The sequence below is a fragment of the Trichosurus vulpecula genome, chromosome 5, assembly GCF_011100635.1.
Source record: "Trichosurus vulpecula isolate mTriVul1 chromosome 5, mTriVul1.pri, whole genome shotgun sequence".
Lineage (NCBI taxonomy): Eukaryota > Metazoa > Chordata > Mammalia > Diprotodontia > Phalangeridae > Trichosurus > Trichosurus vulpecula.
This window is the reverse complement of record NC_050577.1, coordinates 128,848,972-128,993,150: the sequence shown is the minus strand read 5'-3', so window position 1 is coordinate 128,993,150 and position 144,179 is coordinate 128,848,972. Positions and strand designations below refer to the sequence as shown.

General features: G+C 37.3%; 1 protein-coding gene across 1 annotated transcript; it reads right to left on the bottom strand.

The window, feature by feature from the left end:
* Nucleotides 1-35,383: 35,383 nt before the first annotated feature.
* TSPAN12 (tetraspanin 12) lies at nucleotides 35,384-137,461 on the bottom strand. Its single transcript, XM_036759486.1, has 8 exons — nucleotides 137,132-137,461; nucleotides 135,754-135,889; nucleotides 118,017-118,099; nucleotides 116,879-117,014; nucleotides 91,127-91,201; nucleotides 73,614-73,721; nucleotides 70,730-70,873; nucleotides 35,384-36,906 (listed from the first exon to the last, which is right to left on the bottom strand). The coding sequence occupies exons 2-8, from the start codon at nucleotides 135,817-135,819 to the stop codon at nucleotides 36,601-36,603; spliced, it is 918 nt and encodes a 305-aa protein (XP_036615381.1). The 5' UTR covers nucleotides 135,820-135,889; nucleotides 137,132-137,461; the 3' UTR covers nucleotides 35,384-36,600.
* Between the last annotated feature and the right edge of the window lie 6,718 nt (nucleotides 137,462-144,179).

The window sequence follows — 144,179 nt, the reverse complement described above, 5'->3', positions numbered from 1 at the left end:
TAGCATATTAACACCTCATAAAATAATTTCACAAAGCTTATTTTAAACCTGCCACTATCTTCTTGAAGTAAGGTGAAACCCAAGCCAGCTCACGAACCACCTTTGTCTGCTTGCCCCTCAGCTGGTAGTTTGGGAAGGGCAGGTGGAAAAGTGGAGTCAATCAGAATTCAGACTAGAAGTGGAAGAAGTTTGTCATTTTCTGTCCTTTCTCCAAACCACTCACACACAGTTCCCTCCCCCAGCCAGCTCGCAATGGGCACCCAGATCCTATTGCTCAGGATAAACACATTTTTTTTTGCCATATGTTCCTCATCAGGTGATTCAGCTTTGCTTATATTTCATTTACTACTTTATTGCTGAGGGACTGGTGTTTCTCTGCTTTCTGTTCTTTCTCTGTGAGTTATTTTAAACCTGAATTAGAAGTATGTAAATCCTGCACAGCAGAAAAAATGTACTTTGTTGTTGCATAAGTTTTTTCAGTGTGATCCCCTTGAGAAGAGAATACACGGCTTTAAAACATCCATTGGATTATGAACGATGGTAGCACAATATCATGAAAAGAGCCCTGGATTTGTAATCCAAGGGGCTGAGTTCAAATCCTGGCTATGTCATTCATCTATTTAACCTTGAGCAAGGCACCTCAAATCTAGGCCTTTATTTCCTTGTATGTAAAACAAGGTGATTGAATTAGATGAATTCTGGGGTCCCTGTCAGATTTAAGTCTGTGATCCTGCATAAATAAAGCTTGTGTCCTTTGTCTTAGAAGGCAAGGATAGTAGAAGCAAATTGTGGTGTTGAGGAGTAGATGCATGGTTGTTTTTGGATACCTCATTGTTGATTTGAAAATATTCTTTCAGAGGAGAGGAGGAAAGGAAGAAAAGGAGGGAGGGAAGGAGGTAATAAGCATTTAAGTAGCAGGCACTGTGCTAAGCATTTTATAAGTATTACCTCGTTTGAGAGTCATCATTAGAGTGTCACCCCAAAGGAATGATGGTTTTTGTAGAAGAATGTTTTCTTTCTCAGAGGTGACTAGTTTGATATGTAGGGGAGGGTGCTGGAGTATGAAAATAAGGTACAAGAGGGCTAGCGGGCCTGGGACCTGATGTTTGACCCTGAGTCTTAAGACCTGATCTCTTGTCTCCCAACCTCTAACCCCTCCAATTTAATTCCATTTAATTTTCATTTTTGTACATCTCTCAGCAAATAAATTATAAATTTCCACCAGGAATCATCGTGAGTGTGCACTAGCTGCTTGATGGATTGAATTTGTTTTAAGCTTAGCACAAGACAGCAAGAGAAGACTATTTCAAATAGCCATGAAAGATGAAATGGGAACTATATGACCAATATTAGGGTGTCAAGAATGATTGAACCTAAATTCAGAGTTGGACAATAGCATATTGTACTTTCCCCATAACTAATTTTTTTTTAAATGTTACCAAAAAAATAGCTGCCTAGAGGGAAATAGATCTCTGTGATAAGCGTGTATGTGTATGGAAATCCTGACAGTACAAGAATAGTTCTGATAATACTAGTTCAGTGAATATAAAAATATAATATCCTAAGACTTAATTTGATTTCAGAAAAATTCATCTATTTATTAAACTACTATAAAAGCTGTAGGCCCTATGCACCTAGATAAATATGTAAACAAAAATGTAAAAAATAGAAAGAATATTCTCCTCCCCCAGATAGGAAGAGTTGCTTTAATGTTTTCCATTGGCTTCTGCTGAATCAAAGAAGGATCACTACTGTTGATGGATTCTGGATGCACATTGAAGCATACCTTTTCTTTACTTTCTTTCTTTTTTGTCTGTGTTTTCCTTCACAACATGACTAACATGAAAATATGTTTTGTATGACCAGGGCATGTATAATCTATGTCACATTGCTCTTCTCAATGTGGGGGGGGGGGGGCCAAGGGAGAGATGGAGAGAACTTAGAGCTCAAAAATTTTAGAAAGAAATGTTTTAAATTGTTTTTACATATTATTGGGGGGAAAATAAAATATTAAATTAAAAAAAAGATCACTACTACTTTGGTCTAACCTTTTCCTAAGAACAGGAAGAAAATATGGTCCAAGAACACCACACCAAAGCTACTGGCTTTAAACAGAGGAGTATTTCTAAGGGATGTTAACACCTTGTTTACTGCAATCTGAGAAGACTCTCCTCTGGCAAGTACATAGCATACCATGTCAGGCAGAAGCATCTTTACTTCTATTCCTATCATCAGGTTTGTGTGAAAGAGGAATGGGCCTAGATTAAAGCAGTAAAAAGTTAACTATAAGAAACAAGACTAACAGTAAGAATTATCTCTGGAAAACACTATTGAGCCAGGGGCTTAAGCAAGACACAAATTGTCATAAATGGCAGCATAGGCCAGATGGAGGAAAGTTACATCTGGGATTCAGGGTCATAACCAGGGTATTATTGGGGGATTTGCCCCAAGGAACTGAAGCTGAGAAAGTGCAAAAATTTTTAAATAGTGGCTTTAAAATACCAGATGGCTTCCCTCCTCCTGCCACCCAAGACCACACACAAAATAACTTTCTCCCCAGTCTGGTCCTATGCCTCCTCCAGGAGCAGCAGCCTTCAAACACTCCCCTGCTTGCACAGTGTCCCAGAATCTGTCTCCCCCACCTCATGTGTCTCAGTCCTAGAGTTTCTCCTCCCAGAGAATGATCTCTCCTCACTACTGTGCAATTGTTTCAAGATTACATTGCTCCAGTCCCCAAAAAGACTAAATGTGGCTCTGCTGGTAATTCAGGTAGACCTAGAGGGTAAGTGAAAGGTTCTAATATGAAACCATGACTAGGGATCTATTATCCTACAGATAGGATATGAGGCCAGAATGTAGATACAACAGAGAGATCAGTGCAAGGTGGGAAGGGAATGGGAAGACAAGTAAACTGTTGGCCAAGCTCTAGGTAAATACCAGATCCAAGTCTTTAATCCAGTTCAGGAATGGGCAGACAATTGTAACAGGGTCAAGTAGGGTAGTGGACAGACTGTTGGACAAGTGGTGTAGTGGATGGATTGTTGTAGGGAAGACCTAAGTTTGAATTCTTCTTTAGGGACTAGCTTTGTGACCTTGAGGAATACACTTAAACTCTGAGGATCTTAGTAAAATGAAGGGTTTGTACTTGGGGCCTCCAAGTTTCCTTCCAGCTCTAAACCAATGATCCTAGTAGAAAGCAAGCAATAAATAGGAGCTCCTAAGGTCAGCATCAGGGAAGTCTAGTACCAACTATTGGGAATCTAGCTGGAAGTTTACAGAGAGTTACCAAGAGACAGGTAACACAGTTGTGCAGCTGGGTGGCCCAGTGGATAGAGTGCTGAACCTTGAATCAGGACTACTCATCTTCCTGAGTTCAAATTTGGCCTCAGACACTCACTAGTTGTGTGACCCTGGGCAAATCACTTAACCCTATTTGCCTCAGTTTCCTCATCTGCCAGATGAGCTAGAGAATGAAATAGCAAACCAGTCCAGCATCTCTGCTAAGAAAATCCCAAACAGGGTCATGAATAGTCCAACACTAATGAAAAAAATAACAACAACCATAACAACAAACATATCCAACTGAAAATGACCTCCAAGGCATGCCGGATGCTGAACCTATAAATAGTTGCCATGTAGGGTTTGTTTTTTGGTTTGTTTGTTTTTTTTTTCTTAATTTTCTTTCCCATCAACAAGGATTAGTTCTGAAGCCTAGTGTAGAGCTGAATCTACAAGTGGGGATAAGTACATTTAAAAGCTGTCCTTATGGTATTGAGGACCAAGTACATCATGGCAACTTAGTTGTAGAAACTCATTTCCTAGAGATTTTAAACAAGCATTTTCTGTGTGGAATGACTTATCCAACATGAGGGACAGCCCGGTGAAGGAAAAAATGGGTGCTACTATGAAGGTGATTTCCAGCCCCTTCTCTTTTTTTGGATTCTCTGAGTGTGGATGAGGTGGAATAACCAGTAAAGGATATATATTTCTGACTGGTAGGCTGCTTGATAGTGCTATGATATGGATTTCAAAATTTTCCTGGGTTGGAATGGACTTCATTGTTATTCCAGGGCTTGTGAGTTTCAACTATGGAAGAAGAATGCCAGAAAGAGGGAAAAGGTCTAGAAGGACATTTTAGTGGATACAAGGATTAAAGAAGATGAAAATGAAATGAAGGAGAAGATGGAAGGCTATTGACACTTTTATCCCTTTGCCTCTTCCCTATTCTCAGGCCAAATCCCAAATTCTATGGACAGTATCTAAGTTAGAGAAACAAATATGAAATGAACTGAGTCAAGAAAGCGAGGTTAATGAAACAAGTCCAAATGCAATTTAGGTGTGGTTTTATTTTCAAGTTTTGTCTGTTTTATTTTTCATTCTTTTAATATGCAAATGACTAGTTTTTCCACCATTGGAACTGATATATTCTTATAGAAGAGGAATGCACTTGAACTAATCTAGAGTTGAAAGAGGCCTTAGAGGTCATTTCAGGCAATCCCCTCATTTCACAGATGAGGAAATTGAGATAGATGCACCCAGGTTGTTGTGGTCCTGCATACTCGAAGACCAAAATGACATCACCATATCAAGGTCAATGTACAATGTGTCTGACTGTATCCGATCAGACTACTATGAGCTCAGAAGGCTCTAACACAGGTCATGCACACATAGTCCAATGAACATTTGGAGTAGAGATGCCTCAAAATTTGAGCATGTGATTTCTTTTCATCTACTGCAATTCTGCTTTGCTCATAGAGCACAGCACCTTCTTTGGTGTGGCACATCATGCTAGGTGGTCCCATGCCAGTGTCTCCCATGTCTCACAATCCCAGAGTTCTTCAGAGACAACTGGAAAGTGTCTTTGTACTGCTTCTTCTGAACTCCATGTGAGTGCCTGCCTTGTGTGAGCTGAAAGTAGCAAAGGAAGGATTGGAATCTCAATCCTCTGACTCCAAACTCAGCACTCTTTCCACCTCCCAACAGCAGCTAACATTTACGCAAGCTTTAAAGTTTGCAAAGAGCTTTATATGTCTCATTTCATTTGATCTTCACAACAAAATGGTGAAGTAAATACTACAAGTATTAAAATCCTTTTTTTATTTTTTTAATTTATTTTATTTTCAATTCACAGATGATAAAATTGAGTCTTTAGAGAGCTTATGACTTTCCAACAGTTTCATGACTAGTAAGTTTGGGAATCAAAAGATTTGGATTCGAATCCTACCTCAAAGTCCAGTACTCCTACCATTCACTAGATACACTTCTAAGTTTGTTGCTAGGGAAGAAAAAATGTGAAAGGAATCAGTTTTTACATACTTTATCCCAAAATTGACAACAGAGGTAGGGAGAAAAAAGCAATATAAATGATAATGAGAATCTGAATAAAAAGAATCAAATGCAAAGAGAGGTCATAAGGTGCTTAGATTCATTTATTCTTTCAGCACACCCAGTTTAAGTGTTTACTATGTGCAGAGCTTTGTCTTAGGGCCTAGATTTAGCTAGGACATAGTCCCTGCCTACAAAGCCCTCACAATTTTGTAAGGGGATACAATGAAGATAAAATAACAACACAAAATTTATCACATGATAAATAAATTAGAGAGTTGTGAAACAAAATCCTATGTGAGATGGAATGGGGTAGATCATGTACTGACTGAAGACAATAGGCCTTGTATAAGTGGTGGCATTTGAGGTGAGTTTTAAAGGACAGGTAGGATATCAACAGGTGGGTGGTGCAATGGATAGGATGCTGGGCCTGAAGTCTGGAAGACTCGTCTTCACGAGTTCAGATCTTGCCTCTCAGACGCCAGCTGTGTGATTCTGGGCAAGTCGCTTAACCCCATTTGCCTCAGCTTCCTCAGATGAGCTGGAGAAAGAAATGGCAAACCACTACACTATCTTTGCAAGAAAACCCCAAATGGGTCATGAAGAGTTGGGCATGACTGAAAAATGACTGAACAAGACAACAAGCACTTCAACAGGCAAAGAGGAGGAGAAGAAAGAGGTCATTACAGGAATAGGGAGTAGCTGGATAGAAATGAGTGCTCAGGGTGCATTCAGAAGGCAGAATTTGATCAGGTCATGGAGTATGAGGAGCACCGTAATATGAGATAAAGCTAAAAAGGCAGAATGATGCGAGATCAGAAGTAGGTGGCAGCAATCTCATTCATTAAATGATTGAGGATGATCAAGGCAAAAGGCCAAAATTTTTTATTTAGACAAAGGATAATGACAGAAGAGAGACAAGATTTGGAATTTCATGCATACAGGATAGGTCCCTACAAATGCAGATCAGCTTCTTCTCAACAATTAGAGCCTTAGAGAGTTGCCTAGAGCAGTGATTCTCAAAGTATGGTCTGCTTTCAGAGGGTCTGAGAGATCAAAACTATATTCATAATGATACTAAGATGTTTATTTGCCTACTAAAATACTCCACCCTTTTCTGACTGCATTTCTGTGTGCGGCTGCATTTTCTGCATGCGTTTCAACCAAAACACATCACAACTGACAGAATGGATGAACAAATGTGAGAGTCCAGCTGTCTTCTACTAAGCCAGACATTAAAGAGATTAGTAAAAATATGTAAAGCAATGTTTTTCTTCTCACTAATTTTTCTTTTGTCTTGGAAAATAGCTATTTTTTTCTTTAAAATATTGTTTAGCTTTCCTTATAATAGGTGTATTACTATTATTTTAAATGAATTAATCAATATGTATTTCAAATGAATCAATTTTAATTTCTAAAGTGGTAAATATTGATAGATAGAACCCACATAAATAAATCTTTGGCATCTTCAGTTTATAAGAGTGTAAAGTGGTCTTGAAACCAAAAAGTTTGAGAACTGCTGGCCAAGACCATTGAGAGGCTAAGTGACTGCCCCAATATACATTTAAGAGTGAAACTTGAACCCAGATCTTCCTGGATCTGAGACCACATCTCTGTCAATGATAATTCATACAAAAGGAGTTTGGAGGGGATGGGGAGGACAATATAGATACAGTGAGACAGGCCTTGGATAAACCATAAATATGAGTTGTGAAAGAAGCTATGTGTGAGTTATCTGAGGCTTTTATTTGTGTATAGAAAATGAATTCATTTTTGAATGGTGCAGAAACATTTAGAATTTTGTGTAGACATTATGATGTAACAACTAGGGAAGCCCACTCTCACAATACATAGATGCTCTTTGCTGGAAGGACCAGCTTTGCTTAGCATGTGGTCTTTGTGATAGTCATACTAACTCTACTTGGCATCTTATCTCCACTGGGCATTATTTTGTTTATGCTTGCCTTATGTTTATCAAATTTCCCTCTGCTACAAGTTTCTAGTATTAATTTTTCAGGATCATGTGTTAGCCATCTCAGGTGTCATCTGCTAAGGTACAGTGACTAGAAAGCTTTTTTTCATAAAGACAGGCAGACAATTCATTAATATATATGGTTAGAGTTCCTTGAATATCATTCCTCTGATAATGGCCTCTCTTTTCAAATACATAGGGAACTGAGTCAAATTTATAAAAATAAGAGTCATTTCCCCAATTGATAAATTGTCAAGAGATATAAAGAGGTAGTTTTCAGAAAAAGAAATCAAAGCTATCTATAGTCATATGAAAAAATGCTCTAAATAACTATGGATTAGAAAAATACAAATTAAAGCAACTCAGAGCTACCATCTCACACCTATCACAAATGACAAATGCTGGAAATGATTGTAACAACAATGTTATCTGCAGCTACTGTGGAGGTATAAGGCCAATAACACCAACACACAGTTGGGCTACTAGCACAGGTTCTTTGATCTGTTTTTCTAAAGGAAACAACTTTAAGGGGTTAACAATCTTACTTTAATTAAACATACATGTATCATTCACTTAGTTTAGGGGGAAAAGTCAGCATCCTGAACTTCAGAGCAAATACAAACAAATTACAAACAAAATACAAACAAATAACACAAATCAACAGGCAGGCTTCTAACTGTCTGACCATAGCAATACATGCATAGTTACCAGAGAGTGAGAAGCACCAACATCTGGGTTTTCAAAGCTGGTGGCAGGGGGCATTCTTTAACAGCAACCCAGAGTCTCATCTGGCCAAATCACATGAACAGTCTTCTAATGAGTGAGCCCCAAAGCAAAATGCTAACCTCAGAGTATATATGCTGTTTCCAGTCAAGGACTCTTGATTCAATCAAAGACTCTTGATTCAAACAAAGGCAAGATTCAATCAAAGGCACTTGATTGCCTTAGTTCTGAGAAGCACTCCAAAAGAAAAAACAGCAAGAAGTCCCACTTTGCTTGCCATTACAAGGATGAGGGAAAATAATAATAATGAACTGCTGGGAGTTGTGAACTGGTCCAATCATTCTAGAGAACAATTTGTAACTATACCCAAAGGGGCATAAAACTGTGCATACTCTTTAAGCAGTACCAGTTCTGTCCCCCAAAGAGATCCAAGAAAAAGGAAAAGGACCTATTTATGCAAAATTATTTATGATAATTCTTTTCGTGGTGGCAAAGAATTAGAAATTGAGAAGATGCCCATCAATTGGGCAATGGCTGAACAAATTGTGGCATATGATTGTGATAGAATGCTATTGTGATATAAGAAATGATGAGAGGGGTGGTTTCAGAGAAACATGGGAGAATCTTTATGAACTGATGCAGAGTGAATGAACAGAACCAGGAGATCATTGTGCGCTTTAATAATATTATTGTAATGCTGATCAATTGTGACAACTTAGCTAGTCTGAGTCATACAGTAATCAAACACAGTTTTGAAGGACTCAATAAAAAATGCTATCCACCTCTAGAAAGAGAACTGATGAACTCTGAGTGCAAATTAGAGTATGATTATTTCATTTTCTCTATATTTCTTGGTTGGGTTTTTTTTTGGTTATATGGCCAATGTGGAAATATGTTTTACATGATTTCACATGTATAATTGATATATTGCTTGCCTTGTCAGTGGGTGGCAGAGGAATGGGAGATAGAAAATTTGGAACTCCAAAAAAAAAATTTTAAATAGAATGCTAAAAATAAATAACACATATTTTAAAAAATAAAAAGGAGGTAATAATGACACCTATGTCAGAGCTGGTGAATATCAAATGAGTTAACATGTCAAGTACTTTGCAAGCCTTAAAGTGCTATATGATGCTATTATCATTACTATTATCCCTTACTCCCACTTTATTGTGTATAGCTTTCCTCAGCACTACAAAACAAAAGCTAACTTTTGTCCCTCCCTCTGACCTTGACAAAGATCCCACTATTTCCCTATAATCCTATCTCCTGGTTCTCTTCCTACCCACCTAGCTGTACCCTCCCAGTACCCATTCCTGGTTTATCATCCTCAGTTTTCAACAAGACAGTGACCTGGGAATTTTTCTCTCCTCCTTCCTCTCTCTGCACTCCTTTCTACACACACACACACACACACACACACACACACACACACACACACAGATTAAAATCCCTTGCCCTAAATATAGACTTCCTCAAACTTCCCTATTTTTATTTATGGTACAGCATCCTCCCAGTCTCCCATGTTCTAAATCTTAGTCACCTTTTACTCTTCACTCTCCCTCATCTCCCATCCTACAATGAATCAGTTGCCAGGGCCTGCCAATTCCACTAACACAATCCTCACGTCACAGACATGATCTCCTCATCAAAGGCATGTCCCCAACCCTGGTTCGGCCCTCATCATCTCTTGCCTAACTTTTGAAAAAGCTTCTTAACTACTCTCCCTGCCTCCAGCCTCTTCCTTCTCCAATCAATCTGCCAGTCAATTGACATTTAGTAAGCCCCTATTTTGTGCCAGACATTGTGCTAAGTAGTAGGGATCCAAAGTTAGTCTCTGCTCTCAAGGAGCTCATAGTCTAATGGGGAGATAACATGCAAATAACCATGTACCAACAAGCTAAGTAACAGATAAAATAGAGATAATTAAAAGCAAGGAAAGCATTAGCATTAGAGATCTGGAAAAGTATCTTATAGAAAGTGGAATTTTAGCTGGAACTGGAAAAAAAACAGGGAAGCTAGGGAGCAGAAATCAAGGAAACCATTCTAGGCATATGGGACAACCAATGAAAAATGCCTAGAAACAACAGATGAATATTCTTATTCAAGAAAAATCAAGATAACTAACTTTGATAGATTTGGCTCTTCTCAGTTCAAAGACAGCTCCAAAGGACTCATGATGGATAGAGCTATCTACATCCAGAGAAAGAACTATAGAGTCTGAGTGCAGATTGTGGCGAAGTATTTGCTATCTTTTTTCACTCCTTTTTTTGGTTTTGTTTCTTCTTTCTCATAATTCATTCCATTGGTCATAATTCTTCTTTACAACTTGACTATTGTGTAAATAAGTTTAATGCGAGGGTATATGTAGAACGCATATCAGATCCCATACCATCTTGAAGGGGAGGGCAGGGAGGGGAAGAAAATTTGGAACTCAAAAACTTGGAACTGAGTGTTGTAAACTAAAGATAAAAATAAAATAAAAAAAAGTTGGGAGAAAAGAAAAGTGAAAATAAAAATTTAAAAAAAGAAATACGAAGAGGCCAGTGTCCCTGGATTGAAAAGTATGTATTTATAGGGAGATAGGGGTGGTAAAGTGTAAGAAGACTGGAAAGGTAGGAGGGGGCTAGACTTTGAGCACCAAAGGATTTTATATTTGATCCTGAATATGATAGGGAGCCACTAAAGATTGCTGAGTAGGGAAAGGGACATGGCCATACCAGTGCTTTAGAAAGATCACTTTGACAGTTGAGTGGAAGATGGATTATAGTGTGGTAGCCAGCTGGCTATTGCAGTAGTCTAGGCAGGAGGTGATAAAGGCCTGCACCAGGGGTGGTGGAAGTGTCAGAGGAGAAAAATAAATGTATACGATAGATGCTATAAAGTTAAAATCAACAGGATTTGACAAATGATCAGATATAGGGCATGAGAGAGAATGCAGAGTAAAGGATGACACTAAGTTGTGAGCCTGGATGATTGGGAACATGGTGGTTTCCTCAACAGTAAGAGGGATGTTAAGAAGAAGGAAGGATTGTTTAGGAAGATAAGAAGTTCAGTTTTGGACATGTTGAATTTAATATGTCTGTAAGACATCTCATTCTAGATAGGCAGTTGGAGATGTGAAACTGGAGGTCAAGAGGAAGGGTTGGGGCTAAATAAATAGATTTGAGAATGACCAACAGAGAGATAATAATTGAATCCATGGGAACTGATGAAATCACGGAATGAAGCAGTGTAGAAGCAGAAGAAAAGCAAATCTAGGACAGAGCCCTGAGAGCCACCCATAGTTAAAGAAACCAAGAAGTAGGTAGGAGAACCAAGAGACAAGAGTGTCACAATAGAAGAGAGTATCAAGGAAAAGAAGGTGATTGACAGTGTCAAAGGCTATAGAGGACAAGATGAATGAGTATGGAGAAAAGACCATTAGATTTGGCAATTAAAATATTGCTAGTAACTGGAGAGGGAAGTTTTGGTTGAATGATAAAGTCAAAAGCCAGACTGTAGAGAGTTGAGAGTGAGAGGAAAGGAGGTAGAGGCACCTGTCATAGACATCTTTCTGAAGGAACTTAGTCACAAAAGGGAGGAGAGCTATGGGACGATAGTTAGTAGGAATGGTAGGGTCAAGTGAGGGTTTCCAAAGACAGGAGAGATATGGGCATGTTTATAGGCCATAGGGAAGCTAATGGTACAGAGAGATTAAGGATAATTAAGAGAGTTGGAATGACAGAGGGGGAAATCTGATGAAGATGAGATGGAATGGGATCACATGCAGGTAGAGAGGCTTTATTTGACAAAAGAAAAGGGGCACCTCATGAGAAACAGGGATGAAGGAAGAAATAATGGCAGAAAGCATCTGAGTGATATGAGATGAGGGGGGGTGAAGAGGGTGCTCTTAATGGATGACATCAATTTTTTTAGCAAGAGATGAGACAAGTTTCTCAGCTGAGAGAGTGGGAAGAGAATCATGGGAGGTTTGAAGAAGGATGAAGATATTTGAAAGAGTTGCTGTGGTAAGATAATGAGCTAATTAGGGGGTGTAAAAATATTGCCTTGCCATAGTGAAGGCCCAGTTAAGGTTATGCAAATCAAGTTTGAAATCAACCAAATCAGCACAGTTTCATGGTTTTTCTCCAGCTTCATTCAGCAATATATGTGTAAGAGTGATGGAAACACATGGTGGGAGTGGTCTATACTTGAGGCTTTAAAAGGGCAAGACTAGCAATACAATGTAGAGGCAAGAGACCCAAGAGAAGCCCACAGTGTAAAGCTAAATTGGTTCACAAAGGGATCAAGATGGAGAAGGGAGAGGAGAATATAGATAGTATAGGAGTGATGGCCTGAGAGGGATTGAAGAAATGGCAATCAGTGTGAAGGAAATACTGGGTTTGGAGTTTCCAGGCAGAGGGAGAGGTAGAAAGCTGATACTATAATTATGGTGGGACTTTTTTGTTGTCTTCTCTTTTAGAATGCAAAAGCAGTCAAGTGCCTTTAATGAGTCTTGCCTTTGTTTAAATAGGGCAGGTTAAGTAGGACCTTTTGTTGTCTTTGTTTTGGAGTGCTTCTCAGCACTAAGGAATCTTTGATTGAATCCGGAGACTTTGATAACCTGCTTAGGTCAAGGGAAGGCCTAGCTCATAAGGGTTTGAGTCTCATGGTTGTTATGCCTTTTGACCCTGAAGAAGTATATGTATATTTTATATATATATACATATATATGTATATGTATGTGTGTGTATACATGTATATGTGTGAGTATATATGTGTGTGTGTATACATGTATATGTGTGAGTATATATATGTGTGTGTGTATACATACATATATATATACATACATATATAAACACACACACACACACACACACACACACACACACACATATATATATATATATATATATATATATATATATACACACACATACATATATATATACACACTCAGAGGTTAGCATTTTGCCTTTGGGGGCACACTTATTGGAAGAGTGTTGGTGACAAGACTCTGGGTAGCTGAAGGAGCACCCCCCCACCCTGCCCCAGCTTTGAAAACCCAGATGTTGGTGCTTCTCTCTCTGGTAACTCTGATACTTACTAGCTCTGTGACCCTGGGCAAATCACTTAACCCTGAATGCCTCAAAAAAAAAAGAAAAGAAAACCAATAGCTATTGATTTTTTTTAGGAAGGGAATGACACGGTTAGATTCGACTCTTAGGACGATTATCTTGGAAGCTGCTATGTTCAGTGCCTGACTCATTCTTTCTCTCCTTCCCAACTTCTGCCCTCATACTAGAGGATTTCAACATACATATTGATACTCCCTCCAACACCCTAACCTAAGTGACTGAGGTCAGATTTGAACTCAGGTCCTCCTGACTCCAAAGTTGGTGTTCCTAGAAGCCCCAGCTATCTGCCTAGCTCTTTTCAGGATAAAATACAAACTTCTTAAGCTGACATTTTGGCTCTATCCTGCCAATCCAACCTTATTTCACATGATTATGTACCACCCAGCCTTCACTCCCTGCCATGGTCCACCTTTCAGCCAAACTAAACTACTAGTTCTCTGACCTCAACATGCCACCTTCTAGCTCTGATGATTTAGACAGGCCATACTCCATGCCTGTCATTCACTCCCTTCTTTCAATATCCCTAAAGTAAAACTGTCAAGATTCACTTCAGGTCCACCTCTTCCAGGAAGCTTTCCCTAATTCCCAACTGAAAATATTCACCCCCTTCTCCAATTTTCCTAGACCATATTTTCTTGACCTCTTCTTTGCCATTATCATTGCCTTCCTTGTATCCTGTGTACATACCATAAGCTCCCACCATGACCAGGGAAGGACTAAGTGATTTTTATTTTCGTGTCTTCATTGCATAGTATGTGCCTTGCACATAATAGATACTTATAACTGTTAGGGGCAGCTAGGTGGCACAGCGCATAGAGTGCCAGGCCTGGAGCCAGGAAGATTTATCTTCCTAAGTTCAAATTTGGCCTCAGAAATTTACTAGCTATGTGACCCTGGGCAAGTCACTGAACCCTGTTTGCCTCAGTCTCCTAATCTGTAAAATGACCTGAAGAAGGAAATGGTAAACCACTCCAGTATTTCTGCCAAGAAAACCCTAAATGGGTTCACAAAGAATCAGATATGACTGAAAAACCACTGAATAATAACAATGACAAATGTTGTTAAATTGAACTAGTAAGGCTAAAGTCCAAGTCAGTTACTTCATCATGGTATGGAAGGAACCTTGATGTATATGTATGTATATCAATAAATCAATAAACATTTATTAATCAGCTACTATGTGCCTGGTACTGTGTTAAGCTCTGGAATTTATAGGCCTATGAAGGTACAAAGGAATATATAAACAGTGAATGTGGCATGTAATAGGTGCTTAATAAATGCTTGTTGATTGATTGACTGATAGCATTATGACCGAAAGGCTACGTGACCTAGTCAGTATGTCAGCTCTTTATCAACTTTGTCACACTGCCTCTCACAAAACATTTGTTTATGTTCTGTTAGCAGGCAGCTAGGGAGTGTGGTGGATAGAATGAAAACTTGGAACCAGGAAGATCTGAGTTTAAAATCTGCCTCAGAAACATGCTAGCTTTGGGACACTAGGCAAGTCACTTGACTTCCCAGTGTCTAAATTCCCTCCTTTGTAAAATGAAGATATGATGGTACCGGCATCATAGGATTGTTGTAAGGATCAAGTGAGTTAACATATATAAAATGCTTTGCACAAATTTAACATACTATATAAATGCTAGTCATTATTATGTTGCTATGCATACATATGTAAGTTGTCTATATCTATGCTCTTTCTATAAAACTCTTGCTTATCTTTTTTAGGAGTCTCAATCAGTTGGGAATTATAACCCTGGCTCCTTGAATATTTCCTATAAAATATATCCCCCCCAAAAAAAACCCTTTGAACTTTTGCATTTTTTGGTTTTAACATGATTTTTCTTCTTTTGCTAAATATGAAACCTGAAAACAATCCCTTTATCTCTAAGAACCCCATGATTACTCAGTTTGTGGGAGTGGGTAGGGAGTGTCTTGTTTTCTAACTACTTATGTATCCATGTTAATTTTCAGATAGCCATTATCTGAATTAAGCCCCATAAGGGTGGGGATTGGGCTTATATTTGTATTCTCAGTACTAGCAGGATGCCTAACTCATGGTAAGCATTTAAAAAATGCTTTATTCTTCTTATCACCAAATATAGACTAAGTGGTAACTTTTAACAGATAAGGAAGAAGCAATGTATTCTTGGGAAAGAATACATAGTTGCCAAAAGAATGCACAGATTTAATGTCACTCCCCTGATTAAAAAAAAGAAAAAAAAACTTCAGTGGTTCCCCATTTCCTCTAGCAGAAGTTGACAAACTTTTTTGATCTCATATCTCATAAAAAAATCGAGCAAACACCCAAATGTAGACCCCAATGAGTCTATTCATTTGCAAATTATATACATGTACTGCTATTCTAATGATTATATGCATTATAAACCTTACACAAAAATATTCATTTTAATAAAGATGAAATAATATTTCACTCTAAGAACTATTAGAGTTTGTTGAATTGAGGAATGATATGGTCAGACTTGTACTGTAGGAAAATCTCTTTGGCAACTATGTGGAGCATGAATTGAAGTGAGGAGAGACTTAAGGCAGGGAGGACAATTTAGGAAATTATTTTGGTTGCCTAGGCAAGAAATAATGAAGACTATATTAGTAGAGAGATAACAGATATGCGAGATGTGGAGACAGAAACAAGATTTGGGTATTTGTTGCTTATGTGATACAAGGAATTGAGGATGATACTAAGGCTTCAATACCAAGAGACTGGCAAAATGGTAGAAGCAGGAAAGCCCTCAAGAAACTTCAGAACCTCTTTGTGGGGTGGGGGGGCAGATAATGAAATGATGTTTATAATGCATAATATATAATCATCTTATGTGACTCACTTTCCAAAACAAAATGAAAGTAGGAAGGGCTCATCACCCCCTTCCCTCAAACACAGGATTCAGAATCTGTCCTTCCAAGGGGTGCCTTCTTCAGCTGCTTAAGAATTTGGGGGCAGGATATGGGTATGAAGGCATTAATTTTGCTTGCTCGATTTCTGGTGCAATTTGCTATTTGCAGATAGGTTATATCCACCCTGAGGAGCCAATATTGAGCAGATGAGGAAAGAGATTGGGAGCTTGCACAGCATTGGAGGGCAGGGTGGGGAATGTTGGGCACATTATGGGTAAAAGGGGAGACAAGCCCAACTATTGACTTTCCTAGGCAGGATGGGATATGCAACCCATCTTCCCATACTCATTTTGGTTGATCCACATTTCTTATAGTCATGCCACAGCTCCCCACGGTGCTGTGACTGCTACTTTGGTGATCATTGGACTGGAAGGAAGAACTATTACAAACTCATTTATATATCATCCAAGACCTTCCACAAATGAGTTCCAGTATTTTCAGACTTTATTGATATTCATGCACTCTGCATTCAAATTGGACTACTAGTCATCCCCTAGTCTTATCCTGCTTTCATGAATATGCTGAAGGTGTCACTATACCTGTCATATACTCCCTTGGTATGTATATCTTTATGAATCCCTATTCCTCATGACTCAAATCAAGTGCCACCTCCTCCATAGAGCCTTTCCCCATTCCCCACCTGAAAGTGTTCTCTCTCTTACATTTTAAAAATGTCTAGATCTTTCCTTTTCCTTTGTTATAACCTATCTTTTATTAGTTATTTGTGCATATGTCTGATTCCCTGCCCCTGTCCCATTAGATTGCAAGCTTCTTAAAGGGAAGAGACTATGTTGTTTCTTGTCTTTGTAGCCCCTGTACTAATAGAGTATCTTATATGTTGTAGGAACATAGTAAATATTAATTGAATTGAATGTGTTCTAACATAATTTCTCTAATTTTACTTCTCATTTTCATTGTATTAATACTGTGGTTATGGTGATGTCCATAACGGAAACAGTAAAGTCCTCAGGAAATTTTGGGACTTGTTTTGGAGAGGAAAATAAAGAAATAATGTTTATAATGCAAAATACATGATACCCCAAATCTCAGAAATTATATTAGGATGAGAGGAAAGATGGTTACTTTTTTGATGCTTTCAGATGGAATTTAATTTCCAATTTTGTTTGTGAACATTATAATGGTATTTAGTAACTGGACAAGTGTAAGACAGTGAGAGCTAATGGTGCCTCAGCTTTCCATCCAGACAGGACATCACCCACCTCATTGTCAAACCAGCAGGCATTCAGTAAATGTCAATTATGGCTATAGTTAAAAGTTCTCATAAAATTGAATTTATGGGACTCTTTCTCATTGTATTTCATGTTTTCTCCTTTAATTTGCATAAGGGCTAGGAACTCGATGTGTAATTTCATTGACATAAAGATCTCCCAGGTGAGGCCTTATTGGCTTTTCTGCAAATCAGTTTTTAAATTTTTCTAATTTAATAATTATACTTTATTTTTGAATTCCTTTAAAAAAAACTTTAAGTTCCCAGTTCCTCCCTCTTTCTAGTTCCTCCCCCACTCATTGAGAAGGCAAGCAACATGATATCAGTTATACATGCAAACTCATGTGAAACATATTTGCATATTTGCCATGTTGCAATAAAAAAAGAAAAAAAGGAAGAAAAACAAAGTAACAAAAAAGTATGCTTCAGCCTGCACTCAGTTCATCAGTTCTCTCTCTAGATGTAGATAGCGTCTTTTAATGGATACTTTGAAATTGTCTTGGATGATTGTCTTGACCAGAGTAGCTAAATCTTTCATAGTTGATCATTCTTACAATATTATTCTTACTGTATACAATGTTCTCCTGGTTCTGTTGACTTCACTTTGCATCAGTTCATATAAGACTTCCCAGGTTTTTCTGAAACCATACCCTTCATCATTTCTTCCAGTAAAATAGCATTCTATCACAATCATATATCACAACTTGTTCAGCCATTCCCCAATTGATGGGGATCCCCTTGATTTCCAATTCTTTGCCACTTCAAAAAAGCTGCTATGAATATTTTTGTACAAACAGGTCCTTCTCTCTTTTTTTAGTTCTGTTTGAGATACAGACCTACTAGTAGTAGTGCTGGGCCAAAGGGTGTATGCACAGTTTTATAGCCCTACGGGCATAGTTCTAAACTGTTTTCCAGAAGAGTTAGGGCAGCTCACAACTCAAACAGCTGCAAATTAATTTTAGAGATTTACCTAAAGCACTGAGAAGTGAAATGATTTGACCAGTCACGAAGACAGTATGTCAGAGGCAAGAGCTGAATTCAGGTTTTTTCAGAGTAGAAGCCTTGCCCCACTATCCAGTGCTCCACATTGCCTCCCTTATTTTTTTTGCTGAAGAAGACAAACTCAGGGAATCTCAGGTTTGGAAGGGACTTTAGAGGCCAACCAATCCAACAACCTACCCAGCAAGTGGTTGTAGAAGTTTTTTTTTTTTAAAGCCCTCCAGTAAAGTGGGAACCCATTGACATCTAGGGTAGCCCATCTCACTTCTGGGTAGCTCTTCTGAGGAGGAAGTTCCTCCCAATATCAAGTCTGTATTTTCTGCTTTGAAACTTCCACTCATTAGTTCTTGTATTGCCCTCTGGAGCCAAAAAGAATGAGCCTAATTTTGCTTGCATGTAACAGCTCTTCAGATGTGTCCTACTTGGACAACCCCTGCCAAATCTTCTCTTCTCCAGGCAAAATAGCCCATTTCCTTAAACTAGTCCTTATATGACATGAACTCTAGGGCTCTAATAGTATGTACTTAATAAAGGTTTTTTGAGCAGCCAAGAAAGACCTTGTGCTGAGTCTTGCAGAGGGCAGGCAGGTAGATTCAGAAATACAAGAGGAAATGACAGCACTAACTACGTGAATAGGGAATAGAATTGAATTGGAAAAATATAAACTGTTTTGAGGTCCCTGAAAAAATTAGACAGCATAATTAGAGAAATGATCTCAAAGGAACAATGACCTGGATTCAAGTGCCACTTCTAAACATACTAGCCATGTGTCCTGAGCAAGACCCTTAACCTCATACTAAAAAATTTTAAAGATGTAAAAAAAATCTTTAAAAGCTTTTGATCTCTCAGCAAGAAAATAGGCATGATAAATCCAAGGTAGTAGTTGTATTCTTTGGACTCAAGTGCAATTTGGAGTTTCACTCAGACATTTGTAATGTTTGGCTGAGTGCTTAAGCCATTCTGCAGAGCCAACTCATATCCCCCTGATAGGTTCAAGAATTTCTCAGTAATCTCAAGCCTCTGTCCCAGTGGCATTTGATTCCATTAATTGTTTTATTCATTCAATCAATATTTATCAAGTACCTGTTTTGTTAACATCACCATGCTGTGCTTATGGAGAATAAATAAAATAACTTAACTTGTGCCATACAAAATATTAGCATGCTATATTAAATGGTGTGCTAATGATCTTTTCTAAATCAAACTTCCATAGAAAGTTGTGAGAGAAGAGAAGGTCTAGAATTGAGTAAGAGGAAGCAAATCAGGTGACTTGTACAGGTCTGGACTAATGAAATAGCTTACAGGTTGGATTTAAGGGAAAATATAGCAAAATTTGAGAGAGGCTTAGAAAAATTTGAAGGCTAAAAATCTCCAAGCCCAGATACTGATCTAAATTCTGCCTCACAGTTGAAGGAAAAAGCAGGATCAAAGACCTTTAAGAAGGAAATAAAATGGTCAGGGAGGATTAAGGAGTAGAATCTAAAGTGATAGGATTGGATAAATTGATGAAACAGAAAAAAGATTAATTAAGGGTTTATATAGCACCTACTATGTGCCAAGCATTGAGCTAAGCAAGCTTTACAAATATAAACGCATTTGATCCTCACAACAACCCTGGGAGGGGTTATAACTGCTATTAGTATCAAAATTTTATAGTTGATGAGGCAAACAGAGGTTAAGTGACCCATCCAGGGTCACACAGCTAGAACATGTCTGATGGCTGATTTGAACTCAAGTCTTCCTTACTTCAGGCCCAGAACATTATCCCCACCTAGGTGTCAGCTTAAGAGGAAGAAGGTGTTATGTTTGTGGATACTGAGCTGTTGAGACAAAGGACAGAAATTTGAGCAAGAAGATGTCATAATTAAGAGGTAATAGCTAGCTATAAAAGTTTTTAACCAGGTGCTTAGCTTAGAGCTAATGTGTTAATACCCACAAGTAGTTCAAAGAAATAAGGCTGAAAATATCAACATTTTCTGAGAATATGGGAAATCATACAGGAACTTACATCAAGCATATAATGTCTCTATTTCTGCCAAGTTACTAGTATCTGTGCTCCAAGTGCAGGCTGATCTCTCTCATGAAAGATGTGAAAGAAATTAAAGAATTCCTCTCCAACTGTAAGGGAGAATGAAATATTTTTAAGTTAAACAGTGAGGCTTTAGTGTGAGGGAAAGGGAGATAGAGAAAGGGAGACTTGACCCTTGTCAGGATGATGAAGAATGGAACAGTGCAGCACAGAGAGAAGGGAGAGGACGGGAGCACAGTCAAGGCTTAAAAACAGATTTGAGGTAATAAACATACAAATGCCTATCTACCTCATGCCAGGCATTGTGCTAAGCACTGGGGATACAAAGAAAGACCAAAGACAGTCCCTGCTGTAGAGGAGCTCTGGAAAGAAAGAAGTTGCAAGTCTTCCAAGGAATGATCCCGTAGAGCCACAGAAATCATACTCCTAAGATGGAGCTCCAGAAGGAACATAAAAGTATAGCAAACAATTATGAAGTCCTGGGGAAGAAACTGAAGACTATGAGGACACAGGTTGTGTTTTCTTCTCTGCTATCCACTGAAGAAGAGGGATGAAGGATAGAACAACTTATTTGGGAACTGAACAGCTGGCTAAGAAGATGGTGTCTGAGAATGAGATTGGGATTTCTGAATTATAGTTTACAATAGAGATGACAGATTCTTAGCCAGAGATGAAGCACAGCTAACAAAGGCCACTGACTGAATCACGTGATGTCACAGTAATGCCAAGTGACTTGCAAATCTGATCAAAAGGGTTGTCAGCTACAATGGATGGAAGAGGCAGTAGACTATAGCCATCTCCCAAGTTAGACACTTTAGAGAGTAGGCATAAAAAAGGGACAAGATCCAACATATCAGCCAGACTAAACTCATTCCATTTTCAACAGGATTATTAATTTAGTAGATGAGGGGAATGTTGTGGATATAGTGTACCTATACTTTAGTTGTCATTTGTCCTTTGTTCTCTAAAAGGACATAGAGATGCCATAACATCAGGAAGGTGATGCCATGACTTTCAAGTGAATTGGATTACAGTGAAGGAGGGTTGTGCAAGGTCACCAGCCTCACTTTCTCCTCTGGAGTCATCTGGGTCCAGTGACAAGATATAGATCAGGAAGATTATATAGAAGATATAGATCAGGAGATGGCCCTGCTTATATTTTAGCAAAATTTTTGATAAGGTATCTCATGCTATTCTTGTGGAAATGATGGAAGGATATGGATTCAAAGATATTACAATCAGATGGATTGAGAACTGGTCCCATAGCAAGACTCAAAGCTTAGCAATGTCAGTGTGACAAGATGTCTTCAGTGATTGGTCCTTCATTATTTAACATTTTTATCAATGACTTGGATAAAGGATTGAATGGTATACTGCTCAAATTTATGGGTGATGAACTTATGAAATGTTTATTGCTCTCTGTTCTTCAGAAAAATTTCAAATCTGTTTTTAAGCTCTGAGTGTGCTGCTGTTCTCTTCCTTCTCTCTCTGTTACACTGTTCAATTCTTTTCCATGCTGATAAAGGTCAAGTCTCCCTTCCTCTATCTCAAATCTCGGAAGGGTAGATATTAGGCTGATTCTAATAAGATATAATTCAACAGGGGTAAAGATAAAGTCTTGTACTTGAGTACAAAAATAACTTCACATGCTTAACATAGGGGAGAAATAGTTATATAGAAGTTGCTTTGAAAATACGTGGCCTATGACCAACTGACTGGTGGATTCCCCCTCCTTGGAGGTCTTCAAGCAGAAACTAGATGACAATTTATTGGGTATGTTGTAATGGGGATTCCTTTCACACATGGGTTAGACTAGATGGACAATGAGGCTTCTTCCATCTCTCACATTCTTTGATTCTGTAGCTATCCTCAAGGAGCTTCCATTTTAATAGAGGGACAAGACAGATGCAGGTGAAAAATCAAGTAACAATATAAGGTATAAATAGATGTCAAATGTATTATGTAAATAACAAAGACTATTAGACCACATGATGAAAAAATATCACTGTGGATTGGAGTGATCAAGGGTGACTTAATGAAAGAGATAGGACTTGAAGTGGGCATTGATGGATGTAGAGGGAACAGAAGGATGTGTAGGACTGATAAATGGAGGAGGTTATTTGAGAAGTATCTATTAGACTGAGAAAAAACTCGGAGCCAGGATTATATATGATAATTCAGGCAACAGCGAGTAGACAAGTCTTGCTGGAGCAGAGTATTTATGTTTAGAGTTTGTTGTTGTGGTGGATTGGTGATTGGACCTGTGATTTCATTGGAACAGGGGTACCACAAGCGAGAAAATTCCCTTAACCAATGCAGATCAGCACTTCCTCTACAAGTTAAAGTCTTAGATAGTTGCTTAGATCATTGAGAGGTTGTATAACTTGACTGGGGCCAAATGCCTAGTATCAGTCGGCAGTGGTATGTGAACCCAGGTTTTCCTGTTCTCCAGGCCAGGTTCTCTATACACTATGCCAATGTTATTTAACTTTCTGTTGTCTTTACATCATTCAAAGCTTTTGAGGATAGTTTCATAATCTTTTATTTAAAATAATATTTTATTTTTCCCTAATTACATGTAAAAACAATTTTTAGCATTTTTTTAAGTTTTGAGTTCCAAATTCTGCTGTCCCTTACTCCCTCTCTCCCTCCCCCCCCCCAAGACAGTAAGCAATCTGATTCAGGTTATATGTGTATGCAATCATGTGAAACATTTCCATATTAGACATTTTGTGCAAGAAGACTTGAACAAAAAGAAAATGAAAAATAGTAAACTTCAGTCTGTATTCAGATAATTTCATACACTTAAAATTATTGAGAACTATAAAGAACTTTTATTTTGGGGGGTTATACTTATTTCATTATATTCAAAATTTAAACACAAAATTTTAAAATAATTTGTTAGTTTAAAAAATAAGTCCATTGTATATTAACAAAGCATATTTTGATGAAAACTATATTTTCAAAAAATGAGTGATTATGGCTTTATCTGACAAAGCTTTACAGTGTCTGGCTTAGTGGAAGACAACTGCATTCTCTCATTGGCTTTTGTGATTGATTTGTTGTAATACATTTTTTTGGTTGAAGTATATAAAGAAAATCTGATGTCACCCAAATATGTAGTTAGAAAAGGGAGGAGGATTTTAGTTGTCAAATAACACATTGATATTTTTATAAAAAGAAGCGGCCAGGTGGCACAGTACATAGAGCACTGGGCTTTGGAACCAGAAAGACTCTTCTTTCTGAGTTCAAATCTGGCCTCAGACACTTACTAGCTGTGTGACCATGGGCAATTCACTTAACCAAGTTTACCTCAGTCTCTCATCTGGAAAATGAGCTGAAAAAGGAAATGGCAAACCACTCCGGTATCTCTGCCAAAAACAGCAACAGCAACAATAAAATGGGGTCACGGAGAGTTGGACACAACTGAAAAAATGACTTAAATTATTATGAAAATAGTTTTGACCTTGCAGACCCCCTGAAAAGGGTATTAGGTAATTCTAGAAGTCCATGGACCACATTTGAGAACTGAAGTACAATCTCTATCTTTTTTGAAAGTCCTGGGATATAATGTAGGAAAGGCAGTTTGAGTAAGATTCATTACAATTCAACAAATACATATTAATCACCTGCTACATGCCAGAGACTGTGGAGGGATTTAGATGACAGTCTAATGAATTTGGACTTTATCTTGTTCTTACACTGCCTAGCTCTAAACTGAAAGCTGACCTAATAGCATTGAGGACATATAATAGTATTTTAGAAGATTTATCTTGAAATGGTATGCAGGACATAATGGAAAAGAGAAAATCATAAGAGGCCAGGAGGTCAGTTAGAAATCTATTACAATAACCTAGGCATGAGATGAAAAGGGTGGAGACTACACTGTAGGTAATGGGAATGGCTCAGTGTAAGAAATATTGCAAAGAAAGGATTGACACGATTTGGTGACTTGGAAGTAGAGCATCATTACTCAAACCAAAGAAGTCAACTTTTTTTTAACAAGGGAAGGACTACATTTGTACAATAGATTGTTAAGGGGAGATAGGAGAAGAAAAACTTGGAGGAAGACAGGACACTTGAAAAAGATAAATAAAAGTCAAGAAAAGGCTCTCAGATTCTTCACAAGTATACATAGGACACATATAGGGCACTTCATACTCCCTTTTTCTCTCTCCCTCTTTCCTCTTCATCTTCCTTCTCCTTTCTCTCATTCTCTCTCTCTCTCTCCCTCTCCGCCTCCCTCCTCCCTCCTTTCCTTCCTTCCTTCCTCTCCCTCTCTCCTTTCTTGCTCTCATTTCCCCCATCTCTCTCCCTCTCCCCTTCTCCTTTCCAGCTCTTATTCCCTCCACCATGTCTCTGTATCTCTCTCTCTCTCCCTCCGCTTTCTCTTCCTCCGCTTTCTCTTCCTCCTCCCTCCCCCTGTGTTCTTCTCTCTCCCTTCCCCCATCTCCCCTTTTTCTCCCTCTCATAGGCACACATATCTTCTCTGTCAATCTGTCTCTTCTCTACTCACATAGCCAGGGGCCATCTCCAGTCATCCTTATCTATATCTTGCCACTCGACCCAGATGGCTCTGGAGGAGAAAGTGAGGCTGGTGACCTTGCACAGCCCTCCCTCACTGTAATCCAATTCACTTGCAAGTCATGGCATCACCTTCCTGATGTCACGGTCCTCTTGAAGAATGAAGGACAAACAACACTACCCACAGAGCCATCACCTAGTTCAGGCCCTTATAGCCTCTCTCCTGGACTACTGCAACAGCTTCCTAATTACATTCCCTGCTTTCAGTCTTTCCATTCTCCAATTAATTGTGTACACAGCTCAAAGAATTTTCTTAAAGTAACGACTATGGCACTCCCCTGTTAGACTTTAGAGGCTCTCTAGGTTAAAATATCAACTTTTCACTTAAAGTCCTTCACAGACTGACTCCAGGTTACCTTTCAGGACTTTGCTTCCTGTTCTCTCCCTCGCAAATTCTCCACTCTAGCATAGTTGGCCTATTTGTAGTTCCTAAAATTTGGTATTTGTCTCCCACCTCTGTGCCTTTGTATAGGTGTATAATACCTAGGATGCACTCCCTTCTCTGCTCTGCTCTGCTCTTAGAATCAGCTAGCTTCCTTTATGGCTCAACTCAGGCACCACTCCTTGATGAAAACTTTTCTGATCCTCATAGTCATTGGCACTCGATACTTTAATTGTTCAGTTGTGTCTGACTCTGTGTGACCCCCATTTGGTGTTTTCTTGGCAAAGATACTGGAATGGTTTGCCATTTTCTTCTCCAGCTCATTTTGCAAATGAGGAACTGAGGCAAACAGAAGTGATTTGCCCAAGGTCCTTAATTACATTTCATTTATTTATGTGTTTCCATGGTTTACCTACCCCCAATGAAAGGAATGCAAGTTCCTTGAAAGCAGACACTATTTTTTACTTTTCTTTCTATTCTCAGAGCCTTATATTATATAGGATGAATGAATAAATGAATGAGCAAAATATAGGAATGTGAAAGATGTTCCAATTAAAAGAAGAGTGGAGCCTTCCAACTGTTCCTTGTATGCTTGACTCTAATTCTTGCCCTAAATTTACAGCATATTGTTAAAGGATAATTTCTGACCTGAAAATGGAAGGGATCATCACTAAGAGTTATATGTCTTCATCAAGGTAACTCGTGACATACTAACTATATATACCCCTTTTGACAAGATTACAAAATTGGAATAGATTAGAACATTTTAGCCACAGCCTGCAAGGGTTTCAACACATTTGAGAAAGTCTTTCTTGAGAACCTTGTGAATAAGAAGCAGAAATGTGGGCTGGATCTATGGTTGGAAGACCCCTTCCTAACCTAAACACAAGATCAAAATTATACTATTTATATCCATTACTCAGCCAATAAATAATTAGTAAGCACCCACCATGTGCCAGTCACTCTGCTAAGTCCTGGTGATACAAAGAAAGGCCAAAGACAGTCCCTGCCCTCAAGCTGCTCACAAGAAGCTGAAGAGGAATGGGGTGGGGGATAGAGGGGACTGCAGCAAAATGCCTGTCTTGGGTGGGGGCATAATGAAATCTAAACACAGACTTGTGAGAAAGGAAGATATCCCTGGCCTGGGCATCCTTCTTAAATGGAGGTTCTGGGAGGGCCTCTCTGCTTTCCACCCTCTACTCTCTCTGATTAGAGGGAAAGGGGAGGGATACCAATGAAGGCAGGGGTACCAATGAAGTATGAGTTGCAGGGGTGATGTGATCTTTCAGGAAAACAAGGTTTCTGGATGCATGATTAAATCCAAAAGAGTGAAGCCAGATGGGAAATGAATGAAAAACACAAAATAATAGCACCTACCTCCCATTTCATTGTAAGGACCAAATGAACTAATAATTGTAAAGTGCTCAGCATGGTGCCTGGCACATCAGAAGCATTATAGAAAGGTTAGCTATTATTATGATGACAAAAAGCTACAATGAATTTGGTAACACAAATTTATATTTTATTAATATGAAATTTAAAGAGACAGCTAGGTAATGAAGTGGATAGATTTTCTGGGCCTGGAGTCAGAAGAATTGAGTTTAAATCTGGCTTTAGACACATGCAAGTATGATCTTGGGCAAATCACTTTAATTCCTGTTTGCCTCACTTTCCTCGTATTAAAATGGGGCTAATAAATAAATATCTATTTCCCAGGGTTGTTGAGAGGATCAAATGAGACAATATTTATGAAGTGATCAGCACACAGTAGTTGCTTAATAAATGCTCACTTCCTTATTAATTCCAACAGCAGATAGATTTGAAAAAAAAGAAGCTGTGTGTGTGCATGTGTGTGCACCCACCTGTGTGTACACAAGCACAAAACCTTTTTTTTCAGTTCATAGAAGCTACGTTTGCTTATCGTACTGAGGCAATTAATGAGCTGGCTGGAAGTGTCTCCTCAATTTCGAAGAGTTGAAACCTGGTTTAAAGCAAGGCATATTTGAACCTCAGATCTGGTACCACATCCAACTTGCTTCAGTATTGAAACTTCTAAGCTACAAGCATAGAAATTCTACTTTCACCAACATATATCATTGGAAAAAGCCTCAGCTACCTCTCAGCTTAAGTTAGACAGCAGAGGATACTTAGGACAAACGTGGCCAGAACTAAGCCAGGTACTTCTTGCATGAAGATTACTTTTAAATAACTTTAGCCCTATCAGGCACAAATGAAGCATCAGTAACGTAAGCCTGTAGACACAAAATCCATTATTCACACTACATGTATTATTGTAGGCAACTTGATTTTAAAATGAAAATACTTGGTGTAGTTATAGATTTTTGAAACTGTTGCAACAACTCTGAAACTCCTGACAACTGTAGCCCATAGGTTGTAAACCACCAGTTTTGGTTGGTAGTCTCCAAATTGGCAGGGGGCAGGTAGGGGACCATGGCCTGACCCCAAGGGGGTCTTCCAATGGGAAGATGGAAAGGGGTGTTGAATCCCACTGTTCCCATAATATTTGATTCATCATAGCCTGACTCCAGCACAATTACACCTATGCTTACATCTACCCCTACTCCTGCTCAACTCTCTTAGTAATGCAAACTCTTAACTTTTTGAGGCCATATTCGAAATTCCTCACTGCCATCAGGACACTAGCATTCTTTCAGCTACCTAAATCTGCAACTTTGTTGTCATCTTCTGCATATCCTATCAGTTGTCAAATTTTATTATTTCTGCCTTGCCATCTCTCATGTTTGTCCCCTTCTCTGCTCACCATATGTGTCCAGTACTTCATCTCTTGGACTAAGAGCTAGAGGCTCTTAATTAATTGTTCTCTCTGCCTCAAGTCTCTCCCTTCTCCGGTGCATCCTCCACATAGTTGCCAAAATGAGTTTCCCAAAAGGAAGGTCTGACCATGCCTCTCCCCTTCTCAGTGAACTTCATTGGCTCCCTATTGACTGTAGGGACAAATGTTATTTCATCTCCGTCTCACCCCTTTAAATATATTTATTTTATTTTTCCTCTAACTGTATGTAAAAACAATTTTCACATTCATTTTTAAAAAATGTGAGTTCCAGATTCTCTCTCTCCCTCCTCATGGAGAAGGCAAGAAACTTTATATAGCTTATACATGTGCAGTCATGCAAAACGTATTTCCAAATTATGTTGTGAAAGAAAACAGACCAAAAAAAAGTTTAAAAAGTATGCTTCCATATGCGTTCAGACCCCATCAGTTCTTTCTCTGAAGATGGATATAATTTTTCATCATAAGTGCTTTGGAATTATCTTGAATTATTGTATTGCTGAGAATAGCTAAGTCATTCACAGTTGATCATTGTTATTGCTTTCACTGTATACAATGTTCTCTTGGTCCTGCTCATTTCACTTTGCATCAGTTCATGTAAGTTTTTCCAGGTTTTTCTGAGAGCATCCTGCGCATCATTTCTTACAGTACAACAGTATTCCATCACAATAATATACCACAACTTGTTCAGCCATTCCCAGGTTGATGGGCATCCTCTTAATTTCTAATTCTCTGCTACCACTAAAAGAGCTGCTACAAGTATTTGTGTACATTTAAGTCCTTTTCCTTTTAAAAAATTATCTCTTTAGCATATGGATCATCTAGTGGTACTATTGCTGGGTCAAAGGGTATGCATGGTTTTATAGCCCTTTGGGCATAGTTCTAAAGTACTCTCCAGAATGGTTGAATCAGTTCACAACTTCACCAACAATGCATTAGTGTCTCAATTCCCACATCCCCACCAATATTTTCCTTTCCTATCATATTAGCCAATTTGATAAGTGTGGGGAAGGACCTCAGAATTGTGTTAATTTGCATTTCTCTAATCAATAGTAATTTAGAGAAATTTTTCACATGACCATAGACAGCTTTGATTACTTTATCTGAAAACTGTTCATTTCCTTTGACCATTTGTCAATTGGGGAATGACTTGTATTCTTATAAATTTGACTCAATTCTCTATATATTTGAGAAATGAGGCCTTTATCAGAGATACTTGCCATAAATTTTTTTCGCAGTTATGATTACTAATTGTGAATTTTCTTCCATCCTAATTTCCCTCCTGTTTATCCTATTTTCTCTCTCCGTTCACCCTCTCCATTCTCGAAAGTGTTTTGTTTCTGACTACTGCCTCCCCCATTCTGCCCTCCCTTCCATCAGCCTTGCCCACTTCTCTTATCCCCTTCCCTTCCTACTTTCCTGTTGGTAAGATAGATCTCTATAACCAACTGTGTATTATTTCCTCATTGAGCCAATTCAGATAAAAGTAATGTTCAAGCATTCTCCACCCCATCCCCAGCTCCTTTCCTTTGCCTTCCATTGTAAATGTTCTCTGATGCCTCTTTTATGTGAGATAATTTACCCCATTTTACCTCTCCCTTTCCCTTTCTCCCAGTATATTCCTCTTTCTCACCCCTTAATTTTTTTAAGATATCATCCCATCATATTCAATTCACACCCATGCCCTCTATGTATACTCCTTCTAACTGCCCTAATAATGAGAAAGTTCTTAGAGTTACAAGTTATCATTTTCCCATTTAGGAATGTAAGCAATTTAACCTTATTGAATCCCACGTGATTTCTCTTTCCCAATCACCTTTTTATGATTCTCTTGAGTCTTGTATTTGAAAGTGAAATTTTCTCTTCTGGTCCCCGGGTGACTTGTAGACAGGGCACTGTCCTAAGCTTCAGACCTTTCTTGCTGCTGCTCTCAGGACTAGTGCTGAGTGTCTGTAAAGTTTCAGTTCTTCAAAATGTGTGATCTGGGAAGATTTGTCTTTACTCCTCGCCTGGCCTGTGCTCTGATGTGTGAGTGACCACAAGCACTTTTTTCTGCCCTGGAACTGTGACCAGGGTCCCCATTTACTTGCAGCCACAAGCTCTGGTGTGCTAGTGCTCCTCCATGCCCTGGGATTTCAACCCAGGACTTGGTCCCTGATCCATATATGGCAATACAACAGAGTCCTGTACCCAGTGCCATCAGAGGGACCCCTGTAATCTCCTTCTGACCAGTTGTCTGACCCCCCCCTTCTGTCTGTTGGCTGACAGCTCTGGAAGCCTCCCCTACTACCACTGATCCAGTCACCCTCAAGGCCTGCTGCAGGTTTGCTGGGGTACAGCCTGCGCTGGAGTGCACCCCACTCTCACCCAATCTGACAGACTTTTTCTGCTAACCTTTTAGGTTTTCTTCCTTTCCAGCCTTTTGTGAGTTCTGCTGCTCCAGAATTCATTTTGAGGTATTATTTAAAGTTGTTGTTCAGAGGGGAATTTGGGAGGTCTCAGATGAGTCCCTGCCTTCTCTCCACCATCATGGTTCAGGCCCCTCTGTCTCATACCTTTAAAATATAATTGATTTCCTTTGAAAGCCTATATATTTGTAACCAAAAACAAAACAAAAAAACCCATGATTCTGAGAATAGGTCTATAGGTTTCAACCAGACTGCCATAGGGATTTGTGGCTTGAAAAAGGTTAGAAACCTCTGGACTAGAGTATCTCTGACATCAATTTAATTAACGTTTTCAAAGTGCTTATTATATACACAAGTACTCTGCCAGGTACTAGTGATACAAAGACAAAAACACAAGAATGAAATAGTTCTTCTCCTCGAGGAACTTACATTCTATGGTAATAAAATGATGGGAATATATATATAACTATATTCAAGGTTTTAATGACAGTTTGGGTTTGAAGATCTTTCCCACCCATTAATAGGCCATGTGACCCGCTTGCGTCAGAGGAAGCCTAAGTCTCATGTGGTGGGAGGAGCTTGATGAGAAGAAAAGGACAGCATGTTGCAGGAAATGCAGAGAGAGCATATCATCTCATCTGAGAGAAAGAGCAGACGTGTGCTGTGCTGGGAGCGTGTTGGTGGGAAGGCCCCAGCAGGGGGATGGAAGGTTATGTGATGGAGTGGCTCTCTGCTGTGATACTGTGTATTGAATTCTTTGTTGCTGTGATGGATTGGGCATATTGGTTTGGGGATCTAGTTCTCTAGTGTCTGAATAAGTAGTTTACTTCTACCTTCTTTGTGGAGATACAGAACCACATAGGTGTTTTGACAATTATCATCTACATTGTGATTATTGCCTTGCTAATACAAAGGTTGTATGTGGAGAAAATAAGCAGTAATAAATGTGGTGGAGGAGAAATCAGGGAAGACGTCATGGAGGACGTGGCACTTGATCTGAGACTTGAGGGATAAGCATTCTGAGAAGGATAATACAATCCAACAAACATTTGTTAATTAGTCATGATGAGCAAAATATTATGCAAGGCATTGGAGATGTGACAAGAGCAGTTCCTATCTTCAGGTACATTCTCTTACAGCAGGGGTAGACATCCAGGTCCTCAAGTGTGGCCCTTTGACTGAATCCAAACTTCACAGAATCACACACATCCCCTTAATGAAAAGATTTGTTCTGTAAAACTTGGACTCAGTCCAAAGGCTTCACTCAAGGACCTAGAAGGCCACATTTGGCCTCATTCCCTACCCTATAAGGATACAGTACAAAAACTGATATAAAAAGATGTCTGTGGTCACTGTAATAGGACTCTGAAGCCATTGCATTCTTGGCACAAGGCAACAGCATGAATGTGGTAGATGGAGTGTTGAATATAAGAAACAGCTAGCAGCCTATTTTCACTTGAATACAGAGTGCATGAAATCAAATAATGACAAATAAGGCTGGCAAAGTGTGCTGGAGTCAGACTGTGGAGGGCCTTAGATGCCAGGATGAGAAATTTATATTTTCTATTAAGAGGCAATGGGGAGCCACTGTAAGGATTTGAGGAGTAGAATGATATGGTCAGACCTGTGCCACACAAACTTTAAGCAGATGTTTTGAATAGGTGAGAAAGTAGAAGCAAACAAAACAAAACAAAAACTAACTAAGAGACTATTAACAGTATTCCAGAAAAGAAGTAATGGGGGCCTGAATTAGGGTGCTGGCCTCATGGGGGGTGAGGGAGGAGTTGGATCATCAGATCATAGATTCAGAGCTGGAAGGGACCTTCTAGACTGACATGTCTCACCTGCTCATTTTGCAATGGAGATGCAGAGGGTTTAAGTGACTTATTCAAGGTCACACAGCTAGAAACTGAGGTAGCCAGGATTTGAACTCATTTTCCTGATTCCACTGCTCTATGCCTAATACCTAGTGACCTTGAAGGAATTTGGTGACAGGTCCCTTGAAACCCTGATTCTGTGTGTGTGTGTAGGATTCTGTTTGGGACACAGCTAAAGAGAAACAATAAGGCTGTCCTGCCCCGCCCTGTTCAGGAACTCTTCTTTCACAGCTGTTAGAATTTCATACTTTGAAGTTCCCGGTTAGGATTAAAAGAGAAGATGCCTAGGGAAGAAACGAGAGCCCCTAGAAGTTGCAGGTGTCTGCTGTTTGATTTGGAGGATTTAGTTCTTAGCCCTTTAAACCTCAGGTATCCTGAGTTCAGAGAGCAATGAATAAAACTCTGCAGGCCTAGTAATAAACAACTCAAAGAAAAGCCATCAGTAACTGTGTTTAAAAAGAATTTTCTTGAATTTTGATTTCTAAACTAGGAAAAAGTGATTCTAAACAGGGAGATTTAAATATGTTGAATGCTAACTCACTCTTATGAAACATTTCTCCCCTTTTTCCTGTGTGTATGTAAAAAATCCATCATTTGATATTTTCATAGTCTAAGCACGTTTGTATTTTGGCAATATTAGATTTATTTGAAACTTCAATAACCAGCACTTCCATTTGGAGTCAATGAAAAACCACATGTAATATTTGTGCCTAGTCCTTTCTAGTTCCCCTGTACTTTGAAATCCCCAGTGCTGTGGTTAACACTTTTTTTTGCCAAATATCAAAACTATGAACTTAGTGAGCTTCATTGAATTGTTTGATCTCTAAAAATTCTGGCAGATCTATTATTTCAGGTTGCTACTAGTAGTACCCTTTAAGAAATCTGCTGCAAAAACTTTCTTTAAGAAAATTAAATTAAGTTCATTTATAAACCAAACAATATTTGATTTTAGGCTTTTGTTGTTGTTGCAGTAGTATCCAACTCTTCAAGAACCCGTTTGGGGTTTTCTCTACAAAGATATTGGAGTGGCTTGCCATTTCCTTCTCCAGTTCATTTTCCAGATGAGGAAACTGAGGCAAACAGGGTTAAGCGACTTGTCCAGGGTCACACAGCTAATAAGTGTCTGAGATCAGATTTGAACCCAGGAAGATGGTCTTCTTGACTCTAGACCTGGCACTCTATCCACTGTGCCAGCTAGGCTACTAAGGCTGAATGTGCATGGGCCTGGTGAACCAGAAGATACTTCAAGAAATCTGTAAATTGTAACTAATTTAAAACATTTACTGGAGCTTTTTCTTTACCATCCTAGGTACAGGACTCTGCCAACCCCTTCTTACCTTGACCATCACACAGGGTCATCAACTCTGCTGCCACACACATTAATAACCCTATTCTTCCTCCACCCTTAGAACACTTTCTGCATCTATCAAGGACTGATCATCAAGTCAACATTGACTTTGCTACCATGAAGGGAAGGACAACACTGTCCCGTGGCTGTGTTCAGAATCACTGTGATTTTCGGTTGTGGGCTGCTGAAGCCAAAGTTTTCTTCCTTGACCTCCTTTTCTGCTCCCTCATACCCATCTCTGTGAGTTTCATCCCTCCCTGGTGTCCCTATTCTACTCTTTCTTGCCTTGCTCCATTGTGATCTCTGGAACCTCTGTTCTATTAACAAATTTCCCTTTACATTAGAACTGTGTTCTCCCCTTGGGAACTACTTTGTAAATACCTTGTGTACTCCATGTTTCCCCATCACCTCCACCCCCAATAATACACAAGTTCCTTGAGGGCTGAGACTGGTATCTTGTCTTTGTGGTCAAGTCTAGGACAATGTTTAGTGAATAATATGTGCTTAAATGCTTATCTAATTGAATTCAAAACATCACAGACATTGGTGTCTAGGCCTTGGCATGGCACAGCTGCAAAGGATTAAGAAGTTTGAGACTGGTCTGCACATAAAAAAGGCATGCTGGCTGGTCACAAGGTAGAAAACATGCGATTTCTACCCATTAACTCCATATCTGGGTTCCCATATGGCTTGTTTTCTTCATGTCTGAGCTTTTGGCTCCTATGCTCCAACTTCTCAAGAAGCTAAGGGATGATGCAGTGGGCAGAGGGCAGGGCTTGAGGTCAGGAATACTTGGTTCAAATTCTGCCTTAGATGCTACCTGTGTGACTCTGGACAAGTTACTTAACTGACACATCTTCCTTTCCTTATCTGTGAAATGGAGATAACAGCACCTTACCTAACCTTACCGGATAGCTATGAGGGTCAAATAAATCAACATATGCAAAGAACTTCTCAAACCTTGAAGTACTACATAAATGCTATTATTGCTGTTCAGTCCTTTCAGTTTGTCTCTTTGTGACCCCAATTTGAGTTTTCTTGGCAACAGTGTTGGAATGGTTTGCCATTTTCTTCTCCAGCTCATTTTATGGGAGGCAAACAGCATAAAGTGACTTGGCCAGGGTCACACAGCCAGTAAGTATCTGAGGCCAGACTTGAACTCAGGTCTTACAGACCCCTGGCCTGGTGCTATTCTTGCTTTTCCTACTTTTTCTCTGGACAGATCCTTCAGCCAGTCTGGGAAACTATTGAGACTGCATTCTTCTCCTATCTTCAGTATGCACTTGGTTCCTCCTTTCTACTAAAGCTCATGGAGGGGTTATAATTTGCATCCGTGGAGTACGTACTCATTTTGAAGAAGAAAAATAGAAATCTGAAAAATTAACTGGAATATGAAAATCACGAGAAGCTAAAATTTTAAAGCTAAGGTCAATTTAGCTTTCCTTTTTAAATACAAGATTAATGAAAGTTATGCTCAAAAGTTAAAGGACATCTTTAAGTTCCTTTTGAATTTTTCTGAATAAAGGTACACACTCTTAAAAGATACTCTCAGGCCTTGGAAAAACCATCATTTTTCTCCCTATTATGTATTTTCCCCAGGATTTATTCCAACAAAATGGTAAGAATGATTCTAATGTTTAAGAATAGGGATACGGAATTTACACTCTTTACAAAAGGTTTATTGAAACTTGTTTAATTTTCTTTCAAATATTCTATTAAACATAGTACACAAAATACAGTAAAATGCACTTTTCCCATTTCAAATAAATATATTCTAACTTTTGTAGAAATTTCATAATTTGTGTAACCCCAGTGTCTTAATTGAAGTAATATAGCAAAAAAAAAATCTCTAATCAAACAATATTTAATTTATTGAAATTATACCCCAGGCATGTCATTGGATAATAAGAATAGTATGTTCTACAGACTGTTTGATGACAGTAATAAGTCTCTGAAAATGTGCTAGTTTCATATAGAGCCACAGTTTGGAAAGGTACAGCTCTCAAGCCATACAATATAAACTTGGTTAAGTGGAAACTGCCTTGTTAAAAATTTTCTAGTGACAGGACCACAGTCTGAAAAATAATGATGCCTATTTATCACACTGGTGACTTTCCAAACCTAGTGATATTTAATAGTTATAAAATGCAGGGCAGAATTTTAAAAATCATCTTACAGGAAAGGCTAAAAATAAAGGTGCTGTGCAAAGGCAATGTTGTCCTTTTCACAATTATGTTAACATTTACTAAGTGAAATCTACTAAATATACAGACTTAACACGCAAAAACGATCATTTACACAAATATCCCTGATCATCTTTAAGACATTGGGTTAGTTCTTTTTCTTAAGTGGTAAAGTTCATTTTAGAAACTTTAAAGAAAGTCACATTTAATTGGTAACCAACACAGAATTTTCTTCTGTAAAATCTTTTCAACACCTTCAAAATGATTCACCATCAAAGAGTATGGATCATTAGTACTGTCTACCTTCCTATATTAGTAATTAATCAGTGCTTTTTAATCTAAATAGCCTGTGAATGTAAGTCAAATTTTACCATAGTTAACTCCCAAACATAACTACATCTACAAACAATAAAAATCTTACATGATACAGTCTAAAAGGCCAATGTCAGCTCTGCCCCTCCCAACACTATAAAGGAGGTGGGCTTTTTGTGTGTTTTTTTAACTGCACAGCCAGTTGTTACTTCTAGTATGATATGAAATCCTTTTCTCCTTGGTTTAGGAAGCAGAAAATCAAGTCTTCGAGTATTCTTTTATGGAGATATTTCATAAACAGATGGATGAAGGATTGTACGCTCAAAAAAAAATCACAAGTCCAGTCCAAAAATTTTGTGGCCTCATCCTCTTGCATTATCTACAGCTCCTCCATTTCAAAGTGTGTATTAAAGCTGTTTGCCATGGTTGTATGTTCAAAGATCCTTGACAGACTTGGTTTCAGCAGCTCTACTGAATGACATGACAGGTGCTGTGAGGTGTCATTCTTCAAGGACATCATTTGATCTGTCCCAGGATCTCTTCTGTCATAATACAAAGCCCATAGCAGGGTAATAGTGAGAATCATTGCCAGAATTTGTGTAACTCCGATAGAGATACCCAAGAATCTTAGAACTTGCAGTTGTTTGGTTCCTCTCAAGAAGGTGTACATTTTTTTCCCACAACCCTGTAAAACAAATAGACGTGATAAGCATCATTTGAGATCTGTCTCTTCCAATTCTTGTTAAATACAACATGAATTCTGCATTAGTTAACAATACCAAGTGATGTTTGCACATCTATATCTCTTAAAAAATTCATTTACTTTGGATGATAGCGTATGAGACAACTATTCTGGCCAACCAGAAATCAACAAGTTATTTATTAAGTGGGTACTATGTACCAGGCAATCTGCTAGGCAATAATGATGCAAAGAAAAAATAAAACGCAGGCTTCAAAGAGCATACATTTATATTGACAACATGTACATAAATAAGCATATACAAAATTTAAAACTTCATTTTGTCCCATGTTTTTTCACATGAAAAATCAGCCTTTTCACTTGTACTGACAGTATGAAATGGAATTAAGCATTTATTATGCAGCTAGTAAGTATGGTAAATACTCTTTTGCCACTCTTAATAACCAGCATAACTTTTCCTAACCTACTACTTAAGTGGCTACAAATGCATACAGATCAAATCTTGGCTCTTGCCATTAGGCCATGTCCCCAGGAGGAAAGACTAAGGGAACTTGGGAGAAGGGACTATACTGGCCATCAGCTACTGCTTTGAGCAGTACTAGTAGCTAAGAACAGAGGAATGGGGCAATTCTACCCTTTAGCTGCTATTTATGTAAACCCGATCAAGAGCTAGAGCTATGCCATGCAATTCATGCCAATCTAGGGTTAGAATCCTTTTAAATCTCAAAATGTCAACCAATGTACTGAAGTATGCTTTTAAAAAAGAAAAAAAAATCCAATATATACAGGCAGAATTACCAGGGTCCCCTTATAGGTCATTCCACACACTAACTTTTACAATAATCTTTATTTACAGGTGACTGGAGAAGCTCTTTAATAGGCATGAGAGGGAAAGGAGCATAACGTATATTAAACAATAGATCATACAAAACTCTTTAATACATGGCTTTAGCTTACAGTCAGTGGTATCTACCCAGATGCACACTCAATGACTTCTTTTGTACCAAGCCTAACTTCCAGGCATATTCAGTCTTATCAGGAGCCCAGCCCAACAACCACCGGGAAAGCGGGGGGAGAAGACTTAACTCACTGTCAATAATCTACTAATTAATAACCTATGTAACAGGTGTTTGCTGAAAGTCTATTTGTCTGTCCATACCCTAAGACTTTAGGTTCCTATCTTTCTGTGTAAAGGAACTAATTTTCATTTCTCCAAAGCAGTAGAGATAAGGGATTGTGGGGAGGACCAGACTTCATCAATTGTTTTCTGCTCTCTGAAGGGTTTCCTGACAGTCCAAGATGTTGTAGCAACAAGCTTGAAAATACAGAAGGTGGATTCAAGATCATCTACTTGGTAGGGATGTATTTCTCTAAAACAAGGGTCAGCACACATTTCTGCCCTAAATACCATAAGTCAGAGTTAAAACTTCAGACCATTTCAAAAAGAGCAACGAGAACAATTGAAGTACAAATTTTAAAAACTTTTATTAGTTTTTTGCCAGGAATTATGAATGACATTTTCTGACATTTCACATTCAAAAGCATTCTATAAAAGCTATTGCTGTCTTCTTTAGGGGTCTTGTTACCATAACTTAAAAAAAGTAAGTTTGCATTAATGTCTTTTCTTTTTTAAAATTATCATAGTTTTCCCCAATATCTTTCCCTCCATTTCTCCAATAGCATGCAACAAACATTATTTTTTAAAGACAGAAAGAGTAGGAAAAATGAGCACCAACTGAATACTTTGGAAAAAGTCTGAAAACATGTGCAATATACAATACACACAGAAAGGGAGGGGTTGGAGGCATCCTTTCATATTACTCCTTTCAAATCATGCTTGATCTTTATAATTTTGTTACATTTATATTTATTGTTACATGTATATTTTGTTACATTGACTTTGTGTGTGTGTGTGTGTGTGTGTGTGTGTGATGTGTGTGTTTTCTTGGCTACAGTTACTTCACAATGCAGCTTATGTTGATCTTCCCATGTTTCTCTGTGTTCATCTTTCCTTAAATGATTGACATAAAATTCCATTTACATTCATTACACTATAAGGTGTTTAGCCATTCCCCCAATCAATGTGCACTGACATTGTTTTCAATTGGTTAACATCACATAATTGCTTCTATAAATAATTTTATCAAGGGCTTCATTGGGGCATAAGCCCAAAATGGAGACTCTTGGTCAAGAATATGTAATTGAATCTATTCAAGTGCTTTGAATTTTAGTTGCTTTACTTGCATAATTCCAAACTGTTTTCCAAAATGGTAGTACCAATTTATAATTCCACCAACAATGTATTAGTGTGCCTAATTTCTTTCTCTTTGTATTATTGCTTGTTGGTGGCTTTTACAGAATTATAAGTTATAGCTGGCAGCTAGGTGGTGCAGTAGATAGAGTGCTGGGCCTGGAGTCAGGAAGACCTGAGTTCAGATCTCATCTCAGACACTTACTACCTGTGTGACCCTGGGCAAGTCATTTACCCCTGTTTGCCTCAGTTTCCTCATCTGAAAAATGAGCTGGAGAAGGAAATGGTGAACCACTCCAATATCTTTGCCAAGAAAACCCTAAATGGAGTCATGAAGAGGTGGACATGACTGAACAACAACAATCAAGTTATGATGAGGATGATAGGCATTCTTGCTTTATTCCTATATTTATTGAAAAAGTTCTAGTGTATCCCCATTGTATATCATATTTGCCTTTGGTTTTAGTAGATGCTTTTCCCCCCAGGATATTAAAAAAGATGTCTTTACACGTATACTTTGCAAGGTCAGAACTTCAAAAATTGCCATTCCTCATATCCCCCCAATTTGCAGGGAGGTGAAGCATCAGTGATGTTTTGATTTGCATTTCTTTTCTTATTAGTGATTTGAAATATCCATTTACATGGCTGTGGATACTTAGCAATTTTTCTTTTGGAGACTGTTCATATTCTTTGACCAATTAGTTTCAAATATGTTGATTAATTTTTTATGCGTCTTGAACACCAAACCCTGCATAGAGATTTCTGTGGAAAAAAAGATATTTTCCCAATATGGCATTTCTAGCAATGGCTTTTATTTCCCAAGATACTTCCCTTTCTCTCATACGTGCATTAATTTTATCTGTGCATAAGCTTTTCAGTTTGATACAACCAAAGTTACCTATTTTACCTTTTATAAGTGCTTCTTATTCTTCTTGGGTTAAGACTATTTTGCTACCTATAGCTTGAGAGATATGTGACCAGCTTCTGTACTCATATGTTTATGGTACAATTTGAATATTAAGTTCATGTATCCATTTAGAATGTATTGTAGAATATAATGTAAGGCATTAGTCTCAGTCTACTTTCCCAGGGGTTCTTGTCAAATATATAGTTCTTTCAGTGGTGGGATTCAAATAAATTAACAACTGTTTCTCCATGGAATCCAGCCAAGGTGCTCCCCCACCCCCACTGACGTGGTAGGCACAGGCCCCACCCCCACTAACATTAGGTACCAGTCCTACCAAACTGGTGGGAACTGGCTGAATCCCACCACTGAGTTCTTTCCTAGGGAAGTTGTGTGTCCCATCTTATCAAACATTGTGTCACTGAGTCCCATTGATCTAGCTCTCTTTTTTTAAACCATTGCCAGATGGTTCTGATGACTGCTGTTTTATAATAAAGTTTAAGGTCTAGAAGTACTATTTCCTTTTCATGCTTCTTTTCATCATTTCTCTTGACATTCAAGGTATTTAGTTTTTCCAAATGAATTTTGTTATTCAGTCAAGTTCTATAACATATTCCCCTCGGTAATCTGTGGTATTGTCATTTTCATTATATTGGCATAGCCCAGCCATGAGCACCGAACATTATTCCTACATCTATTTAAATTGTTCTTTATTTTTTAAGAGGCACTTTGTAATAGCAGCTGCACATCTTTAGGGTGCTTTGATAGATCAATCCCTAGATATTTTATGTATGTCATAGTTATTTGCGATGGGATTTTCCTTGCTATTATTACTTCTTGTGTTTTGTTGTTATTACATAGAAATGTTGTTGACTTTTGAGGATTTATTTTGTAGCCTGTAATTTTGCTGAACGTATTAGTTCTCAAATAGTATTTTTGCTGATTTCTTGAAATTTTCCAAGTATACCACCATATCAGCAAAGAAAGTTTTATTTCCTCTTTACCTATATTTATACTTTTAATTTCTTTCTTTTGTTTTATTGCTGTTGGTAGCTTTTATCCAGAATTATGTCAAGTAACAGTGAGGAGACTGGGTATCTTTATTTTACTTCCCTATTTATCAGAAAAGATTTTAGTCTATCCCCATTACAAATGTTTGCTTTTGGTCTTTGATAGATGCTTTTTGTGATATTAGAAAGGTCCCTCTGTGCCAATACTTTTTGGATTTTAGCATAAATAAATGTATCTTGTCAAAGGCTTTTTCTGCATCTATTAAGATAATCATTTGGTTTAGGATGTTTGGGTTTTTTTTTTTAACGATTATGTTTGAATATGGTTCCTAATGTTGAACCATCTTTGCATCCCTGCTATAAATCCCATTTGGTCATAATGAATGGTTTCTAAGATAAATAGTTGTAGTCAATCAACTGAGGGAAGTCGAATTGAGAAAACATCTCAATTGATAGGATTTTTGGTTTAAAATTCTGAGTCAATATTCACTAATTATATTGTCTTACAGTTTTCTTTCCTTGTTTATAGTTTCTTTTCCTGGTTTCTGTGGATTCTGGCAGGGTAATTTCTCAGTTTTTGAGCATAACTTGTATAACATAGGTATTAGTTATTTTTAGAAGTTGAAAATAATTCTTCTATGAATCAGTTTGCTTTGACTCATTATTTAGGGTTTCAACATTAAGTGTCCATTTGGTTTTGTCTCTTTTGTGGTATTCAAACAAATAACTACCTAGTTTCTTGCTATGTGATCTGTAAAGGATTATTTACAACATCTGCCTTTTAATATTTATGTGAAATAACATAAAATGATCAGTTTTTCAAGAGGTTCAGTGGTGCTAAGACATGCATATATTCTTTGATAGTCCTTCTTCGAAGACACACAAGTCTTTTAGCTCTGGCTTACCAGACATTCAGTTTTTTTTCTCTTTTCTTTTTGTTGGTCATATTCAAAACCAAGAGATGGGACGTTGAAGTCTCCTGTCACTATTGTGTTATTGTCTTCTTGTAGCTCAGTTAGTTTCTTTGACTATTGTTATTTTTTTTAACGTTTTGTTTGTCTGTGACTCTTATTTTTATGGATTCACTTGATTCACAGTAATTTTTTTTCCACCTCCCAGTTTTATTTTGTGTGTGCCTTGGCAAAATATGTTTCTTTAAGGAACAGATTGTGGGGCTTCATTTTCTTATCTGGTTTGCCATTTTTTTCATTTTGTTGGATTTTTTTCAAGTTACAATTTTTCTCTCGTTGTAAATACAGTACTATGTCTCTTTAGTTGCTTTTAGCTTAATATCTTTTTGGGGTGACCCTATTCCCACTGGCCCTCTTCCTCTCACTCCCAAATCCCATTTGTTAGTTTTTTTAATTTCATTTTTTGTGCCTCTGCCACAGAGGATTTCTCTCCCTCGCTCTATTCACTCTCTTTGTGCGTACTCTAGACCTTCATTCTCTGGTTGACAGCCCTTATAATTATTTAGTCCTCTATTCTCTGCATTACTCATAGAATCAAAACTTCTGAGGTATCCATCTTGACATGTTCCCTCAAAGCAGTTTCTGCCCCTACCTTGCCTACTCATTTCCAGAAAACTGCTAATTCCTATAGATGACAGAGAGGATGCTTCCTCATGGCAGGACTCTTCTACCAGTCACTTTCTTTCTCCATTTACTTCAAAATCTCCAATTTAGGACCATGCCCTATTTTCCCCCAAGTGCTAACTGCTCTCCAGGAACCTACTCCTGAGGTTAAATAAGTGGCCTCAATTGACAAATTACCACAGACCACACCCAGCACATCTCACTTTATAATATTTCTTTACCGCTAGAAATACTCATCATGGCACCCCCTCACACTTTTCAATCTCTCCCACTTCCCTGCAGGGGAAGAAATCATAGAATCACCTTCCCCTCAGTCCTCCCAGCATCTATGAACTTGGAATTTAGTGCCACAAAAAATATTGATTAACCTATAAGCAGTGATTCAAAGCTCTGTTCTAATTTATGACAGACTGTTTTCCTTGAAAATTTTGTCACATAAAGAATTCTTTCCTAGGTAAATTTTGTTTCCCACTTTATCAAACACTAGCTTATTAAGTTCCATTATTCTATCTCTAGATTTTTAAAAAAACAAATGCCATATAGTTTTGATAACTGCTGCTTTATAATATAATTGGAAGTCTGGAAATTTTGGGGAGTTGGGTAGTCAAAACTTTAACGTCACCTGCAGGAATCAGCATTTTTCTGGAAGTGAGACAAATGGAAAAGGAAGAACTGGGGGACAAGCTGTATAAGACAGAGGAAGAAATGCTTTGAAGGAAGAACCCAGAATGCATTGTTTAGAGACTTAATGATGAAACCTTAAATAATGTAGAGGTCAAAGAAAAATGGATTCACAAGAGAATTCCATCAAAATTTTTAAAGAACAATTAGTACCCATACTAGGCAAATTATTCTTTAAAAAAAACTGAGAAAGAAAGCACTCTATTAGAATGCTTTTGTGAGACAAATGTACTCCTAATATCTAAGCTGGGAAAGGATAAAATGCAGAAGAAAAGTACATGACAATATCATTATTAATGCATTATTGACTCAAAAATTTTAAAACCCTGTCAAACAGACCAAAGCAATTTATCTTACAAATCACTCATTATGACCAAGTGGGATTTATACCAGAATGTAAGGATGGTTCCACATTAGGAACCACAATCAACACAATTATATTAAAAGCCTAGAAATCTAAAAGCAAAAATCATATGCAATGGGGATATATTACCACCTTTTTAAAATAAATCTGGGATTTAAAGAAGGATGCCCACTGTTACTTGCTATAGTTCTGGAAATACTACCAAGAACGATATGACAAGAGAAAGAAATTAAAAACTTGGAAAATCCCAAGGAATCAGCAAAGATACTGAGACAACTAATAGCTTCAGCAAAGTTGCATGCTGCAAAATAAACCCTTAAAAAATCAACAGAATTTCCATATAATAATTACAAAATTCATTTGGAAAAACAAAAGATATTGAATATCAAGGGAAATTGTGAAAAAGAGTAAGCATAAAGGGGTAATAGCCCTTCTAAACCTCAAACCATATTATAAAGCTACAGTCATCAAAACTATCTGATACTGGTTAAAAAATAGATAGGCCAATGGGACTCAGTTAATATAGTGTTTGATAAAGTGGATCATTACCTAGGAAAGAACTCCATATTTGATAAGATATCCTGGAAAAACTGGAAAGCAGCCTGGAAGAAAGAAGGCTTAGACCAACATCTTATACTACATAATATGTTTTTATATATACACAACAATATTTAAGATCATACTATAAAAAAGAACAAAAGTTTGTCATATACTTCTCATACCTATAGCTCAGACATGTATAATGTATTATTAACCAACAAAAGGAGATACATAAAAATTAAAATAGATAACTTCAACTACATTGAACTAAAAAGTTTACATGCAGATAAAATTAACGTACCTATGATAAACAAGGAAACAATGAGAAAAAGAATCTTTGTATCAAATCTCTGTAATTAGTGTTTGGTATCTGAGATATATAAAGAGTTAATAAACATATTTGAAATTATTAGCTATTCTATAATAGATAGTTGGTCAAAGGATATGAACAGTTTTCAAAAGAAGAAATTGCTATGTATTCACAACCACACAGAATGTTTCAAATTTTTAATAATAGAAATGCAAATGAAGATAACAAAAAATGGCAATGTTTAACATGGTTGTGGGAGGCTAAGATCACTAGTACATTGTTGGTGGAGGTGAGAATTGATACAAGCAATTTGAAATTATGCAAATAAAGTGACAAATTTCTATTCCCTGTCACTCAGAGATTCTACTTTGCTAGGTTTATATCCCAAGGAAATCACTGATAAGAAAGTCTCTATGGACCCCAAAATATTTCTAGCAGCACTTTTTGTGATAGCAAATAAATGGAAACAAACTATATGCCCACTGATTTCAGAATGGCTAAAAACATCATGGTACATGATTTTAGTGTAACATGACTGTATTGAAAGATCTACACCTAAATCAGAGTGAAGTAAGCAGAGCCAAGAAATCAAAATTAAAAAAAAAAAAACTAAAATGATGTAAATGGAAAGCACAACCACATTTTTAAAAAATCCAAAATGAATGTAACAAAATTATAAAGATCTAACATAACTCATATGAGATAGAGACCCCTTTATAAAGGTGGCCAGTCCACAGCTGCTGTGTGTTTTTGGACTTTTTCAATGTATCAATCAGTTGTGCTTATTTTTTTTCCTCTTTTGTCTTTAAAAAATACTATTTGTTATATGGGATGGATCTCTGGGAGGAGCAGATGAAGGGATACTGGGAAAAACTATGATGATACAAAAAACAAAGACAAATTTTAATAATATTAAAGCTTTGTGTGTATTACTGGGTTGAAGAGGTAGGGCGTAGGATGTAGCAGGAAAAAGACCTCTGAATTACCTGGGTGTGAATCATGACTTTGTCCTTTACTTAATGATGTTGGTCAAGTTACTTAACCTCTCTGGGTCTCCTCAGTCTTGTTATATGAAAAACTGGGTGTGTGTTGGGGGTGGGGGTGGCCTACACAACCTCTAAAGTCCTTTCAATCTCTAAATCTATGATCCATAGTGGGAGAATAGAGCCTGAGCTTACAATACCCCTTAGCAAACTCAGTAAAAGGTCAAGGTTATGATTCTCCTTTCTTTAGGTACCAAATGTCTCTTCAGTTCAAGATAATAGTTTATCTTCAGCTAATTCCCTCCACTGAAACAGAATCCTAAAGATAGCCTGGGGGGGAAGGAGGGTGGGAGATTAATTCACTGGACTGTGTTATCATAAAGCACATGGTATAACAGAAAGAACAATGTACTGGGAGTCAAAAGGCCTAGATCAAGAATCTTAGTTCGGTCATTAATTCACTGTGTGAAGGGAGAAGGCAGAGCAACAGGAAGTATAGCAAGTTTCCCATTCTGCCCACCCTGCCCCTACTCCTTCATACAGACCTACAAAATGTACCAGACTGTGGAGCAGCTAGGTGGCACAGTGAGTAGATCACTGGCCCTGAAGTCAGGAGGACCTGAGTTCAAATACGGCCTCAGACACTTGACACATTTACTAGCTGTGTGACCTTGGGCAAGTCACTTAACCCCAAAATTGCCCTGCCAAAAACAAAATGTACCAGACTGAATCCTGATGAGGAAACCCAAGAAAAAGTCAAAGTGAGTCATTTTTCTAACCCACGTTTGTATAGGGAGACAGAGAGGTCTATGAAAATGCAAATGAGGTCATTGAACTACCTGAATGCTATGACATCTCAAGAAATTTCAAAACTGCTTAGATCTTTTAGAACCACAAGGCAAAATGGAAATAGAAAAAAAATCCACCCATTGTCTCCTAAAAGAAACCCCAAAACAAAAACTTCCAGAAAAAGTATAGTCCAAATTCAGAAGTTGAGTCAAAGAAAAATTACTGAAAGCAGAAAGAATTCAAATACTGAGGAGTCACATAATTACACATAATTTAGCAGCTATCACCATAAAGAAGTAGAAGAATTTGGAATGATATTTCAGAAGGTAAAGGATAGCTGCTTATAGCCAAGAATAACTGGTAATTATATAGAGGGGGAAAAATAGATCTTTAATGAAATAGAAGGCTTCTAAGCATTCCTGATGAGAAAAGACCTGAGAGCTGCAGAAAAACTGAATTTTAAACATGGGAGTTAAAAGAAACATGAAAGTAAACACAAATAATCATAAGAGATTGTAGCCATAATGGCTTTTGTTTTCTTTGAATGGCTCAGCTTGCCTCATTGAGCCTCTGGACACTGTGGCTTGCTCTTCCGGGACAGGAGGCCCGGGGAGCATGCCGGGAAGCAGACAGCTTCCTGTGTGAGGAGTCGTGGGGCTGGCTGAGGGGAGGTGTTAGCTCCAGAACCTGGTCTACCCTAGGGGGAGGAGCCAAGTCAAGAACCAATCGGCCCTGGTCATTTGGGCGGAGCTTGATGATGTCAGAAACCCTATAAGAGGGGAGAGGACAGCTTGAAGATTCTCTCTTTCCTTTTTCGGTTGGAGCCAGCGACAGTTACGACAGTTACGTCAGTTACAGCGACCGTTACATCGTCAGTTACAGTTGCAGCTTCAGTTACAGACTCAGACACAGCTGAGGCAGGAGCTGCCAGTAGCAGAGCTGATCTACGGGAGGAAGCTGAACAAAGACTTCAGTCCAGTGGGTAATCTTATTACCATAAAAGGGGGAAACATGATTTTGCTTTACGCAATCATGTTTCTCTGTAGCCTCCTGGTTACTCTTTCAAGGCGTACTTATTGGGCCTGGAAGATTATGATCAACATATCAAAATGGGGCTTCTGGTTCATGGGTTGGTTACTGTGGAGCCTAAATAAATGTTTTGATTCTTCTGCCTTCTACTTTGAGAGTTTCTTCTATCCGGCGATTCCGAACCTTTCAGACATGTTTATGATCCTCTTTGAGATTATAAACTCTGCCCTCCTGATACATTTGGCGTCACGAACAGGATCGCTAGGTATAAGATCTCTATTTAGAAGCAGAACAATTCCAGAGGAAGAGATGAATATCCCAGGATGGGAGGATCCATTTTATTCCTCCCTAGCAAAAGAATTGGCTAAAAAAGCTGGACCCTGTGAAAACTGGGAACCAAGGCTACGGAGAGGAGATCCTAGGGATTTGGAAAAGTGTTTACGAGAAGTTGGGATTCAGTCAGGGGCATCACTATCTAGGCAAAGCTGGATAATGTTATCAGCCTACCGGCTAGTATACGAAAGATTGAGATTAAGTGAAAGACATGGGGGCACTCCTACCCCACAGGAAGAAGGGGAATCTCAGATAGCAGAAGACCAAACTGACTCAAATGAGAACTTTTCTATTAATGTGGCTAAGAGCAACAGGAGACCAAAAAAGCCCAGAGTGCATTCCAACCCAGCCCAGAAAGAGCCTGATTGCCTGCTTCGTCCTAGCCATGGTGGCAGAGGAAGTGAGTGGGGAGAGAATGAGACAATGTTAGGGGCTGAGGCACAAAACACTACTGGGGTTCAGGATGTGCCTCACACAGAGAATAGGAGATGGTTAAATGATCAGACAAGGGCTCGACCCATACAAAGGAGGAAGACAGAAACCCGAGGTGAAGATTCAGTTACAAGGGAAATTCAGGAAGATTTCTCACCGCAAGAGGTCACAGATATTTTGAGTAGATTCAGCCAAAGAATAGGAGAACCATTGATATCTTGGATGGTAAGACTCAGTGATCAAGGGGCCGGTGGAATATCAGTAGATGGGACAGACTGCATGAGATTCATAGGTATCAGCCATGATCCTCTAGTTCAACAAGCTTTTAGGGAACATCATCAGCAAGGAGATGGTGATAGCAGGACTACTCTGTTGGCATTAGCCGCTGTGGGATGCAATAAGAGATATGCTACTGATTCTATGTGGCCCACTGAGCACAGACCCTGGTATTCACTTAGAGATTGTATCATGAGACTAAAGGAGGAGGTAATGAAGACTGCCATTATGGTAGGAACTGCAGACAAATATTACAATGATTCAATGGAACTGCCTCATAGGAATTTAATAATTAGGACAGCTCCCCCTGCTTATAAACAACTAATTTTGAATTTATTACTTGGAGAAGTAGGGAGCCGTCTTACAACAGTGATAAATAAGATTTTACAGTTATATGACTTAGGTGACTGGGGAAGGGATAGATCTCCTCAAGAGAGAAGGGTGAATAACCAGCAAACTTGGCGCCAAAGGAGAGTAACAAGGAAAGAAATGTTTACTGCTTTATTGAGAGCAGGAGTAGGTTTTGAAATGATAGATGGAATTCCAACCAATGAATTATACAGAATGTATAGAGGACTTGATAACACGAGAAATAGGGAAATAAGAACTGCTCCTGCAAGCCCATAAGCCACTCAGAGGAAAGGTAACTTTGTGTGATTAACGGATGAAAACTTTTGAAAAGAAACATTTCCCACCTGAGTTTGGCTCTGATGTTGGATCTTTGCATAACTGAAATCTCAACCAAACTTGAGATGATTTTATTTGAAGAATTATAGTCCATACTTGTCTATTCTTTTTGTCCTTTGTTTTGGCTAACCTTGTTGCTAGTTTTGTTTCCTTCAGGCTTAAGCACCCTGCACTTTCCGGTGACTGCCTAAGCATGTAGCATTCTTGGAATTCCTGCCAGCTTGTTAAAGAAATGACCTCTGGAATGGGACTTTTTGGGGGCAGGGCCATCTCTACATCCAATTTCAGCATGAAGAAGCTATGGAAAATGAGACCTTCACCCCTCACCCCAAGATTTTGAGCCCCAATCGTTCAAGGGGGGTGGAAATGATGATAGTGTTCTGTTTACTTATTTTGTGTTATCCTTGTTGTGTTGTTTTATTGTTATGATATTATTGATCCTATGTAATGGATACAAGGATTTAGGGGTGGACATTTGAATTATTAATAATTATTTTGGGGATGATTGATTGAAAAGATTATTTTGCTGGGACCTAGGGGTGGATCGCATTTGAATCGTTAACCAATATTTAGGAATGTCACCAAATGATATGTTTTGCTTTATAATGAATGATATGTTTTAGTTTCCTTTGTAATTGGATCACAATGTATGTTCTAGGATACATGGCTGATTAGATTATGTATCCTATAACAAGGGGTGGAGTGTAGCCATAATGGCTTTTGTTTTCTTTGAATGGCTCAGCTTGCCTCATTGAGCCTCTGGACACTGTGGCTTGCTCTTCCGGGACAGGAGGCCCGGGGAGCATGCCGGGAAGCAGACAGCTTCCTGTGTGAGGAGTCGTGGGGCTGGCTGAGGGGAGGTGTTAGCTCCAGAACCTGGTCTACCCTAGGGGGAGGAGCCAAGTCAAGAACCAATCGGCCCTGGTCATTTGGGCGGAGCTTGATGATGTCAGAAACCCTATAAGAGGGGAGAGGACAGCTTGAAGATTCTCTCTTTCCTTTTTCGGTTGGAGCCAGCGACAGTTACGACAGTTACGTCAGTTACAGCGACCGTTACATCGTCAGTTACAGTTGCAGCTTCAGTTACAGACTCAGACACAGCTGAGGCAGGAGCTGCCAGTAGCAGAGCTGATCTACGGGAGGAAGCTGAACAAAGACTTCAGTCCAGTGGGTAATCTTATTACCATAAAAGGGGGAAACATGATTTTGCTTTACGCAATCATGTTTCTCTGTAGCCTCCTGGTTACTCTTTCAAGGCGTACTTATTGGGCCTGGAAGATTATGATCAACATATCAAAATGGGGCTTCTGGTTCATGGGTTGGTTACTGTGGAGCCTAAATAAATGTTTTGATTCTTCTGCCTTCTACTTTGAGAGTTTCTTCTATCCGGCGATTCCGAACCTTTCAGACATGTTTATGATCCTCTTTGAGATTATAAACTCTGCCCTCCTGATACAGAGATAAAACAAGGATGAGGTGCTTTTGATTAGAGATGATGTGTCCCCTCCAAACCCTGTAGTCATCAGGAGTCATGGAGGGAGTCTCATTAGAGAAGGCCTGAGAGTGGTTCTGCTATCAATGATCTGAAGAGAAGAGAAAGGGGAAGAGCATACACAAGAAGGAGGAAATGAAAGGAAGGTTTAGGAAAGTTCTCATATAATCAGGGTGCAAAAGTAGACATCTATGCAAACAAGGAGGGACAACATGGGAAGAACAGCTAAAATGAACCTAATTTTCAGCTGATCAAAAGAAGGAAGAATATACACAAAAAGTTGGCCACAGACATACATTTCACTCAATAGAAAAATAGAGAAAGGGGAGAAGGAGAAATTAGAGAGATTAGGAGAGGAAGCAGTCCTAAGCAGAACAAACTAAGGGTGTACATTATAGTTCCTTTTGAGGTGGAAAACAGTGAGAATCTGAGGGGACTGTCCATAAACTGAGGAGTAGCTGAACAAGTTATGGCATATGATTGTCATAGAATACTATGACGCTGTAAGAAATGATGGAGCAGATGGTTTTTGAGAAACCTGGCAAGACTTGTTTGTTTGCTTGTTTGTGACTCTTATTTTCTACAGGATTTTATCTACCTCTTGATAGAGAGAAAGGACCCAAAGTAGAGTATGAGATATGGTTTTTTGCACATGGTCAATACAGAAGTTTGTTTTGCTTGACTATACATGTGTGTAACAGGGGTCTTGCTTTTGTTCTCAATTGGTAATGGGGTGGGAGGGGGAGTAGATGTTTGCTGACTCAAAAAAAATAAAATATAATTTTTTAAAAATGTACTGTGTGATCTTGAAAAAGTTACTTCAAATTCCAGGGCTCCAATGTCTTCACTGGTAAAATGAGAAGATTAATTTTGATAATTTATATGATCCCTTCCAAAATTCTATGCTTTGATGCCTATGATTGATTCTGGCAAACATAAAGAATAAGAGAGAATTCTGAAAGAGAAAATTAGGCAGTGCAAGAATGGGAAAGATTATAAAAAAAGGTAGATGGAAAATAGGAAGGATATTAGCATGCCACTGGCAACTGGCTGACACGCCCTCCACCTATGCCACAGCTGGTTTGCTACTGGAACAGTATTTTGCAACTGTATAATTCAGTCCTTGAAAGGGAAGTTGTACGCAATAGTTTCACCTGTCTTCAAATTAAAAGCACTTCTAGGTTGGTGCTAAATTATTCTTCTCAAGTTAAAGTAGAAATGTTCTAGAATGAATGATCTAGTAAAAATAAATTAAAATATAGTTACTGGGGAGAATACTTTGCAGAACTAGAAAAAAATCATAATTTATTTGGAGGAACAAAAAAAGTCACGAAATTCAAATACAGTATTGGAAAAAATAAAGGAGGAATTTTAATCTATAGGTAAGTCACATCAAACTACATCATAAAAAGTAGTCATCAAAACTCTTTGGTACTGAAAGAATCACAAGTAGGATCAGCAGAACAGAATAGACAAGAAAGAAAGAAAGACTTGGAAGCAAATAAACATAGTAGCCTGTGTACAATACAAATAGGTAAACTACTTAGGAAAGCATTGCTAAGAAATCCGGAATACCAATTCAATCCAATTTAGCAAACAGTTTTTGAGCATCTACCCTGTGCAAATTGCTGGGGGATAGAAAGCCAAGTGAAGACCAGCCTCTGTACTCAAAGGACTTTATATGCTACTGAGGGTGGTGGAAGGGTCATTTACTACATGTAAAGAGTATCTGTGTCCATGATATTTTGAGGAGGAAGAGCAAAACATCAACAACCAGAGGGTTTAGGAAAAGCTTCTCACAGGTACTGTACCTGGAGAGCTGGAGGAAAGCAATGATTCTAGAGGGTGGGGATAGAATACATTACAGGTATGGGAAGAACACCCAGTGCAAAAGCACAGAGGCAAATGAAATGTCAATCAATCAACAAGCATTTATTAACCCCCTACTATATGCTAGATACTGAGGACACAAATAGAATGAAACAATTATTTTTTGCCAAGAGCTTACACTTTAGTGTGGGAGACAAGTATATATACTCAATATATGTATACAGTATGTATACAATATAAATGTAAAATGAATAAATACAAAATAGTTAAATTTTGGCAAGACTAGGAAAGGCTTTATTCAGAAGACGGTACTTAAGATGTATTTTTGAAGGGAGAGAGGGCCTCTGAGTCAGAGGTAAGGAGGAAATAAATTCCAGGGATGAAATAGTCAGTGCAAAGGCAAAAAGAATGGAAATGAGTTGCACTGTATAAAGAACAGAGGAAAAAGCCAGTTTAGTTGGATGACAAACAAGAGGAAGTGTCACATCTGATGCTAGAAAGATAGGTTGGGGTCAGGTTGTATAGAGTTTTAAAAGCTAAACAAGAGGAGCTTATAGTTTATCCTCAAGGCAACAAGAAGATACTAGAGTTGACTGAATTGGGGACTCCCACCCAGATCTATACATTTTTGCAGTGATGTGTAGGACATATTGGAGTGTTGAGAGGATGAGCTATTAGAAGGCTGAGGTACGAGAACCTGCATAAAGGTGGTAATTGTGTGAATGAAGAGAAGAGGTAAGGTGCAGAAATGTGAACACTGAACCTACCAGATCTAGCAACCGAATGAATATAAAGAGGAGGGAGACTAAGGTGAGGAAATGAACCAGGGAGAATGGAAGGATTATACTGCCTTCAATAGAACTAGGGAAGTTTAGAAGAAAGAAGTATTTAAGGGGAAATATGAGTTGTTTTGGACATTTTGATTTTAAGATATTTCTGGGACATCCAGTTTTAAATGTCCAATAAGCAAGTTCAGGGAACAACAAAGGTCCAGTTTGGTTGGAGTAGAAAATAAATTTAGGAGAATAATGTAAAACAAGTCCTAAAAAGTAGGTTGTATCTAGACCAGAGGTTCCCAAACTTATTTGTACTACTGCCCCCTTTTCAAAAAAAAATTACTTAACACCCCCCCCCGAAATCTACTTTCTTTAACCGTTTAATGGTTTTTTGAAATTTGCATCATTTAAAAAAATAGAAAATATTTTGTTAAGAAATGATGCATGTTAAATTTAATAATTTATTGTAAATTTGTGGGATTTTTCCTGCATTGAAATTTTGATGATGCAATATTGCATCATGTAACTGTATAGTATTGTATTGTAAACAAGTGATTACATGCACATATTCCTGCAGATGCATGCTAGACTTCCTGACAATGTGCAACACGCTCTCCTGCCAATACTTGCTTGTTAAGACCTACGGGTGGACTTGCCCACTGATCAGTTATAACTTGATTTTTGTGTGTTTATTTGGAAAATGATGTAATCACTACAACTTTAACTCTGTTACACAACAGATGAAACGTACAATTTTTCAAAATTTTCTTCTCTTCTGTCCTTATGCTTTTGCCACCCCCTTATTTTTTATTCAACATCCCCCAATTGCACCAGAAGCTACTACTGCATGCCCCCTATCATTCCAACTTCCCCCAAGGGTGGTATCACCCAGTTTGAGAACCTATGAACTAAACTACAGTCTTTAAATGCCAAACTGAGGAATGAGTATTTTATCCTAAAGGTATCAAGGAGCCACTTAAGGTTCTTAAGCTTTACAGTGATATGGTCAAAGGTGTACTTAAGGAAGATTATTTAGGCTTTAGTGTGGAGGGCCAATTGAAGAGGGGAGTGATTAGGAGACTATTGACATAGTCCAGGAGAAAAGTGATGAGGGTCTGAGCTAGGATGTTGGCCCTGTGAGTAGAGAGAAGGAAGCAAATGTGAGATACACAATGGAGGTAGAATTGATAAAACGCTATAGCTGAGAACACCATCATCCACTCAGTGACCTAAGCCTACAACCTAGCTGTTTTCCTTGACTCCTATCTCTCACTCCTCATATCCAATCACTTGCTAAATCCTGTTGATTCTACCTTTGTAATATCACTTGTATATGCTCTTTTCTCCAATGATACTACTGAGACCCTAATGTAGGTTTTTATTACCTCATGCTTGGACTATTGGAGTAGCCTTCTGGTGGGTCTACGATGCATCCAATCTCTCCCCATTCTAATCCATCTTTCAGTCAGCTGTCAAATTGATCTTCTTCAAGTACCGGTATGACCATGAAAGAGCCCTATTCAATAAATTCCAGTGACTCCCTATTAGCTCCAGGGCCAAATATAAAATACTCTTATTTGGCTTTTAAATCCCTTTATAACCTGGCTGCTTCCTATCTTTCCTTTCTCCTTACAATTTGCTCTACCACATACTGTAGAAGCCAGTTACATTGGCTTCCTTGCTATTCCTTATTTTAGATACTCCATCTCCTGATTAGGCATTTTCATTTGCTGTCCCCCCGCATGCCTCAAATGTCCTTCCTCTTTATCTCTATATCCTGGTTTCTCTGTCTTCCTTCAAGCCCAGAAAAAAATTCCTCCTTCTACCAGAAGCTTTTCCTGGTCCTGCTTAATACTGGTGCCTTCCTTCTATTAATTATCCCTAATTTATCCTGTATGTATTCTGTTTGAACACAGCTGTTTGCATTTTGTCTCCCCCATTACAGCACAGGATTGTTTTTATTGTTGTTGTTTTTGTTGCCTTTGTAGCCCCAACACTTGGCACAGTTCCTGACACATTATAGGTATTTATTAAAGGCTTGATGATTTGATTTCAATTAGCTTTAACAAAGAATTTATACAAATTTCCATTTCCATTTTTGTTACAGCTGTACCAATTACTGCAACAAAAAAGTCAGAATACTTGTTTAAAATGTACAGTGTACTCCCTATACAAATTAAATGCATTTCTGAGTTTTGAAGACTATGCATTAAGGTTATATTAAAATGAGAATTTTGTTGTTGTAGAACAAAAAGGTTATCCAAGGAGATACTTCTGACTAGGAAGTTCAATCCTGATTTAACCAAATGCCTACTTCCATCCTCTGTACAGCTTAACTTTCTTTTTACCTATTTTTATTGGACATTTCTAATCCTCACAGATTATTTTTTTTTCAAAACAGATCTTATTGAAAACTAAAAAGATAGTTACCAATTATCTTCCCTAATATAAAAACGAATCAGGAATGTGTCTCCCTAACACATGGTTCTATGACTACAGACCGATTTCCTATAATTCTTATACCACCAACCTCTCCGTATACATATATGTATATGTAGATTTATTACGTTTATTATATGAGTACAATCGCTATACCCAAGGAAGAAGTAAAAGAGAACCAATGCTGTTAAAAGTCATGGTCTATTGTGCCCTTTGGAGCCCCAACTCTATGCTTAACAAACTTAGTGACATCATCAAAAAATTTCAAATGATATCCCTATTACTCTGCAGTCCTCCTTACCCATCCTTGTTGCTGCAACCATTCAGATCATTCATAATTTTCTCAATTATTATAGCACTTGACTCTTGACCTTCCTTTCTATCGTATACCCTGCCATTATCCTTAGGAACATCACCATTTATGTTCATGACCTCTAACAACCTGATCGCAAATTCCTTGACTCCTTCAACTCCAAAGACCCTTTCAATTTTACTTTGGTCACTCATGTTCACAGTTACAATTTAGATATTATATTCCCCATCTCTCATAATCATCTCACCTCCAAGATCTGGAACTTGGAAATTCTACTCTCCAATGACAACTGACAGTCCTTTCACATCTTCTGTTAAATCACCCGTCAAATCTAGTCTTTTCCCTTAATGTCCTTATCATGACCTCTATTTTAAATTACTCCCCTTGCCTTCCCTCCATATTCTAACCCAAATGGCTATTTTGCTGTTCCTCACCCCTGGTACTCCATCCCTTATGTTCAAGCTTTTGTATAGGCCATCCCCTACGCCCAACTCACAGATTCCTTTGCTTTCTTCAAGACTCGGCTGAAGTGCCACCATCTATATGAAAACTTGTCCTGACCCCAAATGCTAGCACCCACCCTCCATAAAGTCTTGTGTTTATTTTTATTTATTCTGCATCTACTTTTATGTATGTCTTGTCTCCCCCAATAAAATGTAAGTTCCATAAGAATAGGGATGGATTCATTTTTTGTCTTTGCATCCCCCACGCTAAGCACAATGCCTGGAACATAGTAAAAACTTAATAAATGCTTTTTGTTGATTAGTAATCTAGTACCTTGACCAGTGACCATTCTACTAGTCTATCTCCCCTACCCAGCCATAACCTGGGTCTACTTAGATTTCACTGAGCATTACCTAAAATTCCTTGTCACTCTGACCTGCTATTCCTATACTGCAAACTCTCATTCCTAGGAAAGATCCAGTTTCTCTTCTCCTCTTCCTAGTCTGTTGAATATCATTGGAGAAAGTCATTAAACTCATGTAAATTCACCCAAAAGCAATGTATAGTATATAAACTCAGCTGGACTCTAGCACCTAGCTGCTAGGTGACACAGTGGTTAGAGTGCTGAGCCTGGAGTCAGGAAGTCTCATCTTCCTAAGTTCAAATCTAGCTTCAGACACCTAAGGGCTGTGTGACCCTGAGGAAGTCACTTAACCCAGTGTGCCTCAGCTCCCTCATCTGTAAAATGAGCTGGACAAAGAAATGGCAAACCACTCCAGTATCCTTGCCAAGAAAACCCTAAATGGGGTCACAAAGAGTCAGACATGACTGAAAACAACTGAATAACTCTTAAGGACCTCCTATCTCATACTTCATGACAACTGTTCCAAATTTTTAAAATTTTTCTTTGAAGCCACCAATCACAATTCCCCCTCCTCATACATTAAAACTATGTTACTATATTCCACAATTCCTTAAAGTTCTCAGCATTACTGCCCACTCTGTCTTCCTTGCCTCTGCTAACAGAAGAGAACCTTATCCTTCCCAAAGCTTAAAATCTTTCTCTGCTTATATCCCTTGATTCAGTTCCACTTCCTCTTGGACCTTGCTCCAGCAACCATCAGTGAATTTTTTTATTATTATTATTTTTTATTGTGAATTTAACAAACATCAACAAACTTTTCAACATAAAAAGTCAGATGTATTTTCAGTATCTCCTACTTTCCTGCTCCTTTCCATCTCTCTACATGCTCAAATTCTCTACAATCCTAAAAATTTCCCTCCCTTTTGCTAGTCTGACCATCTACTTAACCAGTCTCCCTTTCCTTCACTGCTGAACTTCTTGAAAAAGTTGCCAAATCCCTATACAACTGTTTCAACACTCTTCAACTCCTAATCAGAATACCACCACTCTATTTAAATTGCTCTAAGGTGACCAAGGATCTTCTAATCACCCAATGCAATGCCACATTCTTCCAGTCTTCAATATTTTATACTATTGATACTCCCTTCTTATAGGATACTCTTTCCTCCCTTGGCTTCAAAAAAAAGCATTTTTTTTTCTAGTTACTGTCCTACTTCTCCAACAGTTCCTTCTCTGTCTCCCTTGTTGGCTTCTTATCTCCTCCCCAACTTCCTTCTTAAGATGTTCAACAATGTCCTCTCCTCTGTCTATAAACTTTCCTAAAGTACTTTCTTTTTTGTTAGTTTGTTTTGGCAGGGCAATTGGGGTTAAGTGACTTGCCCAAGGTCACACAGCCAGTACATGTGTCAAGTGTCTAAAGCCGGATTTGAACTCAGGTCCTCCTTACTCCAGGTCCAATGCTCTACTCACTGAGCCACCTAGCTGCCTTGTAATGTGCTTTCTTAATGATTGAGATTTCCAGTTTCAATAAATGACTGACTCAACTACCAACTCTATGTAGAAAGTTTCAAAATCTATACTTCTAATCCTGACCTCTCCCCTTCTGAGCCACCTAAAACACCTTCAACCTCATTAGCACCTCAAATACATGTCTGAAACTGAACCCAATACCACTCCCCTTAAACCTCTTCACCAAATATTTTTCATCTCTAATCATTTACTAAGTCTTGCTGATTATACCTCTACAAGTCTACATCATCACTCACATCCATTCCTTCCTTTCTGTTGTGATTCTTACCAAGCTAGGACCTCATGGCATTCATCAGGACAGGTCTTCTAACCTCAAAACCCCTCTTAACCATACACAGTAACGTCCCAGAATAATCTTCCTTACTCATAAATATGGTCATGTCAGTCCCATATCCACAATCATCATGGCTCCTGAGGGGCTCTAAATTAGTGTCAACTTTTTTTATGTGGTTCTCCATGACTTGGAGCTAACATGCTTTATCTCATTTTATTCACCTCTCTGTACTCTGGCTCTAGCCGCACTGGAGTTGGTATAGTAGAAAGAGGTATCAGAGGGCCTGGGTTCAAATCTCACCTCTGACATAACTCTATGACCTCGGACAACTCATTTAACTTTCCTGGGCCTCAATTTCCTTATCTATAAAAGAAGTCATGGACAACAGGAAGAAAGTGACTAAAATGTCCATACCTTTTGATAAAGATATTACATTACTACCCATGTGCCCCCAAGAGATCAATGATGGAAAAAAGGCTTCATATAATTCATAAACAAGATTCCTTCAAAATTATCATTAAATTATTCTCTCATCTACATATACACAGTTTCTGACGATGGAAAAAATATCTGTTCAGCAACCTCAATAAACGTGGGGAGTGTTCAAACATTAAATAGTATATGAAGCTCATAAAGATGAAATACAAACAAAATATCAGAATCAATAATGCATTTTAAGTCCAATACATGTTCTTACTGAAATTAATATAAAACATCCACTTCTAGTTTTGAGGGATGGACTTATCTAGTACCAATAATAGCTGACATTTATACTGTAACTTAGGCCTTAAAAGATGTTTTACCAATGCAGCATCCATATGCTCCCTGCCACTCCCATGTGGATCTGCATCAACTGAAAAATTATAGCCATAAGGACCTTTAAATTGGGGTTTTTTTTCACTAGATAGGCAGAGGGAAAAATCGGTTCAACACAAAGTTACTTAATGAAATTGCATGGTAAGAAATAGCAGTAGAGCATTTCTCCCCCAAATGTGGAACGTATTCTTATAAACAGACATACCATCAATGGAAATAATGGCCATACCCAGGTGATATGAGTGGAAAGACACACAGAAAAGGAACATGTATGAATAACCAACACACACATATGGAGAGGCAGTTCATACCTCTAACATGTTTTGGTGAAGCCATACTATTTCTTCTGGGACTGATGCTCACTGTTCTTGTGTGGCATAAAGTCTCTGCCAGGTGCATATTCTCTCCCAAGTATATGGGCATGGTCTATACTCTCTCCCAAGCACTGTCCCCAGATGATTTCAAGTGATCTTTGCTGGATCATGCATTGATTATTCTCTGATTGCTCTAGTTAAGATGCTGCTTCTTCTCCACAACTTTCCCACGAAAAGAAAAAGTAAGTTTTGCAATTTTTCTTTTAGCTTAGAGCCCCAAAGCTTAAGGTTTAGCTCTTTTAGGACAGAAAACTCATCCTACACCCAATATCAAACTAGGGAAAAGCTTTAGAAGCTTTTTATGCATAAAGAAAATCTGCCAGTTCTCAAAGTTTTGGCTACTATATATTTTTCTTATCCAAGTAGAAAATTTTCCACTTCTAAAGGCTGAGCTCTTTGGGAACACCAAACAACAAGCCAGTTAAGTAATGCCTGTAGGCATTAAATCTAGTTTTAACCTTCCTGCTCACTAAAAGTAAAAATTTTATGCCCAGGTCCCATATGACTTAGGGTTAGAAAGTCCTTGCAAACCTTATTTAATTTCTGATTGCCAAAGGGAAAAAGAAAAATGGCTTTGGAGATGACCAGAGTACAAATCCCATCTCTGACACTTAAAATAACTGGGCATATCACTTAATCTTATCAGGTCCCAGTTTCCTCATCTATAAAATGAGAAAGGTAAACCAGATGACCTCTACAATCCCTGCCAACTCTAAATCAACCAACTACTCAGGGCTGTCTGGTCTTGAGCACCTCCTAATTCATATTCCTCCCTGTACAGGTTTGATAAAGAAAAACAAAACAAAACCTTAGGTGGAACCATCTGGAGGCATCTTCTGCCTTAATCCTTTATCCTAAATTGCTGCTTTTATTTTGTGGCAGCCAATAAATTGTCTTACATGTATGTATGTGTGTGTATGTATGTATGAATATACATATATGTATGTATATATATATATATATATATATAAAATCTCATTTATTTGATTGATCCTTAATCTTGAGCCCCCTTGAATTTAAACTGAATGGTGGAATCACCACAGTTAATGGTCTTGTTTTCAAAAACTTAGTCTTCCAAGAATAACAGCAAATGCCTAAGAAAAAAGTTCCGATAAAAATTGTTTTAAAAAGCAAGAAATGACATTGTCTTAAAATACCTACTATATGCAGGGTGCTATATATATCTCACAAGGACAAAAACAAATAGTCCTTTCCCTCAAGTAGTTTATATTCTAATAGGGGATACAACACATATACAGATGAATAAAGATAAAATGTATACGAAGTAATACTATATAATTTCAAAAGGTATAAAATGTATACAAAGTAATACTACATAACTTCAAAGGGTAAACCTGGTATAAGAATTCTGAGGGTGATGAGACAGGGAGGAGAAAGGAGGAAAGCAAGTAGAATAAATATAAAAGGTTGACCCACCAAACTTCCAGCTAGGTGGCACAATAGAGACCTAAATTCAAATCTAGCCTCAGACATTTACTAGCTGTGTAACCCTGGGCAAGTCACTTAACCCAGTATGCCTCAATTCCTCATTTGTAAAATGAGCTGGAAAAGGAAATAGCAAATCACTCTAGTATCTTTGTCAAGAAAACCCCAAATGGGGTCACGGAGAGATGGACATGACTAAAAAGACTCAACAACAACAATCCAACCTCTTCCATTGCAGAGAAAGAGGAATAGAAGCAGAAGGACTAAGCAGGGAAGACCCATTATCTGTTTCAGTGAACAGTAAAAGGAAGGATTCTATTATTAAGACTCAGTAAAAAAAACACCTGACCCATTAGCAGTCAAAGTTATTTATCTAGAAAGGCATCCACGCTCTAGAAAAACTAAATATTTTAAAACAAAGATGGACATAAAGATGAAAAAGTGTGGAGGCTAGAACTATCCTGCTAATACTGCCAAAAACACCATATATGATGGACTTGGGGGAAAAGCTAGTAATCATCATGGTTCAGCCTTTTGTTTTTTAAACAAAGTAGACATGACCCATATTCAGTGATGTTCAGTTATAAGATATTAATGTAAGTTGGGGATTTTTTCTTTTCTTTTTTTGGGGGGGATGGGAGGGGAGGAGGGGAAAGTGGGAGATTACACCTGTGATTTCACTGACAGAGAATTTGCAGTGAAAAAAATTCCCTCTACCCACACAGATCAATACTTGCTCTGTAACTTTAAGTCTTAGAGAGTTACCTGGGGCAATGAGAGGTTAATTACTCTTCCCAAGGTCACTTACCAGTATGTCAGAGAAGGGACTTGAACCCACATCTTCCCAACCAGTTTTCTATCCACAACAGCTCTCGATGCAAAAATATATAATGCATTTACAAGCAATAGTGATATATAACGTGGTCAGAATTAGACAAAGGGAACATTACGTTAGGAAAATGAAGTAGATACCATTCTAAACAAGTCAGAAAATTATAGTAATACTATATTCTAATTTTGTCACTGTAACAAAACTACTAGGGTTTTCATTCCTGTTGTTTTTTTTTAACCTTTCCCTGTTTGGAAGGCAGATAAGAACATAAGCAAGACAGATCCGGGTTCTTCCTTGGTGGGAGAGAAAAGGCAGGTAGGAGTAGGGAGGACTGACACATGGTACAGTCCCTCCACCCTGCCCGAGTCACTACTGGCCTTTTTGGAGAGAAGGGAGAAGAGAAGGGAATGAGCATTCAAATGGTCCCTACTATGTGCCTGGTGCTCCGCTAAGCATCACACAAATGTTATTTCATTTGATCCACAGAACTCTACAAAGTAGGTGCTATTGTTATTCCCATTTTACAGTTCAGAAAACTGAGGCACACAAAGGTTAGGTGATTTGTCCAGAGTCACAAAGCTGGTAAACAGCTGAAGCTGGATTTGAACTAAAATCTTCCTGATTCCAGGTCCAGTGTTCTATCCGCTGTGGCACCTGGTTGTCTCTTGCTTTCTTGGGGAAAAAAATGTGCTTAATAAGAGTTTCAGGAGTTCATTCAATCATAATAGAAATCCTGAGAATGGGATTTTTCTATCCTTAGGAATCATTAATGGTTGCCTTGGGGTGGAAAAAGGGAACTCATGTGGTTTGAAATTTTTGACAATGTTCCTAAACCCCAACCTCTTGTGGTGAAGTGGGGATGGGGACAAGTGGATCTAAATTTCCTAGAAAATACTCTTCATATCCACCCAAAGTAAAGAAATTTAGAAGAGCCCCCAGCATGTTGGGTTGCTTCCCCCACCATCAACCCCATGGCAGTTTTTCAGAAGGATATGGATTAAGATGAGGAGGCATTGATGGCCTATCTGTACCACTGCTCAGGAGTAGTCACATTAGGGAGACCGAAGTATATGTGCTATACAGTAAAAACAAAAATTAACCTTGGGAGGAAAGTAGACATGCTACTTTCCTCCCAAGTTGTTAATTTTTGTTTTTGCTGGGCAGTAATGACTTCCATTAATATTGGAATTTACAATTACAAAGTGATTCAAGATACTTTGTAAATGCTTTTGTTCAATCATTCATTGAGTGCACACATTTTTTTTTTCTTACGATAATGCTGTATGAGATATGTAGTCCTGGCATTAGCAAATTCCATTTGACAGATGAGGAAAATGAGGCACAGAAAAGTTAAAGTGTCCCCTAGTAAGCGGTAGACCTAGGACCTTAATGAAAAGCTTCTCTTATCAAGTTCGGGGCTCTTTGCACTGCATTGGAACATTCCCATGAATAACATCCATGTTCTTGCCATGGTGAATCATGAAGCAAAGACCCATTCAACATACAGCACAAATGGACCACAGTGAAGTGAAATTAATTAAATGATGTGGAATAAAAGTCTTCATTTTCTTTCAAAGAAAAGACTTGAGCAGTTATAATTAAAAGTTTAAAAAAAGAGTAGTTTCATACTTTGTTCCAAGGACAGCACATCCACCTCCTTAATTTATGTTTAGCTTGTAGTATAGTAAATGCTTTCCCTAAAAATCACACTAAACTTACTTTCACTGATTTTTCTTCTTCCATATGAAAAAGTACAGTATGATAATTAAGTAGTACATTTTGTAATCATACTTGTTGCTTTAAAAAAAAAAGGTTTTTTCAATTCAAATAGATGTTGCTATCAAGAGTCTGCTAAATATTGTTTCATACTTCTGTTTTAAATCTTTAATGCTATTGACCCTGGGCTCGATTTCAGGAGGAGCAACAAAATGATATTTCAATTTCTTTTTTGGAAAGCTTTATTACCTTCCACTAATTTTACCGAAGTCCTGTTCTGATGGTTCATCATGGTACGGCCATGACCTTGATTTGTCAAAGACTATGAAAGCAGACTACCAAACTCTGGTAGATCACATTAAGATGGAAAAGTTTTGAATGTGGACCTAGGGATGAACTTGATGTCTATTGTCCAAGGACTAGTCCAGTTGTTTGAGAGGTTCCTCACTGACAGCTGCCAAGCCTTGCAGTTCCATCTCCACATCTCTAGCACCCATTCCCTCCTCTTCACTCACAAGGCCTAGGCTGCCCTAGATTGTTCTGTCTGCCCTTCTTCAATCCATTTTCCACTCAGCTGTCAAAATGATTTTCCTAAAACACAGGTTCAAACTATGTCACTTTCCTACTTGACAATCTCTGATAGATCCCTATTATTTCTAGGATCAAATACAAATTTCTTTATTTGTCATTTAAAGCCATTCAAATCCTACCTACAGACTACCTTTACAGGTGTGAAGAAGAAAAATGTGAAATAAGACTCTGTAATCAATAAAAATGAATTAATTCCTCATGGTGGAATATCAGGCCCCTTGTGGCAATTGTTTGTTAGAGAAATCTAAGTCAAAGTCCTTTTTCATGCCTCCTTACAATATAACACAGAGGTGATTGCTTGTTCTACTTAACTGCAAGGTTGACCTACCAGTTACTGATTATATTTTTTCTTATTTATCATATACAGAGTCAAAAGAATGCAAATTATGTGCAAAATACTGATTATTATAATAGAAATTATAACAGAATATATTATCATTATATAATATATATTGTTATGATATAATATTATATGTTATATATTATATCATAAAATATATTATATAATCTATGTTATTATATAATATATTATTATATATTATAATAATAACAATATACAACAGAAATAATAACAGAATAGAATACATTCTATTTCTAATAGAACATATAATAGAAATCTGTCAGATTGGACAGAATTGAATGTTAACACTTTAAATGTAGGATTTTTTCAGTTTGAGCCAATGATCAAGAAGACTATTAGATGTGAGAGTTTATTTCTTGCTTTAATTTCTGGGTAAAACTTGCTTGCAGAGGAAAAGTTGAAGGAAGGAAGAAAGTAATTTTGACTGCTAAGTCACAGGACTTTACAACTGGGAGGATCTTTAAAGGTCTAGTCCAACATCATGTTCGATGAAGGAATCTTTTCTATAAGATCTGTGAAAGCTGGTCACCTGGCCTCTGCCTGAATATGTCCCACTACAAAGATAAATACTTAGTAAGGAAGCCAGTTCAATTACAAAGCTTTATTTGGCAAATTCTAGTTTATAATAAATTTAAATCTGACTTACTCTAAATTCTATCTGCAATTCCTAATTTTATCTTGGGGGTAACAAGGAGGCAAAAGGTCTAATCCATCATTCATATGATACTCCTTCAAATTTTTAAAGATAGCTCATTCTTCCCCCTAGCCTTTACATTTATAGGTTAAACATACCAAGCCCTTAACCATGCCTCACATTAGATGATTTCCAGATTCCTCATCATCTTCTGGAAGAGATGTAGACAATAAATAATAGTAGTTCACATTTATACAGCAATGTATAATTCACAAATTTCTTTGTATTATCATACTCATCTTACATATGAAGGAACTAACATTCAAAATAGGGAAAGACTTGCCATGGGTCATATAACTACAAAATATCAGAACAGGGCCTTGAATCCAGGGCTTCTGACTCTAAGACCAGGGTTAAATTAGAATTATGACCTATATTTTAATTATTAATTCAATCTCTAAATTTTTAAAAATCTTTGTAACAGCTACACATAAAATTACATATTCATATAAAATGCTTATTATGTAATTAATATTACATAGCAAATGAAAACGTTGATCAATCTGATGAAAAAAAGATCTACCTTGCTCAAATGTCTAGTTTAATAGCACAATAAAAACTCATATTAAATATGTATGCATATGCATATATGTATAATACATTATATGTGCATACATGCGCACACACACACACACACACACACACACACACTGCTTTAAGATTTACAAAGCAAATTCTTCTACCACCCCTACCCCCAGAATGAAATTACCCCCTGGAAAGCAAGAACTGTCTTGTTTCTCTGGCACCTAGCACACAGTGAGGGGAGGGGAGGGAATGAGTTGTTATGAACCCCTAGCTTAGAAATTCCCTCCACTAATGCAAAATATCAACTTGTATGTAATATATACGTTTAGAAAATTAATTGGGACACTGAAAGTTTAAGTAACTTGCTGGTGTTCACAAAGTTAGTGTGTGTGTGTGTGTGTGTGTGTGTGTGTTTGTACTGTCAGATATGAGATATAAACTCGTCTCCCTGACTTCAACCCTATCCACAATGCCGCACTGCTTCTTGACTTGAACATAGCTGGCACTGAATAAATCTTTAATTGAATAACTCAATCAGATATATAGTGTAAGTATTAGTCCTATTTACTGATGACAAAACTGATATTTAGAGGGGTCACAAGATCCCAACCTTATTTAGCATAGTGATCTAAAGCCAGAAGGGACTTCAGAGACCTAGTTCAATTCTTTGTTTTATAGATAGTGAAGTGACTTGACCAGGCTCACTTTGCTAGTAAATAGCAGCTCCAGGATTCAAATCCAGGTTACAACTCATTCTACCATACCAGCAGTTCTCAAATTTATTTTATTTCAGTTCCTCTTTATACTCTTAAATTATTGAAGACCCCCAAAAGCTTTTGTTTATGTGGGTTAAACCTATCAATATTTACAGTATAAGAAAATCAAAACATCTTAGCCTTATTAGGAAAATAGTTTTGAATTTGTGGACCCCATGAAAGGGTCTCAGGGACCCCTAGAATTCTCCCAACCACACTTTGAGAACCACCACACTCTACCGCACTGCCTCTTTATAATAGCACTTTACAGAATTCTTTTTTGGGGGGGTTAATTTTTTACCTATAATATGTCATTTGATTACAATACAGATTAAATGAGATACTACATGAGAAATGGTGGAGTTTTTTTATTAATGCAATTTACATTACACTTGCTAACCCCCCTCCTCCTTCCCCTCCAACTCACAATTTTTATAATTGAAAAAGCTAGAATTTTGGACACTATAAACAGATCCCACCAAATTGGAAATAATAATCAGGAAAGTGCTTTAAAAAACAGACCAGACCTGTGATTTCATTGGTATAGGCAGCTCCCAAAGAGGAAAAATACAGCAGATCAAGACGTGATCCTCAATTTACAATTTTAGGCAGTTGTGAGAGGTGTTGAGAGACTACATTACTTGTTCAGAGTCAAAGAGCCAGAATGTGTCAGAAGTAGAGCAGTAGATCCCATTTCTTCCTAACTCTGAGGCTAAATCTCTATCTCCCATGCCACACTTCAAGTTATAATAATTAATGGAAATGTCAGTGATATCAAGCAATATAAGCATAATCTGGTCTTGAGATAGCCTTAAAAACAAGAAATGGGATTTCTGAAATGAAACAATAATATCAAATTTGATTAAAACTATTTTAAAATAAAACAGGGCAAGAAGGTGGTGCAGTGAGTAGAATGCTAGGAATACCTGAGTTCAAATATGGCCTTAGATACTTACTAGCTGTGTGACCCTGGGCAAGTCACATAACCCTAATTTGCCTCAGTTTCCTCATCTTTAAAATGAGTTGGGGAAGAAAATGGCAAACCACTCCAGTATCTTTGCAAAGAAAACCCCAAAAGGGGTCATGAAGAGTCAGACACGACTTAAAAAATTCCTAAACAACAACAAAAATAAAATAAAGTGCTGATATATTTGACCAAAATCCATACACGATAAGAGCCTAAGTAGATCCATTCATTTTTGCTATTTTCATGATCAGTACTGACGGCCCCCAGTCAGATTAGTCAGTACCAATGCTGGGAGATGATAGAGATGAATGATTCTTCAAGCTGTCCAGTCACTTTTCACACTGAGCTGCTATACTTTAAGAGCTAAAACTGCAAAGATTCCCATTAAGGAAAAGCCTATTCACTGCATTCCAGCTACACCTTTACTGTCTACCTCAACTATCTCTCGACTTACCTTAACTACTCGGTATAACCTAGAAGTAAACAATGAGGGATTGAATTTCTACAAGTTTTCTTTGACTTTTGCCTACCTTGTCTTTCTCACAGAAGGAGCCAAGACTCAATATTTGGTAGTACTTATTTGGGCTATACATTTGTTGTTGTTCAATTGTTTCTGTTGTGTCCAACTCTTTGTGATCCCATTTGGGGTTTTCTTGGTGAAGATACTAGAGGTGTTTGCCAATTTCTTCTCTAGCTCATTTTACAGATGAGGAAACTGAGGCAAAGGGTTACGTGACTTGCCTAGGGTCACACAGCTAGTAACTATCAAAGGCCAGACCTTTCTGGAACTCTCTATATAGCTGTCCAGATTATAAAGTATAGTTTCTTATTTAAAATGTACATATATATCCTTCAGCATGGAAAGGACTCAACTGTTGAATATTCTAATGATCTTCCTTGCTACATAAAATGAATAGCCTTTCATACAGAAGGCAAAATCCCTAAGCTCCTAGATACCAAGGTCACAAACTTAGAAAGTCTGACTGAAGAGCTAATTGCTAGTCCATACTATGTAAATTAAGTCAATTAACATTTATTAAAAAGTTACTATATGCCAGGCCCAGCGTTAAGCAACTAAAAAAGGCAACAAAAAATAGTCTCTGTCCTCAAAGAGCCTACAGTCTGAGGGGAGTGAGGAGGAAGACAATAGGTACTTAATTATGTACAAACAAGATATATACAGGATAAATTGGTGATAATTTTATGAAGGAAGGCGCTAGTATTAAGCTGAACTGAGAAAAACTACTTGGGGATATTAGGATTTTAGCTTTACATCCCTTCATGACAGATAACAAGGGGCAGAGTACAGGTGAAAAAAATTAGAGAACAAATAAGCTTTAAAGCATTTCCCTATAAACAATGCTACACAGTACACTCAATTCTAGTTGGTTCGATTCAACAAGCATTTATTAATTGCCTACTAAGGATCAGGTAGGAACTGTGCTAGGCAATGGGGATACAAAGACAAAAAGTCCACTAAAATATGAAATCAAGATAAAGAAAGAATTAACAATATTTCAATAAAATGAAGCCCAAAGAACATCAATGACACAACCTAGGAGCAAACAGGAAGGTAGCAGAAGAACTAAGATTAAGAGCCAGGTCAGCTGACTCTAAGAACTCTTAATTTTCTAGTATACCATGCATAGCCATAACTAGAAAGTAATGTCCCTCATTTGGAGGTGACTATAAAACAATTTATAATCCAAATGAATATTGTTCCATGCAAAATTGAGAAGCTATACATTTATTCTGGTGACTCTACCATTGCTTAAAATATTTAGGAATGCATTTTTTAGAACAGCTTTCATAGTCAGTGGCATATTCCTTTCAATGGTGGAAAATTTTTATCCTTTGAAGATAGATTTGATTTCTGAAAACAGCCCAAAATCATTTAGAGCAAGTCTGAATAAGGTGAATAATGAAACCAGGCAATACAGCTGTTGTTAAAAAATGTGGTATGACTATATAGTAATGACATGGAATTTCCTCTGTGTCTGGTAAATTGTCTCTGAAGACAATTCAAAAACATCATGAGTAATGGCAGTATTACTGGCCTAATGCATATCCTGCTAATGTGGCTACTTTAAAGGACAGCACTTTTCTAAAGCATAAGCTCTTACATGCATTTTTAAAAATCATTTCTTAATATTCATATCTCACATTATATGAATTCTTGCATGAAAACTGTTCTTAACTTTAAATGAAAGGTTGGAACACTTCTGCTAATGTAAAAAACCTGAAAGTTTAGAATAAATGCATCTGAAAAAAATACAGTACAAACCACGGGGACCTGAGTAAATTACATCCTAAAATATAGGGGTAAGGATTTAGAGCTGAAAGGGAACATCAGAGAGCATCTAGTTCAACTACTTCATTTGGATGAGGAAGCTGATGACCTTTATCATTGAATGTTTCCTGCAATATATTCCCAATCTGATAACCAAAATATCTCCAATTTCTGGAGTTTGAATATTCTCATTTATTGAGGGCTTCCCCCATGAAATAGATTCTAAGTGCTTCTTGCTCACCTTGAATCCCACTTCTGAGCATCTAGTACTGTGTCTCCAACACAGTGGTCACGTTCCACTCTCCCATCCCCCTATCCAACCCCCCCCCCAAATGATTTGTTAACTAAATGAATAACTATATAAAGTTAATATAGCTTTTTAAAATGCCACAAATACTCTGTGGTACAAGAGAACAGAATCTGAAATCCATTTAATAAAAAAATTACTTCTAGACAGGATCAACATTTTTTATTGATATGTCTGATCCAAGCACAAGTTGTTTATATGTTTACATTTTAAGGTTTAAACATGTTTATCATTCTTTGACTGGTATTCTCCTCCACTCTGGCAAAGAAGACATGATCCAGGCCCTATGCTAAGCACTTTTACAAATGTTATCTCATTTAAATTTTGGTTGCTTGGTAGATTTTTTTTAAAGCAGTATATTTCGAGTCAGTAGGAAAATGTTTATGTAAACATTCTTCAGTCAAGTATTGATTTTCAAATATTCTTTTCATTACTGAGAAGTTAAAATCATAGAATACTTGCACTTGAAATATGGTTCCTTTCCTTACCTCTTGAAAAAGGTCACTGAGGTCTTCACGATTTGCCTGCTTTGAACATCCTGGAAACTCCTTAACACAGCAGGAATCTGGAGGCCAGTCCATCTCTGTCATTTCTAACCAATCTGTGAAATACACCACTCCACAGCACTTAAACTGCAAAAAAGAAGACCAGCCAGGATCAGGGAATACAAGAACATTTTCTTTGCCCAAAGGAGATAAGACAGTCACACTTCTTAAATGTCCATATTAACAGCCAACTCTATTTCTGCTATCCCTAATTTATGACATATATTATGTATTCATAATGGTAGTGTGGTCAATTACAATACCAGTATGGTTCTGAAAAATAATGTGCATAATATACAAAAGTTGCCAATCAGGTTATCCCTTTTAATCCCCGAACTCTAAGAGAGATTTCTTTTTTTTTTTTTACAAAAAATCTTACAGTAATGTCAATTTAGCAAAAACAATAGAAAGGTGGAATTTGATCACTGTAATTTAATCTCTAACCACATTTACTTCCAAGTCACTAATTTAACTTCTGGCTAAACTGAAAGGTTTCTTATGTGTATATTAACAGATTCTGTGATTTTGGTGGATAGATCCAAATCCACATCCAAGTTTTCTATATCCTTTGAAATTTGGATGTCTTTTCTACCAGCTACACATATCTTTAACGATATCCTTGAGCCTCCCTTTGAATTTGCTACTTCTAACATACTATGTGCTGGGGAGAAAAAGATAACCAAGTCGTGTTTTTTAAAAGAATCTTATGTTAAATAAAATCAAGACAGCTCTGAGTAAAGACCTACAGAGAAAAGAGAACATGTGAAATGAGGAGATTGTCAGAAGACTGCTGTGTGAAGTAGGGAAGGTTACTTGCTATCTCCAACGAATGGAGGGGGCTGGAGAAAATGATCTCTATGATCCCTTTTGATTCTATTCTCTGATTTTTGTGTGGGAAACTTGTGATAATTATTTCAGGGTATTTTTAAGCCTTTTTCTCTTGCTCTCTATAGGATGGTTTGGGAGTTACAATGAAAGGCCCAGAAGACTGACCTCTGTATAATTAGGATTAGCATTTTAAACAACATGTACCTTGGCAATTTAAATGAAATTAATGCCAAAATAAGTAACTTCATTTATAACACTGGATGATAACATTTTACATCTTCAATTATCAGGAAAAACCCTTCATTTGGGGCTTCATTTTTGTCCAACTGGGATTTTCTTTTTGGCTTCAATGGGGGGGGGAGGATAGACCTATGATTTAGGGTATTATGATATATCACAGTTTCAGGAGAGAGTTTTCTTCACAGACTCTAATGCTCTCATTAGTTTTCTTTATGTTCTTTTTTAGTACAAACACAGACTAAACAAATAAAATTAGGAAGTCTTCAAATAAATAAGAAATCTATGCTAGTATGAGCCTGAGCAGTTCAACAAATTTAGCATGAGCCAGACTTAGCCCTAAGCTAGGAGTAAGGAGTCCCTACTTGTAAAAAGGAGAAGCATCTGGGTGTCTTTTGGTCCCCATCTTGGAATGAAAAGACTGAGGTCTGAACCCCAGTTCTAATACCTACTAGCTATGGAAATATAAACAACTCAGCTTATCTCTCTGAGTCTCAATTTCTCAGTACATAGACTGGGATAATATCTGTATTAACTACATCACAGGGTTGCTAAGACAAAGATACTTCATGAATCTTTAAGTGCTTTATAAATATAAGTTGTCTTATATACTACCTCCCAGATTTTGTCCTATACCTGAGCCTCTGCTTCTGTAAGGGAAAGAATTACAAACAAAAAAATTAATGTCTATTATAAATATTGTGATTACAAAAAGAAGAGTCATAACAAGAGTAGGGGAATGGGGGCTTTACTCTAAAATTTAGAGTATGCTGACTACAAATGCAATCCTTCAGCAATACAGAAACAGCTTAGCACGTAGTAAGAATAATTAGTTAAGATAGGAAGCTACCAGACAATGCCTTTCCTCCTTAGTCTGAGTCTGCCTTGCTCCCTTCATCTCCTACTTAGTCTGTCTTTAAAAAGGGGGACATATTCCATGCCATTTGCCCCATATGGCAAAGTTTCTGGTTATGGCTCTGGGAGATGAGAAACAGAGTTTACAAGTATTTTAGAGATCATCTAGTCCAACTTCTTCACTTTACAGAAGAGGAAATAGCTTGTAGCCAAACAATGAAGCCAGAATTTGAACCTATGTCCTCTGCTTCCAAATCCAGGGCTTTTTCCAGTACAGTATGCTGGTCATTAAAGAGAATGCATGGGGGCTAGTTTGAAAGTTTAAGCTCTAAACCCAAGAGTTAAAATATCTAGCCAGTGGAGACATTATTTTTGTCACTAATTGAGTAAGATAATGTAGTAAGAAGAATTAAATACAAGCATGAACCTTATGTTTCTTCTTTAAGTTAGTCAAAAGTGATTTTTCTTGAAAGAACAGATAAAGTCAATTATCGAAGAAAAATTAAAGCATCTTGTTATTGCTAATGACATTAAATACTTTTAAATAACTTACTTGAACATAATCTGAATGTTGCAAGAACACCCTCTGCCCCCACCCCTGAGAAGAATCCTGGCTGCAGTTCAGCAAAAGAGCTATGAGAAATTCTGAAAATACTAAAAATAAATCATATGTAAGACAAAAAAGGGAAATGAGAAGGATGGAAAGTAGTTAGCATTTTCAGGAATTTGGGGTATTTCTCAATGAAATATAAACTTCCCTGACAACTGCTTCAGCTGTAATTGAGCCATAGGTTTAACTCTTCCACACAAAGACATACAACAAAAAATTCATCCACCTTAAACACACACACACAAGATCAAGTAGGTGCCACTTACTCCTCACTCGCTTTTTTAATGGAGTTCTTACCTCTCTCTGAAAGAAGTTCCAAGCATGAGTCAGCCACCTGTATCTAGGTAAGCCATAGTTTGTCATTCTAGCTTTCAAAGTGACCATATCTGACCACTGCACTGGGACCTGAAGATCAAAAACAAAATAACAAAACCAAATTACATTCTACTGCAAGCACCCCATCCAAAATATGCATTTATTAGAAAAAGTCTATAATTGGCATTTGTTTAGTGACTGAATTACACCCAAATTCACTGAGCATCTATACTGTCAGCCAATTGTTGAACAGGATCCAGTGAGTGCAGAGTACTAGCTGTAGAAGAAATGACAAACACATTAGAAACAGCTCTACTTCCATGCTTACATTTTAATGGAAAAGACAGCAGTAATTACCTATAATCACAATAGAAAAAAATAGGAGGGTTTTGGTTAACAAACTATATGCATATCTACAGAGAAGGACATAGGAGTTTTAGTCAATCTTGAGACGGTTACTGTAGTTTTTTCAAGTGATTGAAGTCAGGTAGGACCAGTCTAAAAAGAAAACATGGAGAAGAAACCTTTGCTGAATTTAGAAGGGAGAAATATTGTATATTGGAGAGAGAGTGTTGTATAGATTACCAATTTCAATGACCCAAAGTCATTTCACAAGGAAAGTATTTGCAAGCAATAAGATGGAACTGAATAGTCTATCACATCATATTTATTATGTCATTTCCCTGATTAAAACAAAAAAACCAACCCAAAATAAAACCTGACTTCAATTGTTCCCTAGTTACTTACTGGATAAAAGTCAAATTCCTTAGTGTAGCATGCAGAGCCCTCCACAACTTGGCTGTACTTCCTTTCCAGGTTTGTTTTCAACTATGCCTCTTTACAAACTTATGTTCCAAGTAAACTAGTCTAGTCACTGTTCCTTAACACAGTGCCTGTTCTTGCTTCTATGCTCTCATTGATTCCGTCCTTTTAACCGACATTTTAAAAATGTTTCATTGATGCTCTTTTCTTGTTTTATCTATCATTACCCACAAATTACCAGCACCATCACCCTTTCCTTAGTAGAAATCCTCTAACAAATATGTATAGTCTGAGAGAATAAATCAATACATTAGCCATGTCTGATGATAAAATGTACCTCCTCAACTACATTTCAATTCTTATTTCTATTTTCCTAAATAAACCCTTTCTTCTAGCCAGACTAGTCTCATTATTTGTTAAATATATTATGCTGATTCCCACTTTTAAAGGTAATATAACTACAACAACTAAAGATAAAACTTTGTCTAATATCCCCAGAAATGATGAGCAAATTGATAACCACAGAATTTTTAGAAAAGGAAGGAAACTTAGAAACCATCTAGTCCAATTCTGATTCTACAACTGAAGTGACCAATACCTACAAAGGTTAAGTGACTTGCCAACCTCATACTGCTAATTGGTGGCAATGCTAAGAGGAGACACCAGCTCTGACCCCTAAGCTCTTACCACTAAGTCATATTAACTCACAACTCCTGAACTGTTCCTTTATTATCAAGATTATTTTAATAATTAAAATTAATTCTTTAGTTAACAAATGAGAGAATTTATATAAAGTGCTTCAAAAACTTTAAAATGTTATATAAATTATTATTATTATTATTATTATGTATCTCTACTTGAGCCCTAGAAAGTACGGAAGCAGAAGGAAATATTCCAGTGAATGTTAGGTTTGTGCTATGTTTGTCTTCCTGTTAAAGGCACTGATCAATTATAAATGTATAAAATGCAAGCTCCTTTCTAATAGCTACAGGGAAAGATAAAAAGGTCTGAAATACATGTTCTCTATCTTTTGGCCAAAGAGAGAGTCCTAGCTAGGACAGGGAAACATAAAACAACCCTAACAATCTAAGGAAGTCAGGAAGAAAACAAACTAATATCAAGAGTTTGATGAACAGAAGAACAGAACACAGAGAAGAAAATCTGAACTGGAATGAAATAAAAGACATGAGAAAAACAGAATTTATATGGAAGAAGGATATTTTGTTTTACAAAGAGCAAGGAATATCCATAGGTTCTACCTAATTGTTGAGGGAAATTTCTTACTGGCACTAAAACAAAATGTTGTGGCTAATGAATCCAGCTGAAGAGTACAGAGACAGGACCACGAATTAGGTAATATGACACAGAAGCTGTTTTCAGCATAATTGTTCTAACCGAACAACCTCAAAAAGAGGAAATAACAAGCCAAATTTATAGTACTTCAGGCTGAATCAACAAGATAAGAAAGTAGAAACAACACTCAAGATCAAAGCCTTGTGGAATAAAATCAGAGCTAAAATACTTATAAGGTTCCACTCATCTTCTCCACCAGTAGGTCTCAACTGGAATGCTAAGTGCAATTAATGTAGGAAACCTCCCAGGCTTGTATTCCGAGGTCTGGCTATGGTGGAACCCTAACAAATCCCCCTCCCCCATGACAGTGACTCAATTTGACCCCAGAAAAGGTGGAAAACACTAATCCTGGCCAGTCATAGGAAGGAAAGGGAGTACAATTATTTGAGCCTGTGTGCATGTGTTTGGGGCTAGTGGTAGTAGTGAGTGAATGATGTGGTACTGCAGTTAGCTAGAGGTAAAGGCAATTCTATAATTAAGGGAAGAGGAAATAGAATCCTACTTGTGATCATTTATTTGTCATGGAATTTACTGTAATCAGGGAAGAACAGAACACCAGACACCCAGTCTTGAGCAGGAGAGGGGGTGGGGAGGGGGTCTGTGCAAAAGTAAAAGTGGATGCCAGAGCAGTGGAAAAAGGAGGGCTTGAAAAATGAGAAAGGAAGCCAAGATAAGCTACTGGGAATATAAAGAAATGGCCAAAACACAAAATTGCAAGAAGAGAAAGCCTGGACACAAACTTAGCTCCCGAGAAGATAACACCAACAGCAAAACTCATCAAAATAGAAGGAAAAATGAGTAAGAATCCCCCAACAAAATCATGAATATATTTTGAAGAAAGTAATGTAGGAAGAGAATAGTACAAATTCCCCTAAGAAAATCCAAAATGCTTCAAAAGAGGAATAAAGCTTCTAAAAGACAAAGATTAGGTGAGAAATCAAGGCTCTCAAAGAATAAGGAAAACATCAAAGTAGAAAACTTGTAACACATAATGGAAACTCCAAAACAGTAGCTCTAAAAGGCAATGAAGGTTTAGAACTCAAAAATATAGCAGTGGACAACAAATTGGCAAAAGAGAAGCAAAAGACAACTTTGACATTAATTCTGTACTATATAAGCCAAAGTACATGACATTAAAGATGGAATTTACAGAGTTAATTTAACAATCACAGGCCTCCCAGGAAAACATGACATTAATATAAACTTTAAATACCATACATTATAGGAAAAATATGAGATAACTACCCAGAAGTTTTCACCATAGACAATAAAGTAATGACTAATTGAATCCAAAGATTTCTGTCAGAGAAAAATCCTACTTCTGAAACACTATGACACATAGCTGATAATTTTCAGAATTTCAATGTCAAACAGAAAATTTTTAAATCTGTGGGAAGAAGTGTCTCCATTTATAGAGAAATGCCAGTTCAAATACCATTGGATCATTTCAATTTCACTTTTCGGAAAAGGGCATCATGAAAGAATAACACTTGGGGGGTGGAGCCAAGATGGCCACATGAAAACAGCATCTTACTGGAGCTCTCTTATAAGTTCTGTCAGATTCCTATAAAAAAGTGAAATTGAGCAGATTTGAGAGAGTTAGAAACTGCGAGCAGTCTGAGTAAGGCAAATTTCCAAGCCAGGAGAGTCTGAAAGGCCAAAGGGACGAATCTGTAGGCTGGGAGAGAACTCAGAGTGCGGAGCTGCCCCAAACAGCACCAAAGCAGAATCACCTGGAAAACCTACATGGGAGACAGGCTGGGAGAAAGTTGGGTGCCCAAAACCAGCAGAGGCCTCCCAAAACAGGACGGCAGTCTGTAGAAGCAAGGAGAGACAGCACAATGCCACCGGCTGTGAGACATCAACTCCTAAGGCTTACAGCGCAAAGGTATGAAACGCATCTTCTTGAACTTCCGGGAGACATAATGGCCAGGTAAATGGCTCTAATCCCTCCGCCACCCCCTCCCCACCCAGAGAATTCCTCGGAAAAAAACGCTGGAATAGAGGAGACAGAACTGGGGCTTCAGTGGTCAATTAGTGGGAGTTCCTGAGTCCCAGAGGGGCAGAGCCAGCAGGGGTCAACACCAGGACCCCAGATGTGCCCTTGCTCCCTCAGGGGAAGTGCCAGACAGCAGCTCAAACAACAAAGAGCTGAGACCATTGCTGAAGAACAACAGTGCTGGAGAGCAACCCTAGTGGAAGAGACTTCAGGCAGCCAGACCCCTCCCCTTAAAGAATAAGATTGGTGAAATGGCTACGGAGATTCAGAATCTAAATAGAGAAAATGACACCCTGAGAGGTAAAATCAACCAATTGGAAAAGAAGAATCAAAAGCAAAATGAAGACAGCAACTCATTAAAAATTAGAGTTGAGCAAGTGGAAGCTAATGACTCTATGAGGCATCAAGAAGTAGTAAAACAAAATGTAAAGAATGAAAAAATAGAAAAAATAATGTGAAATATCTGATTGGGAAAACAACTGAGCTGGAAAATAGATCCAGGAGAGACAATTTAAGAATTATTGGTCTACCAGAAATCCATGATGAAAAAAAGAGCCTTGACAGTATCTTCGAGGAAATTATCAAAGATAACTGCCCAGAGGTCCTAGAACCAGAGGTCAAAATAGTCGTTGAAAGAATCCACCAATCACCCCCTGAAAGAGACCCCAAACTGAAAACACCAAGAAATATTATAGCCAAATTTCAGAAGTCAAGGAGAAAATACTACAAGCAGCCAAAAAGAAACAATTCAAATATCATGGAACAACAGTCAGGATCATGCAGGATCTCTCAGCTTTTACATTAAAAGACAGGAGAAGTTGGAATACGATATTTGGAAGGGCAAAGGACCTGGGACTACAACCAAGGATCAACTACCCAGCAAAATTAAGCATAATTTTTCAGGCAAGGAGATGGACATTCAACGAAATAAGGGAATTCCAGACCTTCCTGATGAAAAGGCCAGAACTCAATGGAAAATATGATCTTCAAATACAAAACTCAAGAGATACATAAAAAGGTAAATGGGGGAAAAAACACCACAAACCTTATTAATCAATGAGGGCAAATTATTTGCATCTTTATGTAGGACTATATCATCTTATGTATATATATATATATATATATATATATATATATATATATATATATATATGTCAATCTTGAGAATAGTACAGCTATTATGACAATTGAAAGGGATACACATAGACTATGAATGTCTGTATAAAATAACTGATATAAGGATAAAAAACATAATTAAGGGATGTAAAGGGAGGGTTATGGGAGAAGAGGTAAGGAGGGTAGTAGAAAAGGGTAAATTACACCAAATGAAGAGAAACAAAAACACATTTTAGTAGATGGAAAGAAGGGAGGGAGAAGAGCAGTATTTGAGCTTTACTGTCATCTGATCTGGTTCAAGAAGGGAATAACATACCCTGATAAGTATAGATATCTAACTAGTCCTACAAGTAGTAGGAGGGGAAAGGGGGGAAAAAAAGGGAGGGGGTGGTCAGAAGGGAGGGAAGAAGTAGCAAGGGGAAAAGGGTAAGATAAGGGAGGGGAATCAAGAGGGAGGGTAAACTGAGGAAGGTGACGGTCAAAAGCGAAACTTTGTTAAGGAGTGGAAGGCGGAAGGGAGAAATAAAAGCATAAATGGGGGGAAATAGGATGGAGAAAAAGACACAGAAATCGTAACTGTGAATGTGAAAGGGATGAACTCTCCCATAAAACAGAAGCAGATAGCAGAATGGATTAAAAACCATAATCCTGCAATATGCTGTTTACAAGAAACACATTTGAAACAGGGGGATACACACAAGGTAAAGGCAAAAGACTGGAGTAAAATATATTGCGCTTCAACTAAAGTAAAAAAAGCAGGTGTAGCAATCCTAATCTCAGACAAAGCATAAGTAAAGATAGATTTAATTAAAAGAGATAAGGAAGGACACTACATCCTGCTAAAAGGCACCATAAACAATGAAGCAATATCATTGTTTAACATATATGCACCAAGTGGTATGGCATGCAGATTCTTAGAGGAGAGGTTAAGGGAGGTAAAGGAAGAAATAGACAGCAAAACTATAATATTGGGAGACCTCAACCTCCCCCTTTCTGAACTTGATAAATCTAACCTCAAAATAAATAAGAAAGAAGTTAAGGAGGTGAACAGAATTTTAGAAAAGGCCCAGATATGGTAGACCTCAGGAGAAAACTGAATGTGGATAAAAAGGAATATACTTTCTTCTCAGTGGTACATGGCACATACTCAAAAATTGACCATGTATTAGGGCATAAAAACCTGACAATCCAGTGCAGAAAGGAAGAAGTAGTTAAAGCATATTTTTCAGATCATGATGCAATAAAAATTATTTGTAATAAAGAACCATGGAAAAATAAGCTAAAAATTAATTGGAAACTAAATAATCTAATTCTAAAGAATGAGTGGGCCAAAGAACAAATCAGAGAAACAATTAATAACTTCATTCAAGAGAATGACAATAATGAGACAATGTACCAAAACTTCTGGGATGCAGCAAAAGCAGTTCTCAGGGGAAGTTTTATATCTCTAAATGCTTACATGAATAAAATAGGGAAAAAGGATATCAATGAACCGGGCATACAACTGAAAAAGCTAGAAAAAGAACAAATTGAAAATCCCCAATCAAATACCAAATTAGAAATACTGAAAATCAAAGGAGAGATTAATAAAATTGAAACCAAGAAAACTATTGAATTAATAAATAAAAGAGCTGGTTTTATGGGAAAAACAATAAAATTGATAAACCTTTGGTCAATTTGATTAAAAAAAAGAAAGAAGAAAATCAAATTACCAGTATCAAAAATGAAAAGGGCGAGTTCACTTCTAATGAAGAAGAAATCAAAACAATAATTAGGAGTTATTTTGCCCAATCGTATGCCCATAAATTTGACAACCTTAGAGATACAGATGAATATCTACAAAAACATAAATTGCCCAGGTTAACAAAAGAGGAAGTAAAATTTCTAAATAACCCAATCTCAGAAAAAGAAATTGAGCAAGCCATCAATGAACTCCCTAGGAAAAAGTCTCCAGGGCCGGATGGTTTTACATGCGAATTCTATCAAACATTTAAAGAACAATTAATTCCTATACTTTGTAGACTATTTGGGAAAATAGGTTAAGAAGGAGTCCTACTAAATTCTTTTTATGACACAAATATGGTACTAATACCCAAACCAGGTAGAGTCAAAAGAGAGAAAGAAAATTATAGGCCAATTTCCCTAATGAATATTGATGCAAAAATTTTAAATAAAATATTAGCAAAAAGATTGCAGCAACTTATCAGGAGAATAATACACTATGACCAGGTATGATTTATTCCAGGAATGCAAGTCTGGTTCAATATTAGGAAAACGATTAGCATAATTGACCATATCAACAACAAAACTAGCAGAAACCATATGATCATCTCAATAGATGCAGAAAAAGCCTCTGACAAAATACAACACTCATTCCTATTAAAAACATTAGAAAGCATAGGAATAAATGGAGTCTTCCTTAAAATTATAAATAGCATCTACCTAAAACTATCAACAAGCATTATTTGTGATGGGGACAAGCTAGATGTATTCCCAATAAGATCAAGGGTGAAACAAGGATGTCCATTATCACCCCTACTATTCAATTTGGTACTAGAAACATTAGCTGTAGCAATAAGAGAAGAAAAAGAAATTGAAGGAATTAGAATAGGAAAAGAAGAAACTACATTATCACTTTTTGCAGACGATATGATGATTTACTTAGAGAATCCTAGAGAATCAAGTAAAAAACTACTTGAAATAATAAACAACTTTAGCAAAGTTGCAGGACATAAAATAAACCCACATAAATCCTCAGCATTCCTATACTTTACTAACAAAGCCCAACAGCATAGAAAGGGAAATTCCATTCAAAGTTACTGTCAACCTATAAAATATTTGGGAGTCTATCTGCCAAGACAAACTCAGGGCCTATATGAACATAACTATGAAACACTTTCCACGTGAATAAAGTCAGATCTAAATAAATGGAAAAATATCAGTTTCTCATGGTTAGGCCAAGCTAATATAATAAAAATGACAATTTTACCTAAATTTATCTGTCTATTCAGTGCCATACCAATTGAACTACCAAAAAATTATTTTACAGAGCTGGATAAAATAATAACAAAATACATCTGGAAGAACAAGAGGTCTAGAATATCTAGGGTATTAATGAAAAGAAATGCTAGAGAAGGTGGCCTAGCCATACCAGATATTAAACTGTACTATACAGCAGCAGACATCAAAACTACCTGGTACTGGCTAAGAAACAGAGTTGTGGATCAGTGGAATAGGATAGGTACACAAGATGGAGAAGTCAACGACTATAGCAATGTACTCTTTGAAAAACCCAAAGAGGCCAGCTTCTGGGCTAAGAATTCACTATTTCACAAAAACTGCTGGGAAATTAGAAAACAGTAGGGCAGAAACTGGGCATAGACCAATATCTTACACCATATACCAAAATAAAGTCAAAATGGTTCATGATTTAGGAATAAAGGCTGAAACAATAAGCAATTTGGGAGACCAAGCAACAGTTTATCTATCAGATTTATGGAAAAGAAAAGAATTCATGACCCAACAAGAGACAGAGAACATTACAAAATGTGAAATGGATAATTTTGATTGTGTTAAATTGAAATGTTTTTGTACAAAAAAGCCAATGCAACAAAGATTAAGAGGGAACCAGAAAATTGGGAGAAAATCTTTACAGCTAGTGTCTCTGATAAAGGCCTCATTTCTAAAATATACAGGGAACTGAGCCAAATATATAGGAATACAAGTCATTCCCCAATTGAGAAATGGTTAAAGGATCTGAACAGGCAGTTTTCAGAGGAAGAAATTAAAGATATCTATAGGCATATGGAAAAAAAATGCTCGAAATCACTACTGATTAGAGAAATGCAAATCAAAACAACTCTTAGGTACCACATCTCTCCTGTCAGATTGGCTAAAATGACAAAACAGGAAAATAATAAATGCTGGAGAAGATGTGAGAAAATTGGAACATTATTACATTGCTGGTGGAGTTGTGAACTGATCCAGCCATTCTATAGAGCAATTTGGAACTATGCCCAAAGGGCTATAAAAATGTTCATACCTTTGACCCAGCAATAGCACTTCTAGGGTTGTATCCCAAAGAGATCACACAAGTGGGAAAAGGACCCATATGTACAAAAAATATGTATAGCTGCTCTTTTTGTGGTAGCAAAGAATTGGAAATCAAAGGGATGCTCGTCAATTGGGAAATAGCTGAACAAGCTGTGGCATATGAAAGTAATGGTATACTATTGTGCTATAAGAAATGGGGATGACACAGACTTCGTAAAAACCTGGAAAAACCTACATGACATAATGCTGAATGAGCAGAGCAGAACCAGGAGAACATTATAAGCAAACCACAGATATATGGACTCTGTGAGGACTAACCCTGATAGACTTTGCTCTTCTCAACAACACAAGGTTCAAAGACAATTCCAAAGGACTCACAATGGAGAATACTATCTACATCCAGAGAAAGAACTATGAAGTATGAATGCAGATTGAGGCATACTTTATGCTCACCTTTCCCCCCCCCTTTTTTCTCTCTTTTGTTTTTGTTTTTTGGGGTTTTTTTGGTTCTGTTTCTTCTTTCTCATGATTCATTCCATTGGTCATAATTCTTCTCCACAACTTAACTAGTGTGTAAATTAATTCAACGTAAAGTTATACTTGGAAGATATATGGGATTCCATGCTGTCTTGGGGAGGTAGGGGGGAGGGAGGGAAGAAAATCTGGAACTCAAAATTATGTAGAACTGAGTGTTGTAAACTAAAAATTTTTTAGAAAAATAAAAATTAAAAAAAATAAAGAATAATACTTAAGCTAAGAGATTGAGTTTAGGGAGGGGGAAGGAAGATTTTGAACCACATGACTATACATGGGAGAAAGAGGGGGATCAAAAGAGGGTGAGGTAAAAGATAACTAATAAAAGAAAGAAATGTTGACAACTTAAGTAAATTCATGAAACTTGGGGTAGAACAATTGAATGGGAGGTAATGGGGAGTCTGTGGGAATGGACTAGCCTCAGATACAGCCACAGTGCCCATCTCTATATACAGTAAAAGCTAGATATAAATTTGATCTATCTGGTTGCCTACATTTCATCCATATGGTTCTGGCATAATCTTAGATGACAAACACTGGAACTACCACTGGTATGACTTTTGTGAAGTTAGGCATACTATGTTTAGTCTGTTTCAGTGCAGAAAGGGAGACCAGAAACAATGGATGAAATAGGTATGCAGAAGGAGAATGAATTAGAAACTGTATGAGACACTGGATGAAATTAATAATTAAGTTTTTAAGGCCATTAGGATTATGGCAGAGTTTTTTAAAAATGCAGGGATGATAGAGCTGCTATCCAAACACTCACTGATTCCCTTATTTGATGGTTGACCAATAGGTAACAAATGTTTTTTTTTTTATAGCAACTCATGAAAATAGTGTGAGATACTGTAGAGAGACCACCTCACCCGGACTAAAGAAAAGCATAGATCTTTTGAAGCATTATGGTCTACCTGGACCTGCTTTAAGTACTTATGGCCTTATAGAAGTTCAACAGTCACAAATTCATCCCAACAGTCAAGTGGATTACTAATGCCCACATTCCTAAACATTCTAGGGGCTTGCCATCTAAAACAGACTACGGAGGCAAATATCTAAAGACAACATAACAAATGAGAACTAATTAAATTCAAAGCACAGCTGTACTAGAGGGACACAGGGGACATCTAATTTAAAATCTCTTGCTTGAACCATCAAAATACATCCTATTTCACTAAATAAAGTCTTATCAACAAAATATACTTGTCATCTTATATCACCACAATTAGCCTGAGACATGTTTTGGAAAGAAACAAGATAAGCCATTGAGGATCTGATATAAAATGTTGGAATTTAGCCAGATATTAGTGTACACTTTTATTAATTTCCCATAGGGAACAGCAATCAACACAAAGTATATTTTAAGTTAAGTTTTAAGTGAAGGTAAGTGAGCAAAATGCTAGAGATCTATGGAACTTTAATTCTCAGTGCCATTAGTGTACAAGTTAAACGCAAAAAAAGTAAAACTGGAAGTGGGAGAGCTATGGAGAAACTTTTGTAGGGTCATAGATCCAGGTTTATTATTCATGGCTCATAAATAATAAACTTACAGCTGGAAGGGTACTTAGAAACCATGAACTATAGGTCCTTCATTTTACAAATGAGGGAATTAAGAGGTTAAGTGGGTGAAGCTAGGTGGTGCAGTGAATAGGGAGCCAGCTCTGCAGTCGAAGAGGACCAAAGTTCAAATCAGACACTTGACACTTACTAGCTGTGTGACCCTGGGCAAGTAACTTAACCCTGATTACCTAGCCAAAGGGGAAAAAAAGAAAAAGGGGCTAAGTGACTTATCCAAGGTTACACATGCAATAAGAAGTAGAGGTAGGATTTCAATATGTGTCCAGTAGCAGAGTTAGAATTTAAGTCTAGGTCCTCTGATTCTAAAATCCAGTGCTCTTTTTGTTAAGGGGTGATGGTGGTATTTTCTACACATTTTAATTTAATTTATTTTAACTCTCCTTCCTAGTGAGTAAATGGGGGTAAATAAATACACAGGTATCATAATAAAACATCTCTAACTGCCTTAATAGAATTTTTACAAATATACATGTCTATTCAGGACCTTTATGAGGCAATTAGTACCAGCAAAAATGCCATGAGCTGCTACAGATGGAATTATATTGTTGTGTTCCAAATTAGGTAGACAGAGGGACAAAGTTCTGAGCATGATCAATTTAGGCATGTGGGCAGTAAAGTGTGAATTACCAAAAAATAGGATCTTGGCTTTCTCAGCAAAAGCTAAGACACCAAGGTGGGGAATGGCTACCCTTTTTATAGTTTTGGGGGAAGTGAAGAACAAAGAAAAGGACTTAATAGGTGAGAAACAAGTTATGATTGGTTAAATAAGCTCTACAACATAAATGGTGAAATCAATATGATTGGTTACAGAGATGGGAGACAATATGATTAGCTGGAAACTGGGAATAAGGGGCTAGCAACAATACCTTCCTTCCCTCTTGTGGCTAAGAAGTGTTCATTATTTGAGGCCACCTGCAAGGTTAGAGATAATGAACCAGACTTCTTTGGATAACAAGCCAGGCATCCTTGAAGGATAGTTTGGTGGTGTAAAGATACTAAACCATATGCCCTGGTGTCTACCTGCATTCTTCAAGGGTAAGAGATTTCCTTGACACAAGAACAGAACAGTGACTAACAAGAAGACTGGATTTCTAAACTTAACTCACTAAAGGCCAACTGAATTCTGAACTAAGTTCAGAGACAAAGAACGTGACTTAGGCAGTTACAGAACAAAATCAATTAACTATAAATAGGTTCAATTAAAAATGATACTAAATCAATCTGATTGTTTCAAAATCAAGATAGGAAGAGATCAGAGAATGTATAAACTGTAAATTGGCATTTAGTTACACAAGTTTGTGTGTGTGTGTGTGTGTTTAATGTAGTTGGGGTAAAATATATATCCTTTGTGAATATTTTAATTCATGTTTAATTTTTAATAATTCAACAGATGAGTCAAATCTCACTAAAATTATCCATATGTAATATTACATGTATAAATATTTACACATCTAATATACAATTTAACTTTAAAATCAGGAGGCAGAATCAATTGTTTTTACATCCCCTGACTTTTAAAAATTGCATAAAGGGTCCTATTCAAAAGCTATTGCTAGGACAAGGGAATTAAGTTTATTTTGAGAATTGCTCTCCACTGCATGAACACTAGGTTGATAGATTTATTTTTAAGGATGATGACAATTTAAAAAGAGCACTGACTTTACCAGCTATGTGCCCAGTAGGAGCAGGATCAATTCTTAGAATCAAGTGGCTTCATCCTACCCCTTAAGAGAGCTACCATCTGGACATGTAGTGAGAATGAGATTTTTTAATATAAAGCATACACCTATATTTTCTTTCAGTTTGGCAAACCAGTAAAATTACATATAACATTTAGTTTGTAAGAAATAGTTTATTATTTTACAGTTAACAGAGTCTGTCCTAGCTTTTTAATCTTGTGGATGGAAGAAATTAGTCATAAGTTCTTCTTTCAAGCTTAAAGCTGTCATAAATTGGAAGTATGCATATTTATACAGGGTCTCAGATTTGTACAAGTGCCAAAACATACTCTGCACATGCCATTTTAAATGCAAAAAACCCCAGTTTAATCTGTAATTTTCACTTAGTTTTCAAAGCTCCCTTACATCATGGTAGCAGATTCACCATCAAATCTCTAGTCAAAGAAACAATACCGCCCAAATATGAATACACAACTGCCAAAAATTCCTTTGGCTTTGTATGAAAAGAACCAAATACCTCCTCTCCTCCTACTTTCCCCTTCTACTAGGAACATAATTGCTATGTGACACCTATGTTTTAGATGATAGGTTGAAAAGAACTATATTTTGGATACAGTAAGAAGGTCCAAAAAATACTTCTTTTTCCCTCTAAAGATGTGAGTCATAGCAAAAACAAGATTATTCTTTCATTCAATTTGTTTAACAAGCATTTATTAAAGACCTACCATAAGCAAATCAATTCTCTGAGGTACACTGAATTGGAAATAAAAGATTATACAAAGGTCCCAATCCTATTCTTAAAAAAGTATAAAGTACAAATTTTTATTATTAAATACTTTGCCATGATTTAATAAAATCTACATTTACTGGTTTTAGTAATGTTGAAAAATTAAATCAGCAAAACCAAAGCCTTGAATAGCCTCTAGAGCTAGTCTATCAGTTTGTGTGTATATTTCGAATAGACACCCCAGATGCACCATAAACTGGGTACACAGAATTAAAGAGGAGGAGGAGAACCAGCTGGATTGCATTTGGTAAATTGTGCAGTGCTTTTAATGACCTCAGGCATCTCTCAGAAACAAAGACCCATCTCTTTAACACTAATATTCTTTCAGGGCTGTTTTGTGGCTATGGAGCATGGAATATCACAATCTCCAAAGAATAAAAGTTGCAGGTCACCCAAAGGACAATAGAAAGTCACATGGTGGTCATAAGTTGCAGCATATTACCAATGAAGAGGTACACAACAAAATCAGATAAGGCCAATGTATTGATTTGTTTTGCTTGAATCCACATTTTCCTTAAAAGGGAGGTTTTCTGTGGGTGGGTAAAGGGTGAATTAGTGAGAAATTACAGAAATACAAAAAAGGGCAATATTAAATCTATCAAAAATACATAGAAGAATCAAAAGATGTGCAGAAGGGAACACAAACAGCAATTTTCTTATTTTTTTGTTAAATATGTTCATTTAATATGTACTTGAAAAAAGCCACAAAATAGGTCTCTTTCTAGTCCTTTGCATATTAAAAGGTATTATTAAATTCAATATATACTTGAAAATCTACCAAGCAGAAGCATCTTTCTTGTTCTTTTTATATTGAAATATTCGTGTTTACTGATTACTGCACTAATAATTTTTTTCTAATTTTTAAAACATTAATAAAGGAAAAGCAGCAAAAAATATATTATTGAAGAACTGTATGACCAGGAAAGGCAGTGGGTTAGTCATGAGGTAAGAATAAAGGAGAACCTATTAAATTAGATAAAGTCATGTACAGACTACATGCTCCACTGCCACCCACTCAATGCTAACAGACCTAGGGGAAAATCCCCAGAATGGCAAGCGTACCCTGGTAGAAGACTTATGATAGGAGGGTACAGACAAGTCACATGGGATGAGAAGGGATAGATGGAGAGTGAGATATACCCCTTGGAGATAATACCCACATTGAAATTAAAACCTCTAAGAATAAACATTTCAAATACAACTTCATCAACCAAAATCTTCTATTACAAAGTCCGCTCATCTAAATGAATGGCTGACAAGCCACACAAGCTAGAGGGCTTAGGAACATGGCGAAAAGGATTATCACTATTGCGGGATGCTTTTTCAAATGCTACTGAATTTGGTGTAGCCACATGAGACATGGATTCTAGCTTCAAAAAGAGGATGTGAGAGAAAAGAAAAAAATAGAGGTAAATTACCTGATACTTTAAAGATGCTAAAGCTACCCAGAAACACTTACTTGAAGACATAGAGCTTAGTAAAGATTTGAGGCCAAGGGGGATACGAAAAAAGATGCTGACTACTTGACAAATGCCACTGCAATGGCACACAGAATTGTTATTACAAGTTTTGGAGCAAAAATCTCCCACCACTGCTTTTACAGATACTCCTGACTAAGCTACCAACAATTAGCCACAGCATCAGGATTTACATGAAGATGATGTCAAAAAAAGAATTATTTCAACATAATACAATTTTAATTTGGAAATCTATAAAATTCTTAGCCCAGAAGGGCAAATAGCAGCAAAGGTATAAAGGGCAACATATTAAAGACTATGTATTATATTGAAATGTACCCAAGTACATTTTAACTTTGTATCCAGATTTGCCTGGATTTTTAAAAATTTAACTTGAGAAGTATATTTTGATTTTTAAAAATCATTTTATAGTCATGTGGCATAAATTATGTATCACTAATTTACTACTAAAATATGAACTTGTAATGAGAATATGTCATGATATGTATATACACACACACATATATATGTATATATATATATATATATATATATATATATATAACTAAATAAAGCTAATGATCACTTGAAAAACAAGGCTAAGGCACTAAAAAGAAATATTTTGTATTAAAAATACATGTATACAAAAGGGCATAAAGAAAACATATTTACATAATATCAATAGCTATATAAAGTATTACATTATTAAAAAGTGTTTATAAATATAATGAATAAAGTTATTTTTTATAGTGGGAGTTATATATTGGGTGAAGAAGATATAGCAATTTAAGGAAATACCAAAGCAAACATCTTATGACAAAGTTTAAATAAAACCTTGCAACATGTCCCAACAGGGAAAAATGGTTTTCAAACATAATGTAAAAAAAAATAATATTTAGACTTTTGTAATATCAATTAAGGTGGGACTTTTTTAATGTTTTAGAATGATAATTAAGTGTCTTTGATTGAGCCTTACTAGGTGCAAAGCCCCAGGCCCAAACCCCTATCTACTAGGTGCTAAGCCTATGTGGGTGTGAAGCCCTCAGGGTCCTAAGGGGAGTTGCTAAGACCAGAGCCAATAGTAAAAACCTAAGTTCTGGTTGCTCAGATGAGGTTTGATGATGGCTAAAGAGTGTATAAAAAGAAAGAACAGAGCTATTTGCTTAGGGCTCTCACTCTTAGTGGAGTACTGATGCGGAGACTCTGGGCAACTATAGTTAAGAGCCCTCCAGCTTGTAAACCAGGATGTTCAGACTTTGTTAAACTCTGGTAACTACGAATGGGCATTTGAATCAGACAAGATCTGTCTGTTGATGCTTGTAATTTGTTTGTGCTTGCTCTGAAGTTCAGGGTGCTGGCTTTTTCCCCTGAACGAAGTGAATCATATTTGTATGCTGGATTGAAGTAAGATTGTTAACCCCTTAATGTTGCTTTCCTTAGTAAAGCAGATCAAAAGAATCTGGGCTTGCAGTGCTCCTGTTGTTGGGCTTGTGTTCACTTTTTCACCCCCACAGCAGCTTCTAGAAGATTGTTGAAACAACTTTGAAAAAAGAAGTAGTATCCCCATTTCCCTAAACCACATCAGTTGAAGGGGGAAGGAAACAGAGGAGAGAAAGAAAGGAGAGAGAGCTGTTTTCAGATAGCTAAGATCCAGATGATGAAATGTTCATACAATGAAACTAAAAACTCTTCAAACCACACCTGTTAGCAAACTGGAAGATAGTTTGGCGTGTGAAACATGAGTGGTATGTGCTTTCTACTGACAAGTACACTTTTGGCACTAGCTAGAACTACCAAGTGGTATTCAAGGAAAATCCAAAATAAATTCATCATATGAGTCTCTGATGTTATAACCTTTCCAGAACTTTGATATCAGGTTATACATAGTAAGCAATTCCTAAATGAATGCCCTTCCCACCCCCCCATCAATAAGTATTTATTAAGTGCCTACAATGAACAAGGAAAATGGCCTAAATTATTTATAATGTAAATTCTGGGAGCATATACACAGCAGGGAGGACCTCTTTTTCCATTGGAGAAAAATATTTTTATCACATGTATCATAATTAGAGAAAATGTACCTCCAAATTAATGATAGTGCTCTTGGAATAATACATTTTTTGAAAGCTGGTTTAGCTCAAATTTTAGAATATTTTAGTTTCCCCCTTTGAACTTACCATAACTTCCTGCTCATAGGTCCAAACACCACAGGCCAGCTCCACACAGAAAATCACAAGCAAACTTCCAAAGTACTACAAAAAAAAGCACAGGATAAAAAGTATATTAGTGGAGTATAATTAAACTGCATTTCTGTTATCAAAACCAGGCTAAATATCTTCAGTGCTATGTTTATCTAAAGGGAAAGAAAACAGATGTCTGATCATTACTGAAACAGGGAGCCACTCTCATCAACAGATGGGGGAGAATATCTTACAAATTTAAAGACATCTGCAAAGGACATTCATTCTTACCAAAATAGGCCATTGTTTATTAATCACCTCTTGGGATAAATACCCTTGAGAAACTTCAGTACCTTATTAGTTTAACATCTGAATTAGCATGTTAAAGTCTAATAAAACTATATACACAGAATCCAAATTGTGGGTCAGAAAACCATGCTTACATAAACCAAAACCTAGAGTTAATAAGGTATGATCCAAAGATTATTATGTTTGCTCCCCTCTTTATGAGTGGGCTTTACTCAGCATTCCATATAAGTGAAGATCTATCTATTCTTAGAAGTTTATGAGCCACAGAAAAAAACCCAATTAATTAACAAATCATCATTAGGTATGTGTGTGCTTCACACACATAGCAGACACACCTAATAATGATTTGTTCGTTGATTGAACATGATTAATTTAGGTTTTTTTCCTGTGGCTTGTAAACTTCTAAGAAGTAGAAAACACTACAAAATAAATAACTGACTCAAAGTATGATGCAGCTTTTCCTCCAGTTTGATCCTCTTCTCTAATTTCCTCCTTCACTTTCTCTATCTCTGTCATTTGACTCCAGTATCCAAAACAGTCTGTATTTCTTTCTGCTTCAATAATACTATATGCCACTTCAAGCTCCATGCCATTTGTTACCAGTTGAATTATCTGTAAGTCTTAATTTGAAGCCTTCAAAGTATGAGTTTGTCATCAGAAAAAAACAACATTTTTGAACATGAAAGGAAGTCACAGTTTTTCCTCCAAGTTTTCTTTAACATTCTACTTATAGAATTGCAGCCAGAAAGCAACGTTTTAAAATGCAATTTATGTTATAATGAGATCAAAAGTCCAGGTCAAACAGCTTTCTTATGCAATCTATCCTGTAAAAACATTTCACAATTTGATTACTCTAACAAGGTAGGTCACACACCCAGCCCTCTCCCCAAACCCTAATATTTTAAAATACGTCACATCTGAAAAGGAGCAATAGATTAAGATGTCACATAATTGATTAAAATGAAAATTAAGGATGGCCAAAGGAGTGGTGGGTAAAGGCAATGCCATTCCCTTTCCTTGGCAATGATGTAGGGCATTATAGGATGATTTTATGCAGTACTCCCTTTCCTTTCCTTTCCCTTCCCTCCCCTCCCCTCCCCTCTAGTTAAGCCACTGCTTTTCTAGTCCAGTAGTAGCTTCCTTGGGCCACTGGAAAGTTACCAGGTTCCTGGTTCTTAGGGCAGAAAGGGTCCCTCAAAAGCACAGGGCTGTAAGACAATTGCCACAATTCATTATAACTAGATGTTTTTCTCTCTTGTCCAGAGGTAGGATCAATGAAGTAATAGTGGAAGACATAAAGATGACAAGCACATTTCCTTAACTTAGATTGCTTTGGGTGTGCTTTGCATATGGCTGGAAATAAAGTATTTTATTATTCATCCAAATCTTTTTCTAAAATGTTCTTTCAATATATATATATACAAAAATATGATGGATCAAATACAAATTTCTTTCTTCACATGCAAATATATAACAGCCTCTGAAGTTCCCACATGACTCTATTCTCCAATTACCAAATGTTTAATTTTATGTAGCATTAGCATATGATCAATATGTCCTTAATAAGTTCAAACCCAGCAGTATTTTATTTACTTGCATCAGTTTTGTCGACAATTTTATTGTTCTGGTTACAAGCCATATTTTTCAATTCCATTTCTAGAAAATCCACAAAACTCTGTATTTAAGGTCATCAGGCTGGTTTTTGTTGTTTTTTTTTTCTGCATGTTTTTCTAGAAGATAGATCTAGTCTACTAATTCCATGATAAGTTATAAAGGTCAGAGCCATGCTTGAAAAAGTACTCATGGTACAATCAGCTATATTTACTTGTAAAAATGTTTTTGCCTTCTCAACTATCCAGAAACCAGAGCCAGTCACTGTAAGATTGCTTATCCTACTGAGAAGGGCTCTGATAAAACATAGTCTATGTGCTATTGTTTAGGCAGGTGCAGATTATGGCTTTACTTAGTAATTTTATTTTATAATAACAGAGGCTTTCCTTTAAGTGTAAATATAAGCCCCATCCTATCCCCCTTCCTTCAAGACTGAATGTAAGCAAATAAATCCTTTGAAAAGAATTATATCTGGACAGTAGAACTGTTTGTCATTAACATCACTAGTCTGAACTCCTGCTACATTTTAGGCAACGTCTCTAGACTGAGAGACTAGCCCCAAATAAAACACATTGGCTGTTTTGGCTGCTCCCTCAAATTCTAAATCATTAAGTCTCTTCATGACAGCACGATTTTCCTTGAATGTTTCAGATTTGACCTCTGTACATCATTTGATATATGCTATATAGTTGTCCAGGTTGATTTCTCGATACTCTAAAACTGTCATGAATGTCCTCATAAGTGGCCTCCTTACGGACAGTAGTCACAAAGAAAATTTGGTCCCTGACAGAGTCCTGTATTCCTGCTTTATCACCTTCCTGCTCCACATGGTCATTTTTTTTTTTGCTTTTTTTCTTGAGTTTATTGATACTTTGAGCCCCCTCTTCATGAATATCAAAATACAACTCCATGAAGCTCTTTCTAATTTCATTTGTTCCTCACTACAACGCTGTGAGGTTAATAATGTATTATTATCTCCATCAAATGGATGAGCAAACAGAGTCAGGCTAAATGATTTTATGCAAAGTCATTTGAATTGGAACTATTGAAATTTTTTAATTACAAGGCCTCGTAAGGCCTTGATATTATATAACAAACTAGGCAATATAACATATCCTCACTCAACACTTCAAAGTTTTTTGTTCCTTTCCATGGGACAGTATAGCTTGTACTCTGAGTCAGCCACACACTTCCCTTTCCCTTTTGCTGCCATATGTAGTGATTATGTTTGTAACACAAATACTTGGGATGACTTTTCTCCCATCCTCTTAGTTTGCCTCAACTACACTGCTGTCCGTCTGTTTCCCTCTTTCAAGACTTTGAGCTGCCTTGACACTTTGCCCTGTACATTTTGAACTTTCTCCTCCCCCATTCACTTGGGCTTTTCTTGTCTATTTCTTAACTGTATGTTCCATATGTTCCATAGCATCAAAATGCCCCAAACCATTATTCCCTACCAAATTTAATACAACTGAACAGGCGGACCCCAGAAATAGAATATACAGAACCTCTGACTCTGTTTACCAATTTCCTTTGGCTCAGAAGATAGCAAGTTCCCTGTCACTGGAAGTCATCAAACAAGCTGGACAACTCTCAGCTAGGAATATGTTAAGAAGGGATTAATGCATCAGTATTGACAGTTAGACCATTAGACCTCTAAGGTCCCTTTAAACTCCAGTGGATAGAGTGCTGGGCCTAGAGATACTAAGACTTGAATTCAAATCCAGCCTCCAACATTTACTAACTGTGTAACCCTGGGCAATTCACTTAACCTCTGTTTGCCTCAATTTCCTCATCTGTAAAATGGGAGTAACAATAGTATTTACCTCCCAGGGTTGTTTTGAAGATCAAATGAGATAATATTTGTAAAGTGCTTAGCACAGTGCCTGTAACATGGTAAATGCTATATAAATGTTGGCTATAGACGTGTTCAGTTTTTTGTTGTTATGTAAGGTAGATTTTTGTTGGTGTGTGTGTGTGTGTGTGTGTGTGTGTGTGTGTGTGTGTATTTATTTGAACTTGTAATTTCATCAATGTAGGAGCTGCCAGTGAGGAAATTCTATGCCAATAAAGATTTGCAAACTTTTTGCAATTTAAGGCCTCATAAAATAGTCTGATAGTATGAAAAGGGTAACTGAAAGCCAGTATGTGTTTAAAACAGTAATTGAACCCCAGGTCACCTTAACTCCAAGGTTAATCCTCACTGTCACACTACTTCTCATTCACATTCTCTCTCTCTCTCTCTCTCTCTCTCTCTCCCCCTCCCTCCCTCCCTCATACACACACACACACACGCACACACACACACACACACACACTTTTTACTTTAAAGATACTTGAATTTATTACTATGAAAACTCCTTATATCAATGCATTGTGCAATCCCTCCATGCCTCAACAGACAATTCAATAAGTTGGTGCAGCCAAAAACATTCAATACTTCTGGTCATGAATCTATCTGAATTTTGCTAGGTAGGTCATCACTAGGCCCATAATGAAAGCCATAGGTCATAAATGGCTGGCATAGTCTAGAACCCAGGATTACCTCCATAAAGTGATGAGTCATTAGAATAAGACTTCAGCACCAAATACATACACAAAACTATATCTAGAGCTACCTATGTCTAGATATATACACGCACTTTCCCTATTTTAACAAATATGATATATGCACACATATGGGGATGTGAAAATGGTGGGTCCAGACCTGTGATTTTATCAGTGTGGGGAACTCCCAGTATGAAATTCCCTCCACTGACACAGATCTGTAACTTATAATCTTACAGAGTTGACTAGGGCCACTGAGAGATTAAATGACTTGCCTCCGGTTACAGTGCTAGTGTGCTTTAGAGTCAAGACTTAAACCCAAGATCAGCCCTCTAACCCTAAGCTACACTGATCCTACACACACACACACACACACACACACACACTCCCCCCCTTCAAAGTTTTCCTTTTATACCCATTCTGCTAATATCCTTCTGTATGAATGTTGATAATATTTATAATATGCTGTCCATACAACTCCATGTATTCTGCAATTCATAAGACTTTCAGCAGGATGGTCACACTACAGTCATCATCATCAATTAAAAACTGAAACCTCTGAAACCTTGAACTCTGAAACTCCTCTCTCACAATCTCATGTCTTACTATCTCTCCCACACAGTACTCCACCCATTCTTAGTCTTAACTCTCACTGTTGTTCAGTCCTGACTGACTCATTGTGACCCTATTTAGGGTTTTCTTGGCAAAGATATTGGAATGGCTTGCCATTTCCTTTTCCAGCTCATTTTACAGTTGAGGAAACCGAGATAAACAGCGTTAAGTGACTTGCCCAGGATCATATTGCTAGTAGGTGTTTGAGACTGGATTTGAACTCAAGTCCTACTGACTCCAGACCTGGAGTTGCCCCTTTACTCTCATTAAGTCAGTCCTTTGAGCCTTCCCTATTCTCTAAACCTTGCAATCTTTTTTGAACTCCCTACTCTCTCTTTTAGCTTTTACTCTACAATCAGGGACTATGTTAAACCTGTATCTTGTTCTGATTCCCCTGACCACCCCTCCCACTTCTAGTCAGTTTGGTAACTAAGTTTTTAAGTAGCCAGTATAAAGTAACAATGCAGGAAGTAAGATTGCAAAAGGGAAACTAGAGGTTACATATAGACTGTCTCAAAGAACAAAGGAGCATAATTTGCAAACTGTATCAGATAGTGACCAAAAATTGCATCCTGAGACTATGTGCTAAATCAAGGGAGGCCATCTAGGCCTTAAGAACAAGACATTTTGGTACTATGTGTTAATCTCAGATAAACTTCAGAAATCCACAGTAAGACCAACAGAACACCAAATACTGCTGATAACTTTGAGATGATGTGAATATATTAATGAACTAAACCCAAGTGTGGCACAGACAAGAGTCTGTCCTCTGCCAAAACCCTACAAAGATGAGACCCCTAAGTGCTGCTTCCCCCTACAGTACCCCCGAGAATTCTTCCATTTCCATCCAGGACCATGCTCCCAAGTGGTTCCAACTCTAACCTGAGGTTAGGTAAGTTACTCACTGTGTCTTTCCACCTCCCCATTCTCTTTCCTATGCTGCCTGCCTTCCTCCACTATCTCATTCCCTTTCCCATGCCAACTGCTTCTGTACCTACCCTTTTGCACCACTTGTCTCTGTTCTTTTTGTGCCATTTGCCCTTGCACCTTCTGTGCCTTATTAAAGTGTGATTGAAACATTACTCCTGCTACCATTGTGGTCTTTCCCTTAAAGTACCCAAAGAACTGGGTGTGCATGCCCCTGTTTCATAATTACATTTATTAGTTAGCAATTCTGTGACATTTTTATAATACCCTTTACTCCACCTTTGAATCTCATTTGACTTGCCCATTTGACTGTCAACAATTCCCCTCCTGGTAACCCAAGAAAGAGAGAAATTTTCATTATCTCTCTATTAAATTTCTACTGCTGTGTGGATTAATGCTGCTAAAGTAAATCAAGACATCATGCTCTATGCATGACTCCCAACCCCGTCCACCCAGAATCACTCCTTTGAGCTTTAGTTCCACATCCCAACTTCCTGCCAGACATCTCTTCCTGGATATCCAACCAGCACCTCAAACTCAACATCTCCAAAACTGAACTCATTATTTTCCTCCCTAAACCTGTCCCTCCTCCCATTTTCCTTATTCTCACTGATAATCCCATCATATGCCCCATCATCAAGTTCAAATCACAGTTATCTTTGACTGTTCCCTTACCCCTACTTCCCCAATATCTTTTGCCAAGATCTGTCCATTCTAACAGTATAATCTCTTACATCCTTCCTTTCCTCATAGTCTCACCATCCCAGTTCAGGCCCTTATCACCTCTTGCCTATCTATTTAACAGCCTCCTAGCATCAGAAAAGACCTTAGCCTAAAAGGGCCAAAGCATCCTGGGTCATCTCCAGTCATCCTGGTGAATATCAGGCCACTGAACCCAGATGACTTTGGAGGAAAAAATGAGGCTGATGACCTTGTACAGCCCTCCCTCACTCAAATCAAAGTCAACTGCAAGACATGTTATCATTTCCCTGATGGCATAGTCCTCTTTGAGAATGAAGAACAAACAGAACAACAATACCCCCTTAATTTGTCTCTCTGACTCCAGTCTCTTCCCTTTTCAATTTACTCTTCTCATAGCTGCCAAGGCAATCTTCCTAAGGCATATGGTTGACCATATCATTGCCCTACTCAAAAACTTTCAGTGGCTCCCATAGAATAACATGCAAAAGAATTTAGCCACCAAGCATTTAAGACCATCAGCAATCTAGCTCACTATAAACCACACCTGTGTTAATGTGCAAGTTTTCTAAATGAAGAAAACTTCTTCAAAATAATGGAATTAATACCAATAAGTATTTTCAAATCTGACCACCTGAGAATATTAGCTTTCTGTTCAGAAACAAGTATCTAGACCCATCTAAGCCAATATGTCAGTAAAAATAAATGAACAAAAACACAGCAAATCTCATATAGTTATGATAAAATTTCAGCTAAGCAGAACCTCTGATGTGATCCCTTCTTTTAAGACAAGGACAGGAAAGTTGAGACCTTAGAGAAAACCAAAACATTTAAAATTGAACACAAAAGTTTCTTAGAAGCTTCCTCCCCACATACAACTTCAACAACCGTAGCTCCCACATACAACTTCAAAAGTGAGGCATGGTATGGTGGAAAGAATACCTTGAAAAGAAAATGGTTGTATGATCTCACCACCTGGGTCTGAGTCCTTTCCTTGACATAGCTGTGAACCAGAGAGCCTCTGAGCCTCTACCTCACAGGGTTTTCATAAAGAAAACATTTGTTTAAGAACCTTAAATGACTTACAGAAATATGAACTATTATTATGCTACTATGGAAGACACTAAGAATGGTCATCACAGTCACTAGAATCCATTAAGCTTGGAGTTTTCAAACCTTGAACTCAGCCCTGTGAAGCAGAAGGGTAATTTATGCATTTTGGTGGAGGTTAATTTTTTTAAACTTACTTTAATTTTAGAAAACAATTACAGTCACAGCGATTGCAAATTCTTATCTTTTTATCATCTTAAATTGAAAAGAAAATCTAATTTCCTGCTTTGAAAATGGTGGGGAGGGGGCAGATTGGATCTCATTTTGAAGCTTGCCCAGGTTAATTATCCCCATCCTGTGTGCTTTTAATAAAGAACTTCTTGACAGAAAGGCAATAGATAAGGAATGCAAATGAGAAATGCATTCTTAGACCTGATCACTGTGCTGATTTGCTTTGTTGAACTATACATATTTGATTCAAGGGAAGGCTTTTGGGAAAGGGGTAAGAGTGGCAACTTAGTGAGAAGTGTTGAAAACAAAAAACAGAATCAATAAAACTTCTTTAAAGAACAAAAAAATGCAGAAGAGGAGGGATACAAACAGCAATTTTTAAAAATTATATTGTAAAATGATATATATTATGTATACATTTGTTTTTAAAAACAATTTATGTAATAGCTCAGTTTCTTATACAAGTCTCTTGTTCTTATTCTTAAGTTCACAATAATAATTTAATTTAAACAAAGAGAATTATTAAAATCCATTTTCATCACAATGCATTTTTATAACTAGAATCCTCAAATAATAAAAAAAAAATCTAATTAACTAGATCTAATTCCTCTCAAAAAACTGAGGTGTTATTTTTTTTGCCCATATTGAGACTATATTATTTTTGTTCCCCCCCAACAATATGCCTGGCACATAGCAGTATCCTCATGTATATTTCATATTTTAAATATTTGCATTATCTTTTGTTTTCAGAACACCTTAACATTTCTGAAAATATCCTTCTTCTTCCCCTACCCAGCAACAAAGAATAAAAAAAGAAAGGAAAAAGGACAGTTTAGCAAAATTAATCAACATCAACTGAATATAACATATGCAATTTTCCCCACCTGCTGTCCTTCATCTCTGCAAAGAAAGAGGGGTAGTACATTTCGTCATCTCTTTTCCAAGGCCAAGCTTAGTCATTATAATTACACAATATTCAGTTTTGAGATTTTGCCCTTTTTGTTTATATTGTTGCTATCATTGTATACACTGTTTTAATGGTTCTACTTACTTCATTCTTCATCAGTTTCTAACTCTTTCAATGCTTCTTTGAATTCTTCATATTCACCATTCCTTATGGTATACATTTTTTAAATTCATGTACCATAATTTGGTTAGTCATCCCCCAATCAATGGGTATCTACTTTGTTTCCAATTCTTTTTTTAACCACAAAAAGTGCTGCTATGAATATTTATTTTGAACGTGAACATTTCTCTCTCTTTGACCTCAGTGGAGCATATACCAACCACTGGGATCTTTGGGTCAAAAAATTACCACTGTATTTTATCCACATTAATTAATAAATGAGAATGTCATAGGGCCATGCCTGTCACTAGCCAAAAAGTCATAAAGATGGTTAAAAAATAAAAGTAAATCATGTTAGGGACCAGAAGTACAGAATGACAACAAACAGGTCTAGAAAACTGCCAAAGCAGGGTTGAGGAAATACTGGGAGTAAAGAAATTTAAAAAAAAAAAAGAAATGTGGTAGGCAGTAGTGAGTACAATCCAAAATTGCTCTATGTACACTCATAGTACTGTGTCCCAAGTTGTCAGCCCTGCTCCCAACCTTCCCATACGCTATTTAGTCATAGTTAGAGGCTACCCTAACAGGCACAATGAAATTCTTGAGAAGTCAGAAGTCTTATACCTTAGAAGTATAATTAGGAGTTTTTTCAATGGAGTAAAAATAGTCAATGAGTCCCCTCATAGACCACCACCACCAGCACCACCACCACCCCCAAAGGAAAAAAACAAACAGCCACTGTGTATATCTGTTGGGCAGGAGGACATTAGGGCTGTAGCTTCAGAGGCTGATTGGGTGGGGGAGGGGAGGAGGTAGGTAGGATGGGGAGAAGGAAACAGGGATATACTTCAAGGTCCTGGACCTACAACAGATTGCTCAAAAGAGAATGACCAGGAGATAGCAATATGGGGAGGGCATTGGCAAAGTCTACAACATCCTTTAGGAAAAGGAGTTGAGCTGTTCTAGGGAGGATGGGGTACATGCTTTTGCAGACTTCAATCCTAAAGGGGCCAGGCTTCTCTGAATGAGCAGAATAACTCCTCTCCATCACTGGTGCTGCCTGAGTAGACAGAATACTTTGGTCCCATCTTCAGACCCTCTAGATCTGGGGATGAGGCATTTAAGAAAGAAGGAAAGCTTAAAAATTGATCCACTAGAATGAGGTCCATGACTAGCCCCATCAAGACCATCTGCTCGTCTCCTAGTTGCCCAGCAAGAGGGAGGAGAAGTATCTCTCCTGGCTGCACTTAATTCACCGCTGTTCTGCAACCCTTGTGTTTTCACAATCCAGCCAGCAGCTGCTGTGGGGGTGTAAGATCCACCAACAGCCAGCACCCACAAGGCTGCCAGCATGCTGCAAAAACACAGGTTCTTTTGATCTGCTTTAATAAGGAAAGCAAGGTTAAAGGGGTTGACAAGCTTACTTTAATTCAGCATACAAATATCATTCCCTTAGTTCAGGGGAAGAGACCAGCACACTGAACTTCAGAGCAAATTACAAACAAATTACAAACATTAACAGACAGACCAAATACAGATTCATAGTTACCAACATCTAGGTTCAGCCCGGGAGCTCAGAACAAGGGCTGGCCCAGAGTCACACGCCACCACTGCTGTGAGTAAGAGAGCTCCAAAGAACAGACAGCCAACCCCTGGTTTTTATAAACTATATTGGGGGGGTTTAATATTAAATAAATTCTGTGCCCTTTTCATTCTAGCTATACTTTAAATACCTACGCTCTAATAAGCAAAAGGTTTGATTAAAGGCCTGGATTCTGAAAACGATAAATGATAAACTCTAGTCTCTATCTTGTCTGGTGCTAAGCTTTACAGACTTTTAGTGTTAAGTAGCTGTCAGTTGCTTATTTTTCTTATCCCCAAGACAGGAGATTTAAAAATATTACATTACTTGTAGTTAGTAAATAATAGAATTCCAGTGCCAAATATTTGTACAAGGTAATGGAGCAGCTGTCATTTTGCTAAGAATCTACTGAGACTAGGATATACGGAATATTTTCATTACATTGGTACCTACCCACTCAGAAAAAGCAGGAGAGATAAAAATCTCGGTTATTTCCTGTGCTCAAAATGAAATTGCAAGGAAATTAAATCAGTTCTTTATAAGTGCAATCTGTGACAATGTTTAGCATTTCCAGAGGAAGGGTAATGTCAAATGACCTTTTCTGAACAGAATGAAATGGGAGTACCCTAAAACCTTAATAATTAGGAATAATTGAAGGAAGAGTTGATCTAATACTAAAACATGTGAATTATAAAATATTTTCAAATAAATAAAACTTTGCTACTTTCGAGAATATGCTGTAATTCAAATTTAGCCCCCAAAGTGTTGGTAAGTATGAAGTTCTTCAAATTTACTTGTTTGAATGCACGGACTTTTTTTTGTGGTCTAGCTATAGTGCTACAAAGTGCTTAAGCAATTGTCTGGTAAATAGGTCAACAATTTCCTCTGAGGCTTTCTTTTATTCAGCTAATTTGCTTACCTTAACTTTCTCCACTCCTTCCCACTCCCACCCACTTCTACCCATGCCCCAAAGTACAAAGTCAAAAACTAACCAAGCCTTTATTTTCAGGATTTCACCGTTATGAATGTCGATCAGTCAAAAATCATTTATCATATGCCCACTAGGTGCTGAGAACAAGTACAAATAATGAAACAGTCCCCATTCACAAGGAGCTTACATACGAATGCAGCTCAAATTAATGAGGTCTTTCACAATTTGGCTCAAACCTTGTTTTCTAGGTAACAGGATAAAAGGGAGGTGATACAATCTTTAGAAGGCCTGAAATCTTGAAAAAAAAATCTAAGAAAAAGTCTAGACCATTTCTTGAACTCAGTAATTCTGATTCTTCAATATTTTAGAATGATATCCAATGTTACTTTGTAAATATTACTTCTAGATTTTAGTCTCATTTCTTATTAAATTTTATGTCTATTGTCAAAGAAAGTAGTGTACAGAAAGTCTACAAAAGAGCAGCAGGGATTTTAAAGGCTGAAAGTTAAATTGAGATTTCTCAACAGGAGCCACAATAGGTCTGCAGCAATAATTAAACAACTTGTCTTACGAATTCTACTACCTTTTATCTTCTTAGGTCTGACCTATTAGTTTTAAAGAGTCTTCACTGGTCTCCAACAAATCAGTTTGTGGGATAGATATTTTATCTGGACACTTAGGTGGAGGATAGGTAGGGAGAGATGAAAAGGAGACTATAATTCTGGGTGAAGTGGCCTGATCTGGAATTATAGCTTCCTTCTCTGTCATCATCTAAGAGCTATGTCAGCTCCAGTTATCCTGATTTATATCTGGCCACTGGACCCAGATGGCTCCAAAGAAGAAAGTGAGCTGGTGACTTTGCACAGCCCTCCCTCACTTAAATTCAATTTACTTGCAAGTCATGGCATCATCTTCCTGATGTCATGGTCCTCTTAGAGAACAAAGGACAAAACACACATCATCTAAGAATTGAATAGGAACCACGATCAAATGGACATTAACAAAATGGACCAAATAATAATGACTTTTGCTGAAAACTGAATTAGCAAAAAAATAATGCTGAGCCGATTGAACATATGCTCTGGGTATCTTGGGGACCAGGATCCAAGTCAGCCTTGCCTAAAATCTTCTAGTTGAAGTTCTTTATCAGTAACATATGCCTAACACCATCCCAAATTCCAAGGAGAAAATAAGGTCCATTATTTTATACACCCATATAATATCCTATATGTGATAGTCTAGATAAAAAATCCAAAAGATAGGAAGAAATAATCTTAACCACTCTTGAACTATTCAGTAATTGATTCTCTAGTGCTTCAGAATATGATTTTGTAAATATTAGGTTCTGGGTTTTAGTCATTTTTCTTATTAAATTTTGTGGTCAAAGAAGATACATTCACTTTAGTTTTCTTCATATGTATAATATATATAGAAATAAATAATATACATGTATCTTCAAGCATAACTAAATTCAGTTTTCTGAAATTATTTTTCAATAAAAGGAAAACTTTCCTTTTAATTTCAATAACTCTGTGACATTAAAAATACTTAACTGAATTTAACGTGAGACATTTTGAGCTTTTACCAGAGACGATGTGGAAAATTTAACAGGTTGCCATTTTCCTCCCTATTTTTAGGAGAGTTCTTTAGTTGTAATGTAAAGACTTATTTTTTAAAATCATTTAATTCAGTTCTATATTTATTAAATACTTACAATGTGCAAGATATCATGCTAGACATTGGTGACATAAAAACAAAAACCCATTCCAAGTCCTCAGGGAGGGAACCCTACAGGAAGGATGCAACACAGAGAAATCAATACAAAGGAGTTTGAAGTAGAAATTACTAATGACTGATGGGAAGAGAGAAGATTTCATAGAGATGTTGCCTGAATATCACACCCCGAAGGAAGACAGAAATTCTGAAAGACGTGTATATTTCAGCCTTCTTTGAAAGCACAGTGGCAGAAAAGGCAGGCTGACTACTGGGAACAGCAGAGTTTGGCTGAAACACAGACATTGTGAAGCAGAGTAATGAAAACTAATACTGGAAAACTAGATTTGAGCCAAATCATTTAAGATCTCAAATTCCAAGCTAAGGAGCTTGTATCTGAGCTTATAAGCAATATGGAACACTGGAGAATTTTTATCAAAGTATATAATAAAACTTTTATTTTAAGAATATTATTTTGGCAATTGTATGAAGGATGGATAGAAGGAAGGAGAGATTGGTGACAGGAAGATCACTTTAGGAAGCTATTAAAACATACAAGGCAAGTAGTGATAACTGTGACAGAAAAGATGAAGGTGTGGAAATGAGAGGTTTTAGGGGAAAAACTGACAGAACTTGGCAACTGATTGGATTGGAGGAAGTCAAAGATAATAACTCTGAGGTACTGTTGAAAAAGACAGGGAAGTTTGGAAGAAGGGTAGGTTATTCAATTTTTTTATATTTTGAGCTTGAGATACCTGAAACATCCAGGTATAAATGTCCATCAAGGTGGGGGGTCAGGGTTTGACTGCAGTTGAAAAGAAAAATTCACTGGATATGGAGAATTGATTGTTATCTATATAGCAATGATAATTAAAACTACAAGAATAGAGACCATGAGGAGAGATAGTTTAGAGGAATAAAGGGATACAGGTTGGCAATTTGGAGAATTCCCATGTTTAATGGGTGGGAGGTATATGACAATGATTCAGCAAAGGAGATTAGAGAGGCCCTACCAGACAAGTAAGAGGAAAATTAAGTGATTATGTCATAGGAGTCAAGGTAGAAAAGAGGGTCCAGGAAGAGTGGTTTTCAGAGCTAAAAGGTACAGAGAGGTTACTACAGAAATGGACTGAGAAAATATCATCAAATTTAACAACTGAGATCCTTACCTTAAAAGCTAAAGAAAGGTTAATTACAAGCTGATGGACTAAAGGGATGGCACAGTAAAGTAAAGAATGAGAGAAACTTGACCATATTAGTAGACCAAAAGAAAAGAGCAGAGAAATGTGGAGAAACTGAAGATGACAGAGAAGGAATGATCAACGGGACAGTCTCTAGGATGAAGGCAAGAGGAACTGATGGAACTGAGGAAAGTACAAAACCTGTGTGCTGGGAGTTTGGGGGAACATCTCCCCAGGAATAGTAGCTTTAGAGGTCAAAGAAATGTAGCCTGAAGTGATGCATAAAGACAAGACCCTCAATCTGCAATCTATTCTGATTCTATCTCAAAGAGAGGTCCCACTATCTTAGAACTTGTATTAGGAGGGCAGAGTTTATAATCTCAAAGAGGATCATAAACATGTCTGAAAGGTTCGGAACCGCCGGATATAAGAAACTCTCAAAGTAGAAGGCAGAAGAATCAAAACATATATTTAGGCTCCACAGTAACCAACCCATGAACCAGCAACCCCATTTTGATATATTGATCAAAAGCTTCCAGGCCCAATAAGTACGCCTTGAAAGAGTAACCAGGAGGCTACAGAGAAACATGATTGCGTAAAGCAAAATCATGCTTCCCCCTCTATGGTAAAAAGATTACCCACTGGCCTGAAGTCTTTGTTCAGCTTCCTCCCGTAGGTCAGCTCTGCTACTGGCAGCTCCTGCTTCAGCTGTGGCTGTGGCTGTGGCTGTGGCTGTGGCTGTGGCTGTGGCTGTGGCTGTGGCTGTAGCTATAGCAGCCTCTGGCTCCAACGGGAGCTGCTTTTAACCATCCAGCCTCTGCGGGGGTGTAAGGTACGCCGGGGAAAGCACAGGTTCTTTCAATCTGCTTAAGCAAGGTGAAGGGGTTGACCGGGAAAGCACAGGTTCTTTCCATCAGCTTAAGCAAGGGAAGCAAGGTGAAGGGGCTGACAAGCTTACTCCAGTCCAACATACAAACAGCATTCAGTTCAGGGGAAAAAAGCCAAACTAGTCAAGGGCACTTGTTGACTAAGTGCTAAGGAGCCCATTTTTGGTTGCCAGTACAGAACTCCACCTCCACCAGGATGGTCTGAGGAGATGAACTACAGGGAAATACACCAACCTGGAACAGATCTGATCCCAACACCAAAGTTACCCAAATTTTAGACATTTTTAGAAAGAATCAAGTGCATTAGGAGCAGAAAAGCACAGTGTTGAAGGTACCCATTGTGTACCTGTTTTAGTGAGTATATCAAAGTGATTTATTAAATAGTACATCAATTTTATGTATGAAAGTGAGTGTTTTTAAAATAACAGGTTTATTTTCAAGTAATCCACTCTGAGAGCAATCTTGTAATATTATACATTTGCTTAGGTAAATGGTAAAAGAAGAAGTCGAACTTGATCTAGCCCATATCAGACTTTCACAAAAACTTAACCATATAGCTGACAATTATATTGCATTTTAAACTTTCTAAAGTGCTTTATGTGCATTATTTCATTTCAGCCACATAACAATATTAGTAGGCTGGTTCTACGGGTATCATTACTGCCATTTTACTGAGGTTCAAAGACTACAATAGGCATGAGCAAGAGAGGATTCTGGGAAGATGGTGGAGTAGGTCAGACAATTCCAAACTCACAAGATTTTCCTCCACAAAAGAGATAAAACAGTACCTCAGGGCAAACATGGAGCAGTGAAAATATATAAGAGTAGTGGCAGAACAGGGATCCTCCTGGGACAATTGGGATGGATCTGAAGAAAAATCCAGGGAAGAGGTTTGGTCCCTGTGTAAAGTAAACACCTCCAGGGTAGGGAATGCTTAACCAGCAAGCAGCAAAGCCTGGGGTTAGCTGGGTTGGGTGGCTGCCTCAGCCCCAGCCACAGTAACTTTTACCACCATCATGCCCCCCAACTCAATAAGGGGAGTTGGGCATCTGAGCCCAGGGGAAATTAAAGGGAACATCTGCTGACGAGGAATGCCAGACCCAGTGGTGCTGCGGGGACTCACCCAGGCAAGAAGGAACCAGCACACACCCTGTTGGGGCAGAAGCAGTAGGGCAAGGATGCAGCTGCCTGTGGGCACTTACAGGAGGCTAGAGGTCTTGGTTTGGGATCGAGGTCAGAGAGGAGAACTGAAAGAGAATCTGAGGCCAGAGGCACCATCCCCTATAACCCAGAACTAGAAGTAATTACAAAAACTAAGCTGCTACAAATTAAAAAAAAAACAGGCAAAGGAGAAAGAATCTAACCATAGAGAGTTACTATGGGAATAGAGAAGACCCGGCTTGTCTTCAGAGGAGGATACTGAAGCAAAGAAACCCTCTTCTACCCCAAAGAGTAATGTCAAGTGGTCATCTACCCAAAAAGAATTCACAGAAGAACTTAAAAAAGAATTTAAAAATCAAATGAGAGCAATTGAGGAAAAAATAAAAAAAAATCCAAGAGAAATAAGGATATTATGAAAAGAAAGTCAAACAATTAGAAAAGGAGATAGAGAATCTGGAGGTCCAGAGTCTTAAGGAAGAAAATGACTTCTTAAAAATCAGAATTGGGCAAGGGGAAGCCAGCAAAGTCATAAGAGACCAAGAAATAATAAAAACAAAATATAAAGAATAAAAAGATAGAAGAGAATGTGAAACATCTCATAAGAGAAACAATTGATCTGGAGAACAGATCAAGAAGAGAAAACAAGAATAATTGGACTACTGAAAGCTATGATCAAAAAAAGAATCCTGATACAATAATACAAGAAATAATTAAAGAAAATTTACTTAAGCATTAGAACAAGAGGGGAAAGTAGAAATAGAAAAAATCCACCCATCACTACCTGAAAGAGATGAGGAAAACCCACAGGAATATTATAGTCAAATTTCAAAATCCCCAGCTCAAGGATAAAATATTACAAGCAACAAGGAAAAAAAATAACTTACATGTGATGGTGCCATAATTACAATCACACAAGACCTAGCAATGGCAACACTAAAAGACCGAAGGTCTTGGAACACTATAGATCAAAGAGAGAATGAACTGGGCTTACGGCCAAAAATCTCATACTCAGAAAAGTTAAACATAATCTTGAATGAAAAAAATGGACATTTGATAAATTGTCAGACTTTGTTTAAAAAAAAACAGAACCTGAACTTAATTGAAGATTTGATATACAAGAGCCAAGAGAAATATAAGGTACATTCCAAAGATGAATTATAAGGGTCTCAGTAAGGACAGTTTACTTTTTATATATGTAAGATGTAAAATGTATGTCTAAGATTGTTATTAACAAATGGGTAGTTCATAAAAAAGATTGGGGTAAACCTAACATGATATGACTTTAAAAAGTAAAACCATTCAGGAACAGCTAAAAAGAGTAATTATCTGATAAAAATGAGGTTGGAGAAGAAAAACCAACATAGAGGAATTAGATGGGGGAGGAGGGCTGCTAGTTCTGGAAACCTACTTTCATTGGGGTGGATTCAAGGAGCAATACATATCTATAAAGAGTATAGAAGTCTTCTAAATTTAGAAAGAAATGAAGTGCTAAGGGGATAGGGAGAGGGGAGAGGATAAGGGAGGGTTCTTTAGAGGGAAGGGTGAGGGAATAGGTTAAAGGGGGATATAGAAGGGTATTTAATGGCAAGGAGAAGATAAGGGAGGAATCCCTGGGAGGATAAGGGAAGGATCTTTAGAGGGGAGAGTGAAGGAATAGGTCAAAGGGGCATATAAAAGGATGTTTAGATTTACAGAAATAGGAGGATAAGGGAGGGATCTTTGTGGGGGGTGGTAAGTTAAGTAATAGGAGGGCAAGGTAGTGAGTAGAAGTAATGTGGAGGAGTCAGGAAGGACAGTAAGTAAGAAGCACAAACATAAAAACAAAGATTAGGAGTAGACTCCGTTAGGGAAAGTACATGTTTATATGTGCATGTATGTTATGTATGCGTTATGTTTATATGTACATGTTTTTATCTATATCTATACATAAATATATCCACACTTAATTGTAGCCTGGGGGGAAGGAGGAAGGAAATGGGAAAAAGAACAAAGTAAAAAGTGTACAGCAGAAAATAAAAGAAAACCCACCAGGAAGCAAAGAAAACATGAACAGTTTTTAACACAATGTGCAGTATTTAATATACAGGCATTTTTGAAATGAAAATTCACTGCTATATATTTTTAATCCTCTCACATTCTGCTGTGCACATGGCATGTTTTTTCTTTTCTTATTTTATATTTAAGTTTTAATATTTAAGTTTATTATGTTTCTTTTTTTCTTATTATGTATTTAAGTTTTAGTATTCAAGTCTAAAATTTAAAAAAAAAAGATTTAAAACAAATAGGCATGCTCATGGTCACAAATAAGCATGTGTCAGAGGCTACACTAAAACCCATATCTCTACTGACTACAAGTCCAACGCTATCTTTTACTCCATGATGCCTCATGGGATTTTACTCTGTAAATCTGAGGAATGTCTGATAGAAGAAATGCCTTCTTTAAATGTACCATTAGCTATTCAACAATAAAATATATCTGTTAGTTTATGAATTCATAGAATGATGTATTGACTTTCCCTAACCAAAGAATGTTCAAGCAGAGGTCAGATTTGTTGAGAATACTGAAGAAGGGATTCATATTTCCAATCCTAGGAATAACTTTCACAATTTCTCTTTGAAATCACTCTTGGTGTTTTACTAAAGCCACCAAGCTGTGAAACTATTCTCTTTTTCCCCCTCAATACCATACCCCCACTTAGAAAAATTAGGCTTATCAATTTGATGACTCCATTTATTCTTTTTTGCTGTTGTTGTTAGGCAGTTATTAAGCTACATTGCCTCATGTACAACAGACCCCTTTAAGACCTTGCTTGCACTTTTAAAACCCTTCACTGTGCTAGCTTTGTGGGAAAGGCACTTTAACAATAAATGTTTTTTTCTACTTAACATAAAATACATTTTATACATGAAATCATTAATTAACAAAACCCCAGGGATGAAAAGAATGGCTAATGGAAAATATGTACTACAAAGTACTCTTCCCAACATTCCTTTACAACTTAAATTACTTTAAGGAAATTAAACATTTATAGATTTACTATTAATATATTTTGGGTTTTTTTTTTTAAAAATAACCTATGAGAAAGGAGCATAGGAAACTCAGACAAATGAGAATCTCCTTCCCAAGTACGCGAAAAATCCAATTTGTAGAATAACACAATTCATTACCTAGCAGAAATAAAGTAATTTAACTGCATTGTGCACATATTTAAGCTGAAGCTTAAATTATTGCTATAGAATCCTAGAATTATTACAAAATCTTATCCCTACTTTTAGGTGACAAAATACTTTTACTGCTACCTCCTTCTATTTGAGAGGAGGAGGAATCCCAATAATCAAGAATTCGATTTATGATTTGGCAAAGTTTTGAGAAAAAAAGCATTACCTTAGTTATTGGTTTCTTTAGTAGCACCCTACATGCTAAATTATGGGGGAGAGAGGAGTGGAGGGGGAGGGAGGGCAGGAGGGAAGGAAGGAAGGAAGGAAGGAAGCAAGGAAGAAAGGAAGGAAGGAAGCAAGGAAGGAAGGGTTTACTATATGCTAGGCATTGTGCTAAGTGCTGGGTATACAAATACAAGTCAAAAAAATATAGTTCTTGCCACCAAGGAGTTGACATTCTAATAGGAGAAGACAATGTATAAAAGGGAGCTGAAAAAGTAGGTGAAGTGGGAAAAAGGTAAAGTCCTGAGCATGAGGAATGGAGCCAGGAGAGGAGTAAAGGAGTAAGTGTGGTGAACTAAGGCACTTCCTTAATGAGGTTTTGAGGAAGAAATCACCAATCAGAAGAGTGAGCTGCAAAAACGTAGGTATCTTGTGGAGTGAGAAGACCATAGGAACAGGAGCTTAAACATTTATTGGGTTCTTTTCACATTGGTTTAAGTTAATTATCTAATCTTCTCATTTTCTTATTAACTTTTATTTAAACTGAATACAAATAAGGATATAAAATATTATTTTGTTTCATATACATCTATATATATACACACAAATATAAGAATGAGAAATGTGTGGCAATATAAATGATAGATATGTGTATATAAGGATATAAAGCTAGTGTGACACAGTAGAGAGAGTGGAAAGAATTTCCATCCTAATAAAATCTAATTAGTATTAGGGACACACATAGCTTTTTCTAAACCCTACAGAAAATGGTGTGATTACTTAAAGAGACTCTTTTATGTTTGCCAGATGTAAACTATATGTTCATTTGGAACCAAATTATATGAAGAGTAAAAATACTGTGTTCTTGGCTCAACTCAAAGTGATAAAATAAAAATCATATATACTAATAACATATATGATGCCAGAGAATTTCAGTCAGACTTTGAGCATTATACACCCTAACAACTTCCCCAATAAGATAAGACCTATGCAGTTATCTTTTTTCCATAATAGCATTTTTGCCAGCATGCAAATCAAAATTCTGCAGATGATTTTAATTTTTAGAAGTTCCAACTAGGTTATTCTACAGCTCATAATGGTTAATGGTGTGACAGAAAATAATATGCCAAACTAATTTTTAAATGTACAGCATATCCTCACTGCCACAACTGAATTTGAGCCAGCTTTTGTTGTTGCTCAGTTGTTTCAGTCTCTGTGACCCCATTTGAGGCTTTCTTGGCAAAAACAATGGAGTGGTTTTCCATTTCCTTCTCCAGTACATTTTACAGAGGAGTTTAAGTGACTTGCTCAGGGTCACACAGCTAGTGTCTGAGGCCAGACTGGAACTCAAGAAGATGAGTCTTTCTGACTCCAGGCCCTGCACTCTACCCATTGTGCCACCTAGCTGCCCTTTGAGCCACCTACTGGTTTGCAACCTTTCACCACTGAAAACCGATTAGGTGGGAAGACACCAGTGTTTAAAAAAGCCAATGCATATGAACTGGTGCAAATATATATTCCTCCTTCCTTCATACTGGGTTTTAGACTGAAAGTCAAAAGAGATAATGCACAGTCAAAAGCATGACTTTTGATAAGTGTGTAGCATCAAATATTTGCCAGTATTTGCATTGATGGTTAACATGAGATGAAAAAGTATGCTGGATACATGTAATCATAATATTATAACCAAAACTACTTCAAATTTGTGTGTGTATATATATATATATATATATATGTGTGTATATTTATATTTGTATATATATATATATATATATCCATATATTTATACAAACATATCTGTATAGCCCTCTATAGATATATGTGTTATATATGTATATGTAATATATACATATATATGTGTAGATATAGAGATAGCTATAGATATAGATATGGATGTAGGCAAAGACAGATTTTTTTTTTGCTGGTCTGAGGTTTCTTTAGTGTAAGAGTGCTGCTCCCTGTGAAGAATATCCTCTCCCAATGCAGACCATTGCCTTCTCTGTAACTTAAAAGTCTTAGAGGACGTGGTACATTGAAAGGTAAAGTTATTTTCCTAGGGTCATTAATGATTATGTATCATAGTGGGGGACAGAGATTTGACTCTGTCAATCCACTATAAAATGATGTTTTTGTGTTGGTCTATTTTTGCATCTATCTGTCTGACTGGCTACCTATCTAGAGACAGACATATAAAATATTATTTTGTTTCATATACATCTATATATATATACACACAAATATAAGAATGAGAAATGTGTGGCAATATAAATGATAGATATGTGTATATCTATACTTCAATATAGTGATAGTACTGGAAAATATATTTAACATAATATAATAGCCAAAAATCAGAATTCCGAAAACTTCAAAGCACTGAAATACAGCCTAGCCCCAAATGTAGGAGAAAAGCCTCTATAAGTACCCAAAATAGTGCTTAGTAATCAAGAATAACTAGTCTCCTTTGCTCTAATAAGCCTGATATGTTAAGCAAATAATAATTATTTGTTACTGATATGGACCAGATTAGAGGCAGAGCTGGAGTTAATGTTCAAAAAGACAGGAGAATGAACAATACATTTTAGGAAGATACTCAGCAAGAATGCTTAAAGCAAATCTGACAATTAAAGGGGTAAGCTTATATCTGCGTATTTGCTTTAACCAATAATTGTAGACAACTGGACCATTACTGTAACATGCAGAATTTTGATTATAAAGATAGTTTACCTACCATCAATAGGATATTATAGTTTTTCCAGTAAAAATAATATATTTGCCATGAGCTGACTACACTATTTTCTACTCCCTTTTTATGATGTCCTGTGTGGCGCAGTGGAATGACTATTGATTTGAAGTTGGAAGATCTGGGTTCAAAAACTCCTACCACTTTACCTTTGTATCCTTGAGCAAGTCATTTTGCCTCCATGTGTTAGTTCCCTCAGTTTCTCTGTAAAATAGAGGGTTAGACTAGAAGATCTCTACTGTCCCTTCTAGTTCTACATCTATGATCACTGCAGCTACATCTGTGATATTGTGGACAGAGAGTGAACCTGGAGACTCCAGGTGGGCAAAGAAATTTTTCTTTATGCAAAAAAAAAAAAACCATGATCATGGTCTTACTAGAATTAAAAGCTATACTAAAGAAGTGACTGAAAAGATTGTAACTTCCATTGGAGAAACAGAAAACTTCTCACTTTTTGAAGGTATTTAAATGCTTTTAGAACACTAGTATACAATTTACTGTGCTAGTGACCCAATGAAAATTATTGTCCTTCCAAAAAGTGAACAATTTTTCTTTACTGCCAATTTAAATACCCAGTTTATAAGGCTCCTGCTTACATATGAAAATTGACTATGATCAAAGTTTTTGTTTTCTTTTTTAAAAGCAGCATTATTTGTAAATAACAAGAACACGGAAGCACCCAAAACGCCCAATAATATGAAATGATAGTAATGATTCTAGGTTTTTTCTTTGTAATATAGATTTTAAAGTATTTTGTCTTATATGTCAGATTAATTTTGCATATTAAGGGTTTTGTATCTACAAATACGATGAATCTTAAGAGGAAAAATTCTCATCAATCAAACCTGTTACAAAGTTGTATTTCAGTAACATGAGAGTAATATACCTATGAAAGTTAATTTGTAAGGATAGCAACAAACAAAAGAAGAAAAAAAAGTCACGCAAAAATATTTTCATCATAGGGAAATAAAATAGATATTTTCCAACCTTAAAATTCACATCTTAAGGACCTATGCCAAAATACATAATTCTGAAATGTATAGCTCATGTCATTTACTCCTGAGAAGATTTTAGTGGAGGACTGAAGGTCTTAATAAGAAACGAATCATTATGAAAATAGACTCTACTTTAGCATTATAGTTTAAAATAATTCACATAAAATTAACTCTATTAACATTCATAATAGCCAGAGTTTTATTAATCAGCCAGTTCCAGATACTGTTCTCTAAACTTGTGGATTTAAAAAAAAAGCTAAAAACAAACAGATTTTTTTACAATAATGAAAAATATGCAAAAACCCTAGAACGGTCAAAATGAAAAATGTGTCTCCTAGCTAAGTATAATGGGCTAATCTGAAATGTTTACAGATTCCTAAAACTTTGTTTTAGGTTTACATTTTATCACTCAAAGTTTGCCTGCAACTAAATATACATAAAGTATCACAAAATGACAAATGATGATTTCCTGATGGTTACATTTAGCTGCTGCTGAACAGGGTAAACATGTCAGTTCAATTTGTTTACATCCCCACTGAGCTAGCAAAGCTTTGAAAATACTTGTTTTAATGGCAAGGTAGAATTGCAATAACAAATGAATTCAATGACTGTCTATATAGCTAAAAGCTTTCGGTAGTACCAATATGTTGCTTTCATTTCTAAGACAAAAACAATTTCCACTTAGCTTCAATTTCTCTTTTGAAAAAAGAAGGAAGTTCTGCTAGTGAAATTACTTTAAAAAACAACAGTTCATCCTAGGTTATTTTTCTAATTGCATTTTTGGCTTTAACTCTAATTATGATGGAGAGACTACAATTTCTTTTCCATCAATGTTCCACTGATAAACTTATATTTTCGAATAGTCTGTCTCTGTTTGGTAACTTCATATTTATTAAACAAAAATGCAATTAATTAAGGTTTTTCAGTTACCTGAACCTTTATTTCAATAAAAGCATCAAAACAATTACTATAGTTCACTACTAATATTTTATGAGAGTTTGCCTCTTACATCTGGCTTTATCTGATTTTATTTTATAAAAGTCAGCTCTAATAATTTCTTACTTTTTCAACTGGTGTTATAGACAACATTTTGACTTTGCTTGAACATCATGACAGTTCAATAGGAGTTCCTTCTTAGTACTTAGTCAAGAAATGTGCCAAAACCCATGGATAGTTGTTGGTTTGTTTCTTTAATCTTTGCCCAGATGATTTCCCAGTTTCAAAAATAAAATTGCCATAGAGAGGTATTTCTAGCTTTATATATTCTACTTGTATAAAAGGCTACATGCAAATTGGCAGGCAAGAACTTTCTATAAGTAATATCAGTTTATGTAGAATAGAGGATTTGATTTATCTTAAATATGAAGATATGCCTTCTCTCAAAGGGATTAGTAAGATACTAATATAAAAGTTCACATGGCGCCCTTTTGAGGACCCCCCCCCAGAGAGCTTCCAAATTTTTACCAATCAACCATCGGTATATCTTTTATATAATTTCAGCTTATAAAACTGGAGGTTTTAAAGCTAGAAGGAACCTCAGAAGCCATCTATTTAAAGCCCTTCATTTTATAAATGTAGAAACTGAAACCTAAATAAATATCTTATCCATGGTAGTGAAGCTAAATAGTGGCAGAACCAAAGCCAAATCCCCACTGACTTCTTTCCATTTCAGAGTTCTGTCTACATCACATTGATGTATTTGAATATTTGGGTGTTTGTTTAAAGCAATCTAGTAAGTAATATGACTTAAAGACAGTTTCTTGAGACCCTCTTACTTCTTGGTCCTCAGGCCTTATAGCTCCTACTTGGGTGGTAACATGGCCTCTGAGAATAAAACAAAACTTGCTACTCCAAATTGAGCCTATAACACAGAGCCTGAGAGAAACTGTTCACATTTCTACAACTCCTCAAATGAACACAGCATTGTAAATATACTAATTTCAGTCATATCTCTCAGGAAAAGAATGTGTTCTTTCCCACAGCATGTTTGGCAAACACCACATGGAATCACATTGCTATCACAGATCCCTAGGCATTTTTCTTGTGACAGAGATTAAAAAAACAACTCAACACATTACTATTTAGTCTTTTTAAGGGTAAAATGAAGAAAGATGTAAGAACCATACCCATGCAAGAAGCAGCAAATTTCTTTTGACTGTTCCACAGTATCCTAACATCCCCACAATGATAAGGAAACAGCAGACAGCAATCATGATGGGATGAACCACAGGAAAGTAAGTTAAGATGACAGCCTCCTCTACCCTGAAAAGAAACAAAAAAGGGAAATATCTCACAATAAAAGAAAGAAAAGATAAAAAGTTTTTATATCACAAGAAAAAAATCACTATATTTTCATTAATAACATTAAGTCACCACGTGTAAATGTAATGCTATTTTCAGTTACATTTTTCCCCTATCAAATGAGATAATCTCTCCTTCAGCTTATTATAAACATATTCTCAGGCAAAGGTCTCTCTTAAGTGACAGACTGGAATCTAGAGGAAAACCTTGAAAAGTTGCTAGCAGAGTTCCAAGGTGTCTGCCTTTAGCATGATACTTTCTTTACAATTCATAGGGAATCCCCCATGGAAAGGAACTAAAGGAAGACTGGGTCAGTAAAATATACCTGCCCCTGCTTATTATCCTTACCCTACCCTCTCTTCTGCCCTCACCAATGAATCCAAGGTTTTCAGGATATTGTAAATTGGTCTATCTCACAAAGTAGGTATGGATTTGAATGGCTCCATATCAACAAAAATAGTGAGGTCAGGGAATGGACTATGAGATGGAGGTAGAAGGTATAGGCAAGAACATCAGGAAGAATGGAAGTAGTAGATTTATATATTGTCTAGGGAAAAACCCACCAGTAAATATGTAGTCCCTCATATACAAAGATGATACTACTGATCCAGCATCAGCAAGATACGTGCTTTTCCAGAAGTGATGATAGTCTGCTGACCCTTACATACATGTATTCATCTGGTTGTCTCTGTGACAAATTGATTTGTAAAATGGCTAGGATGAGCAAAGGGCCAGTAATGATATGGGGGAAAACATGGTAAGGGCACACATAAACAGGTAAAGCTTATGAAAGAGACAATGTGCCAACAAGTTCCAAAGGAGAGGGGGAGAAAGGAAAATCCTTCATGTGTGATCTAAATGGACAACAGTGTGTTGTACATAAGAGATTGTTAAGATGAGCATTTGAAAAATAGCATAGCCAACAATATTAAAAATATATTACTGCATAATTATAAATCCTACCTTGTTTCTGCAGTTAAAGTCAGAACATTATTCAGATAATCCCTCATCCAGGCAGAAACTGCCAACACGCTGATGGACATCAACTAGGGAAAAAAATCACATTTGTTATTATATATTTTTTATTATATATTATATTTAACATATATTATGTTTTAATATATTTGTATAATATATTAAATAAATATAAATATTTATATTTAATATGTTATCTTTAATAGAATGATACCACTAGAGCAATTATAAAATACATGATTTAATGAGAATGTTTGTGTCATCCATAATAACCACTTATTACTTATTCAACCATATTACTTATTGAATATTACTACTATAATATATAGAGAGAATCACAGAAATTTTCTTTCTGTACTAAAAGTATTTACTAAACATCATGGCTGGAAAGAAATTGAGGTCAACATTTTGAAAATCAAAGTCCAAAAAAGAGATTTCCTTAAGTGAGAGTGCCTCTGATGGGTAGGGGGACTGGGTTAGCTCCCAAGGCTTCTCATCATCAGAGAGCCCCTGGGTGCCACTGCTGTGGGAAGAAACTTAGTTTCCAAAGGGGGTCTTCCTGGGATGAACTACAGATCAAAGTGAGAGAGGAGGCTAACCACACCCCCCAGGACACCAGTCCTCACAGGAGACCTCCAGATTCCTCCTCCCTCCCCAGCTAGAAGGGGCCTTAGAGATCATCTGGTTCATTGGTTCCCAATTATTTTAAGTATTCCTTTTTACATCAAAAAACTTATGGAATCCTGACATGATAGATTTAATATATGGCACAGACACTGCTTCATGGTAATACTTTTATTTTTCATTGACTGATAGATGAGAGCCTTTTATCACAGTAGTTATTTCAAACTTTTTTCAGTACCAATTCTAACCTCTCCCTTCTCAGAAAATGACATTCATCTACTTTACTATGAAAATCAAAGACCATCAGCCATTAGCTCACTCATCTCTCCTATTCCACACATCTTCACCCACCCTCTTGGTTCAGTCTCTGAGGGAAAGTATGCCTCTCTCCTTGCCAAGGGTAACCCCTCAACTGGTAACATACCCTTTATTGTATCCCATTCCATGTTCTCTGGAAGCTTCCTCATCAATCTCTCACTTCCTTTCTCCTATCTTTAATCTCTCCAGCATCATGAGCTGGAAGAATTAGGAAAGGCCTCCTAATGAAATAAGTGATCATTTATCCTCCACTTAAAGATTTCTAATGAGGGAGAACCCAATGTTTCCTGAGGCTGTCCATTTGACTTTGGGTTAGTTTCTCTACTAGCTCTTTTCCTCCCACCTATAGCTTATAGCATGTCCATGTCTCTCTGATTCATAAAAACAATAAAAACCTTTGATTTGATTCTAATATCTTCTAATTATCATTCTAAAGCTCACTGTTCACATTTTTGGGAGCTAATAGAAATTAAAATCACAATGTCTGATGTAAATATGGATGAAAAGATTCTTTATAATATCTCCTCCAGGGGCCCCAACATCCAGAAGTTAGGAAATACTGATCTGTTTGAATCTTTTAATTTTGTCAGTGAAGAAAATTAGAATTATAAAGGATAATTAACTTACCCAAAGTCACATTGCTAGTAAGGACAGTCCAAACTATAAAGGAGTTAGTCTCCTAACTCATTGCACAGTGATTTTCCCTCTACATGACACAGAATCAGAGGAAGTAAGAGTTGAAAGGAACCTGAGAGGCCATCTAGTCCAGCCAGAAGCTGATAAAACGTCCATCCTATTCAGTCACTATGGATTTATTAAGTGCTCTATGTGCCAAGCACTATGCTAAGCACTGGAAATAAAGAGAAAGGCAAAAAACAGTCCTGTCTTCAAGGGACTCACCTTCTAATGGGCAAACCACATGTAAATAACTAGGTACATACAAGATACATACCTAGTAGTTTTTGTTTGTTTTAGCCACAGCAACTCAATGAACCATCTACTAAAGAACTGAGGGATTTCCTATGCAACAGTGGAAGTGCCCACATTGATGAAGTCACAGATTATTTCAAGTATTGACTACAATCTTCATGAATGCTAGTTTCTGTGATGTGCTCTGACAGATCCAGTTGCTTTCATGAAGTGAAGGACAATGGATAAAGGCACTAAAATGAAGGAATCAGGCTAGATAATAACTCACATTTCTAAAATGCTTTATATTTTTAAAGTTCTTTCTCCAACAACAAGCCTGTGAGGTACAAAGCAAAAGCAGTAGTATACCCATTTTACAGATGAGAAACTCCAGCTCAAAGAGGTATAATGACTTGACCAGTTATACAATTAATAAGTGTTGAAAGTAGGATTTGAATCCCTGAAGTACCTTCTGCCACATCATGCTACTTCACATCTACATTATTTTAAAGGGCCTTTTCTGCTCTAAAATGATAGGATTTCAAGTAATATGAGTTTAAAATTCAGACATTAGCTTTACTTTTGGCAATTTGCTCTTGTTTTCATAAAGTTAGAGTGAAACAAAAGCATGACCACCTGAAGAGTATACCTTGGTTCCATTTCTGAAAAAATTAACAGGTGAATCAAAGGGTACCATACCCTTATGCCAAGTAGTATTCTTGTGCTCCAGAAAATCACGACTTTTACTGATACAATCAGTGTCCTTGAACTCATCAACACTACTCAAAAGCCTCACTAAGATTTCTGTATCGCGAATGAAACAGAACAATGGAACTGGATATTCAGCTCTCATATTTGTACGTTTTTTAGCAGTGAAAGAGGAAAGAAAAATATCTCTCACCATTTCAAGAATTTGTATGTTTACACAGAAAAAGCAACATGTCACAATTGATAAAGTGCTGAGTTTCAAATTTCCCATCAGACACTATGTAAGCTTGTGACTCTGGACCAGTCACACAACTTCTCTATGATTCAATTTTCTCACAAGTAATGAGGGGGCTGTAATTCATGACCAGCTCTATATCTATGATGCTATTATCCTGTACATGAAGTGATACAGAATGAAATAACAGAACCAGAAGAAAAATACACAAAATGACTACAAGTAAATGAAATCAACACAAATAGGTAGCTGAATCTGATTGATAATGGGCTATCTTGATTCAAGAAAACAGTTGATGAGAATACTTCCCTCTTCTTGGTAGAGAAACTGCAGGTGCAGAATGACACATACACTACTACACTGTTAGATGTGCTTGCTGTTTCTAGTGTTTTTTTTTGCAGAAGTATTACTCCAACCCTATAAAACAAAAAGACACTTCATCTAACATGTTGTTCTACATTCTGGCATCATTTCTAGCTCCATCTGATACTAATCACCTTAATGCACTCTGCCCTCTAGCCACCTGGAGGGCTCTCTATCCTTAAAAACACATGACAAGCCTGCCCATCTCTATGCCTTACTTTACATACTACTCTCTATATTTGGAACACCTTCTCTCTCTTCATCTTTTGATTTCCTTTGTTGTTGTTCAGTCTTTTCAGTGGTGCCTGACTCTTTGTGACCCTATTTGGGGTTTCCTTGGCAATCAAACTGGAGTGGTTTGCCTTTTCCTTCTCCAGCTCATTTTACAGATGAGGAACTAAGGTAAACAGGAGGAAGTGATTTGCCCAGAGTCACACAGATAGTAAGTGTCTGAGGCCAGATTTGAATTTAGGAAGATGGGTCTTTCTGAATCTAGGCCTGGCACTCTATCCATTGTAACACCTAGTCACCCTAGCAGTTTAGTTCCTACAGATCCTTTAAAAATGTCACATCCTCCAGGAAGCTATTCGTGCTCTGTCAGCTTTGACCTCTCCCTCAGACATTTAACAAAATTTTGCATATTATCTCCCTAAAATCAACTGTCACATGAACATATTATAGTAACTGGTTATGTATCTATGCACAATAAACATTTAACAAATATCTGTCGAATTGAATGATAGCACTATATGACTTTTCTCTAGGCACAAGAGACTTTTAAAAATCACATCTTTAAGGTTATAACACCCAAAATTGTAACATAATATCTTTTGATGGCTTCATCAGCTCCCGTAAGTTTGTAAGATCATATATTTAGAGCTGGAAGAGACCCTAGAGGCCATGGGGTCCACTGTCCCCCATTTTGCAGATGAGAAAAACGAGGCATAGAAAGCCTATATCACAAAGCTAGTAAAAATTCCAATGATCATCTCTAGGCAGATGACTCCAAGATCTATTTATTCTACATCAACAAATATCAATTGGACATTTCATGCTAGATATTCTGTATGCATCTCAAATTTGACATTTAAAAAAAGAATTATCTACCCCCTTCCAAATGTGTCTAGTAATATCAATTTTATCTCCACAGCACCTCTTCTATCCTTCCCATTCCTTTACACAGATACACAGCCACAAGCCTGGTTCAAGATCTCATCACCTGTTACCCGGACTGCAACAGTCTCTTAATTGATCTACCTGTCTCAGGTATTCTCCCACTGGAGTTATATTTCTAAAGCACAAATCTGAATATGCCATTTCACAGCCTGGCTCCTTCAGGTTTAAATACAAATGCCACTGTTTAGTATTCCGAGCCCTTCATAATCTGGCCCCATTCATACAAACTATGGTCCGGCCAAGCCGGCCCCCTTGCCATCTTGGTCCTCATACAAGATATTACATCTCCTGTCCTTTCCTCTCCCTGCTGTACCTCTGAATTTCTGAACTTCAACACTATGCCCTTCTACCTTCATCCTTGTGTCACCCCCCTTTCTGCTCCTCTTTGTGTGCTATCTTCCCGCATTAGGATATAAGCTCTATAAGGGCCAAGAATGTCTTCCTTTTTCCACTTATATTTTATCCTGAGCTAAGCACAGTACCTGACACCTAGCAAGCACTTAATAAATACTGTTTGCCTTGCCTTGTTACCTGTCCATGGCTTTTCATAGACTATCTCCTCTCCCCTGTGCCTGTAATAAGCTCCCTTTTCAAGAATACCTGATAAAATTTATAGTTTCCTTCAAATCTTGGCTCAAAACTCAAATTCTACACAAAGTCTTTCTTCTTGACACCATCCGCAGTTAATGCCTTTCACCATCATGGCCCCTCCCCCCACCCCCGCCAAAAAACCTGCCAAACCTTGTATTATTGAAATGGTATACTTGCATTCAAAATACTTGAGACAAAGAGAAATAAGTTTATTGACAGAAAACAAATGCTACAACTTGTTAGATCTTTTGGGCTTCAATGATCGTTGAAATGCTAGGCTTCCTCACAGCAACCACTGCAATATCTGTAGTAGTCACTGAAGTGTGCTCTTTAAGAGCTACAACTTTTGCCCATTTCCTCAGAGGAATATCCATTATTAAAAACTGCAGAGTTAAAAACACAATAAAAGAGGAATTAAATGTGCAGGTAATCCATAATTTGACTGACAGCAAACTAACTAAAAGTGGAGAAACCAGCTCAATCCAGTTTCATTTGGTTGAAGTCAGCATCAACAAAAGGATACACATGGCTGTGGCTTGTCACAAAATGAAACTATGGCAAAATTATTGCTTGTTCCCAATAATTCATACTTCACTATATATACTTATGTATTTGACTCCTATTTCCCTTCATAGAAGGTAAGCTTGTTTCATTTTTTATATTTGCCTCCCCAAGGCCTAGAACTAGAAATAGCAGGTGCTTACTGTTATGTTATAACTGTGTGAAGAATCAATTTTCTCAAGAAATATCTTTAATTAACATTTCATATTCTGAAGAATACCCCTAAATAAACTCTGGTTTATAAATTAAGTCAATGAAATAACAATAGCCATTAAAAAAACTGCCATGTACTATTTGACCATCCTCTTCTATGAACACTATCTTATGGCTAACATGTCTTGTGCAGGACAAACTGATGATACTCTCATAGACTGAGATCAAAGTAATCTTTTATCCTCCTCTATATTGCTGAGTATAGCATTTCTCTCATCTGTCTCTTTTTTGGGTATGAAATTATCTACTCTGTGCCATCCTCACAGCCACTGCTTCTAAATAGTACTATAGCCACCATCACCACCAATCTTCACAGCTCTCTTCCCACTTTTCTCTATTTTCCTTCTTGTTTTTTTCATTACTTTGTTCGGTTTCCCATTATTTTCAACTTACATGCAAAATAGCTAATCTTCTGTAGACATCAGCAGCCCCAGCAACAGCCAGTCTAAGAGATGTCTTATCTTTTGTTGTTCAGTTGTTCAGTCATGTCCAATTCTTTGTGATCCCATGCACATCTGTGGGGTTCTTTCACAGATTCTGGAATGGTTTGCCATTTCCTTCTCCAGTGTAGCCCCCATTTACACATGAGGAATTGAGGCAGATAGGAGTTAAGTCCTTGCCCAGGGCACATATAGATTAAATGTCTGAAGCCAGATTTTTACCTCAGATATTCCTGACTCCAGGCCCAAAGCTCTATCTACTCCACCACTAAGCTTCATAGTAGTAAGTATTCAATCATAGCAGGGGAAGTACAATCATTGAGATGCTTGGTGTTCAATAGCTGCTTCTTCACTGACTGCATTTATTTTTCTTTTATGTATTTATTTTTGCTAATTACTTCTAGGTCCTAAACCATCCGGTTTTACTGTTAGATAGATATTGTTAGATTTTAAACTACAAATACTTCTAATACAATTCTTGAATAAACATAATACCTTTCAAAAACCAGTTCCAGAGACTCGTTTCTAACATGTTGAAAGGCAGCGTAGTGAGGTAGAAAGAGGAAATGACTTGAATAATGGAGCCCTGGGTTCAAATCCTTTCTCCATATGCACTATCTGTTTGCATGGACAACTCACTTAGAAAGAGGAAATGACTTGAATAATGGAGCCCTGGGTTCAAATCCTTTCTCCATATGCACTATCTGTTTGCATGGACAACTCACTTCTGAACCTCAGCTTCCTCCCTTGTAAAACAGGGATAATATTATCTACACTATTTACTTCATTAGGTTTTTGTGAGAAAAGTACTTTCTAAACCTTAAATCACTATATAAATTTCAGTTAGAGATACGTATGGGGACTAGACATGTAATTTTATTGGTATAGGTAACACCTGGATATGGAAATGCAGGTCAAAAACTTAGCTGCAATTTATAGTTTTAGAAAGTTTCCTTCATCACTGAAAGATTGTGGTTTGCCCAGGAAGCCAGTGTGTGTCAGAAGCATAATTTGAACCCAGGCCTTCCTAGCTTTGAGACCAATTCTCCAAGCACTATGTCAGATTGCTTCTTAAATGTAAGTTATTATGTAATATTTTAGGACTACATCTGCTTCCCTGTAGAATTAGGTAAAAGGAAGTTAAATGATTTGGATTGAATTCAAATCTATTAAATTCCTATCTCCTCTGAGCCTAAGCTCTGATTGTTTTGTTTAACCACCACTTAAAGCAATGAAAAATAAAATCTTGGGAAAAATCCTAGATGTCAATTAATTAATACAGTAAAAAAAAAGATTTGATATCTAAATTTGTCCCACATCTTCATATGAAGTCTAAGCGGGGATATTAATTCCACCCCCCACCTTCGGCAAGGTGATTTTTACTTAGCCTTTTTTAAAAATAGGGATTGTTTTGAACATTGTAATAGAACACTGGACTTGGCATCCAGAACACCTATATTTAAATCCCACCTTGGACACTTAACCAGCTGTGGGGATATGGGCTAGTCACTTAATCTCTTGTAGACTCAGGAATCTTTCTATGAACATAATCACAAATGAGTTGCAATCTTTCCTGATGGAAGGAGTTCTCACATCAATGCTACTGACGTTTTAAAAGTCAACATATGGATTTCCCATTTCATTCCATTAAACACCAAATTCAAATCTTTCTTGAACTTTCTCTCCCATAGCTTCTGACATCTATTCTTTCTCATAACTCTTTCCTTCCTTAGCTTCAAAGACAGCTATCTCTTAGTTCTCCTTTGATTTGTCTTACCATTTCTCTAACTCCTTTGCTGTTTTCTTGTATTCTTTAAGGCTGATGTCCCCCCATGTTCTCTCCTTCACACAAACATGCACATGCAGACATATTGTCTCTCTGTCTGTCTGTCTCTGTCTCTCCCCTTTCCTCCTTTCTTCTTTCCCTCTTATTGTTAATATCATTTATTCTGATGGCTTCACTTATCACCTTACATAGATGAATTCCAAATCTATATCTACAGCCCTCCTCTCTCTTCTCCACCTGAATCTCACAACCACCTCAAACTCAGGAGGTCCCAAAGTTAGCTTCTCTTTACAAGTAAACCTGCCTGCTTGTGACAACACCATTCACTCAATTGCCCATATTTGAAACCTTGAAATTATCTTGTTCTATTCTCTCTCCTACCTATCAATTACTAAGTTTTGGCATACCTATCTCAAAAGATCTCTGACTTATCCTCTTCCTTTCAACTGACAAAACTCAAATATGAGATTTGACCCAACTATTAAAAAGTCTTCTAACTAGTATTCCTGCCTCTATTTTCTCCCCACTTCCAATCATTCCAGCGGCAGTAGCAGCAGTAGCAGCAGCAGCAGCAGCAGCAGCAGGGGAGTAGAAGGAGCAGCAGCAGCAGGGGAGTAGAAGGAGCAGTAGCAGTTGCAACACATTTAAAAAGCACTTTAAAATTTTCAAAGTACTCCACAAATATCTGATTTGATCCTCAAAACAACACTAGAAGGTTGGTGCTATTAGCCCCATTTTACAGATGAGAAAATTGAAGCAGACACAGGTTAAGCAACTTGCCTAGGATGGCACAGCTAGTCAAATCTGAAGACAAATTTGAACTCAGGTTTTCCTGATTCCAGGCCCAACTAAGCACCATGGTGCCACCTAGTTGCCTCTATTATTAGGAAATTAATCTTCTTTATTATTTAAATATATGCTTGGCCATCTTATTAGGTTCAAAAAAATTTAATAATTTATTTGCCTAATTTGTAAAGTTCAGATTCCTACATCTGAGATTCAGGGTCCTCCACAAGATGATACCACCCTATCTCTCAACCTTTCACACAAAACCCATTTACTCTATTTGTTGCTTTTGTTCAATCTTTTCAGTCCTGTCTGACTCTTTGTGACCCTATTTAGGGTTTTCTTGGCAAAGATACTGGAGTGGTTTGCCATTTCTTTCTCCAGATCATTTTACAGATAAGGAAACTGAGGCAAACAGGATGGAGTGTCTTGCCCAGGGTCACACAGCTAGTGTCAAAGGCCAGATTTGAACTGAGGCTCAGGCCCAGCACTCTATCCACTTCACCACCTAGCTGCCCCCATTTACTCAATAGCCAAGATGAAGTACTATGTTTTCTGATCACAGGATAATATATTTAAAGCCAGAAGGGAATTTAGAGGTCCCAACCCTCTCAATTTACAGGTACCAAAACTGAAACCTAGACAAGTTAAGTGATTTGTACAGATCTGAGATTCAAACTAGGTTCTCTGATCCTGTGTGTGGTCTACATTTTCTGGTCTGTGCCTTCTCAAATCTATGCTTATGGATGTCTTCTCTTTTCCTCTTCATTTACTTAATTCCTGTCCATTCTTTAAAGCCAAATTCAAATGACATTTCTGTGATACCTTCGCCTGTCTGCCTATCTCCCCCCTACACACACACACACACACACACACACACACACAGGCAGAGTAGAGAGAGAACTTCTCCTCCCCCACCTTGAACCTCTTACAACACTTTGCTGTCCAGCGACCATGTAGTTTTGCTATATTATTGCAATATCCTCCTACTAAACAGGAAGCTCCATGAGGGCAGTGGCCCTTTTTCATCTATACTTTATATCTTCCCTAGGACCTAACCAGTATTCTACAGTCAGAAGATATGTTAATGTATGCAGATCTATAAATGTGTTAAGGGGAGAATCAAATGACAACAGGAATAGTTCTGTCCTATTACCAGTTATTAGTATATCACTGCTTCTAATATATGGACACAAAGACCTAGAGAAGACTGCTAGGACAAATCTGATGGCTCTTCTCCAGTATGTGAAGGGCTGTCCAATGGAAGAGGGATTAGAGTTATTATGTGTTGGTCAGAGGAAAGAAGTAAGGTCAATTTGCATATGTCTTTCCCCTGCCTCCTCAACCCCAATTTAGACAATAAGCTTCTACAGAACAAGGAATTAAGACTTTTTTATCTTTGTATTCCCAGAGCCAAGTACAATGCTTTGCACATAGTAGACACTTAAAAATGTATATTGAATCAACAGTTACAGGGAAGAAGATTTTAGCTCAACATAAGGAAAAAATTACTAACCACTACAGCTGTCCAAAACTGTAATATGCTTCCCTGAAAAGTAGTGAACTCCTCATCACTGGAAATGTTTAAACAGAGGGTGGATAGCTATTAGAAATGTTGTAAAACTACTGAGCATATGGGTGGATTTGATGACCTCTATGGTTCCTTCCAATTGTACTGTCTTTAGAAATCAGCATTACATAGTAGAATAAGTACTGTCCTGAGTCATAAGACCAGGATTCGAGTCCCAGCTCTGTCATTTACAAGGTATATGACTTTGAGTCAGTTTTTTAACCTCTTTTAGCCTTAGTATCCTAACCTGCAAAATGGGAATAACTATATTTGCACTTATCTACTCACTACAGGAAGCTTCTTGTGCTTTCCTTCAGTTTATTATTTCCAATTTATCCTATATATAACTGATTTGTAAATAGTTGTTTGCGTGTTATCTCTCCATTAGAATATGAGCTCCTCAAGGGCAGGGACTAGCTTTTGCCTTTTTTTTTTTTTTACTCCTAGTGCTTAGCACAGTGTCTGACACATAGTAGGTGCTTAATAAATGCTTAATGATTGACCTACCTCACAAAACTGTGGAAAGGACCAAATGAAAAAAAAAATGCACAAAGCACTTTGTAACCATAAAGAACTAAATAAATGTGAGCTATTAGTTTAACTGGGTCACAGGGACTCTACAGAAATACTGCAACTACACATAGCAATGATGTTAAAAATAAGTATTGTAAATTACAATCTTAACTCCATAGTAAATGAGAAGCTCTCAGAGAAAGCAAACTCATCTCTCCTGTGAAGTCAATTAGATGTCCTGAAAAAGAGCCATTTAATTCCCATTATATTTTCTTGATCTAGCGTTATAATAATAATAATGATACATGTCTTAAAGAACTAAAAAAGGAGAGACAAGTACTTCAATAACAAACCATGAAGGGAATTACTGGATACTATTAAATCCAGAAGTCCAGCTTATTTAGTAATTTCTGAACTTTTTACAATAAACCAACTTTAGTATGCCTTCCAACTTTGTGATTGAAAATAATTGCTCAGCTATGATCTGAGTTTACTGAACTTCTAAAACACTGTGACAATCCTAGTTACCTAGGATTATGGCTCCTTGCACTTTCCAAATACTGTAAAAAAAAAACAATTTTTGCACTCCATCTCAGAACATTATTCGGAAATGATGCATGGAATGTATTAGCAATATCCTTCAATGGCCTTCTCTAAAAAGGTTAACTTTGTCTTTTGTAGACAATATAGGAAAATGCATTTGTTCAGTCAATTAAGGAATGACTAGATGAATTTCCAGCAACAGTAATTTCCTACACTGAGGTCATGATTTAGTTTTGAGACTAAGAATATGGGGGAAAAAACTTGAATCAAAGTGTTTACTAATTTGGGATTATAATCTTATGCAAACTTCTTAAATTTGTTAATAAAATTAAATTATTCTTACGATTGAAAAAGAGAGCATGGCCAGTTTCCAAGCCATTTAAGTTTACAAGTACAGGAGATAAACAATAGACAGTAAAGAGAGCATACCAGTAAGACAACAGTGTTACTAACTAATGCTTGAAGTTTAGGGGACATGATGGCTGTATTCAAATATGTGACTGATGGTCTGTCACATGGAAAAGAGATTAAACATGATCCTACATAGAATAATCAGTAATAATGTCTAGAAGTTGCCAATAAGTTAATTTAGTCCTGATGCAAGAGAAAACTTCCCATCCATTAGAGTTACCATAAAGTGGAATTGATTGCTTTGGGCAGTAAAGGATTCATCTTAACTTCAAACAAAGGTTGGATGACCTTTTGTCTTGTGTACAATAAGAGAGATTTTTTTCAGGTCTAGGTTGGGAAAATAGCCTTTGAAATTCCCTCTAATTCTGAGAATATGGTTTTCTATAAAGGATTGATGGACAGATTTGACTAGAGGCAGCTTAATATAATAGGAAAAGTCCTTGTTTCCACCCTCTCAACCCTTACTGTGTGATCTTGGGTAAATGTCAACCTCTCTGAACCTCGTTTCCCCTACCTATGAAATGGGGATAAAACTATTTGCACTAACCAATACATAGGGCTGTTGTAAGAAAAGTAATAACATTTCATGAGGAGCCCCAGCCATGCACCTTCACTCCTGACTTGACTCACTCTTTGAACTTCTCCACCTTCTAACAGTCATAGATCTATGTGAATACCTTCTCTTCCCATCTTTCCCTCTTGAGTTCCAGTTCCTCTTTATAAGTTGTCTTCTGTTAATATAATGGAAGCTTCTTCAGGGTGCTTCCTGGCACGTAATAAGTTCTTATATAAACACTTTATCTAACTACCTATCAACTGTGTAAATTATAAAACATGGTGTAAAATGTAAATTTTTATTAAGATAGGTAAAATTAGATTTGAGAATTATTTGTGGCTTTCTTTAAATCTTTAACACAAATGGCATTACAGATTTAGACGTGGAAGGAAACTCAGAGACCACCTAATTCAACTCATTTTACAGCTGAGGAAACTGAGGTCCAAGGAAGTTAAAAGACTTGTTCAAGGTCACACAGACTGTAAGCAGCAAAGAAAAGATGTTAACCCATGTTCTCAACTCCAGAACATGAACCCCTTTCACTGTATTACATGCCTGCCAATCATGAGCTGGCTTAAACTTAAATAGTCCTTTATAGCTACAGAATGCTTTCACATGATTCTCAGATCTCATTTCCTCCTTATAATAACTCTGTTAGGTAGGTAGTACATATATTAACTCCATTTCACAAATGAGGAAGTGGAGGTTAAAAAGATTTGCCCAAGGTTACAAAGCCAAGTAAGTGATAGAGCAGGTATTCCAATCCACATCTTGTCCACCCCCATCAAGTGTAGAATGCTTTCAAATATACTAAACTCCCCTACAGGTGTAAGGGGGAGGAGTATGGAGAAACGGGGATCAGCAGGTTGGGGAGGGGAAAGGCAAGAATTCTCAGCAGCAAAATAGTAGATTTCGATAATCCTCTGAACTCTTCCAAAAACTCCTCATATGAAGCTGACTGTGGTTCACATAAGCTACTCCATTGTGAACTATGCTACATTTTATTAAAGAAGTAGCCAGCTTAGGCATGGAAAATTAGGGAATAAAACATTACTTCAAGTAATTGAGTGATATCATTACTCCAGGGAATGTGCAATGAATTTTAATGGGCTAGTACTAATGGTAACATTAGTTAAAGGGCTCTGCATTAGCTTACGGCTTGATGCCTTGGATGCAAAATAAAGGTCTTTACACTATCTATACTTATAAAATTGAAGAATATCAAGCATTTTTGCATAAACATATGAATCAAATGTGAATGCAAATTCTGACCTAAGATTATTGAGATGTCCAGTCCTCCAAATCAATAATGATTACAGAAATGAAAATGGAAGAAATTCTGAGGTCCTACCTAACATCCTCCAGATTGGCGAAGATGATAAAAAAACCAAAATGATAAATATTGGGAAGCCTATGGGAAAATGGGAACCTTGATGTTCTGTTGGTGGGCCTGTGAACATGTATAACCATTCTGGAAAGCAATCTGTAATTATACACAAAATGTTTCTAGACAGTATAATAAATGCCCTTTCACTCAGCTATACTACCTAAAGTCCTATAATTCAGAGAAATCAAATAAAGAGGAAAAGGTCTTATACATATAAAAATATAGTAGCTCTTTTTGTAACGGCAAAAAACTGGAAACTAAGATATCCATCAATCGGGAAAGGGCTAAATAAATCATAGTATGTAAATATAAAGAAATATTATGCTACATAAGATGCAGATAGTTTATTTCAAGGAGACACAGAAAGATTTGCATGAACTGATGCAGAGTGAACAGAAACAGAACAATTTATACTATAACAACAGTATTATAAAAATGAACAATTTTGAAGACTTAAGCCAGACTAATTTATATAATAACAACAACTCTATGAAGACAAACAAGTTTGAAAGCTACAACAACTCTGATCAATGCAATAACCATCCATAATTGTAGAGGACCAAAGATAAAGCCTGTTATCCATCTCCTGACAAAAGGGTGATGGATTCAGGATGCAGAATAAGACAATTTTTAAAAATACAATCAATGCGGGAATTTGTTTCATTTGACTATTAATATTTGTTACAAGAAATTTGTTTTTCTTTTTTTAATGGCTTGGAGGATGACAGGAAAATAGAATTCTTTTCATTAAAAAACAAAATTTAATTTAAAAAAGGATACTGAGTTCTAACTCTTCATTTTCTGTACCAGTTGGAGGATTAAATTATGGAGGAATGGAAAGCAACAGAAAACTGAGTCTACAGGGAGAGAAAAAGTTTGCTGTATTTACTGTGTTCCACACTTCTTCCCTAATGTCATTGTGCAATAAAGCAGGCCTTAACTCTACCCTGCTATTGTATGCTCCAACAAAATGCTATGATAGCTCTAGCCAAATTGTGTTTGAAAGGCAGGCTTTAACAAAACTGCAGAGAAACTATTAGACTTTTTTTGAACAGAAACAATTACACAAGAAATGTTAAGTGCTATCAATTTTCAGGCATTTTCAAAGGGAAAGAAAAAGGAGAACCTTGCTTCTAATTCTGCCCATATTGGTAGTAGCAGAAAATTAGCATCTGAAAGCTATTTGATAATCTGTAAAATGAGTAGATAATTTGAGGACTATTGAGCAGATAAATTTTCACATCGCAAAGCTACCAGTTTGGAAGATAGTTAAGAAATTCAACAATTACCACCACATACATTGGAAGTGTTCCATAAATGTTAACTGAAAGTAATAGGAAGGATTTTCACATGCCCATTAACTCTGCCCATCATCTTTTGATCAGAGTGAAGGTACCTTTAGAGGTCTTGGTTTTCCTGCTTTATGCACCATTATGAACAAACTGAAAATAGGAACACTAAGAGATATCTATGGCAGAATTCTACTTCCTTGCACCAGGTTCTATGTACACCTCTCAGAACAGCCACACAGTGCTAATCACAGACCCAGATGTGGTTCAGGACTTTGGCCAATTACTGGCCCCTCCACCCCCACCACTCACATCCTTTGCCAACCCCACGTCAGCAGCCCTGAGCTCATGTTTCTCCATGTCTTGGGAAAGCACACTGAACACATGAAAAATCAAGCAAAGCAAGGTAATTAACTCATAAAAGAAAGAGAATAGTACATTTCTAACCTTGAATGACACAAAGATTGTTTCCTCTTGGGCCTGTCTCTCATATATAAAAAACATAGAACAATCAGGAAATCAGGTTTTCTCTTTGAATGCAAAGATGTTTCCACCACCTCCCCACTCTTCCCCCCAATAACTCAACAGGCTAAATTCTAGACATTCACAAAAATAAAACAATACATTATAGAACTCAAGCTTTTGCAGGGGAAGATCTACTTTTTGCTATCCGTAACTCTTGGGGGGTGAAGTGGCTGATATTACAGTCACTGATGGGATTGGGGTGGGACTACTGTAAAGGTGCTTGAGCCAAGAGGAAGGGGTGTGCCTCCAACTATGAACCACAAGGCCAGATTCCCTGGTTGGAGAATATACCCTGAAAAGCCAGAAAAAGGAAAACCTTCCTTCCTCTGCCCCATACTCAGCATATGATGTCTGGTTCAAGTAGAAAACAGTTAAGCTGTAGCTGTCAGATTACTACACTGGCCAGCTATGACATTTCCCATGCCCACGAAATATAAAAGAAAGTGTTGAAGCAGTTATTCAAGGCCATGGCTCCAACCCCAGAAAATGACCAGAAACCCATATAAACTTTGCTGAAATACAAAGATCACGCTCTCGCTCTCTCTCTCTCTCTCTCTCTCTCTCTCTCTCTCACACACACACACACACACACACACACACAAATGGAAACTATTTCATTCACTCATTGGATATTTCCTATATTCTCCTACTTGCCCCTATTGAGAAACTAGAAGTGAACAAATGTAAAATATAATAAAATGTCTCTTTGTGGCTGAGAATTATTGCAAATAAAGGAACTTCAATTGAGAGAAATATTTAGAATTAATTAGAATACTGCTTGTCATACTTTAGTATCTACAATAATTACATGCTACTTTAGGAATTCCCCTTTTCAATGTGGTGTAAGAGAGCAAAGAATCTGAAAAGAAAGTATAAAGCACCTATCACCCCTTTGTGGAAAAACCCATATATATTCCTTTTCACAGCAAATAGGTTTCATGGCCAACAATGGCGACAAAATTTAAAAATAATGTGCCAAGTACAGAACTCCATGTATTAGCTGAGCAGAAAACAGTGGAGAAAAATTTATGTAACTTGCAAGAAATATAAATTTTAAAAAACAAGGAGTTTTAGTATGTATTTTAAAATGAATTTAACCACTTACTACTTCAATTCTTGAAAAAGAAATTTCCTAAGCCTTTCTTGATAAACACTCAACTTAGTCACTTCATGAAGGTTCCATTCTCAGGATTATGTCTACATTTATCTAGGAGACTTAACTAAATTTATCTAAGAGATCACCCTCCATTAGAAGGTAAAGCACTACATCTCAGAGGAGAAAACATATGTGAAATTCACACTCTGAAAAAATATAAAGTGTTATGAATGCAGGTTATATTATTGCTATTATTTATAGGTTCCATTTTCTTACAAAATATCATAGACCACAAATTACCAAGAACACATAACAAAAGACACCCAAAAGAGATTACTTTTCAGCAGAGCAGCCACTGGTTTCCATTCGAACACGTTTCACTGACAGGTTTTACATTGTCACTGATTTTTAAAAACAGAATTATGATGATGAAATGTACTTCATGAAAACTCATGGCAGAGCACAGCCTCAAAAAAATGTAGCACAAGGGAAATTAAATTTGTCTTCAGCTCATTAGATTTTCTATTGTTTATTTTGTTAAATAGCAATGTGGCATTTATACACACATGCAGAAAATGCCTTAAATTTTTTCTAACATGGAATGGTTACATGAGAGCTATTTTTTGAGTTGATTCCCAGCCCCCAGAAAAGTCTTCCCAAACAACATACCCAGCTAAACTTTTTATAAGATACTGTATGTAGAAGGTATATATGTAGAAAGAATTTGCATTAAAGAGTAAGACTTTTTTTGCAGCCAGAAATTACATGCTTAAATTGACTAAAACAATTTATGGGTTGCACAGCTATCTGTAACTCATGAAAGTTCCCTCAACAGTATGTCACAATTTTCTTATCTGTAGCTACAGGCACATGTATTTATTTATAACCCTAGATTAACTTCAAACCTAATTTTACTGCAAGGGTGTATAGTGATTTTGTTTTAATTACTGAATGGAACTTGAGGTGGCTCAAACTTACTAAGAAGGGCAACCTTTATAAGTCTGGAAAATAGAGGGAATAATCCCACATAATTAATTAATGCTTAGCGGTGCCCTTTGGTGCATTATCTGGTGACTGTTTGTAACTTGAGTCCAGGCAGTGCCACCTGTTTAGAGAAGTACTTACCCAAAAGAGCAGATTAAGGGCATAGAGAAGACAGCGCAGGCACTTGACAGAATCTTCTCTAGCCATTGTGAGCTCGCCACTGGAGAAACTCCATCCTCTTACCACATCCTCTGCCACCAATCAAGGCAACAGCAATCTGCAATGGGTACAAGACAGGAAGAATGGAAAAAGGAATCAGACCATTGTCTTTTCTTAATTCCACCCACAGACATCCTTTCACTGGCCTCAGAGTAGGCTGTCTTGTCTGACCAAAGGGACACAGCCACTTCCCTTCATCAACAAAAAGCATTTGCTAAAGACATGGAGTTGAAGGATAACCTAAACTACATACAAGTCCAAAATGGGCCCAGATTACACCTGCTGGAAAGGGAAAATATTTGCTCTGTTAACTAATGGGTGCAGAGCAGACTTATCTTGAGACTGTTCGTTTTGGGCTGCTGTTTTTTTTCCCCAGCATGTTTTAATGAGATACTTTTAAAAACTCATTCAACTCACTTCCCCTTTGGGACTGCCACTTTTTGGAACGGTCCTAAAGGCTGGAGACCGTAAGTCCCTGACATGTAAAGGAAATTATAGTAAGTAGTTGATGTATGGAAGGGAGTGAATGCCCCTTCTCATTAGGGAAGTTACATTTCTTTAAATCACTGTTCTCACTCAGCTACCTATCACAAAACGTCATGTGTGAAAGTGTCTGGAAAGGGGGAGGGGAGACAAGAGTTAGCTGTAATTCCGCTCTGCGACTTGGGTTTCTTTGAGAGAATGTGAGAAATGATGTTTTCTGCCCTGGAATGATGGATTATAAATGGGGAGGAGAGGCACATAGGAATTAAGTCCAAGGCAGCTGTGCAGACACCAAGTTTCACACACAGTCTCAGTCTCTCAGTCTCTCTCTCTCTCCTCTCTCTCTCTCTCTCTCTCTCTCTCTCTCTCTCTCTCCTCTCTCTCTCTCTCCCTCCCTCCCTCCTCTCTCTCTCCCTCTCTCTCTCTCTTCCCCTCTCTCCCTCTCCCCCTCTCTCTCCCCACCCTCCTTCACCTTCCCCCCAGTCCCCCCCCTCCCCTAACTCAGTTACTTTGAACAGATTACAGCTGCCAACAAAGCCAAATTTCCCCGCTTCTCCCAATCCACCACCAAATGCCCACTCCTAATGCCTACTCCAAGGACCTGGAAAGAGGCAAAGGAGAAAAGAGCCTAGGAGGAGTGCAGCACAACCCAGGAGGAACACGAAATCCCTTCTTTAAGTAGTTTAACTTGGTATTCGGAAGGCTTCCAATACCACCCGGGAGTCAGGAGCTGCAGGCTACCCGGTGGCGAGGGTACGGAAAAAGGGGTGGGGGAGAGCATAAGGGGGAGGGAAGAGAGAAAGACTCCTTCACTCACCGCTGGCGCTGGGTTCCGTCCCCCACTCCCGCCCAGGGACTGTCGGGGACACACTACGGGGACTCATCGGGGCAGCAACGCGCCACGGGGAGCCCTGCAGCGTAGCATTGGCTAGAGGACGAGACGCTTCCTCCTCTTCCTTCCCCCCAGCCGCCGCCTGGGGGAAAAAGCGCTGGGCAGCAGTTGCTGGAAAGTCTCGGCAGCTCAGCCGCCTCCCAGAGCCGCTGTCCCTCCCCAGCCCTAGCCAACTCTCCAAGTCCCGGACAGACTAGACGACGAGGCAGCGGCTGCAACAGCCGTGGCCAGCTGCACGAAGTCTGCAGCGCATGCTCCGGGCCAGCTGCTGCTCCTGGTTGGGTCCTAGTGGGTGTTCTTCTAGTTGCCCCCTTCCTGGGAGCAAGTATCCCCAGGACACACCTTCTCCCAGCGGGGCAGCTCCCAGAAAAAAAAGGGGTGGGGGAAACTGGGAAGCTTAGGGAAAACCAGTCTAGTGGGACCCTTTTGGAAAGCTGGTCCTGCGGGACAGAATTAATACCTGTATCATACCCTAACTTCGTGACAAAGGGCTTGTACTTGTAGGTGTGTGTATGTGTTGATGGCAGTACAGCCAAATCTCTGCAAAAACATTTGTTGATCCCTAAAACTGCGAATTGTTACTGTAGGTGTGATTCCTCTGTTTTTGATTTTTTTCATGCATTTCAAAAGATTTTAGAACGATGCCTGGAAGGAGGCCATCTAATTCAACTCTTTGGCTTTAAAGATGAGCAAACTGAGGCACAAGGAGGCCAAATGACCTGCCTAAATTCACACCGGTAGTAAATGTGCATTAATAACATTTACATTAATAAGGACTGGGGTGTTTTTGGTCTTTGCCTAACATTTCTGGCACATAATAGATACTTAGTAATTGCTTGTTGAATGACTGATTGATTGCTGAGGTCTTTAACACGGGTAGGGCAAATTCTTTTTATTCCTTCAAATAAGAAACATCAAAATCTCCCACCCCCCAAAAAAATTAAAACTTCAGATTCTCACAATAAATTATGTTTGGTTCTAAATTTAAGTGGCCATATTTATTTGAAGTTTGTACCCTGTGACTGATCTTTGGAAATCTAAATTATTTCAAAACTAGAAGCATAATTGGTTAATATAATATTAATACAAAACACTATCTCTAAAACATACTGTGCATTTTTTTGGAAGCAAGAAGAAGTTCTGTGTACACTTCAAAAAAATCACTGTTTCAAATTATCTCCTTAAATAGTTGGTGATTTGACTATTAAGAGATGGTACAGTTCATAAAACTCCCAGCCTGGAGTCAGAAAGACCTGAGTTAAAATCTGGCCTCAAACATTCACTAGCTGTGTGACCCTGAGCAAGCCACTTAACATTTTTTGCCTCAGTGTCCTCATCTGTAAAATGAACTGGAGAAAGAAAGAGCAAACCTCTCCAATATCTTTGCCAAGAAAACCCCAAATGGGGTCAACAAAGAGTAGGTCACACTGAAATAATTCTTATGACAAGTTTCTTCCATTGGATCCATCCTATTAACTTTCATAAAAAGTCCAATTCTCTGAGACATAGGTGGGAGGTAGAAATTCTGTAAGCCTTTAAAGGAAAGCTCTCTCTGGTATTCTGCCTAATCACACCCCACCCCCCCAAAAACCCCAGCAACAACAAAACTCACTAGATCCCCAAATCCCTTCAACCTATAACCTCCCTTTCATAGTCAAACTCCTGGAAAATGTTCATTTCCTCATTTCCCATGAACATTTCAACTTTTTTCTATTTGGAATCCAAACTCAACTGAAACTCCTCACTCCAAAGTTAGCAAAAATTTCTTAACTGTCAGATCTGATGGCCTTTTCTCAGTCTATGTTTCTTGACCTCTGTGCAACACCTGACACTACTGACCACTATTTCCTCCTGGATACTTTTTGTTCCCTGGGTTTTCATGATATTGTTCTCTCTTGGTTCTCCTCCTACCTAATTATCCTTTCTCAATCTCCTTTGCTGACTCATTATCCATATAATGCCACCTAAACTGTGGCTGTTTCCAGATTCTAATCTTTGCTCCTATAGGTTTAATTATCATCTCCATGAAAATGACTCCTGAGCTCCAGTCCTGAATCACTAATCACCTATTGAATATTTCAAAATGGATGTACCCTCCATATCTCCAACTCAAAATAACTGAAACAGAATTTATTACCTTTCCCACCACCACCACCAAAACTACCACTCTTCTGAACTTCCCTATCTCTGTTAGCGATGCCACCATCCTTCTAGTGACCGTAGGTTAACAACCTGGATGTTAGCCTTGACCCCTTCCTATCCCTTACTCTACATATCCAGTATGCAAACATACACATTTTCTCCACTAAGAGAATGTAACCTCCTTGAAAATAAGCAGTCTTTTATTTTATTTTAATGAACAGAGCCAAGCACTGCACCTAGCACATAGTATAAACTTGTTTTTGATTGATTAATTAAATGATTGATTTCCTGCTTCTGTGGAGACTACCACCATGCTTCCAGTGAGCCAGGCTTACAACCTCAGCCATCCTCCACTCTTTATTCTCTTTTATCCCCTATATCCAATCAGTTGCCAGGTCTTATTAATTCTACTACCCCAACACCTCTACTCATGATTCAGTCAGCCCTACTTGCTCTTCCCTATGCATGATATCTGATTCCGTGGTTTTGCACAAGCTGTCTGTCCCTCATGCTTGACTGTTTTCTCCCTCCTCTGAAATATCCCTATCTCCTTTCATGGCTCATCCTTGAGTGCCTAATACTAGCTATCTTAACATTCTTACAGAAATCCTCCAAATAGTCATCTCTTTACATGTGTGTGTATACATAGATAGATACATAGATAGATAGATAGATAGATAGATAGATAGATAGATAGATAGATAGGTATAGACAGACTGGTTATTAGATCTTTCCACCCCCACCCCCCACCAAAATAGCTTGTATTTATTTTATATGTCTTTTCAACTTCCTTATCTGTATACAAGATATGCCCCTCCAATAGCTCTAGAGTCTGAGGGCAAGATCTTTTTCTTTACTTTCTTTTTTCTTATTTTATTACTGTATGCCCCCAAAAGCAGAGAGTTTTTCATTTTTGTCTTTTATTCCTAGCTGCTAGCACAGTGAGAACTTAATAAGTGCTTGCTGAACTGAATTACTCACATTGAGCTTTAAACTTGAGTTAAACTGAAAATTGCTAAAAAAAAAAAAAAAAAAGAAAAGAAAAGAAAAGAAACCCAAAGGCAATAATGTGTGCTTGCTGATGGTTCTAATGTTTCCTTCTAAAAGTTACTTCTGAAAATGACATAAAGAGTAGATATGCACAGTCAGCAAAATCCATCAAGAATGCCAAATGCTAGCATATGTTCCTTGTGCTATCTGCATATAGTTTCCTCAGTCTTAAGGGGATAATTAAATATGCCCTTCTTTACAGGCACAAACTTTAGCAACCTAGTTAACCAATATAGATAATCTTAGAGCCCAATAGGACTTTAGCAATCATCTCCTTCGGATCTCTCTTTGTACAGGAAACTGAGACAGCTATGTAAACCAGTGATTTTGTATATTTTCCCATGCTCACACAAATGACAATGTCATGACCATAACCCAGTTCTCTTTTCTACCAAACCAGCACCTTTCCCATTATGACATGGATCCCTCAAAACGTTTGTCTCTGAGATGTTGAAACAAGTCCTTCAAAGTTTGAAAAAAAAGCAGCACATTAATGACAAAGTTAGGAAAAGAACATAGGTCTCCTGATTCCAAGTCCTAAGCAGAATACTCAAGATTCTCTGCCTCTCTGTCCTGTTAAAATATGTTACTATGTAGTATCAATACATTTTACATGTTTGGTTATGGAAAGTTGGGCAGTGCTCACCAATGAATTCTTGGAAAACCCTAGAATGCTCTAAATATATTTCAGGTTTTATTTAACTTGGCTTCAATATGGAATACCAAATTATGCTATTCTTACTACAAATGAGAAGATGTGAAATCTGGGAAATAGTTATTGCTTCTGGCAAAAGAAGCAAGGGCTTTTCAAGTGACACTATGTGCTTAACCAAGCTAGACATTATATAATTCTTCGGTTTTCTGCCATTTATGAATGGATGTGAGTAACAAAATTCCCATAGATTTAGATGAGTAATGTAGCCCAGTGAAATCAGTCTCATCAATATACATTACTATGATCTACTTGACCTTTCAGATGGTTCTATCTATACATATGGAAAATGAAATACAGAATTGCAGCATTTGCTCATGATTCAAGACTTACCAAAGAACAACAAAAACACTTTCCATACACATCTGAATAAATCAGTTGCTGACATTTTTGTGACCTACATTATCTCTCTAGTTATGTCAATTTTGTGCATCATTTTGTGTGTGGTTAATCTAGCTTTTGAATTCTTTATGTGGCTAATGCAGTCCCATTTTGGACTGGATGGCATGAAAGATATGATATTATTTTCAGTAATAGGATTTTAGATTTAAAGCTGAAAGGGACCTTATTTATCTAATCTTCTTTCCACAAGCAAGGAAACAAATAGAAAAAGTGACTTGTCTAGAGAGAGCCAGGATTTGAACCCAGTTCTCCTGATTTCAAATCCAGCATGCTTTCTCCTATAGCAAAAATTTCCTTCTTTTCTTTGAAAATCAACTCCATAGATTGAAATATCAACTCTCTGAAAATGACTTTCAAATTTCTATAATGCAATCCTAGTGTCTCTACTGAGCTCTAGGCTTGTATCACAAACTGTCTATTGAATACTGAGAACTGGATGTCATTTAGTCTTTTAGGCATCTCAATCTCAACACAGCCAAAAGAGATCTCTCCTCCAACTGCCAACCCTACCTCTCTTCTGAATTTCAATATTACTATCAAGGGCATTACCTGATGAGCTGGTCACCCAGTTCACCGGTTTCTTCCTCAACTCCTCACTCTCACTAACCTTAAATATTAAATCAGTTGGCAAATCTTGTTCCAACTTTCCAAACATCACTCACATGTGTCTCTTCCTCTCCACTCACACAGCTACCACTCTAGTTCAGACCCCCATTACCAGCCCTACACTAAGGGAATAACCTCCCAACTGATTTCTTGGCCTCGGATAGCTCCTTATTTCAATTCATCCACCACACAGAAGTGCAGGTCTGACCAACACACCCTCCTGCTCAAGAAACTCAAATGGCTCCCACTACCTCTAGGATCAAAAGTAAACTTCTGTTTGACAGTTAAAGCTCCTTATAACCTAACCCATTCCTACCTTTCTGATCCATTAATTACCTCAATTTGGTATATGACCTAGCAATCCTGGACTATCTGCTTTTCTCACACTCCATACTTGATCACCCTTCTCTATGTCTTTGTTCTGGCTGTCCAGGAATGCTCTCTGTCCTCACTTCTGCCTCTTGGAGTCCATAGCTCCTTTCAAGACTAAGATCAATCACCATTTTCTGTAGGAGGCTTGTCCTGATTTACTCAACTGCTAGTATCTCCTCCTCTAAGATTCCTTTAAATATATTTGGTTTGTATTGTGTATATACCTATATATGTACATATTATCTCCTCTGTTAGGATGTAAACTCTTTTTTACATGTTTTTAATTATTCTATCTTTTCCAATATCTGTAAAAATTTTTAACATTTTTTAAAATTCTGAGTTCCAAATTTCTCTCCCTCCCTCCTTTCCCACCTCTTTCCCTGAGATAACGAGCAATTTTATATAGGCTATTATAGTTCCAGCACGCTAATCAAAGCTCCCTGATGTTGGCTATGAATGTGCTGGCATAGTTCTGAATCGCAAAATATAACAGACTCTATATGGAAGACAGAACCAAACCATTTATTCAAACACCAGAAAGCCAAATCCCAATGCCATAAAGCTAAATCCATCACAGCAACAAAGAAATCCATACACAATAACAATGCAGGGGTCACTGCCATCCCAAAACCTTCCCCCTGCTAGGGCCTTCCCACAAACAAACACTCATAGCTAACCATTTCCTTGCTTGCTTCCTCTCTCTCCCTTGACTCTAACTGCTCTGACCAACTTCTTCTCAGCTGTGCTCTACCCCTCTTGCTGTACTCTTCCTGCTCCACTCCTTCCTGTTTTACTTGTTCAGCAAGCTCCTCCCATCACAGACTCATGTAACTCAGGATTCCATGTGACTTAAGCAGGTCAAATGGGCCTATTAATGGATGAGAAAGATCTTCCCATTAAGCAATTCCCATCAAGCAAAAATACATTAACAATACAATTATACATATGTAATCATGCAAAATATATTTCCATATCAGTCATGTTGTGAAAGAAAACACAAACCAAAAAAAATAAAATAAAAATAAAGGGAAAAAAGTATGTTTCAAACTGCATTCAGACTCCATCAGTTCTTTCTGTGGAAATGGATAGCATTTTTCATCATAAGTCCTTTTGAACTGTCTTGGCTCATTGTACTGCTGAGAATAACTGTCATTCATTGTACGATATTGTTTTTACTATGTATAATGTTCTCCTGGTTCTGCTCACTTCACCTTGCATCAGTTGATATAAGCCTTTCCAGGTTTTTCTGAAAGCATCCTGCTCATCATTTCTTATAACACAATAGTATTCCATCACAATCATATACCACAACTTGTTCAGCCGTTACCCAATTGACGGGCATCCCCTCAATTTCCTTTGTCACAACAAAAAGAGCTGCTCTAAATATTTTTGTACATATAGGTCCTTTTCCTTGTTTTTTTTTTAATCTGGGGTACAGAACTAGCAGTGCTATTGTTGGGTGAAAAGGTATGTATAGTTTTATAGTCTTTTGGGCATGGTTCCAAATTGCTCTCCAGAATGGCTGGATCAGTTCACAACTCTATAAAACAGTGCATTAGCATCCCCACATCCCCTCCAACATTTGTCATTTTCTTTTTTGTCATATTAGCAAACCTGACAGGTGTGACTTGGTACTTCAGAGTTGTTTTAATTTGTATTTTTCTAATCAATAGTGACTTAGAGCATTTT

What these genes read in the sequence shown, in the direction of transcription:
- TSPAN12 (XM_036759486.1), bottom strand. Translation starts at nt 135,819, where the DNA reads ATGGCTAGAGAAGATTCTGTCAAGTGCCTGCGCTGTCTTCTCTATGCC. An exon ending in ACTTTAACTGCAGAAACAAG is followed by an intron (nt 117,015 to 118,016) that starts GTAGGATTTATA and finishes GTTTCTTTTCAG; the next exon opens with GGTAGAGGAGGCTGTCATCT. An exon ending in GGAACTTCTTTCAGAGAGAG is followed by an intron (nt 70,874 to 73,613) that starts GTAAGAACTCCA and finishes TCTTTTTTGCAG; the next exon opens with TTTAAGTGCTGTGGAGTGGT.